At 50.6% G+C, this 137,718-nt stretch overlaps 10 protein-coding genes across 29 annotated transcripts in view; 3 read left to right on the top strand and 7 right to left on the bottom strand.

Annotated features, from left to right (window-relative positions):
- Positions 1–6,938, top strand: part of HDAC6 (histone deacetylase 6) — a gene marked incomplete at its 3' end in the record, with an annotated part of 17,783 nt that extends 10,845 nt beyond the window's left edge. For all 5 annotated transcript variants that reach the window (XM_079764927.1, XM_079764928.1, XM_079764925.1 and 2 more), the window contains exons 15-29: positions 64–170; positions 260–327; positions 581–746; positions 840–968; positions 1,126–1,294; positions 1,569–1,702; positions 2,168–2,236; positions 2,348–2,540; positions 3,936–4,085; positions 5,034–5,208; positions 5,318–5,793; positions 5,882–5,989; positions 6,148–6,294; positions 6,391–6,519; positions 6,732–6,938. In XM_079764927.1, the coding sequence (XP_079621053.1) occupies positions 64–170; positions 260–327; positions 581–746; positions 840–968; positions 1,126–1,294; positions 1,569–1,702; positions 2,168–2,236; positions 2,348–2,540; positions 3,936–4,085; positions 5,034–5,208; positions 5,318–5,793; positions 5,882–5,989; positions 6,148–6,294; positions 6,391–6,519; positions 6,732–6,800 (2,289 nt within the window). The remainder of the gene's footprint in view (positions 1–63; positions 171–259; positions 328–580; positions 747–839; positions 969–1,125; positions 1,295–1,568; positions 1,703–2,167; positions 2,237–2,347; positions 2,541–3,935; positions 4,086–5,033; positions 5,209–5,317; positions 5,794–5,881; positions 5,990–6,147; positions 6,295–6,390; positions 6,520–6,731) is intronic.
- A 4,126-nt stretch (positions 6,939–11,064) lies between these two features.
- ERAS (ES cell expressed Ras) lies at positions 11,065–11,855 on the top strand (the record flags this gene model as incomplete). Its single annotated transcript, XM_079765390.1, has 1 exon — positions 11,065–11,855. The coding sequence occupies exon 1, from the start codon at positions 11,175–11,177 to the stop codon at positions 11,853–11,855; it is 681 nt and encodes a 226-aa protein (XP_079621516.1). The 5' UTR covers positions 11,065–11,174.
- A 982-nt stretch (positions 11,856–12,837) lies between these two features.
- On the bottom strand, positions 12,838–18,158 carry PCSK1N (proprotein convertase subtilisin/kexin type 1 inhibitor). Its single transcript, XM_079764412.1, has 3 exons — positions 17,966–18,158; positions 13,607–14,079; positions 12,838–13,364 (listed from the first exon to the last, which is right to left on the bottom strand). Exons 1-3 carry the CDS (start codon positions 18,077–18,079, stop codon positions 13,169–13,171), a joined length of 783 nt encoding a protein of 260 aa, XP_079620538.1. The 5' UTR covers positions 18,080–18,158; the 3' UTR covers positions 12,838–13,168.
- A 21,388-nt stretch (positions 18,159–39,546) lies between these two features.
- Positions 39,547–44,494, bottom strand: TIMM17B (translocase of inner mitochondrial membrane 17B). The gene is made up of 6 exons (XM_079765450.1): positions 44,367–44,494; positions 43,213–43,312; positions 41,319–41,382; positions 40,186–40,314; positions 39,985–40,095; positions 39,547–39,894 (listed from the first exon to the last, which is right to left on the bottom strand). The coding sequence occupies exons 1-6, from the start codon at positions 44,390–44,392 to the stop codon at positions 39,815–39,817; spliced, it is 510 nt and encodes a 169-aa protein (XP_079621576.1). The 5' UTR covers positions 44,393–44,494; the 3' UTR covers positions 39,547–39,814.
- Positions 44,495–44,587: 93 nt separating this feature from the next.
- Positions 44,588–48,459, top strand: PQBP1 (polyglutamine binding protein 1). 8 transcript variants are annotated; one of them, XM_079765535.1, is made up of 8 exons: positions 44,588–44,831; positions 45,130–45,214; positions 46,429–46,482; positions 46,872–46,983; positions 47,198–47,310; positions 47,507–47,827; positions 48,042–48,105; positions 48,236–48,459. In XM_079765535.1, exons 2-8 carry the CDS (start codon positions 45,148–45,150, stop codon positions 48,390–48,392), a joined length of 888 nt encoding a protein of 295 aa, XP_079621661.1. In that variant the 5' UTR covers positions 44,588–44,831; positions 45,130–45,147; the 3' UTR covers positions 48,393–48,459. The 8 variants fall into 8 exon arrangements, with proteins under 8 accessions (XP_079621661.1, XP_079621665.1, XP_079621660.1 ...); XM_079765534.1 differs by lacking the exon at positions 44,588–44,831 and adding an exon at positions 44,849–44,946; XM_079765533.1 differs by lacking the exon at positions 44,588–44,831 and adding an exon at positions 44,857–44,942.
- A 96-nt stretch (positions 48,460–48,555) lies between these two features.
- SLC35A2 (solute carrier family 35 member A2) lies at positions 48,556–58,070 on the bottom strand (the record flags this gene model as incomplete). 3 transcript variants are annotated; one of them, XM_079765531.1, is made up of 5 exons in its annotated part: positions 57,938–58,070; positions 56,290–56,472; positions 52,173–52,324; positions 50,189–50,335; positions 48,556–48,848 (listed from the first exon to the last, which is right to left on the bottom strand). In XM_079765531.1, exons 1-5 carry the CDS (start codon positions 58,026–58,028, stop codon positions 48,738–48,740), a joined length of 684 nt encoding a protein of 227 aa, XP_079621657.1. In that variant the 5' UTR covers positions 58,029–58,070. The 3 variants fall into 3 exon arrangements, with proteins under 3 accessions (XP_079621657.1, XP_079621655.1, XP_079621656.1); XM_079765529.1 differs by having other exon boundaries at positions 48,560–48,848; positions 50,189–50,925; XM_079765530.1 differs by lacking the exon at positions 48,556–48,848 and adding an exon at positions 49,026–49,086 and having other exon boundaries at positions 50,189–50,925.
- Positions 58,071–59,174: 1,104 nt separating this feature from the next.
- Positions 59,175–67,050, bottom strand: PIM2 (Pim-2 proto-oncogene, serine/threonine kinase). Its single transcript, XM_079764879.1, has 6 exons — positions 64,039–67,050; positions 63,790–63,899; positions 63,054–63,104; positions 60,988–61,360; positions 60,415–60,591; positions 59,175–60,316 (listed from the first exon to the last, which is right to left on the bottom strand). The coding sequence occupies exons 1-6, from the start codon at positions 64,097–64,099 to the stop codon at positions 60,153–60,155; spliced, it is 936 nt and encodes a 311-aa protein (XP_079621005.1). The 5' UTR covers positions 64,100–67,050; the 3' UTR covers positions 59,175–60,152.
- A 189-nt stretch (positions 67,051–67,239) lies between these two features.
- OTUD5 (OTU deubiquitinase 5) lies at positions 67,240–94,177 on the bottom strand. 3 transcript variants are annotated; one of them, XM_079764876.1, is made up of 10 exons: positions 93,841–94,176; positions 92,797–93,675; positions 82,703–82,796; positions 74,603–74,667; positions 74,359–74,515; positions 74,113–74,261; positions 70,492–70,695; positions 68,797–68,989; positions 68,595–68,708; positions 67,240–68,299 (listed from the first exon to the last, which is right to left on the bottom strand). In XM_079764876.1, the coding sequence occupies exons 2-10, from the start codon at positions 93,388–93,390 to the stop codon at positions 68,178–68,180; spliced, it is 1,692 nt and encodes a 563-aa protein (XP_079621002.1). In that variant the 5' UTR covers positions 93,391–93,675; positions 93,841–94,176; the 3' UTR covers positions 67,240–68,177. The 3 variants fall into 3 exon arrangements, with proteins under 3 accessions (XP_079621002.1, XP_079621003.1, XP_079621001.1); XM_079764877.1 differs by having other exon boundaries at positions 68,797–68,986; positions 92,797–94,177; XM_079764875.1 differs by having other exon boundaries at positions 92,797–94,176.
- A 2,641-nt stretch (positions 94,178–96,818) lies between these two features.
- KCND1 (potassium voltage-gated channel subfamily D member 1) lies at positions 96,819–107,915 on the bottom strand. The gene is made up of 6 exons (XM_079764783.1): positions 103,853–107,915; positions 101,786–101,948; positions 101,608–101,691; positions 101,422–101,520; positions 100,899–101,149; positions 96,819–98,137 (listed from the first exon to the last, which is right to left on the bottom strand). Exons 1-6 carry the CDS (start codon positions 104,971–104,973, stop codon positions 97,912–97,914), a joined length of 1,944 nt encoding a protein of 647 aa, XP_079620909.1. The 5' UTR covers positions 104,974–107,915; the 3' UTR covers positions 96,819–97,911.
- Positions 107,916–108,117: 202 nt separating this feature from the next.
- On the bottom strand, positions 108,118–129,616 carry GRIPAP1 (GRIP1 associated protein 1). Of its 5 annotated transcripts, XM_079764781.1 has the most exons (26): positions 129,532–129,600; positions 127,406–127,472; positions 127,205–127,266; positions 126,297–126,323; positions 125,347–125,454; positions 122,784–122,934; positions 121,783–121,967; positions 121,519–121,566; positions 120,856–120,887; positions 120,708–120,755; positions 120,475–120,574; positions 119,865–119,942; positions 119,547–119,639; positions 118,521–118,655; positions 117,660–117,755; positions 117,192–117,404; positions 116,954–117,067; positions 115,608–115,685; positions 115,420–115,515; positions 115,239–115,295; positions 115,035–115,134; positions 112,968–113,098; positions 110,989–111,111; positions 110,764–110,857; positions 109,782–109,936; positions 108,118–108,728 (listed from the first exon to the last, which is right to left on the bottom strand). In XM_079764781.1, exons 1-26 carry the CDS (start codon positions 129,571–129,573, stop codon positions 108,636–108,638), a joined length of 2,526 nt encoding a protein of 841 aa, XP_079620907.1. In that variant the 5' UTR covers positions 129,574–129,600; the 3' UTR covers positions 108,118–108,635. The 5 variants fall into 5 exon arrangements, with proteins under 5 accessions (XP_079620907.1, XP_079620905.1, XP_079620904.1 ...); XM_079764779.1 differs by lacking the exon at positions 119,547–119,639; XM_079764778.1 differs by lacking the exon at positions 119,547–119,639 and having other exon boundaries at positions 108,118–109,936.
- Between the last annotated feature and the right edge of the window lie 8,102 nt (positions 129,617–137,718).

The following is a 137,718-nucleotide window of genomic DNA, read 5'->3' as shown; positions in this document are numbered from 1 at the left end:
TTACTACTACTCTTCCCTGGTAACATCTGGTTCTTCCCTAACCCCCTCACCCTATTCTCCCAGGGTGGCTACAATCTTCGCTCCCTGGCTGAGGGAGTCAGCGCCTCACTCCACACCCTTCTGGGTGACCCCTGCCCCATGCTGGAGTCCCCCGGGGCCCCCTGCCGGAGGTAAGCTCAGGTGGTAGAGGGAGAAAGTGGGACCCTCACTGCCCACCTTGGGGCCGTTTGGTCACTCTTTCCCTTCCCCTGCCCTCCAGTGCCCAGTCATCCCTGTCCTGCACTCTGGAAGCTCTGGCGCCCTTCTGGGAGATCCTTGTGAGATCAGGTAGGAGGCAGGGAGCAGGTTTAATGGGGGGGGGGGGGGCGGGTCAGGGATGGAATGAGCCGTGAGGCAAGACTGTCTTCTAGAACCTACTCTGACTTTCCTGGGCTGCCTTGGTGGGAGAGGGTCAGTCCCCCTCTCTCACTGGGCCCTGGTTTCAGGCCTCCCACCTCTCTTTACATTTGAGTAAACTGAGTTACTGAGTATTACATGACCCAGGCCGGGGGGGTAGGATGAGTGTGGTATCCCCTTGCAGGTGACTCCCTGGACGAGGACAACGAGGATGGAGACAATGAGGAGGAGGAAGAGGAGGGATCGTGGCCACCCCCTGCGCTCCCAATACCAATGTGGCCAATATTTCAGGCTCGCACAGGGCTGGTCTATGACCAGCGGATGATGGATCACTACAACATGTGGGACAAGTATGCGACTGGAGCACTCGGCTAAGTGTAAGTGGGCAGGGGTTTTTCCCCTCCTCAAGCATTAAGCCCTGCCTCTGTGTCCCCACCTCCCAGCCAACACCCCGAGGTGCCCCAGCGTGTCTCACGGATCATGAGCCGTCTGGAGGAGCTGGGCCTTGCGGGGCGCTGTCTCACACTGCCCGCACGTCCTGCCACAGACGCTGAGCTGCTCACCTGCCATAGGTCAGACTCTCGTGCCTGGGGGTGGGATGGGGCTTCGGTGCACACGTGCCACCTGGGAGCTGGAGCCTGGGTATGAGTTGCTGCTGGGGGTCGCAAGAGGGGCCTTGGAGGGGACAGAACCACGTGATTCTTCCTGATGCCCGCTCTGTGCCTCCAGTGCTGAGTACGTGGCTCGTCTCCGGGCCACAGAGAAAATGAGAACCCGGGATCTGTACCGTGAGAGTGCCAGCTTTGACTCCATCTACATCTGCCCCAGCACCTTTGCCAGTGCCCAGTTGGCCACTGGTGCCACATGCTGCCTTGTGGAGGCTGTGCTGGCAGGAGAGGTATGGCTGCTTTGGGGTGGGGCTCTGGCTGGGGGAGGGAGAGAGGCTACTCTGAGAAAGTTGGGCAGGGCCTGAGAAAGGGGGGGTGAGGAGGAGAGCCCTGCTCACCCGAGGCCTTGCTCACCGGGAAGTGCAGCCATGGGGATATGGCTGCAGGACCGGGCCCCCCTGGCAGCTGGTAGTGGGAGGGAGGGGCGAGAACAAGCCAGGGGACAAGGAGCAGGAAAGCAGTGAGGGCGGTGGTTTGATCTTGGCTCCCTGCTCCTCCCTCCAGGTTTTGAATGGTGTTGCCCTGGTGCGTCCTCCGGGACACCACGCAGAGCAGGATGCTGCTTGCGGTTTCTGCTTTTTCAACTCTGTGGCTGTGGCTGCTCGCCATGCCCAGGCCATCAGTGGGCATCCACTGCGGTGAGGGCTCCCTGACCCTCCCCCCCTCCAGCTCAGTGCTTACTCAGCAGGCCCCCAAATACAGCCCCCAAGACTTACCCAGAAATATCCAAGGGTCTAGCCTCTCAATGCTTACTTGGAGAAGACCCCAATATTGTGGTATCCAGGTGATATGAAACAGGATCCAGGGTCCCTTCCCAGCATTTCTGGCCCCTGACGACTATCCCAACAGAACCCAGGGTCCAAGCCCCCAGTGCTGACCCACATAGGGCCTGGCTCTGGCCCTGAGTACTTGTTCGGGACCCAGCCTCGGCTGTCATCCTTACTTCGATAGGAACCACAAACTTGCCACCCAACACTTTCCCTAGGGACGCAGTATCTGGCCACCCACAATCTATGCCCCTGCAGACAGGTCCCAGGGGTCTGGCCCCTGCCTTCTCCCAGGGGGCCAGTGTCCTGGGTAACTGACAAGCTCTCGGCCCTCAGGATCCTGATTGTAGACTGGGATGTGCATCATGGCAATGGAACTCAGCACATATTTGAGGAGGACCCCAGGTGAGGGGCGCGGCCAGGGAGTAGGTGCGGCCAGGGAGGTGGGTGCGCCATGCTTCAGGGGTGCCAGGCTGCTAACCAGGCATGGACCCCTCCCCACCCTGTCTCTGGCAGTGTGCTCTACATCTCCCTGCACCGCTATGATTATGGCACCTTCTTTCCCATGGGGGATGAGGGCGCCCCCAACCAGGTGGGCCGGGCCGCAGGCACAGGCTTCACCGTCAACGTGGCCTGGAATGGGCCTCGCATGGGGGACTCTGAGTACCTGGCTGCCTGGCATCGTCTGGTGCTGCCCATTGCCTATGAGGTACGCTTCAGGATGGATGTGACACAGCTGTAGGCAGCAGTGAGTGCACATGTGTCTGACTTCTGGGTGACTGGTCCTGTGGGACAAACAGCAAAGGGGACGGGGAGTGGCTGTGATGGCCTTTGCCTATGTGACTGCCTTCTCTGTGTGCAACTGTGAGGGACTTCCTGGTGTGCGGGGGTGGTCTTCGTGCTCCCAGCTGTGTGTCCTGTGTGTACACCATCACCAGTGGCTCTCTGTATGTGACGGTGGCCCCAGGTGACTGCTGTCTCTGTGGAACTGCATGTGCAAACTGGAGAGGGGTGTGAGTATATGTGAGATACTGCACAAGCGGCGGTTTCTCCCATTTCTGTGGCATGGTGCTCTCTCTGTGACAGCCGGTTTGTGACTTTCTGCACATGGAAGGCTGTGGGTGACAGTCAGCTTTCTGGCTGTTTGTGTGTGTCTATCTCTGACTGGGGGTGGCCTGTATGTATTTGCCTGGTTCTGCATGAGTGGCTGTAGGTAACCACCTTCTCCATGTGTAAACTGTATGTGTCTGTCTGTGGCAGATTGTATGTGTGTGGCTAACTCAGAAGGCTGATACATGCGTCATCTCTGACCTCTGTGCAGATGCACATGTTCAGATGTGTGCATGTGTCTGATGCACAGTGGCTGTGACTACCTTCTGTGTGTGTGTGTGTAACTGAAATCGTGTGTGACTATGTGTGTAAGTGACCAACTCTGTGTGTGTGTGTGTGTGTGTGTGTGTGTGTGTGTGTGTGTGTGTGTGACTGTTGTTACCATGTAGTGATGGCACATGTACAATTGTGTCTGTGCAGGGGTGACTGGATTACTGTCCCCTATATGAGAAACTGTGTGTGCATGACTAGTAGGACATGCAGTCCCATCCAAAGGTGACCATCTTCTGTGTGTGGCATTTGATTGTCATTTTCTGTGATGGAAGTATATGTTCACTTCTGTTTGGCACCATATATATAAAACCTTGTAACTTCCGCACATGTATCACATGTTTGACCCAGGGAGAGGAGCATGTATCTCTTTCTCTCACCCTTGGGCATGTGTGTGAGGACATATCTCTGTCTCTCTGTGTTTCATGTCACCATTTCTTGATGACTGAATCTTCACGTCTCAGGACTCTGCCTCTAGTCCCCATCTTCCCATTTCTAGTGTTTCGTGTCTCTAAATCTGTGTCTGATGTGTCCTTAACTGTCCATCTTCTCCATGTCTCTCTGTCTTGTGTCTCTACGTCTTCCCTTCCTGGTTTCAGGGCTCTGATCTCTTGTTTCCCAGCCTCCAACTCCCATGTCTCAGTGTCTCTGGATCTACCTCACCTACTATATACCCAAGCCCGCCTCCTCTCACGTCCATGCATTTCTCCTCTCCTTACCTCAGTTTAACCCAGAACTGGTGCTGGTCTCAGCTGGCTTTGATGCGGCATGGGGAGACCCGCTGGGGGGCTGCCATCTGTCGCCTGAGGGCTATGCCCACCTCACTCACCTGCTGATGGGCCTTGCCAGTGGCCGGATTATCCTAATCCTAGAGGTAACTCCTTTGGTCCCTCTTTCCACTGCGGGGGGTGGTTGGGAAGACTTGGAGTCCTGCCCTTTCTGCCAGCTGGCTGCAGCACTGGGGGCGATTTCCTACAATCTCCTTTGAGTGTCCCCACCTGGGATTGTTGGCACACAGTGGGCATTAATAATAACACCAGCACTGACCACTTCCATTGAGCGCTCACTATGTGCAAGACACTCTTCTGACACTTTACAGGCATCATTAATTCATTGACAAAGCAGCCTTCTGAGGTGAGGTCCACTGACCTCATCATTTTCCTCTCTCAAGAGCAGGGAAACTGAGGCACGGAGAGATATAGTGACTAGCCAGAAGCCACACATTTAATAGTGGCAGCCTGACCCCAGAGCCTATCCTTCTCACCACTACTTGAACTAACTCTGTCAAGTTCCTGAGATAAAATAAATTCACCGACTTTTTGTAAATTATCCCGTGTTCCCACGCCCTGGGCCTCAGTCTCCTCATCTGTAAGATGGGGCTGGCTAATCGTGGAAGACCAGTTGTTCCTGTGCTAGGTTTGGGGCAGGGGCGTCTGTGGGTTCCTGTACTGTGAAGACACATTCCTACACAGATTGAGCATGTGTGGTTTGAGGACTGAGTTAATAGCATAAGATCCTTAGAATAGGGCCTAGCATACAGCAAGTACTTAATGAACAGCAGCTATTACTGATGTTACCATCAGCATTATTGTTACGGTAGTTGTTATTATCTTGCACTTCACATCACAGTTTACCCCCCTCAACAACTGCCTCACACAATGGGTACTGCCATCTGACAAATGTGGGTTCTATTCACTTGTCCCCAGTTGCCACCTTCTAGGCTTGCAGGGCCCGGAGGCAGGATTGGGAAGCCGGACATCTTGCCTCCCAAATTCCCTGAGGACACTCCATCATACCTTTCACTCTCTTTCTCCTTAAAAAGGGTGGCTATAACCTGGCATCCATCTCCGAGTCCATGGCTTCCTGTACCCGCACCCTCCTTGGGGACCCGCCACCCCTGCTGACCCTGTCTCGGCCCCCACTGTTAGGGGCCCTGGAATCAATCACTGATACCATCCAAGTCCATCGCAGATACTGGCGCAGCTTGCGGACCACGAGTGAGTGGGCATGGGGAATTGGGGACAATGGGGGGCTCGGGAGGGCAGGGATTAGAGGCAGGAGAGGGGATCGCACCCATACTCAAGGATCTCCCCCCCATGGTTTCAGAGATCGAAGACAAGGAAGAACCCTTCAGTTCTAAGCCGATCACCAAGGAGGCACCCCAACCAGCCAGTCCTGGGTCAGCTAAGAAGCTGACCGCGCTAGAAGAGAACATTCTGGATGAAAGCCTGGGGAAGGCCACATCAGCATCATCTGTGCAAGAGTCCACTCCAGCTGTTGTGGCGCTCACTCAGGACCAGCCCTCAGAGGCAGCCACGGGGGAAGCTATGCTGGACCATACCACCTCGGAGGCAGCCACACTGAACCAGACTACCTCAGAGGCAGCCGCGGGGGGAGCCACGCTGGACCAGACCACCACAGAGGAGGCTGTGGGAGGAGCCAAGCTGATCCAAACCCCTCAAGCCTCAAGCACTGACAACCAGACTCCTCCTACCTCACCTGTGCAAGGAGCCACATCCCAGATATCCCTCAGTACGCTGATTGGGAATCTCAGGACCTTGGAACTAGACAACAAGGCTCAGGTAAGGCCCACCAGCACACCCAGGTAGGGGAAAAGAAGGGGGCAAGAATCAGGACTCTCAGATACAGCTCTTGCCTCTGTGTATCCAGGAGGCCCCAGAGTCTGAGATCCCAGAAGAGGAGAGGCTACCAGAGGCAGCTGGGGGTCAAGACCTAGATGATTCGATGCCAATGCAGGCCTTTGGGGACATTGACCAGGTGAGCTCAGGGAGTGGATGGAACTGTGGCTTCCTTCTTTTACCCATTTGTGCCTCCAGGTAGGAGCACATGACGCAGGGACATATAATGGGGAGATAAGTCCCTAGCTTACTCCGTTTTACCCACCTGGGCCATGTTCCCTCCACCCCACCCCCCAGGCCACGTTTTATGCTGTGACACCACTGCTCTGGTGCCCCCATTTGGAGGCAGTACGCCCCATCCCTGAAGCAGGCTTGGATGTGAGCCAACCTTGTCAGGACTGTGGAGCACTTCAGGAGAATTGGGTGTGTCTGTCTTGCTACGAGGTATGCAGCAGAGAATGGGGATGGGGCTGAGGTTGGCCCAGTAACAAACCACAGGTGGGTGCTGATCCCTGCCCAACATTCACTCCCTAACCTCAGGTCTACTGCAGCCGTTACATCAATGCCCATATGATCCGGCACCATGAAAGCTCGGGACACCCACTGGTCCTCAGCTACACTGACCTGTCTACCTGGTGTTACCCATGTCAGGCCTATGTTCACCACCAGGTGAGCCCTAGGCAGGAGCCTCTGATGTATACACACTCACTCCCGCCACACACACCCCTTCTCTGATCAGATAAGTTGGAAATGGAGGCCCTTCTGCATGTGGGCTAGTCCAGGAGACAGGGTGGTTGAGGGCTGGAGTGGGGGCAGCCTCCTGGCTGAGGTAGAGGGGGTCCTCACTCTCTCTTCCCAACCCTCTCTTGCCTCCTCCTCAGACTCTCCTAGATGTGAAGAACGTCGCCCATCAGAACAAGTTTGGGCAAGACATGCCCCACTCACGCTAACTCCCAGAACGTGTTCCTCTGCTCCACCTTCTGAGGCCCAAGATAGACCAGCATTAGTTCATTCCAACTGTACCTTGGACGAGGGGCAGCTTCATCCATCCTTCCTGAAAACCCTTTGCAACCCCCCCAAGGGTGCTGATTTAAGTTTAAATACCTGTAAGAGGACTGTGATGATTAATTGTAGCTCTCCCCCTGCCCACTGACTGCTCTAGGGACTCCCATCTGTTCTGCCCCAGAAAGAATGGGATAGCTTAGTTGCCTCAAGAGGGGGCTGATATCACGAAGATGATACTTTGGAGGGAGTGGGGAGCAACTGGCAGGTATAGTGGGGTTGCATATGTAATAAAGTACAAGCTGTTACAAAACCTGGAGGAAGCCTTTTTTATTAAGTATTTTTATTGATTTTTAGAGAACAAGGAAGGGGGAGAAACATCGATAGGATGCCTCCTGCATGCCCCCTGTGGGGTATCAAGCACACAACCCAGTCATATGCCCCAACCAGGAATTGAACCTGCAACCTTTCAGTACACAGGACGATGCTCAACCAATTGAGCCACACCGACCAGGGCTGGAGAAAGCCTTTTAATCATGAGTGAGAGGAGAAGAGAACCCCACACTCCTGGCCAACAGGGCTGATGAGTATAGAGGAAATGAAGGCATGGGTGTTTGTCAGGTCAACCCCCTGCCCAGCCAGCACCCAAAAAGCTAACTGGAAATAGAGCAGTTTGACTGGCTCCACTATAGATTAAATGGTAGAATCCGTGAGAAAACAAGTGCCTTAGGAATAGGAGCCTCGCAGCCAGTCCCAGCTACACCCTGGGCCGAGAAGGCAAGAAAACTACCAGGAAGTGTCCTCACCAGGCCTCAGTCTCCCCACCTGTCTTTTTGTCCTGATTTGGATGAGGGGTGTGTCCAGGTTTAACATACTTGAATTTTGTAATCATGGGTAGTAGCTTCTTGGGGGAAGGAATACCTACTATGGACCAAGGGCTGGGAATTGGAGGATAATTTGGAGGTTTTATTTCTCCCACATGAGAATTTGGCAACTCAAGTCCAAGGCTGAGGTTTTCTGGACTTTTCTTCATGGCCACATTATGGCCCCAAAATGATCACCAGAGCCCCACCCAGTCAAGAAGAAACGGAATAGGGAAGGGGAAGGGAGCTGTGGCTAGCTCAGTCCTTCCTTTAAGGAACATTTTGGATGCCCCCTCCAGTAACCCCTGCTTATATCTCATTGGTCAGAACTGTGACTATGATAGCTGCAAGGGAGTCTGGGGAATGTTTTAGCCTTGGCACATGTCCACCTCATACCAGGTTCTTTAAGCCCTGACAGAATAACCACTCCTCTGCCACTCTTTCCCTCCAGGAACGGACATGACGCTCGCTCTCGGGCACCTCTTTCCCTCCAGGAACAGACAACCCTCTCCCAAGCTACCAAAAAAGCCTGCTTGCGACAGTGCAGGCTCCATGGCCTCAAAGAGGCCCTCCCCAAACATTTCCCAAAGTCTAGCCACTCAAGTCAAAAACCCGACATCCCAAATACACTAAAAACCCAAAACCGCAGCCCTAATCGGGGCAAGGTAAGGGCGAGGCGCAGCCCCACGCAGAGGGTACGCGCGCGGAGGTCTGGCCTCGGGCAGCGCACCCCAACCAGACTTCCTTGGCGGCACCAGCCGGCCGGCCGGGGCAAGACCTGCGCTCACCCTCTCACTCCGGGCGGGGGGCGAGGCGAGGGGAGGGGAGCTGCCGGTGGAGGGGCCTGAGGGCGGGCCAGGCGCATGCGTATCCCCCGCCCCCCGCTCTCTGCTCCGGGGTTAGTGCTGCACCTCTTCCACTGCTGGTCCTGTCAGAGCTGCAGCGAGTTCGGGTCCCAGCGCCAACTCCTCTCCCGGACTGAGGTGAGCCGCTGGCCGGGCCCTCAGCCAAGCCCAGCCCCGACCTGGGAGGGCTCTCCACCTAGGGCTGTAGGTGGTCTTTACGGGGACCCTTCCTCTTCGGCCGCTCCTCCTCAGGGGGCCAGCCCCCACATCCCAGCCCCTCCGGCCTCCGGCTTTGTGGAGGCCGAGCTGGGCCGGGGGCCGTGCCGGCGGGAACGGGGCTGCGAACCCGCAGCCCCAGCCTCAGGGTGAGGGGTTCCTTCCCGTGCCCTACCCTGGCCCGCCTAAGGACACACTGGCCGAGATGGTCCAGACTGAGCACAAGGTCAGGGCTTTAGGGTCAAATTGGGGAGTCACTCCGCCCTGCCCCAAACTTTCCACTGCACCTGGCTTAGTCCCGGGGGAGGACGGGGGAGGCTGTCCCGCGCTAACCCTGAAAGGGGGCTTGTAAAGGCTCCCATTGGGGTGGTCCCCCCGCCCCCCACTCTCCCTGAATCTGCCACCCCCAACCCACCCCCCACAGGTAGGTAGGCGAACACAAAGGACACACAAAGGATGCGGTCCTGGCAGCGGGGATGGGGGTGGGGTGCGATGGGGTGGGGGAGGGGGGTCTCCGGGTCTCCAGAACCCCCTAATGACACTCCAATAGCACTTGGCGCAGCAAGTGGTTGCGAAGGTGAGACCTGTCTTCTGGTGATCTCTGATGGGCTGAGGGACCTCGGGCTCCTCATTGAGAGAGTGGCTGCGCTGATGATCGCCCCCTCCTCACCAGGGTGCCAGGAGGACTGGGTGTTGGCATGGCCGGCAGGTAGATGGGTTCTCCGTAAATAATACCTAGGGCTTTTAGGATCATAGTCACAGCCATGGCGACTTGCCTAGCAGGAAGAGCCCATCTCAAATGGCCCCACCCTCAAATAATGGAACCCTCAGATTTCCATCTGCCCAGGCCCCCAAGCTGAGGAGTCATCCTTGACCCCCTCCCCTGCCTCTGAATTTCACCTGCCAGTTAATTCCACCTTCGGAATATACCAGAATCCGACCTCTCCTCTCCACATCCACCGCCCTCACCCCCTCCTCCCAGTTTGTCCTCGGAGCTAAATCTTCTCCCTTTTTCTGTCTCCCCAACATTGGGGACCCCCAGAACTCTGTCCTGTTTAACTCTTTCCTCACCATGCCCCCCTTTCCGGGCGAGCACATCCAGTAACTTCAGGGATCTCTCTGGCTGGGCTGAGGACCACACAGCTGGACCTTACTGACCTCTGGCTCCGAAACTCAACAGAACCCCCCCACACACACATCTACCCCCAAACTGCCATTGCTCCTGGGTTTCCTGGGAGAGCAGCCATTAAGATGCATTTCCTGAGGCCACACACTGAACTAAGATCAGGATGTGTATTGAACGAGTTAACGGTGATTTGCTATTAATAGATAACACTCATTTCACTGAGCGCCTGCTGAGTGCCCATGCTCTTCTAATTGCTTGGTAATTTACTTGCTTATCTTGTTTACGGTCTCTTTCTCACTTTTAGAATCTAATCCTCCCAAGGGCAGGGACTTTATTTTGTTCACTGCCCCATACCCACCCCCACACCTCCCACTACCCCCATTCCCACCTCCATCACCATACCCGGTGTGCCAGGAGCTTCTCGCAGTAATGAATGAAAATGGAATCATAACAAAAATGCTAACATTAACCAAGCACCTCTGCATGCTTACCACCTGTTGCTGAAATATCTTTGTTGTTTTCTGGCTTCCTGACTACATCGTCACATTTTTGAGGGCCAACGTTTGTTATCTATTTCCCCCCACTTTGCCACACAGTAGGTTCCTGGTAGCGGTATGTTGAATAGGTAATAAAGACTGAATTTTAGACAATGGCTTACAGACCTCGTAATCTGCTTATTTATTTGGTTCATTGTCCCCACCTTTTAGAACATATACTCCGGGGGGGGGGGGGAGGCAGGAATATTGCTCAGCTTACTGATATGACAGGCATTGTGCTGGGCTGGGGTTCAACAGTTAAAAACTCACAACCAAGCCAACGAAATCCCTGCCATCCCTCTGGAGTGTGGCAGGACAGCTAATGGGCGGGGGCGGGGGGTGTGTGTCCCTTTTGGGGTGAAGAAAATGTTCTAAAATTAGATTGCTGATGGTTGCCCAACTCCGTGAATATACTGAGTCATTGATTGTACACTTTAACTAGGTTAACTGTATGGTATATAAACTATCTCAACAAAGCTGTTTTGAAAACCCCTGCCTTCACAGAGCTTATGTAGTAGAAGGGAATGGAAGAAAATAATATAAATAACGTGTATAGCATACTAGAAGGTGATTAGCACACACTGGGCACGCAGTAAATGTTGACTCAGTGACCCCAGCTGCCCCTGGCCCCCATGGTCTCCTCACCTAAACTGCTACTGCCTGGCCCCCGCCCCCCCCCATTGTCTTTCTTCTCTTCCCAGTCGCAGGGCCTTCTGTCTGCATCTCTTCCCTGAGCATGGCGCGCCCCAAAAAGCCTAGCATGCTTGATCTGGGCCTGGGCACCTGGAACCCTGGCACCCAGGAGGAGAGGCGCAAGGCTCCGGCACCTTCCAGGGGCAAGCAGCTGCCCGAGTACAAGGCGGTGGTGGTGGGCGCGAGTGGGGTGGGCAAGAGTGCACTCACCATCCAGCTGAACCACCAGTGCTTTGTGGAAGACCATGACCCCACGATCCAGGATTCCTACTGGAAGGAGGTGACCCTGGACCACGGCGGCTACATTCTGAATGTGCTGGATACAGCCGGGCAGCCCACTCACAAGGCCCTGCGTGACCAGTGCCTGGCTGTTGGGGATGGTGTGTTGGGTGTCTTCGCCCTGGATGACCCGTCATCTCTAACCCAGCTGCAGCAGATGCGGGCCACCTGGGGCCCTCACTATACCCGGCCCCTGGTCCTTGTGGGCAACAAGTGCGACCTTGTGACCACCGCTGGAGATGCTCATGCTGCTGCGGTAGCTCTGGCCAAGAGCTGGGGGGCCCCCTTCGTGGAGACCTCAGCCAAAACGCGGCAAGGTGTAGAGGAGGCCTTCGCCCTGCTCATCCACGAGATCCAGAAGGTGCAGGAGGCCGTGGCAAAGGAGGCTGAGAACAAGTCCCGCCAGCAGAAGACCATGTGCCACTGCGGCTGCTCTGTGGCCTGAAGGTCTTGATCAAGAAACATGGACCATCCCCCAGGCCAGGGGGATGCTTCCTTGCTAGGAGAACCCCAAGACTAGCTGTGTGGGACACCGGGTGTATTTAGGATAGATGGACCCCTCTTCTGGGGCGGTTTTCGTTCGGTGGTGGGCTTTTTTGGTAATGTGGAACATACTGTTGGTTATGTTTTGTCAAGTTCAGAGATTTTGTGGAAAATGAAATAAATGGTGTTCTCTCTCAGGTTTCCAAGCTGCCTCCATGCCAAGCATTATGTGGGTGGGTGTGAAACTGGTTAGAATGGTAGTTGGAATTGTGAGAGCTCTTTCATTCAAGAAATGTGGGGAAGCCCGCTGTGTGCCAGGCCTGGCTTTGGGTGCAAAGGATGTAGAGGCAGGCAGACACACACACACACACACACACACACACACACACACACACACACAATCCCTGCCCTTGTATGACATAAGGCTATGTATTAAAGGCAGATGAAGGGATAAAGCATGACAGGGAGGTCAAGGAAAGCCTTATTGAGTAGGTGGCATTTAAGCAAAAACTCGCAGATAACTCGGGGCAGAGGAAATAGCCAATGCAAAGGCCATGACCACAGACCAGCTACCAACACCGACTCCCAGGATCTCCAGAACTAGGCAATACAGATACAGTGGGTTCTAGACAATGGAAATATGTAAACATTACAAGTCAAGCTAACAAATGTAAGGTATGTCCTATCATTCTACCTTGACAACATCTTTTCAACGACCTGGAGGCCCAGCTTCCCCTTTCTGGCACTGCTCAGTTTCATTTCTCTTATGCTGGTGGCTGGAAAGTGGCACCAAAGCCTGAGTGAGGCCTAGAAATGGGGCACAGACCAAAGAAGGGGTCTCTAAAGAGTCAGACCAAGGCGAGGGGCCATCAAAAAAAATAAATAAAAAAGCGGCCATCACCAACCCCTAGAAACTGCCACTGAGACAATGCATAGCTGCTTTAGATCTTATTTATTGTGGGGCCCGGGGTGGCTATCTTGGGGCGTTCTGAGGGCAGTAACTACGGCTGGGCGGGGGGGGGGCGGGGGGGACCTGCGGGTGTCGGGGGGGAGGGGCGGCCATGGGTCCTCGCTGGCGGAGCAGCAGCCCAGCCTGCGGCTGAGGAGCCATCGGGGTGTTGGGGGAGGAGCGGGCAGCAGTCGGGTGTCGGGGGAGGGGCGGTCAAGGGCCCTCGCCGGCGGGGGGAGCAGTCACGCCTTTGAGGAGTTGGGGTGTCGGGGGCGGGGGGAGGGGGTGGCCCTGGACCCGAGGGCGAGCAGGTTCCCCGGCGGTGCTCAGGGCGGCAAGAGGCGGCGCGCCAGGGGCGCGGGGGTCTCCAGGCGCTTCACGCGCAGCAGGGCCCCCAGCACCCCATCAGGTGGCACATCGGGGCCCAGGTCCTGGTCGGCGGCGGCGCGGCGGAGGCGGCGGCGCTGGGCAGCCACACCATCGGAATCCGGGCTTCCCGAGAGGATCCTCCCCAGCAGGTACCTGCAGGGAGCAGAACGGACGGGTGTGTGGGCTTATCAACGCCCCGGCCCTAGGACCCAGATGGCCCTGCAACCCCATACTGTCCCACCACCCCCCCAAAAAAACAAAACACCAGGCTTCGAAGTCCCCAGCCAGACATCTCTACACCCACACCCTGGTCCAGGGCCTCCCTCCCTCCCAGGGTCCCAGAACCCACGTGTTCGCCCGGGATGCAGGCGCCCGCCCATCCCCGCGCCCGCTACCTCAGCAGTTCGGGGTCCACATCAGACGTGTCGTCCCCGTCGTCCTCAGCCTCGGGGCCCGCGGGGCCATCGTCGTAGATCGGGGGCCGGGGTCGGAGTGCCGCGGCAGGGACGGGGGCGGGGGCCAGCTGCGCGGCCAGGGCGGCGGGGTCCAGGCGCGCGCGGAGCAGGGCGCGGGCCAGCTGCGCGGCGGGCGCGTCCGGATCGTCCTCCAGGCCCGCGGCCGGGTCGGGGGTGCGGGGGGCGCCCCACAGGCGCAACAGCTGCGCCAGGACGCGCGCCTGCTGGTCCTCGGCCTCCTGCGCCTCGGCCCGCGCCCGCTCCTGCCGTTCGGCCTCCAGCAGGTGCGCCAGCACCCGTGCCAGCTCCTGCACCGCCTCCGCCGCCTCGCCCCGAGCCGCCGCCCGTCGGAAGCGCCTGGGGACCCCGGCCTCACCCAAGGGCGCCGAGGCTGCGCCCAGGCCGCGGGGCTCCTGCGGAAAGACAAAGGGCGCCCATCAGGCCAGGGACCCCAGACCCCGGGGTCTCCAAAGGCACCCCTAAGGCCACTGGAGACCCCCAAATATCTCCAGGCACACTTAAGACCACAAAAGACCCCGAGATCCCCCCCACATAGCAATTTCCTAGTGATTCAGAACTTGCCCCGGGGCTTCTGGAAATGGCAGCTAAGACAGCTATAGACTTTTCTATGTTAATATTGTGGACAATGGGAACCTATATTTGCATTTTATAGGCTCCCATTGTCCACTTGCTTTACCCAAAAGGTAGCAGACTTCACACCTTGCTTTTGGGAATCTGGATCTGCATCAGTCCCTTAAAAACATCCTTTCTTTCTTTTTTCTTTTTTGTCTCCCCGCCCTCCCCCCACCTTCTGCATTGAATGCATTTTGTGTGGATGTACAATATTTAACCAGTCTTCAATGGATGAACATTTGGGGGTGTTTCCACTCTTTTGCTGTCTTATAAATAATGCTGGAACGAATAATGGTGTTCATATATCATTTGGCATGTATGCAAGTCTATCTGTAGAATAAATTATCCAGGTGACTAATTTGCAGTTCAGTGTTGATATAATTTCAATCAGTTTAAAGAAATAAAAGAGGGTAACACAAGTACGAGCCAGGACATCAAACTGACTATGAATGAAGATTTGAGAAATAAATATCCAGGTTCTAGAACATCTAAGGATATATTTTAAATCAAATTAAAAACTAAACAACTAAACGGAAACAGAAGATGAGACACAGCACAGGAAACCAGAGGACTGAAGAGAGCGTAGAAACAGATGCATACATATTGACACATGCTGCATGACAGAGGTGGCACTGCAGGGCAGCGGGGACAGCTCAGACTTCTGCAATAAATCATGCAGGAACAAGTGACCCAAATTTGAGAAAATGGAAAAGAAAGAAATTTGACTACATTAAAATTGAGATTTTCTTTTTGTCTGAAGACACCGTAAAAAGAATGAAAAGTAGCCCTGGCCAGTGGCTCTGTTGGTTGGAGCATCGTCCAGTACATCAAAAGGTAGCGGGTTCAATTCCCACTCTGGCGCGTGCAGGAGACAGCCCATCCTTGTTTCTCTCTCACGTCGACGTTTCTGTCTCTCACTCATAATCAATACAATAAAATAAAGTTAACTTTAAAAATAAGAACCATGCCCTAGCTGGTTTGGCTCAATGGACAGAGCGTCAGCCTGCGGACTGAGGGGTCCCAGGTTCCATTCCGGCCACAGGCACATGCCCGGGTTGTGGGCTTGATCCCCAGTAGGGGGCATGCAGGAGGCAGCCAATCAATAATTCTCTCTCATCATTGATGTTTCTATCTCTCTCTCCCTCTCCCTTCCTCTCTGAAATCAATAAAATATATATTTTTAAAAAAAAGAACCAAAAGTAAGCCAGAGTGGGAGAAGATGCCTGCAACACAAACCAAATAAAGGGTTAGTATCCAATATTCAAAGAACATTTAAAAGCAATAAGAAACAGGCAAAACTCATGATCAAGTATTTCACAAAAAGGAAACAAAAACAGTCACTAAACGTATGAAACATAGTAAACTTAAGTAGTAATCAGGAAAGTGCAAATTAAAATACCAGTGAGATACAATGCATAACACGGCCAAAAAGTTGCTAAAAAGGCAAAAAGTCTTGCCCTAACCGGTTTGGCTCAGTGGATAGAGCATCAGCCTGTGGACTGAAGGGTCCCAGGTTTGATTCTGGTCAAGAGCATGTACCTTGGCTGTGGGCACATCCCCGGTGGGGGGTGTGCAGGAGGCAGCTGATCGATGTTTCTCTCTCATTGATGTTTCTAACTCTCTATCCCTCTCCCTTCCTCTCTGTAAAAAGTCAATAAAATATATATTTTTTAAAAAGGCAAAAAGTCTAATAATGCCCAACGTTGGCATGGACGTGCAAAAAAATGGAAACTCTCATACGTTGCTGGTTGGCAATCAATTGCCAAAATTAACTTCGAAGAGCATTTCGGCAATGTCTAAAATGATGTACATCTCCTCTGACCCACTCCTGGGGTATTACACTCCAGCGTAGCTTTTGTTCAGATGCTACTGGACACAAGTTCATTAAAAATCACAGCAGCGCTGTTTGTAATCATATAAAAGTGGAAGGAGAAAAAAAAAAGAAAGAAAAGTCTGGAAACAACCCAAATGTCTACTGACACTGAGAATGCATCCATAAACCATGGTATACTCATATGCTTTTTAAATTTTTCTATTTATTGATTTTTCAGAGAGAGAGAGAGATCTGTTGCTCCATTTCTTTATGCATTCGTTGGTTAATTCTCATGTGTGCTCTGAGCAGGGATCGAACCCGAAACCTTGGTGTATCAGGACAACGCTCTAACCAACTGATTGACCTGGCCAAGGCACTCATATACTAATGATATACTCATAGGATAGAATATTATGCAGCAATAAAAAATGAATTATAGACCCTGGTTAGAGCAGCATCCCAATATGCCAAGGTTGCGGGTTAGGGCAAATCAATCTCTCTCTCTCTCTCTCTCCCTCCCTCCCTCCCTCCCTTCCTCCCTCCCTCTCTCTAAAATCAATAAATAAAAAGGATTAAAAATGAATTATAGCCACACACTTCAATGGAGAGGTTATCTCACAACCAGTGTAGAGAGAGAAAACGAATTCCACTGGAGATACCTGAGACTAAGTCACCTAATGACTTCCTAGTGATGACCAGAGACCAGAACCGCTATGATTCCATTTCCATGAGGAAAAACTAAACAAGATATTGCATATGTCATAAGGTACACACAAAAGTAAGGGCTCAAAGAACAGGAAATGTAGGATCATTATTATGGAAGAGAGGGGCTTCTTTGGTCACGTTCTGTTTCTTAACCTGAGTGGTAGATACCCATGGGGGTTATTTTCTCATTATTCCTTACATTGAACATATATGTTAATTATATTATGTCATAGATACAATATTTAATAGTTTTTGAAATCCTCCAGCAATCACAGCCTCACACACACACACACGGACTGGCAGGCCTTGAGATGTCACATATGCAACCCAGCACTGCCACATGCACGGGAAAAGAACTGCGCGCATTCACGCATGGCTGCTCATGCAGTGACAATGGCCAAGCTATCCAGATGCAAGGACACGCACCCCCCCCCACCCCGCCCCTGAAAGACACAATGCAGCAGAGACATGACCCCTCTTCCCAGAACGACATAGCTGCACAAAGACAAGGGCAGAAAACGAACACACGCCCAACATCTTAGTCACTCCGTGTAACAGAACCGAAATGGACACGGGGATGCGAAGACCACGCCCTCCCAAGCAAAACCGAAATCACACACGCGTGCGCGCGCACACACACATACACAAACACAGACACGCCCAAAGGTCACGTCATTGCTATAGGATTCGCAAACATACACAGGGTGTTACTAAGAAAAGGCACACAGAAGCACCCCCGCATTCACCATTCCCGCGCACTGCACACCCGGACCCATGAACGGCACCTTTGTGTGGACCCTCGGAAGCGCCTCACATCAAAGGACACACACAAGGACACCGCACCTCACCGCCTGTCATCACATCACACGCGCACACACATCCATGCGCGCATCCCTTCCCGTAATAGGTGCTGGTCCCATGGACAGCGCCACGGGCGCCGGGCGGGGAGGGATGGGCAGGGCGCGGCTGCGGGCTGAGCCCAAGAGACTGCCCCCCCCCCCCGCCCCCCGAATCCCCAGGGACCCAGCCTGGCCCTGGCGGCCGGACCCCGGGCCACCCGCACAGATGTCTCCGCACATCCGGGGAGCCGGGGCCAGCGAGGCTGGGGTAGCATCCTCCCCACCCCCACTGCCCGCCCGGGGTCGCACCTTTACCGGCCGGGCGCAGAGAGCGGCGGGCGGCCGAAGTAAGCCCAGCAGCAGCAGGACCAGAAGGCCGACGCCCCCGGCCCGCGGCCCGCCGAGCAGTGGCGACCCCGCCATGCTGCCCCAGCGAGCCGGGCTCCGGACGGGCGGACTGGCTGGCAAATGCGCAGCGCCTGGGCTAGCGGGCCAGGCTGCGGTGCTCTGCGACTGCGCACGCCGGGGTGGGAGGGTGGGGGGGGGGGCCTGCCATCTCCTGCCCACCCCCTCCCGCCACTAGACGCAGGCGCATCCTCCGATCCTCCGATCCTCCGAGCTCCCCCTGCAACCTTTCCATCCGGCCCGTCTCCATGGAGATGCCCAAGGGGCAAGGTGGAGAGCTGGAGACTGTGATGGCGGTTGCCATGGCACTTGGAGGGCAGTTGCCCAGGCAACAGACCTTGCTGTCGCCTTAACAAACAGACTGGAAAAATTGACTCAGATGAGTGGAATGGGGGTCTGGTCCCCACCTCTTCTGCCTTGAGGAGCAGATATATGACTTTGTTTACTGGATGGACAGTTACAGAACGCCTCTGTGGACCAAGCCCTTTACGGGGCATTGGGTTCATTCAATTCCGGTGATGTGACCATGGACAAGTCAGTTCACCATTCTAAGGCTCGCCTCATCACCTGCATAAAGGGGTTACTAGTAACTGCCTCTCATAGTGACTTTAAAGTTTTAATAAGAATGACACTCGGTAGGAGCGCAATACAGGCTCCTTTCCATCCTTGTCCTTATTTCTTTGCTAGTATCTTCATCCCTCTCTGTGGCTCTCCGGGGTTCTCTTTGTCCTGCTGTAACTGTCTTCCTCTCCCATCTGTCTCTCCCTGCCTCCCTTCCTCTCTCTTTCTCTTTACAACCCTCCTACTGCCTCTGTCTTTATTTTACTGTCTGAATTTATTTGTTTTTATATAAATACATAGATAGGTAGGTTTTACCCATTCATTGTTCCAGAGAGTATTTCAAGCCACTTAAAATGGCACATCAAAGGGAAAAAATCTTTGGTAAAACTGTATCCAGGGGAAGGAAATGTTAGTGGTGATGTACGGGTGGGGAGATAAGTAATGATTTGTCACTTTCTTCTTTACACTTTTCTCTGTTGTTTGAAAAAAAATGTTGCAATAAGTACGTATTACTATTATAATCAGATAAAGATATTTGCATTTTGGAGTTAAAATGAAGTATGGTAACATGGCATAAATTAAAAGCGAAGAAAAGAAAGATCCATTTATGTTGCTATGAGTTTATCTAATCCATTGATTCTAACTGCCTCCATCTCCTCAGTATTACAAACAACTTTACAATGAAAATCATTATATGCATCTCCTTATGGAGCTGAAGATTAAATACCCAAGGCTGGTATAATGGACACAGGCTTAAGGTGGCTCCCATGATCCTTGCCTCCTGGCATTCACATTCTTGTGTAATACCCTCCCCTTGAGTGTGTGCATGACTAAGGTGACCAGAAGTATATGCTTACATGTATTTAATTATGTTAAAAACTAGAGGCCTGGTGTATGGATTTGTGCACCTGTGGGGTCCCTTGGCCTGGCCTGTGGCTCTCCGACATCTCCCGAGGGGTCCTGGATTGCGAGAGGGCACATGCCAGGCCGAGGGACCCCGATTGGGCCGGCCGGCTGGGGAGGGACCATGGGAGGGCTCCAGGGCATGTCCAGCCTGTCTCGCCCAGTCTCAATCAGCCGGACTCCAGCAGCAAGTTAACCTACCAATCAGAGCGTCTGCCCCCTGGTGGTCAGTGCCCATCATAGCTACTGGAGGAACGGTCAAACGGTCACTTAGGCTTTTATATATATAGATGAGTTTGAGACAACCATCTTGTTATTTCAAGGGAGTAGACTTTCACTCCCTTGCTGGCTCTGATGAAGCAAGTGGCCACTTTGGGGAACCTCGTGCAGTAAGGAACAGAGGATGGCCTCTAGGAGCTGACAGTGGCCTCCAGGGCATAGCCAGCAAGAAATTAAAGCCCTCAGTCCTTTGGCCCTGGCCAGGTAGCTCAGTTGGTTACAGCATTATCCTGATGCACCAAGGCTGTGGGTTTGATCCCCCATCAGGGCACATACAAGAATCAACCAATAAATGTCTCTCTCTCACATTGATGTGTCTCTCTGTCTCTCTCCTTTCTCCTCCTCCTCCTTCCACTCTTCCTAAAAAAAATCAATGGAACGAATATCCACGGGGTGGGGGTGGGGGTGGTGAGGGCATGAGTGGGGGGATGGGGAGTCAATGGGGGGGGATAAGGACACATTTTTAATACCTTAATCAATAAAGAAATTTTAAAAAAGAAAGAATAGCCACGGGTAAGGATTAACAACAACAAAAATAAAGGTCTATGAATAGCTACATCAATTCTGCAAAAGGGGAAATATCACCTTACACCTGTCAGAATGGCTATCATCAATAAGTCAATAAACAGTCTTGACCAGTGTGGCTCCGTTGGTTGGAGTGTTGTCTCACATACATGCCTGGGTTGCCGGTTTAGTCCCCAGTTGTGGTGGGTGCAACCAATCGATATGTGCCCTGACCAGGAATTGAACCCACTACCTTTTGGTGTATGGGACCACCCTCCAACCAATTTAGCCACCTGGTCGGGTGATAGGGTAACTTTAAGGGTCTCACTGGGAAAGTACCCTTGAATGTCATACCTCCAATATATAATCACTAGAGGCTTGGTGCACGAAATTTCATGCATTGGGGGGTCCCTCAGCCCAGCCTGCACCCTCTCGCAGTCCGAGACCCCTCTCTCCTTACCACCCGCCTGCAGCGGAGGCGGGAGAGGCTCCAGCCACCACCGCTGTGCTCGCCAGCCGTGAGCCCGGCTTCTGGCTGAGCTATGCTCTCCCTGTGGGAGCGCACTGACCACCAGGGGGCAGCTCCTGAGTTGAGCGGCTGCCCCCTGGTGGTCAGTGCGCATCATAGTGACTGGACATTCTGCCGTTCGGTCAATTTGCATATTAGGGTGTTATTATATAGGATGGCAAAGACTGTAAAGGCAGGATGTGGATAGGAACCAAAGACTCAAGGCCCTTTTAAACACTTCCAAAGGCGCCATGAACATGTTCTTGTGGTTTCTTTTCCAGGTGAATTAAGCTTCTCCTGAAATGATAGGGGAGAGGGCTCCCTTTTGTATTCCTGACGGGGTATCTCATCTTTCCAATAACAGGGACACGCATTGCACATATTTAAATAACTCTGTAATTGCTCAGCTGGTGGTTCAGTGGTTGAGCATCGACCTATGAACCAGGAGGTCATGGTTCACTTCCAGGTCAGGCACATGCCTGGTTGTGAGCTTTATCCCCAGTGTATGGCATGCAGGAAGCAGCCGACCAATGATCCTCTCTCATCATTGATGTTTCTGTCTTTCTCTCTCCCTCTCCCTTCCTCTTTAAAATAAAAAAATATATTTAAAAAGTAACTCTGTTATTTTAAAACTCTGTATAGTTTTTATGCTTTATAGTAGCTTTATTTTTTATTTTTTATTTTTTTAAATTTCTTAATTGATTAAGGTGTCACATATTTGTCCTCATCCCCCCATTCCCATCCCCCACCCCTCCCCACGGATGCCCCCATTACCCTATTTTTTATTTTTTTACAATATACAAAATAAATCTATTACCAGATTGTAGATACAAAATAATTAGCCATTTGCATGCAATAAACATTAATATTTCCAAAGAAAGATTTTAAATATAATATTACCAAAACTGTACTAACAAAAGTTGTAGGAAATATTAAAAATCTGCAAATAGCAGGATTACTTCTATTATATTCTAAAATATTTTTTTCTCTGGCTCTATTTTTGTTCATCAGTTTATGATGTTCATTATATTCCACAATGAGTGAGATTATGTGATGTTTATCTTTCTCTGACTGGCTTATTTCACGTAGCATAATGCCCTCCAGCTCCATCCATGCTGTTGCAAATGGTAAGAATTCCTTCTTTGTCACAGCAGCGTAATATTCCATTGTGTAGATGTACCACAGTTTTTTAATCCACTCATCTGCTAATGGGCACTTAGGCTGTTTCTGAATCTTAGCTATTGTAAATTGTGCTGCTATGAACATAGGGGTGCATATATCCTTTCTGATTGGTGTTTCTAGTTTCTTAGGATATAATCCTAGAAGTGGGATCACTGGGTCAAATGGGAGTTCCATTTTTAATTTTTTTAATATATTTTATTGATTTTTTACAGAGAGGAAGAGAGAGGGATAGAGAGTTAGAAACATCGATGATAGAGAAACATGGATCAGCTGCCTCTTGCACACCCCCTACTGGGGATGTGCCCACAACCAAGGTACATGCCCTTGACCTGAATCGAACCTAGGACCTTTCAGTCTGCAGGCCGACGCTCTATCCACTGAGCCAAACCGGTTTCGGCCCATTTTTAATTTTTTGAGGAAGCTCCATACTGTTCTCCACAGTGGCTGCACCAGTCTGCATTCCCACCAGCAGTGCACGAGGGTTCCTTTTTCTCCGCATCCTCGCCAGCACTTGTCATTTGTTGATTTGTTGATGACAGCCATTCTGACAGGTGTGAGATGGTACCGCATTGTCGTTTTGATTTGCATCTCTCGGATGATTAGTGACTTTGAGCATGTTTTCATGTGTCTCTTGGCCTTCTGTATGTCAAAAACTCTGTATAGTTTTAACCCTCAGAAACTCTACAGCCACACAAAAAAAGGAAACTCTACAGCCATTATCATTCCTAATTTTCAGAAAAAGTATAGAGAGACCAAACGAAATTCTAAAAACAAAATTAACCAAGTCCCGAGAAAGCCTCAGCCTTCCAGGACTGAAGTGTTGCCATTAGCCTTGATGGCGATCAGATCTAATTTCCCCCAGGGACCTCCTCTGGTCAGCTACTTCTCGGTTAATAACAGACTACCCACAGTGTTTTGTCATTTCACTTGGAGTCCTAGGGTCTACGCCTTTCCAGACCAATGTGATTTAATACAACTGGAGTCTCCGATGACGCCTCCAGATGTCTGCGTTTCCGAAGCACCCACCTAAACAAAGCCGGCATGATCAAAGGGAAAACCGCCCTGGAGCAGCAATGGAAAACACAGTCATGGGCGGGTTCTGAGGAATTCTCCAGAAGCTGATGGCTACGGAAGTGTTCAGCTTCTGCCCAAGACCACTGAGCCACATTTTAGTGCAAGTGATCAGTGCGCATCATAGATTAATGTTAAGTACCAGAGAGACATTGTGGCTTTGATCCCCCATCAGGGCACGTACAAGAATCAGCCAATCAATGTGTCTCTCTGATATTGACTATATCAGAAAATCTCACTTGTGATATAGTCAATATTATTCTGCCCTGGCTGGGTAGCTCGGTTGGTTGGAGCATCGTCCCCACACACCAAGGTTTCGGGTTCAATCCCGGGTCAGGGCACAGTCCCAGGTCAGGGCACATCAACCAATGAATGCATAAATAAATCAAACAACAAGTTGATGTTTCTCTGTCTCTGTCTCTGTCTCTGTCTGTCTGTCTCCCTTCCTCTCTTTCTCTAAAAAAAAATAAAATAAAATAAAAATGCCCTAGCTGGTTTGGCTCAGTGGATAGAGTGTCAGCCTGTGGACTGAAGGGTCCTGGGTTCGATTCCAGTCAAGAGCACATGCCTCGGTTGTGGGCTAGAACCCCAGTCAGGGGTTTGCAGGGGGCAGCTGATCAATGGTTTTCTCTCATTGATGTTTCTCTCTCTCTCTTCCTCTCCCTTCCTCTCTGAAATCAATAAAAATATATTTAAAAAATAAATAAAAACATACGTTGTTAAAAATATATATGTATTTTAAAAATTAAAAATAATAGCCCTAGCTGGTTTGACTCAGTGGATACAGTGTTGGCCTGCGGACTGAAGGGTCCCAGGTTCGATTCCGGTCAAGGGCACATGCCCGGGTTGCGGGCTCGATTCCCAGTGGGGGGCATGCAGGAGGCAGCCAATCAATGATTCTCTCTTATCATTGATGTTTCTATCTCTCTCTCCCTCTCCCTTCCTCTCTGAAATCAATAAAGACATATATTTTTTTAAAAATTTTTAAATAATAATATTGTAATAACTGTGTATGTTGTTAGATGGGTGCTAGACTTATCTGGGTGATCCTTTTGTAAGGTACATAAATGTCTAATCACTATGTTGTATACCTGAAACTAATATAATATTGTATGCCAAATGTAATTCAAAAATAGATTAATAGCCCTACCTGTTTTGTTTGTTTTTTTAATATATTTTATTGATTTTTTACAGAGAGGAAGGGAGAGGAATAGAGTTAGAAACATCGATCAGCTGCCTCTTGCACACCCCCTACTGGGGATGTGCCCGCAACCAAGGTACATGCCCTTGACCGGAATCGAACCTGGGACCCTTCAGTCCGCAGGCTGACGCTCTATCCACCGAGCCAAACTGGTTTTGGCAGCCCTACCTGTTTTGGCTCAGTGGATAGAACATAGGCCTGCAGACTGAAGGGTCCCGGGTTCGATTCCAATCAAGGGCACATTCTGGTCAAGGGCATGTACCTTGGTTGCATGTTCCCAGCCCTGGTCGGGGTGCATGTGGGACGCAACCAATCAAAGTGTCTCTCTCACATCGATGTTTTTCTCTCTCTGTCTCTCCCTCTCCCTTCCACTCTCTCTTTAAAAAAATCAATGGAAAAATATCCTCAGGTAAGGATTTAAAATGAATAAATACAAAAATAGATTAATAAATTAATTTTGATTCTTCAGTATTTTTTCTTTGTATTCCACTATTCATTTTAACTATTGTTGTACTTTGACACTATCTAGTAAGCAAATAAAATATCCCTAGTTGGTATGGATCAGTGGATAGAGCTGCAGACTGAAGGGTCCTGGGTTCGATTCCGGTTAGGGGCGCATGCCTAGGTTGCAGGCTTGATCCCCAGTGTGGGGTGTGCAGGAGGCAGCCGATCAATGATTCTCTCTCATCTTTGATGTTTCTATCTCTCTTTCTCCCTCTCCCTTCCTCTCTGAAATCAATAAAAAATATATTAAAAATATATATCTCGCCCTAGCTGGTTTGGCTCAGTGGATAGAGCATCAGCCTTCAGACCAAAGGGTCCCAGGTTTGATTCCAGCCAAGGGCATACGCCTGGGTTGCAGGCTCCATTCCCAGTAGGGGATGTGTAGGAGGCAGCCAATCAATGATTCTCTCTCATCATTGATCATTGATGTTTCTCTCTCTCTCTCTCTCTCTCTCTCAAAAAATAAATATATATCTCAGTATGATCTCCCTTATTCTTTGATCTCCTATGGTCTCCTCTGCCATTTAAGAAAAAAAAAAACTCTCTTGTGTGTTTTCTTAGACTGGCTGAAACTCTGAATTTGATTGCTAAATCCCTCTCTCTCTCTCTCTCTCTCTCTCTCTCTCTCTCTCTCTCTCACACACACACACACACACACACACACACACACACACAGACCTACCTGCAACTGATAAAAAAATTAATAATGCTGTTCTTTTCAATACCTCAGAAGGGAGCTTTGCTCCTATAAGCCCCTTCTGGTAGTTAACATTACTCTCAAACCTTGACCTTGTAAAATTTGGACATTGGTCTCCCAGACTGTTTCTGCTGAAGTCATTACAACTAAGTCAGCATGACCTCGCCCTTCAGAAATGGGACCTAACACGGGGGCACTTTGTTCTCTTCGGAGACACTCCAACCTGTTTTGCTGCTACTGTTGAACTTCACTCAAGAAATATGTCCCTCTTGCCCTAGTCGGTTTGGCTCAGTGAATAGAACATCGGCCTGAGGACTGAAGGGTTTGATTCCAGTCAAGGGCATGTACCTCAGTTGCAGGCTCCTCCCTGGCCCAGGGCCCTGGTTGGGGTGCGTGCAGGAGGCAACCAATCGATGTGTCTCTCTCACATCGATGTTTCTCTTGGTCTTTCCCTTTCCCACTCTCTCTAAAAATCAATGAAAAAATATTCTCAGGTGAGGATTAACAAAACACACCCCCACACAAATATGTCCCTCTTGAGGCATACAAATTGCCTTTTTCATCCTCTGTTGTCCACCTTAAACTAATATAATATTTTTAACTAATATAATATTGTATCTTAACTATAATGGAAAAATAGATTTGAAAAATAAATGATATATGTACTCCCAATACAGTCTGTGCTCTACAAGGATACATGAGGCCTACACCTGCCCTGCCCGCGGCACACTAACTTGCTCTGTGTATTCAGGAAAATCATTCCAGACATTCAAATATTTAGATTTACGTTCCTCCTGTGGGCCAGTTGCCCTGCGGATTTTCAGAGTTCCGAAAATGAGACAAGCACAGGCTCCTCAGAACTGCCAGTAGGGGGAGCTGACTTCCTCTTCATGTGAACTGCAGTTCTCAAGGTGGGAACAGTCCAGTGGGAGAGGTGGCTCCCAAATCGTCTCTCACTTCAGGAGATCTCACAGATGACACAACGGCTACTCTAGAAGTTCGACAAACCAATTTACATGGGAGGGGCCCGGAGAGTCTCATGCTAAGTGAAATAAGTGAAAGACAAGTATCACGTGATCTCACTCATGTGGAATCTAAGGAACAAAATAAACTGATGAACAAAATGGACCCAGAGACACAGAAGCATAGAACAGACTGTGGAATCTCAGAGGGGAGGCGGGGGAGGGTGGGTGGGTGGGTGGGAAGAGATTAACCAAAGAACTGTATGCATGTATGCATAGCCCATGGACACAGACAATGCAGTGGTGAAGGCCTAGGGGAGGGGGGAGGGGGAAGAGAGGGGGCTGCTAAAAGGGGTCAATGAAGGAAAAAGGGGACATAGGTAATGCTTTCAACAATAAAGTTTTTTAAAAAAAAAAAAGAAAAGAAAGCAGCCCTAACTGGTTTGGCTCAGTGGATAGAGCATCGGCCTGCGAACTCAAGGGTCCCAGGTTCGATTCCCGTCAAGGGCATGTACCTTGGTTGTGGGCACATCCCCAGTAGGGAGTGTGCAGGAGGCAGCTGATCGATGTTTCTCTCTCATTGATGTTTCTAACTCTCTCCCTCTCCCTTCCTCTCTGTAAAAAATCAATAAAATATATTTTAAAAAAAAGAAAGAAAAAAAAAGAAAAAGAAAAGAAAGCAGAAGGAAAATGAATGAATGAAGGGAGATTGAAGGGCATGGATAAATTCTTGTTCATTTATACAAACCAAATTACTCAGAAAGGAATGAAAATCACACTGACATCAGACATCTGTCAGCAACATCGAATGCTAGAAAATAATAAAGCAATGTCTACAGAACAGCCCGTCTAGATTAGATAATGGGCTATGGGAGCTCAGGATCTATGGGAAGAAGCGGATTCTACACAGTCTGTCCGACAGAAGACTAGATAAACAGAAATTACTCAGTAGCGTCTCCTACTGAGAAGGAAAATGAGTGAATGAATGAATGAATGAATGAACTCATTACCAGAGTTGTCATGAGCAAGCTCATAACCCTTGATTTTCTTTGGCCAGCCAATGGAAATAGTTTGCTATGCTTTAGCAAACTCTTCTTGCTGTACTTACCTACATAGTATCGGTCAGGTAGAATAATTTCTGATGAGGCTAAAAGAAAAAGCCACCTGACTGTCTCCAAGAGACCAATTGGACTTTGGGACATGTTTCCATGGCCTGGGTGCGTTGGGTCAACTAGGCCCTTGTCTCCAGGGTCTATTCTGAGGACCGATCACCACCATTTCTGGAACTGGCTGTGGTGCATTCAAATGCCACAGCGCAGCCCTTGTCACATCAGAGGAGTCCGCGGCTCCGTCTGCAACAGAAGGAGCTGGAGGGACTGGCCCCCGTCCTACTAGAAACTACTCGCTGTGAGCCACCTCCAGATTGGCAAAATCTCGGCAATGGTGGAGACCAGAATACACAGATGTGTGTCCTGACTTCATCTGACTATAATAAAGAATCTGTCCCCCCCCCCTTTTTTTTGTTTTCTTTGACTGGTGACAGCTTTTAAGGTTCATGCCCTCCCTCTCACCCTTTCCCCCGTATCTAGGCAAGCTATAAGAAAGACTCGGTGCTGCCGAAACCGGTTTGGCTCAGTGGATAGAGCGTCGGCCTGCGGACTCAGGGGTCCCAGGTTGGATTCTGGTCAAGGGCATGTACCTTGGTTGCGGGCACATCCCCAGTGGGGGGTGTGCAGGAGGCAGCTGATCGATGTTTCTCTCTCATCGATGTTTCTGACTCTCTCTCCCTCTCTCTTCCTCTCTGTAAAAAAATCAATAAAATATATATTTAAAAGAGAAAAAAAAAAGAAAGAAAGACTCGGTGCTCCTTCCTTTGGCACCGGCAGGAATTTCAAGCCACCCCAAAATTCGGTTGTGTGTGGGATCCCTCACCCTGGCTCCACCCCCTAACCACAATAAAATCCCAGACCAGCCCTGCTGGCGTGGCTCAGTGGTTGAGCATTGACCTCGGAACCAGAAGGTCAGGGTTTGATTCCGGGTCAGGGCATATGCCTGGGTTGCTGGCTCCATTCCCAGTGGGGGGCATGCAGGAGGTGGCTGATCAAATGATTCTCTCTCATTATTAATGGTTCTTTTTTATTTAATATATTTTTATTGATTATAGAGAGGAAGAGAAAAACATCAATAATGAGAGAATCATTTGATTGGCTGCCTCCTGCATGCCCCCCACTGGAGATTGAGCCCGAAACCCAGGGCATGTGCCCCAACTGGGGCCTCCAGGTTCGTAGATGGATGCTAAACCATGATGTTTCTCTCTCTCTCTCTCCCTTCCTCTCTGAAATCAATAAAAAATATTTTTAAAAATTTTATTTAAAAAAATATATATATTTAAAATCTCAAACCAGTCTCCTTTTTCTGCTCTCTCCAGAAAGCCTCATTATATAAGAAACCATTTCATACCTTCGTTGTGCCTGTGTGTGTGGCTTAACCTGTGAACTAAATTTGGGGTGTGTGTGGGGAGGGGCGGGGGGGTCCGTCTGTCTCTGCAGGGCGATCACAACACTGACTTGGGCAAAAGGAACCCTGAGAAAGAGAAATGCAGCCCCTGACATCCTGGAGCGGGCCTGATGCTAACTCCCAGGCCTTGGTGTGTCCAGGGGCTGGCTTGGCCCTCACATGTAGGCCTTGGCGTTCTCCTGTTGAACAAGAACGAGCCCACAAGATATCAACGTCAGACAAGGTCACTCTGTCACCATGATGGATCAAGACAAAAATCAGGCCACTCTATAATCAAGTCTGGGTACAGACAAAAACATGAACATCGTCCAAACCACAAAATGACCAAACACCCTCTGTCCTGTCTGAGTGGCTGCTGCCTCCTTACTGGTTACGGCTTCATTCCTTTTGTCTTCTAGATATGAATGACTCAGATACTCCACCATAGAATTACCTGTACTTTCTGCTAGTAGCCAAATCCACAGTGAGGTCCTGCTTCTTTTTTTAAACATATCCTGAGGTGAGGATTTTTTATTTTTTAAATATATATTTTTATTGATTTCAGAGAGGAAGGGAGAGGGGGAGAGAGATAGAAACATCAATAATGACAATCCTCAATCAGCTGCCTCCTGCACGGCCCCTACTAGGGATCGAGTTTGCAACCCGGGCATGTACCCTTGACCGGAATTGAACCAGGACCCTTCAGTCCGCAGGCTGACGCTCTATCCACTGAGCCAAACCAGCTAGCAGTGGTTGGCAAACTCATTAGTCAACAGAGCCAAATATCAACAGTACAATGATTGAAATTTCTTTTGAGAGCCAAATTTTTTAAACTTAAACTTCTTCTAACGCCACTTCTTCAACATAGACTCGCCCAGGCCGTGGTATTTTGTGGAAGAGCCACACTCAAGGAGCCAAAGAGCCGCATGTGGCTCGCAAGATGCAGTTTGCTGACCACGGAGCTAGGGCAAGTCTTGCTTCTTTTAAAAAAAAATATTTTTTTTATTGATTTTTTACAGAGAGGAAGGGAGAGGGTTAGAGAGTCAGAAACATCGATGAGAGAGAAACATTGATCAGCTGCCTCCTGCACACTCCCTACTGGGGATGTGCCCGCAACCAAGGTACATGCCCTTGACCGGAACCGAACCTGGGACCCTTGAGACCGCAGGCCGACGCTCTAGCCACTAAGCCACACCGGTTAGGGCAAGTCCTGCTTCTTTAACCCTCCCTGAGATCATCTAACACAAACCCACATCCTGTCATGTCTTTTCTGAACCCCCTCTTACTAAGATGCCCCAGAGTTTTCCATGATGCGCTTTCTCCCTTGTTATGATGAACTAATAAACCCTACTTTGTTCACCTGTTGGCCTTTGGCTGAAGTCCATTGATATTATTTGCTTAGAAAATTCAAGAGAATTATATTAGACCTAATAAGAGAAGCAAGTAAGCAAGGTGACTAGAAATAAGGTTGAACAAGAAATTGAGTAGCTTTCCTTTAGTGATACAAAAGTAGAAAACATAACAGAAAATGACATTGTTCATCATGATAACAAAATTCATCAACTTCCTGTGAACAGATTGAGCAAGAAAAGTATAAGCTCTATACATTTTTACAGATAAGAAAAAGTGACCTAAATAAATAGACATATAATGTTCTAGACATATAATGTTCTATTTATTTTAGAATCATGAAGAATCAACATTGGATAAATGTGTCCCCAAATTAATCTATGAAATCAATTTAACACCAGCAGGATTCTTTTTACTCTTCTAAATTATGAAAAATTTCTTTTTTAATATATACATATGTATTTATTTATTAAAAATATATTTCTATTGATTTCAGAGAGGAAGGGAGAGGGAGAAAAATAGAAACATCAAGGATGAGAGAGAATAATTGATTGGCTGCCTTCTGCACACCCCCACTGGGGATCTAGCCCACAACCCGGGCATGTGCCCTTGACCTGAATCAAACCCAGGACCCTTCTGTCCGCAGGCCGACACTGTGCAAAACCAGCCAGGGCTAAATTATGAAATATTTCAAACGCACAATAATCTGTGGAAGGTAATAATATAATGAATACCTGGGGACTCTTCTCCCAACAGATCTCAATATTTTGTAATTTGCCTCAAGTCTTTTTCTTTTTTTAAAAAAATATATTTTATTGATTTTTTTACAGAGAGGGAGGGAGAGGGATAGAGAGCCAGAAACATCGATGAGAGAGAAACATCGACTAGCCGTCTCCCGCACACCCCCCACCGGGGACGCGCCCGCAACCAATGCACATGCCCTTGACCGGAATCGAACCCGGGACCCCCCAGTCCGCAGACCGACGCTCCATCCACCGAGCCAAACCGGTTTCGGCAAGTCTTTTTCTTTAAGAAACAAAGTGCGCTGCCATCAGGAGGTCAAGGTTTGATTCCTGTCATTGATGTTTCTATCCCTCTCTCCCTCTCCCTTCCTCTCTTTGAAATCAATAAAAACAGAAAAGAAAAGAAACAAAGTATTTCAGCTCTAGCTGAAACCTATCACATAGCTTCCCTACCCAACTCTATATCTCTCCCTCCTTCCTCTGAGGTAACTGCATTTTAATTTATTATCTATCATTCCCTTCATGTTTTTATGATTTTTATTATGTGATTTGGGATCCCAAAACAGCATATGTTATTTGCATGTTTTAAAAAATTTGTTTAGCCCTAGCTGGTTTGGCTCAGTAGATAGAACATCAGCCCTCGGGTTCGATTCTGGTCAAGAGCATGTACCTTGGTTGCAGGCTTGATCCCCAGCCCTGGTTGGGGATCCTGTGGGACGAAACCAATTGATGTGTCTCTCTCACATCGATGTTTTTTTTCTCTCTCTCTTTTCTCCCACCCCCCCTAATTTCCTCTCTCTCTAATAATCAATGGAAAAATATCCTCAGGTGAGAATTAACAAAAAAAAAAAAAATTCGTTTCCAACAAATATACTGTGTATAGCAGTGTTCAACTTTCTTTCTTCTGTGTTCACATTGTGGGTTTGAGAATGATCCATGTGGGTCCACATGGCTCTGGTACATAGCTAACTCTTCAGTGAGATATGATGTACATACAGAAAAGTGCACATCAGAAGGGTACAGCCTGATACATGTCCACAAACTGAATACACAGACACGTGTAACCGGCAACCGATCAAGAAACAGGACGTGCCTGGCCAGGTGGCTCAGTTGGTTGAACACAGTTCTGTGCTCCAAAAAGGTGGCATGTTCCATTCTGGTCAGGGTGCATACCTATATTTAAAAAAATATATTTTTATTGATTTCTGAGAGGGAGAGGCAGAGAGGGAGAGGGAGAGAGAGAAAAACATCAATGATGAGAGAGAATCACGGACCGGCTGCCTCCTGCATGCCCCCTACTGCGGATCGAGCCCACAATCCGGGCACGTGCCCTTGATCTGAATCGAACCTGGGACCCTTCAGTCCGCAGGCTGATCCACTGAGCAAACCGGCCAGAGCAATAAAAAGATATTTTTAAAAAATATCCTCCGATGAGGATTAAAAACAAACAAACACTTAAAAAAAAAAAAGAAACAGATCGTGACCAGTATCTCACCCCATGAGCTCCCTTTTGCCTGCTTCCAGTCACTGTCTTCCACATGGTAACAACCACAATCGTTTTTTAAAAATATATTTTTATTGATTTCAGAGAGGAAGGGAGAGGAAGAGAGAGATAGAAACACCAGCGATGAGAGGGAATCATTGATTGGCTGCCTCCTGCACACCCCACACTGGGGATCGAGCCTGCAACCCAGGCATATGCCCTTGGCCAGAATTGAACCTGGGACCCTTCGGTCAGCAGGCCAATGCTCTGTCCACTGAGCCACACCGGCTAGGGCAGTGGTAGGCAAACTCATTGGTCAACAGAGCCAAATATCAACCGTACAACGATTGAAATTTCTTTTGAGAGCCAAATTTTTTAAACTTAAACTTCTTCTAATGCCACTTCTTCAAAATAGACTCGCCCAGGCCGTGGTATTTTGTGGAAGAGCCACACTCAAGGGGCCAAAGAGCCACATGTGGCTCGCGAGCCGCAGTTTGCCGACCACGGGGCTAAGGCAATAACCACAATCTTGACTTATAACGGCATGCTTTAAGTTAGCCTGATTTTTAAACGTTGTATCAAGACAATCATATGGTATGCACTCTTTAATGTCTAACAGCTTCTTTTGTCCAACATTGGGAGATTCATCCATGTTACACATATAGAATTATAATTGTTCATTTTCATGGTTCTATTCTGTGCACAAGCTAACAAGTTTGCCTGTCGCAGTTTTACACACACACACACACACACACACACACACACACACACAGGCGCCACAAGACCTGTGTGTCAGAAAAATAGGCTATTTATTATTCACAGCAAAAAGCAGCGGTCAGAGCAGTTCCTGACGCACCAATTTGCAGGTGGCCAGATGTTTGCCTCCCATGCCATGGGTCACACTGCAGGCGAGCACCTGAAATTGCGTCCCCCCTACCCCCCAGTTTTTTATTTTATTTTATTGTTGACAGTGTTACAGACATCCCCTATTTTTTCCCTTTTTGCCCCCTTCCACCCAACCCCCACCCCACCCCAGGCCTTCCCCCATACTATTTGTCTCTATCCCTGGGCTATGCATATATGCATATATGTTCTTTGCTTAATCTCTTCCTGTCCCCTCCTTCCCCCTCCCGCCTCCCCCCGCTGAGATGTGTTATTCAGTTCCTTGTATCCATGCCTCTGGACCTATTTTGTTTGTCAGTTTATTTTGCTCACTAGATTCCACATATAAGTGAGGTCATGTGATGTTTGTCTTTCTCTGCTTTCTCTGACTGGCCTATCTGGCTTAGCATAATGCTCTCCAGGTCCCTCCATGCTGAGGAGCCTGAGCTGTTATGAAGCTGCAGAAACACCTGACCATCCTCCCCTCCTTGGATGGAGATTATTAGTTACCCTAGAGTATAAACAACTGGTTGGGGATGTGGGAGGGACATGTCTAGGTTTATTTTCCAAACTAGTCTCTAAATCTCTCCAGAGAGATACACTATCTCTAACTTTCAAAACTGCTTTTCAAACATGCCCTTTGCTCAGAAGGCCTGGACCACGTAGGAAATGAGAATTCCACGGAGACTTGTCTCCAGCACATTGCTCTATAAACATTCTTGTACATGTCTTTGGTTAAGCTTTGAACATTTCTGTTAGGTATATACCTAGAGATGGTATCACTGGATAATAAGTGTGTATATATGCAGCTCTAGTAGATACTGCCAAACAGTTTTCGAAAATAATTGTCCCCATTTATACTCTCATAAGCTGTGAATGAGACACCTTGTTTTTAGAATTCCTTAGCAACACTTGGTGTTACCAGATTTAATTTTTTTTGCCATCTGATTGATATGAAATAATATTTTTTGTCTTTTTAAAAAATATATATTGTATTGATTTTTTACAGAGAGGAAGGGAGAGAGATAGAGTTAGAAACATTGATGAGAGAGAAACATTGATCAGCTGCCTCCTGCACACCTCCTACTGGGGATGTGCCCACAACCAAGATACGTGCCCTTGACCAGAATCGAACCTGGGACCTTTCAGTCCATAGGCTGAGGCTCTATCCACTGAGCCACACCGGCTTCAGCAATATTTTTTGTCTTAATACACAGCTCCCTGATTTACTATATTTTCTTTTTTTAAAAATATTTCTTTATTGATTTCAGAGAGGAAGGGAGAAGAGATAGAAACATCAATGATGAGAGAGAATCATTGATGGGCTGCCTCCTGCACACCACCTACTGGGGATCAAGTCCGCAACCCAGGCATGTGCCCTTGGCCGGAATCGAACCCAGGACCCTTCAGTCCACAGGCCGATGCTCTATCCACTGAGCCAAGCCAGCTAGGGCTACTATAAGTATATTTTCATATATTATTGGCCATTTGGGCTTCCTCTTTTGTAAACAATTTTCCTCATCCTGCCCTAGCCAATTTGGCTCAGTGGATAGAGTGTCAGCCTGCAGACTGAAGGGTCCCAGGTTCAATTCCGGCCAAGGGCACATGCCGGGTTGCAGGTTCCATCCCCAGTAGCAGGTGTGCAGGAGGCAGCCGATCAATGATTCTCTCTCATCATCAATGTTTCTATCTCTCTCTCTCCTTCTCCCTTCCTCTCTGAAATCAATAAAATATATTTTTCAAAATTTAGCTTCACAGGCCTGTGTTTGCTTTCTAATGCTCCCTAAATAAACTTTCAGAGCCCAGTCTTACAAGAGTCTTCATAATTAACTAAAGAAATCTGAGGAAAGGCGATGCCTCCCTCTCTGGGCTGTCAAGGGAGAGCTTACATTCTGTATCATCTAGTTCATACCATCTGATTTGGTGAGGTGGTCAAGTGAGAAACTTTGGAGAGCTTACATTCTGTACCATCTGATTTGGTGAGGTGGTCAAGTGAGAAACTTTGTCCTGAGTTTGAACACAGAGCCCTGTGTGAATGCCCAGAATTGTTGCTGACTTGACCTTGATTAAGACACATCTGTCCTTGGCCCTGTCCAACCAGCTCAGTTGGTTAGAGTATCGTCCCATACGCCAAGGTTGTGGGTTTGATCCCACGTCAGGGCACATGCAGGAATCAACCAACAAATGCATAAATAAGCGGAAGAACAAATTGACGTCCTCTCTCTCTCTCTCTAAAATAAAGTTTAAAAAAAGAGAAGTCTGTCCTTGACGTTATTACTTTAAGGAGGCTAAGAAATTGTGGCGATGGCCTGAGAAAACCTTCCCATGACACCCGTAATCATGACTGATAACGTGTGGTCCTGGAGATTACGTTGCAAATGACATCTCTGAAACTCTAAGCACAATAAATAAGGATATGAAGCCCAGCCTTGTCTCTCTCAGGCAGTATAGCTGCGGGTAAGTTGCTTTCCTCGTATGTATAATGAGGGGAACACAGTCAAGTTTCTCTGTCACCTCAGAAGTGGGTGGGGAACACAATACAATATATAGATGATGTGTCATAGCATTGTACACCTGAAACCTGTATAATTTCATTAACCAGTATCATCCCAATAACTTCAATTAAAAACACAAGTGACCAGTGCACATCCTTCTTCCACACGATCGCAGGCGGTCTGGTGAAGCTGGTCCGCTCCAGAGGTTGACCCTAAATGGACTTCTTGAGATGGCTCCCCGTTCCCAACATCCAGGGCACGATCTCTAAAGACATATCGCCAGGAGAGGCCAACCCTCCTGGTCATCTCTATGAGCTGGGTGGCTGGGGAGGGGACTTCAGAGCTGTTCTGCTCAGTCAGGCCCTGCTCTCCAACTGCCACGAAGAGAACAAAGTTCGTAAGAACACTCGGACCAGCAACTCCCAGACTCAGGGTAAGGTATGTGCGCCCAACTCTTTTGTCTCTCTTACTTTGTCTCTCTCTCTCTCTCTCTGCTCAACTCTTTTGCTTGTCTTGCTCTGACACTCTCTGCCCCTGCATTTATTTATTTATTTATTTTTGGTCTCTCTGACTCTCCCAATCTTGATCTCTATCTCCTCACTTACATTCTCGTTTTCCTTGTTTACTTGTACTGCTTTTTCTCTTTCTTGGTGTTTCTTTCTTTGCATCTGTCTCTCCTTTGATGCCTCTGTCAACGCAGACTTTTCTTTCTCTTGGTATCTTTGTGTGTGTGTGTGTCTGTCTTTGATTTCCCCATGGCTCTCTCCTCATCCTCTCAGGGCTTCTGCCTGAGGAAGTGGATAGAGTGATCCCCCCTCTTCACTGTCCAGGTTGGATCCCCTGCTCTTCCCTGGTTCTGTCTATCTCTGTAACTCACCAAATATCCCCCCACAACCATGCAGACAGTGGATGGCAAAACCAGAGGCCACAGGGAAAAAGAGCTACCAGCCCAGCCGGTGTGGCTCAGTTGGTTGAGCGTGGACCCATGCACCAAGAGGGTGCTGGCTAGATTCCCCATCAGGGCGCATGCCCGGGTTGCAGGCTCGATCCGTGTGGGGTGTGCAGGAGGCAGCTGATCAATGATTCTCTCTCATCATGGATGTTTCTCTCTCTCTCCCTTTCTCTTTGAAATCAATAAAAAATATTTTTTAAAAAGAGTGGAGAGCCAAAACCGGTTTGGCTCAGTGGATAGAGCGTCGGCCTGCGGACTGATAGGTCCCAGGTTCGATTCCGGCCAAGGGCATGTACCTTGGTTGCGGGCACATTCCCGGCAGGGGGTGTGCAGGAGGCAGCTGGTCGATATTTCTCTCTCATCGATGTTTCTAGCTTTCTATCCCTCTCCCTTCCTCTCTGTAAAAAATCAATAAAATATATTTTTTTTAAAAAAGAATTCGACCAAAAAAAAAGTGGAGAGAGAAATGCAAGAGTGCAGGTGGGCATCTCTCTGAAGCCCCTCAGCTAGAAGTTAGGTGGGCAGAGGCCTGAGAGCCTTCTGGCGGTCCAGCCCCTCACTCCAGCCCTAAGTGCCACCTCGAGGTCACTCCTGTTTCCCTCCATCTGATGCTGAAGTTCTTCCTGCGTCTGTACCTGCATTTCTGACCCTCACCTTCTTCCTCTCTCTCTGTTCTTTGTCTTGTCCCTCTTTTCATTCATTTCTTGTATGTCTCTTTGCCTGCATCTCTTTGTACATCTCCATTAGAGTGTCTATCTCCCTATGTGTATGTCTGTTTTTATTTCTCTCACTTCATCAGTTTCTGCTTCACTCCCGCCTTCTCCCGTTCTCCGCAGTCCCTGCCCCTGGAACCCACCAGGGATCTGAGACCGCATCTCCTTCTTTGGGGAAGTGAAGTGGGCCACCTATCTGGTCAGGGGTCGGGGTCTGAGGACCGGGTCGCCCCCAGACCGACTAGGAGCTGGGTGACACCCGGGACTAGTCCCCCCACAGAGCACCCCCCCAGCCCGATGCCACTCTCCATCTCTCACCCGATGTCCGCCTGTAGGGTGGGGCTCTAAACCCCGTGCTGGTCTCCCCCATCCCCCCCAGCCAGTGGCCCAAGGAGCTGGAGCTGAAGGCCCTGCACTTCCCCATGAACCGCTCCACTGCTCCGGGGGCCCAGCCACCTTAAAGATCCCACCTTCCGGGCCCAAGGGTGGGAGAGGAGGGTGGGGCGTCTGGGCTTTAGGGGTACCTGAAGGGGCGGGGCCTGAAGATGCAGAGGTCTAGAGGCTGAGGGCAGGGAGGCTGCAGATCTAAGGGGCCGTGGGGGCGGGGCCCACTGGGAGGGGACCAGGGAGGTACAGTGGGGACTGGGCCTCAGAGGAGGCTGGGCTGATATATAGTAGGGCCTGCAAGAACCTTCCAGGGCAGTTTGAAAGGTAGGAAGGGGGTGGTGCCTGAAGACACCAGGGGCTGTGAGAACCACAGCAGCTTTGGGGGAGGAGGTGGAACCTGAGGATTCCTGGAAGGCAAAGGCCCCCCAAAAGCTAATGGGACGGTGTTTGATATGATCAGGGTGGGATCTGGAAATACAGGGGGGGGGGAGTGGTTGACCTGGAGCCAAGGAAGGGTGGGACCTAGGTACACAGAAGGGGCAGGAACAAAGTGGCCCAGAAATACAAGGGTTGCAGTCTGGGATAGCCTGGGTCGGACTGTGCAACTGGGTTTGAGGCTGGGGCCCTACTGAGGCCCTGAGAGCTGCGTGCACAGTGCCCGCCACCACCACCCTGCTCTCCCCGGCGTCTTCACTGGGCCGGCTGGGCTCTGCCGGGCAATGAGTAGGTCAAGCAGGCAGTGTTGCAGTTCTACCATTGAGGGTCACCAAGTCCCTGCTGAAGCCTTGGGGGGGGCCGGGGACTCAGCAGTTGCACCTCAGGGAGTGCACAACGTTGTATAAGAGGGCATGCCTACCTCTGCCATGGCTTGCACGAAAGGGCCAGCTTTTATGTCTCCCATGAGGCCATTTGCACAGGAGTACATGCACTCCCGTGGAGATGTCTGCATCGCCCATGGAGGGCTTTACACGGAAGAGACAGCTTTGGGGGCCGATGTCCATTCAGAAAAATCTTTCCCATAACGCCCTGGCCCAAAATGAAAGCTCACTTCGGATGATTTTGTGGTTCCCCTTAAAAAAAGATACTGACAGCACTGAGCATCGCAGAGCAGAAGTATCTGTGGTGCATTAGAGGAGACTGAGGCAGGGCGCCTTCTTCAAGGAAGCCGGGTCTCCCTGACCCTTACTTCTTCCCAGGTCCATGGTGATGCCAGATTGGAGGGGGATTATTTTCACACCAATGGGGTGACTGGTATCCAGAATGCCAGAGTTCACCGTGAGGTCAGATTTCCCTGACTTGGCAATGGGGGCTTGGGAGGGAGGGGTCAGAACCCCCCCTCCCCACGCCAGAAATCCCTGTTTCCTCACTTCTTTCCCAAGCCTTTTCCTCTATGTACATATGATTCATCACTTGGCTCCCACACATGCTTACTCATGTACCTATTAACATCTTGATTCATTCCCCCTCCTGCTCATTCATTCTACAGACATCCACTAAGGCCCGCTCTCTGTGGGACTCCAAATCCTAGGGCTTCTGTGTCCCTGAAGGGGCTGTGCCTATTGTCTCAAGAGGGGCTCCCATAGGTAGCTCAATGAGCACACACACAGGCATTTCAAAACTGGTTTTAAATACTCATCAGGGCGAACAGGAAGGGTCTGGGGTAAGAGCTTGTTACATGTGAGTATGGGGTGGGGCTGGGGTGCCCTGAGAGAAGGGCAGCTGGGGTGCCCCACCCCACCCTGGGACAAGGGAACAGAGAGTAGAGGCCCTCTCTGGAGGGTCCCAGGGCCAACTGGGAGCCAGCCCTCCCTTCGAGGTAGATCATCGGGGAGGAAAACAAAGAGGAGCTCCCACGATGGTGGGGACAGGCGGTCACTTCCTCAGTGGTAGCCGTGGTAGCCCGAGCCTGGGGTCCCCTCCTTAGAGGGCAGCTGGCTGGGATCCTCCAGGAACGGGGGTGCTGGAGAGGGAAGAATCCAGTCAAGGTGAACAAGGGTGGCTAGGCAGAGCATTACCCACCTCTCCCTGACCAGCTCCACCAGGCACTCACCGTTGCGGAACTGCTGGGCAGTGTAGCGAGTGAGGAGGATGCCAACACCCTCGATGAGGGCCAACAGGATGCCCCCCATCATTGCCGAGCCCACCATGGCCAGTGGGCCACCTGGAGGAGGAAGGAGGCAGGGAGAGAGGTGAGTGCTGGCAGAACAGGGTGGAAGGGGCTGGGGCCGGGGCCAGGGCTGGGGGCACTCACTGCGGGCAGCCAGCACAGCCCCAGTCAGCGCTCCGCTGGTGATGGAATTCCAGGGATCCTCCTTGCCCCGCACACGCACCAGGCCACAGTCGATGGTGGAGAACAGGCCCCCCCACACTGCGAAGCTACCTGCAAGGGGACAGAGGTCCAATTAGTGTTCCGGGGGAATCCCAAGAATCCACGGCTCAGGGACTGGGGACTTCCGAGGCTGAATGCTCTGGCAAAGAAAGGGGAGACAAACCCAGATGCAAAGAGATAGCAAACGCCTAGGGCCATGGTCGGCAAACTGCGGCTCGCGAGCCACATGCGGCTCTTTGGCCCCTTGAGTGTGGCTCTTCCACAAAATACCACGGCCTGGGCTATGTTGAAGAAGTGGCGTTAAAAGAAGTTGAAGTGTAAAAAACGTGGCTCTCCAAAGAAATTTCAATCGTTGTCCTGTTGATATTTGGCTCTGTTGACTGATGAGTTTGCCGACCACTGGCCTAGGGGATATTCCCCACATCTGTCCTTGTGGTAGCTACATCTTCCAGCTGTCTCTAATTGTAGTCGACACTCCCTTCTCCTTCATAGGGAGGTGACAAGTTTATAAGCACATTTACCTTCTATGTGGCTTTAAACAGCAACTTTGATCTCCGTAAACCACCACATAGAATTGGAATTCTGCTCTTGGTTTTAGTGAGAAGGAAACAGGTTAGGAAAGCCAGTTAACCATCTGGTAGTTAAGATGTTTACTGAGGCCTTATTGTGTCCTGGGACCTGTGGGTTATTTGACTTCTAACTTTAAATTAGTTAATATTATTGAAGTGCTTAGCAGAGCAACTGGCACTTAGTGAATGCTACGTAAATTACATAAATGACAAAATGACTGGGGTGGTTCCTGCCCTTGTCATCCCCATGTTACAGATGAGGTTGAGGCTAAGCCACTACCCCAAGGTCACATATCGGGAAAGAACCAGGGTCTAGACTTAAACTCCAGAACTCACCCATATTAGACTGTTGGGAAATGTCCCTCTTCCAGGAAGTCCCAGGCAGAGTTGGGGCTCACGTGCGGACCTCCAACTTGAGGACTAGACCCAAAGCAACCACCACCGCCAACTCTGCCACAACCTCTCCTGTGTCCCCAGACCTCTCACCTCCAATCTGAGGGGCTCGGATCCTCACAGCATTGGCACTCCCTCTCAATCGGTGCCGAATTCCCTGGGGAAAGTGAGATGAGAATCAGAGCAGGGCCGAGGCCACTGGCAGACAGGGTTTTCAGCTTTTCAGAGCGAAGGGGATTCAGTGGTAGAGATGTGGAGAGGCAGCTAAGGACTAGGGGACTGGGGAGCACCCCAACACAAGTATTCTCTTTTAAAAATATGTTTGTTGATTTCACAGGAAGGGGGCGAGAGAAAAATCAAGGATGAGAGTGAATCATGAATTGGCTGCCTCCTGCACACCCCCACTGGAGATCAAGCCTGCAACCCAGGCATGTGCCCTGACCGGGAATGGAACCGTGACCTCCTGGTTCATAGGTGGATGCTCAACCACTGGGCCACACCAGCCGGGCACAACAGAAGTATTCTCAAAGCTGGGTTGAGAAGTTCTCATTCATCTATCCAGTTCATGATTTCTGAGCGCCTGTGCCAGGCACCATGCTGTATGCAGGAATAGAGCAGTGGATAAGGCAGACTGGTCCCTTCCCTCTCATAGCTCACATTCTAATGAGACAGACAGACCCTGAGCAAGGGTACAGGTAAGCAAGTCAGTTTCAACAGCAATATGCATCCTAGAGGAAACAGGATAAAGAGAGATGATAGCAGCTGAAGGACAAGAAAAGACCTCTTTAAGAAGGGGCATCTGTGCTCAGACTCTGAGAATGAGAGGGAGAAACTTGGGTAAAGATCCAGGAGTTTACAGGAGCTGAGGGGATGGGGAGAGAGACATAAATTGCAGAGACCTTGGCAAATGGATGGCAAAGTATGACATTTGATTAGATCTCCAGGAGGGGGTGTCAGAGAAAGGGACAGAATTTTTTATGATAAATTCAAAACATTTTTTTAAAATATATTTTTATTGATTTCAGAGAGGAATGGAGAGAAAGAGAGAGAAACATCAATGATGAGAGAGAATCATTGATCCGCTGCCTCCTGCATGCCCCCCACTGGAGATCAAGCCCACAACCCGGCATGTGCCCTTGACTGGAATCGAACCCGGGACCCTTCAGTCCGCAGGCTCTATTCACTGAGCCAAATCAGCTAGGGCTAAAAACATTTTCTTAAATTTAAGGCTGTCTTCCATCTGCCAGTTAAACTCTTGTCACTTCCCTCTGGCCAGGTTTTTGACCCAGAATCTGCCTCTAGGTAAAATCTGCCTGGCTCGGCATACACAGAGAATTTGGTGATGTGGATGAAAAAGGGGCTCTTTAATAAAATCACAAGGTGATCTGATCATAAATTCCTAACTAGAGGTCATGGTGGGTAGTCTTGTCTCAGGCCTATAACTTCTCTAGTAAGAAGGTTATCCTTGCCGTAAGCAAGCTCTGTCCATTGTTTCTGTGCATCTAGGTTCACACACCTCTGAAATGCCTCTTTTTCAAACCCCTCAGAATCGGAACCACCCTCAGAGATCACATAATCTTAACTATCTTATAATCCAATCAGAGATGTCCCTGCTTTACTTTCTCCCAAGTTCATGTACTCCTCCCTATGTTCCCTCCTTAATTCCAAATGAACAAAACCGCAAACTGTCATCATGGGAAGCATTTTTCTCCATCTGTTGAGACCTTGCTTCCAGCCATGTCCTCTACATGGCTCAAATAAGCTCTAATGAAGCTTTATAAAATTTTCCTGCAGCTTTGCACCTTCTTACAGCGACAGTGGTGACCATTTTCCCAGCGCAGCACTTTCACAGAGGTGCTACAGTTGGGTTGGGGTGAGGGAATGAGGCCATGTTTACAGTTCCCCCAAACCCCAGATTCTGGAGTCAGGCCTGGCACATGGTAGGCAAGCAGGCACCGGAATGATGAAGTGCATGTAACTGACTCACGACAGGGGCATTGCGGAAGCCCTTGATGGCCTGGAAGACTCCACCGCCGATGACGCCCATAGTGAAGGCTCCACCGCAATCATCCACAATTCGCCATGGGCTGCAAGTGTCAAGGGGAGGATGGGGTTAATGTGAGCCCTCCCCCTATGCCAGGCCACAAGGACTCTTTCCTGCTGGGAGAAACCAAGTCGTTTGAATGGGAAGTAGCATTTCAGATAAGAAGATTATTTCCCCCTCCCATTTAAGAAAAAATAAAAAAATAGTGCTTTGCCCTCTCCACCCTCCCCTCCTTTTGCAGCTAACTAAGGAATCGGCCAACCGCTTTACTATCAAAGATGAAATGAACTGATACATGCTAAGAGTTGGCCTGTTTAAAGAGAACACTATAGAAGTGTTAACGGGCTAGTAGTGTCATGAACTGGCTAGTGTCGCACCCCCTTCTCCGAAAATGAGTGTGTCCAACCAAAGGCCCGCTCTCTTCCCCTCTCTTTTATTTTTATTTTTTAAAAATATATTTTATTGATTTTCCACAGAGAGGAAGGGAGAGGGATAGAGTTAGAAACATCGATCAGCTGCCTCCTGCACAACCCCTACTGGGGATGTGCCCGCAACCGAGGTAGATGCCCTTGACTAGAACCGAACCTGGGACCCTTCAGTCCGCAGGCCGATGCTGTATCCACTGAGCCACACCGGCCATGGCTCTTCCCCCGTTTTAACCTCGCGCAACTGGAAAAACCACGAGCGGGCTGTGGGGAGGGTCCCGCACCACCTCCTCGCTCACAATAGGCTCACCTAGGCCCCGCCCCCATTCCCTACAGCAACCCGGGGGAAAACACGCGTGGTAGCCGGGGATTGCCACTCAACACCGCGCCACCCCTGGCGGGGATGGATTTGACCAGCGCGTCTCTTTTCTAAAAAGAGAGAGACGGAGTCAGAGGAGTGGTTCGTCCTGAACCGCACCTTCTCCAGGACCGTGGTGGCCCCTCTTAACGGAACCCGAGTGCGAGGGGCCAAGTGAGGGGACGAAGAGAGACAGCTAAGCGTCTCCGGAGCCTGGGCCGTGGCGCTGTGGGGCCTGCGCCTCCCCCGCCCGCCTCCCGCAGCTGGGCGCGGGGTCGCCAGAACAGCCCCGAGGCCTGTAGCCGTCGCCGTACCAGGGCTCCCGAGCGTACTCCTCCATGGCGCCGGCGTCCCGCCGCGCAGTCCCGCTAAGCCCCGGCTGTGCCACGCCCCCTCGGGAAACGCACACAGTCGCCCGAGCTTCCACCAATCCCGGGGCCGCAATTAGGTGGCTGCGTCCTACGTCAGGCCAACGGCGCGCTCTCATTGGCTGCCCAGAGGTGTCATCTTTTTCGCAGCCTGAGCTTCGCCGCGTTCATTTCCAGTCCGGGGGAGAGACGGTCTGGCTCTGTGCGTTGGGAGGGAAGAGTCGCGTGGTCCTGGGGATTCTAGCGGCGACTCCAGCGACGCCGCCCGTCTGACAGCTTGCCACTACCCGCGTGACTCTATTAGTAACGTCGAGGGACGTGCATATTTTGAAGCCGGAGGAGGTGCTCCCCTGTGCACCTCCATCCGAGCTCTTTGGTTCCTCCCACCCGGCAGTCTTTGGGGGACGTTAGGTGAGACCATTTCTGTGGCGTGGGGGAGCCGCGTTCGACCCCTACGGCGATGGGCGGGCCCTGGGCCTAGGAGAGGACCTGGTTTCTGGAGCACCGGGCCTGAAAAGAAGGGTTGGTGAGAGTTTTGGTAATATCGTAACCTATCTCTTCCACCTTTGAGCGCAGTTTCGTCTGCCCAGCTACTGGTGAGGTGGTGGGGGGTCCAGATGAGCACACACTGGGGGCGGGGGGCGCTTGCTGATAGGGTCGATTCATATTTTCTCCGGAGCTGGTTTTTAGTCTGTCCATCCGTCCCCAGACCTGCCTGCGACCCGCTATGCCGCTGCCCGTTGCCCTGCAGACCCGCTTGGCGAAGAGAGGCATCCTCAAACATCTAGAGCCCGGTGAGAGCGCTAAGAGCAGAGGGGCCTACCATGTGCCCGGCTTGACAGGCACTTACTTTGTCGTTGATACTTCCACTTGTATGATACATGGGCCTACTGTGCGTCAAGCAGTGGGGTGGCAGGCATTTTTTTTGGTTAACCATACGGATTCCTGACACCCATTCCTACTGGGTGCCAAGTATGGGGTGGGGGTGGGAATCCGGGGAAGATAGACATTTCATCCTTAATATTGACAGCTGATACCTATTTGGGCCTACTGTATGCCGGATTCAGTCCATCCATGGAAGTGATTACAGAGTATTAGGATAGCTGTCATGTACTGCAGTCTCCTGTACCTCAAGGACAGTGGCAGGATGCTGATACTGTGTGCTTTACCATAAGGATAACATTTTTTCAGACCTACTGTGGTGCCAGGCACTATGCTGGTGGTATATAGATTATTGTTCACCATATCAATATGTGTTTTGGTTGTACTAAGTGCCTGGATACACATTATGTTAACTCTATTCGTTGCCAAGCCCTGTGTACCTAATTTTTTTTCTGATGGTATATACCTTATTAATAATACTGATGATTATAGCTGACATCTCTTTTGGGCCTACAGTGACAGGCACTATGCCATTGCTGAAATACACAATTCATTATTATTTATATCCACAACTGAAGTCCATGACAGGCCTACTGAGGGCCTAATACACCTTTTTTATTCTACTGATGTTAACTGACAACAGTATGCGTCAGGCCTCAGGAACTGAATGGACTCAGAGCAGTGTTTGAATAAACCCCTTGCTATCCAAATTCTTGCTGCTAAAAATACAGGAGTCAGGAATCCTCGACTCCCCAAGCTTGGGAGCAGAATAGATTTGGACATTTTTAGAGAAACTTGTTGCTGTTTCAATTCATTTTACCCAAATCGATTTTGGTAGTGTGCTACAATGTACTCCTTGAGCTCAGGAACTGAAAGAATGTGGATAAATCCCTACCTAAACTCTGAAGCCAAATAGGCTTGGGTAACAGTGTATCTTATATCAGGGGTGGGGAACGTCGGGTCTGTGAGCCATATAAGAGCTGTGAAATCATTTGGTCTGGCCCTGCCTTAGGCATTAGGAGTGAGTAAATGAAATGTTTGACCAAATACAGCAGGCTGATTTTTAAGTTGATACTTTTGTGTGGCCCGTGAATGATGTTATAAATATCCAAATGGCCCTTGGTAGGAAAAAGGGTCCCCACCCCTGTCTTATCTGAACCCAGGAACAGGACAGATTTAGGTACGTACATGTTTTGGTAAGTTCGCTATTTATTTATTTGTTTATTTTTTTCAAACTCGAAGAGAACATGTATTTGGAAAAGCCATAGAGGTAGAAGTAATTGATTGAGGAAATGGACTCAGGAATGGCCCTTGGAGCTTGGGAGCGAGGAAGGTGACGGTGACGCGCCTGGGGGAAAGGGGAGGGGAAGGGATAGGCGCAGGCGGGAAGGAGAGCTCGGAGTTCGCTATTTAGATGCCAGGACTGGGGCTGTGAGCGCTATGTGCCATGGCTGGTGAGAGCTGGCACACGCACACGTGTCCGTGTGAGTGTGAGCGTCTCTCCAGGCCCAAACTGTAGGATGAGGAGCCCCGATACTTACTGCTCTCCTCCTCTGCCTGTCCTGGCAGAACCAGAGGAAGAGATCATTGCTGAGGACTACGATGATGATCCCGTGGACTATGAGGCCACCCGGTTGGAGGGCCTGCCACCCAGCTGGTACAAGGTGTTTGACCCTTCCTGGTAAGCCTGGGGACCTTTGGGGGGGTGGGGGAGAGAACGTCTGATTTTACCCTTCCTGTGCTGTCCCTGGCCTTGGGGAGATGGGGGGACACAAGGCAAGGGATCTGGAGGGTCCTGACATGGGGTAGGTGTAGGTAGAGATTGGGAAGCAGCTGAGGCTACAAGGGGAGGGCATCTATACTGACACTTCTTCCTCCCTCCCACTGCCCTGCAGCGGGCTCCCTTACTACTGGAACGTGGACACAGACCTGGTATCCTGGCTCTCCCCCCACGACTCCAACTCCATCGTTACCAAATCGGCTAAGAAGCTCAGGAACAGCAATGCAGGTGAGTTGGCAGGTGCCAGGGTGCCTCAGGCACTTCGAGCATTTTCTCAGAAAGGGCTCAGAAAATGCTAGTGGGTCCAGGAGGGACAGGGGAGACAGGCCAGCCCAGCCCCAGGTAAGAGAGGCTGGCAAAGGCCCCAGCTGCCGGGTTCTGAGGTGCGAGGAAGGAGGTCACTTCAAGGCTTTTGTGTCCCCAGATGCTGAGGAGAAGTTGGACCGGAGCCACGAGAAATCGGACCGGAGCCACGAGAAGTCGGATCGGAGCCACGAGAAGTCGGACCGGGGCCACGAGAAGTCGGACCGGGGCCACGAGAAGTCCGACAGAGACCGAGAACGTGGCTATGACAAGGTGGACAGAGAAAGAGAGCGGGACAGGGACCGCGACAGGGACCGGGACCGGGACCGGGACCGGGACCGTGACCGTGACCGTGGGTACGACAAGGTGGACCGAGAAGAGGCCAAAGAACGGCGCCACCATCGCCGGGAAGAGCTGGCTCCCTACCCCAAGAGCAAGAAGGGTAAGCTGAGCTGGGGAAGGCTGCGGGCACAGGGGCGCAGCACGTACAGAAGCCCTTACCCCCCCTTATGCGCGTGCCTGAATCAGGGGGCTTGGGAGAAGGTCCTGCAGCCATGGCAGCTGGGGACCATCTGTTCTTGCAATGGGGGAAGCTCAGTGATCAGAGGTCCTTGGTGCCTCCATTGAAGACCTTGTTCTGCCACCTCCTTCCACAGTGTCAAGCCGGAAGGATGAAGAGTTAGACCCAATGGACCCCAGCGCATACTCAGATGCACCCCGGTAAGTGACATGGACGCCCTGCACTTCCTCTCTGCCTCACTCTCTCCTTCCCTGACTCACCGGTTATTTGGGAGGGGGTTGCCTGCCACCTCCCACACTCCCATCCGCCTGACCCTCTTGTCGTCCCCAGGGGCACCTGGTCAACAGGACTCCCCAAGCGGAACGAGGCTAAGACGGGTGCAGACACGACGGCCGCCGGGCCCCTCTTCCAGCAGCGTCCCTACCCGTCCCCAGGGGCTGTGCTTCGGGCCAACGCCGAGGCCTCCCGAACCAAGCAGCAGGACTGAACCCAAGCAGCAGGACTGAACCGAACCCTCGTGGTTTTTTTAATAAAAGCTTTACAGTGGCTCGAACCCGCCAGGCCAGAGTGCTTTCCTTCTCTTGCATTTTTGAGGCTTTCCAACCCAAGGTGGCAAGACGCAAAGCAGTTTATTTGCAAAAACTCACCTAAGAAATACTGTGGGCGGGGGGGGGGGGGTGGCAGGGACATATGGGGGCAGCAGGGGCTAGAGGCTGAGGTGGTTGCTATCTGGACCCTCCTTATCAGACAGTTTAGGTGTATCAGCCCTGTGTGGGGGTGGGGGTGGGGGGCGGCGGGGACAGGGGGGATCGGTGTCCGTCTCCCCCCACCCCTAATACTGATCAGAGTTTGGTCCTGGCTGTGCCAGGGCAAGAAGGGAGGACGAGGCCAGGCCAGCGTCTTCAGTCCCAGCAGCTACGAACCCTTCACCTTGGTGAGCAACCTGTGGTGGGAATGGGAAGGAAAGAAAAACATAGAAAGCTGGGGTGGGGTGGGCTGGCAGGCAGGCAGGCATCCTGAGCAAGCGAGGGTGACAGCAATGAGGCTGGTAATCCTGGGGTTAGTAATGGAGCCCATGTGTAGAGAGCCAGGTCCCCTGGGTCAGAAAGCTACACGTGGACTAAATAAATACAACATCTTTATTTGGCATTAGGTATTCTGACATTGATTCATTACAGTTCCTTAGAAAACAAAAAAATCAGAACAAGTTAATCAAAAATAAAGGTCCAACGGCCCTATGTACACATAGCAAAGACAGCCCAGGCATCTCCCAAGCGTGCGCATGGGCACAGACACCCCCCTCCCCACACACACACGCATACACACACACACACACACCCGGGAGACAGTTAAGGGGTTAATAAGCTTTGAGGAGCGCATGGGGCAAGTTCCATATTTCAGCAACTTTAAGACACACACCCCCCCCCACACACACACCCATGAATTAAGGATGCCTCATTCAGCCAGTGGGGTAGCAAAGAGTATGGTTGGCAGCTTTATTTTTTTTCTCTCAGAAAACAACCCTGCATCTGGCAACTGACAGTATCTCTTCGATTCAGTCATTTCAGGGACCTCCCTCCCTGCTTTTCCCAATACCCTGGATCATCAATGATCTGATTACACAAATCCCCCCAAACCACTAAAAACCACCTAGTCCCAATTTCTGGACCAGGCGGATGCAACACCTCAGCTCTCACCCCAACCTGTCCCACAAGAGACCCACTTTCAGGGGTCTCGGTGTCAGGGAAGCCGCCTGAAGGCCGCAAAAAGAGCTGCTAACATGATCCAGCGTGGGGGTGAAGGGGAGCAGGCCTGGAGCTATGGGAAATGAACCGCCACAGGCAGGCATCAGTCATTATTAAAGAGCTGTAGGATTTTTTTGTCCAATTTGTCCTTATAAAGGTAGAGGGACGACTGGGAGGGAGTCTCCCAGGCATGAGACAGGACACCTCTGGCTGAAGGAGGGAGGCAGATAAAAAGACCTTAAATGACAATACCCTCCCCAACCTGGTCCTCACAGGGGTTAAGACTGGGACAGAGGAGGTGGCTCTAAACCCCCCTCCATGGGAGGGGGGTTTCAGCGGACAAGGAAGGCTTCATGTAACGCCCGCCCAGCCCCAAGCCCCTCCCAAAGTCTCAAGGACCTGGGATAAAAGACCTTCGACCCCCGAGGGGCCAGGCCCCAGGGGCAACTTGGGGTCCTGCAGATGCCCAACACCCTCCACCCAGTCCCCCTCCCTGTGTCCCCACACCGTGGCCAGCCCTCACTTCACCAGCACTGACTTGGGCAGAAAGGGCTCCGTGCTGAGGTCTCCACGGTGGGAAGACAGCTGCGGTGGCGGCGGCTGCCCCGGAGGCTGCTGGTGCGTGCAGGGCCCAGAGGCAGCGGTGGGAGCGGAAGCTATGGCTTTGGCGGCACCTCGGGGAAGGCTGTAGAGGTAGACGGCGCCGATGACCAGCCCGGCGCCGAGGGCAAACAGCGGGTCCACGTGGAAGCCGAAGAGGCGGATGGAGGCAACAGTGGACAGCACGATGGACAGGGAGGTGGCAAAGCCCTTGAGGATGTTGTCAGCGTACTTGACAACGACCGCCACCAGCAGCCCGCCAAAGGCCTGGTTGAGCACCACGCCCCAGACAGCAGGTGTGTACCCGAAGAAGAAGCCCCGGTGGGCCACGGCGGCGCCCTCGGCCCACCAGAGCCCCAGCAGGCCCAGCAGCGTGCCGAAGAGGCCCAGCTGCAGGTTGCGCAGCCACACGGAGCCCGAGCTGCCTTTGAGGATCTTCTCAAAGTAGACACCTGCAAAGCCCGAGGAGAGACAGGAGGCCACGACAGCTGCGAGGCCCACCCCAGGGTTCTGGTCCAGTGGCCGGGGGCCCCCGCCGCCGGCTTGCTGTGCCTGGACGATGGCGACACCCGTGAAGAGGAGCAGGAGGGAAGCCCACTGCAGCCGGGAAAGGCTGCGGTTCAACATGAGCACGGAGAACAGGGCTGTGGTCAGGATCTTCAGCTGGTACGTCACCTGTGAGTGGCATGTGGAAGGTACTGAGAGGTGCGGCTGACCCCCAACATGTGCACATGGGGGACAGCACCCACCGTGGGCCCCCAGGCACAATGGGGGGCGGGGGGACAGGGTAGATGACAATAAAAACAGCAAACATTTCCAGCTGCTGCCCATGGACAGTTATGGCTAAATTGCTCTGAGGTTCCTCCCAGAAGGTACACAGGAGGTTGACTGTGCAACAAGTCCCCGGCCACACCCGAGCCCACATCCCAACCCCACTTCCTGGCTGTGTAATGAGGGAGAAAGCACTTGCCCTGTCTGAGCCCTGACATCTGCTGTCAAATATGGCTGGTGTATGTCAAACGCCTCACACAGAAAGTAATGAATGAATGGTAGAGGTCTTGATGACGGAGGTCTTGATCAATACCTGTTGATACAAATGAGTCCGCCACACAATATTAGCAAATTATGTGCTGGGTGTGGGTGTAAGCACTTCATTCATTTGATCCTCATGTATGAAGTGCGTGCTACTGTAATGTCTAATTTAAAGACGAGAAAACTGCCCTAGCCGGTTTGGCTCAGCAGATAGAACATCATCCTGCGGACTGAAGGGTCCCAGGTTCCATTCCCGGCAAGGGCACATGCCCGGGTTGCAGGCTCGATTTCCAGTTAGGGGGCATGCAGGAGGCAGCCGATCAATGATTCTCATCATTGATGTTTCTGTCTTTCCCTCTCTCTTCCTCTCTGAAATCAATAAAAATAGGTATTAAAAAAAAAATAAAGATGGGCAAACTAAGGATCAGGGATTTTAAGTGACTCACCCAATACCACACATCACACAGCTAGAAAATCGAGCTGGGATTTGAACCTGGACAGCCTGGCCCCTGAATCCAGGCTCTTTCACCATTTCATAAGGCTGCCTGAAAACAGCCTGAAGCTTATCTATCACCAACCAAGGGCTCTTCCCGGGTATTATATCTTTTAACCTTTTGCACTCGGATGTCGAGTGTGACTCGACACGGTTAGCATTAGAATAAAGGAATCGAGAAAAAAGCAAGCGAGTGCAAAGGGTTAAACATCCCAGCATCCCAGTGAGTAGCTTAATCCATTTCCATGCCCATTTCTCACGGATGAGGAAACAGAAGTCAAGGGAGTTGCCCGGATATTCCAAAGGTGATAAGAGATCCAGCTCTCTGCAGCCCCACCCCCGTCCCCACCCCCACCCCAGCCAGTTCCTCCAGGGCCGTGCTGGGCTTGGGGCTCACCTGGAAAGTGGCAGCTGGCAGGTTGGAGATGGCAACATACTGGAGGTTGTTCTGCAAGGTGTAGATGAGAGAGGGCACAGCGAGCTTGAATGTGTCCACGTACTGGACCAGGACAGCCTCGTGGAGGAAGAGGACCAGATGCTTCACGTTACCTTGGTGGACGGAGGAGAGTCTTTTATTTTTTTCAATTATTTGTATTTTTAAAAAATATATATTTTATTGATTTTTTACAGAGAGGAAGGGAGAGGGATAGAGAGCTAGAAACATCGATGAGAGAGAAACATCAATCAGCTGCCTCCTGCACACCCACTACTGGGTATGTGCCCGCAACCAAGGTACATGCCCTTGGCCGGAATCGAACCTGGGACCCTTGAGTCCGCAGGCCGACGCTCTATCCACTGAGCCAAACTGGTTAGGGCGAGGAGAGCCTTTGAGCACGGACTACCAAAGACAGGGATCCTCTGCACGCTGGGACTGGGCAAGCACTCCACACACATCTGCACAACGAACTCATCAGCATGAACTAGGATGGTGGTTAGCAGAAGCCCAAGGAGTGTAGGCGGAAGGCTGTTTATCAAATACGGATGATTTTACACTCCACTTGTAGGCTTAACCTAGCTCCTTACTGGCCTGCACGCTGCCCGAGGGGCCATCTCCCACCTGGCTGCATCTTTCTGTCAGCCCTACACACACCAAGCAGTTACCCCCGACACATGGAAATACGCACGCTGGACTGTTCAGCAGAAAAGTCTGGTTGGGACCTGCGCCAATCAGTCAATGGGGATATTTTCTTATATGATAAGGCCTTTGCAAAGCTCGTCCCGCTTTTTTTGCAGTTCAGTGTCACACCTCAGGGAAAACCCAACCACTACACAAGATCATCACGGGACCTGTCGATGCTCACTCACATTCCCTGTCCTTGCCTTTCATAGCGTTAACCCCAGGAGTAATGATCAATGTCTAACCCCTTACCCGAATTTCCTGGGCCCAGGTGTTTGGGTGTTTAAACATTTCCAGGTGTTAGAAAGATAACATGGTCAAAATACTATATACTTCATATAACACACTCCACATGAATGGGCTACACACCATCATCAAGCATTCATAGTCCCACCACATGAGAAAAAGAAAAACACACAAATATATCAATAGCCCCACATCAGGTCAGGCCCAGCTTTACCCCCAAATTCAGAGAAAAGGAAAGTGGGGAAGCCCTAACCAGTTCGGCTCAGTGGATAGAGCGTCGGCCTGCGGACTGAAGAGTCCCAGGTTCGATTCCGGTCAAGGGCATGTACCTTGGTTGCGGGCACATCCCCAGTAGGGAGTGTGCAGGAGGCAGCTGATAGATGTTTCTCTCTCATCGATGTTTCTAACTCTCTATCCCTCTCCCTTACTCTCTGTAAAAAATCAATAAAATATATTTTAAAAAAAGAAAAAAGAAAAGTGGGGTGTGTGTGTGAAACTGTAGGTAAGAGATGAAAGCCTATGACTAAGTCTGCAGCTATTTGTTTCTCCCCATCTAATGGATCAGCCCCATGAGGGCAAGATGCAAGTCTGCGCTGCTAACACCCCACCTCCACAGCCACAGCAAGGCCTGCCAGGCAGTGTTCGCTAGAAAGTGTCTGAGAATCAATCAGGAGCAGAGCAGGTAGGTCCCTAAACTGCTGTCTCCCAGGGCCCTGGAGCTAACGAAGTGGGTAAGAATGTCTTGTTCAATGTAAGTGCTGAGGGCAGAGCCACATGCAAGGCCTTTATAGAGAAATGACTTGGCAACATTTTAAAGAAGAAGGCCTTCAGGGGGGTGTTTAAATTAGGAGATAAAGCTACCTTATAGGAAATACAGCGGATAGAAGAACATGTTAAATACAGAGGATAGAACTACTGGGAGGCAGTCAGCAAAATCTAGGTTACCCAAAGTCTACAAGACAAATGACCTGGTTTCTTCAACAAATTAACGAGAGAGAGAGAGAGAGAGAATGAATTGGAGGGAAATCTAGAGGTTAACAAACTCAGAAGACATTACCAAGTACAAGACACTGATCTTGGTATAAACTTGACTCAAACACTCCTACATGCTGAAACCGGTTTGGCTCAGTGGATAGAGCGTCGGCCTGCGGACTCAAGGGTCCCAGGTTCGATTCCGGTCAAGGGCATGTACCTTGGTTGCGGGCACATCCCCAGTAGGGGGTGTGCAAGAGGCAGCTGATCGATGTTTCTCTCACATCGATGTTTCTAACTCTCTATCCCTCTCTCTTCCTCTCTGTAAAAAATCAATAAAATATATTAAAAAAACCACTCCTACAGAAAACACATTGACAGCTGTCAGAGGGGAGGGTGGTGGGCAGCTGGGTGAAAAAGGTGAAGGATTAATAAACAAACAAACAAAAACACCGTCTAGACTCTAGACCAGTGGTCGGCAAACTCATTAGTCAACAGAGCCAAATATCAACAGTACAACGATTGACATTTCTTTTGAGAGCCAAATTTTTTCAACTTAAACTTCTTCTAATGCCACTTCTTCAAAATAGACTCGCCCAGGCCGTGGTATTTTGTGGAAGAGCCACACTCAAGGGGCCAAAGAGCCGCATGTGGCTCTCGAGCCACAGTTTGCTGACTGTGGGTCTAGACAAACAATAGTATGATGATTACCAGAGGAAAAGGGGGGGTGGGGAGAGGTTGGAGATGGTAAAGGGGGGATAAATGGTGATGGAAAGAGACTTGACTTGGGGTGGTGAAGAGACAATATACAGATGATGTAATACAGAATTGCTGTATTCCTTAAACCTATATAATTTTATTAACCGATGTCACCCCAATAAATTCAATAAAAAAACTTGACTCAAATACATTTTTAAAAATGTTTATGACGCCCTCGCTGGTTAGGCTCAGCGGATAGAGCGTCGGCCTGTGGACTGAAGGGTCCCAGGTTTGATTCCAGTCAAGGGCACATGCCTGGGTTTCGGGTTCGATCCCCAGTAGGGGCCACGCAGGAGGCAGCCGATCCATGATTCTCTCTCATCATTGATGTTTCTATCTCTCTACCTCTCCCTTCCTCTCTGAAATCAACAAAAAGCCTATTTAAAAAAATACTTCATGTGGAACATAGGGCAGGCCCTCAAATAACATTGTTTTCTTTAATGTTATTGTGTTATAACTATCGAAATGCCTATGAACTTAACTCATTTGTATCAATTAGCCTGTGGTAAAACTGGTTTCATTATACATTGTTTCATTTAAAGTTGCTGAACCTATTGATGACATTGAGGAGTTACTGTAGTTCAATATAATAAGGTGGGGGGCATAGGTAGGCAGACATACAGATTGGCAGTGAGGGGATAGTCACTGACGCTGATTGTTTTTTTGTTTTGTTTTTTAGTAATCCTCACCTGAGGATATTTTCTCATTGATTTTAGAGAGAGTGGAAGGGAGGGAGAGAGACAGAGAAACATCAGTGTGAGGGAGACACACTGACTGGTTGCCTCCCTGGGATGGAGCCTGCAAGTGAGGTACATGCCCTTGACCGGAATCGAACCTAGGACCCTTCAATCCGAGGGCCGATGCTCTCTATCCACTGAGCCAAACCGGCTAGGGCTCACTGACACTGTTTAACCCTTTGCACTCGCTTGCTTTTTTCTCGATTCCTTTATTCTAATGCTAACCGTGTCGCGTCACACTCGACATCCGAGTGCAAAAGGTTAATAGCAGAGTGGCTATCAGTTGATAATTGTTGAATCTGGGTGATGGGTACATGGATATTTTCCTATTTGATCATTCTCTCTGGCCTTGTGTTTGAAGCTCCTCGTAATAAAAAGTTAAAGAGAACTAACTAAATCATCATGTGAGGCTCACCTGCCATTGACGGGCACAGACTGGCTCCCTCATACAGGGTTTGGGGTACAAAAGTGTAGACGGAGCTACTCATAGCTGGAGGAACAAGGCAGCTTGGCTGTACTTACACACTTCCCAGGCCGTTCTACAGAGTCAGAGGTATTACCCCAGCAAACCCTCCATGTGGGTGTAGGTCTACACACACACACACACACACACACACACACACACACACACACGCAGAATCCTACCGGACAACTCCGGTACAGCCCCCCTCCCTGGCTCATACCCCTCTTCTGTGCGAAGAGTAGCAGCAGGCAGGTGAGACCTTTGAGCACCTCGGCCATAACCACAGCAGTGGTGGCAAAGAAGCGGTCGCCAGGCAGCGTGCGGGTGTAGCGGATGCTGAGGATGAGGGAGGCATTCTGAACCACCAGCACGGCTAGGGATATGTATTTGAGGCGCCGGTGAGCTGTGGGGAACGGAAGGAGCAAAGGTGAAGAAGGTGTCAGAAGCTGCTTGGGGCATAGCCATCCCACTCCCCTCCCCTCCCCCTTTTCAACCGGGATCCTCCTGGCCACCACTGCTTTCTCCTCCCTCTGCCTGCCCATCCTAACCCGAGGAGGGTCGCAGGAAGAAGATCCAGAAAGGTAGAAGTGGGTCAGGCCCATACCTGGAATCCTTCTGGGTGTTAGGAAATGGTCACCTTGCTTCCCCTGAGAAGCAACTCTCTCCCAGAAAAAAATAGCAACTACAGTCTCAACATTTATTGAGTGCTTACTGTGCGCCTATCACTGGGCTAAGGGATTTATAAGGATTACAACAGACCCCAATGTTGCTCTGATCTCTGAAGGAACTATAAGGATTCCCATTTTATGGATGAGCTAACTGAAGCTTTCTATGGGATGCTGCTTCTATTTAATGAGGGGCTGTTCCATGTAAAGAATGATACTCTGATACAGGGAATGAGACCACTGTATAAAGCAGGTTCGCTGCCTAAGCAACAGCCTTTCTCCCAACTAAGAGATGATTTTATTCTTCCACACTCAGAAGGGTCTCTCCAACCCCTCCCTCCCATGAGGACAGATTCTTTCTGACCCCCAATAATCTGACAAATAAGATCTGATTCCCACACTGTCCCAAGGATTGAGCCCCACATAATCAAGGATTACTTCACCAAAAACGGTCTGCTTCCTTCAATGATATAAGGACATTTCCCTTGACTCCACATGGTCCAGTCCTCCAACCACTGCATTCCTCTACCTCCGGCCGAGAATTAGTCCTTGTTTTACTCCCACAATGAACAATCCTGGCTATAAGGAAGAGCCTGGCACCCTCAGAACGTCCGTTCTCTGCCAGATAAGGCAGGACTGCCCCCCCCCCCTTCACTCCAACATATAATAAACCTCCATTGGGAGGGGACCCCCAGATGGCCTGCTCCCCATATAATGAAGGACATCCCCATCCCCAAAATGGACTCTCTAAATCACATAAGGACCTGCCCCACCCTAACTCACAATAGCCCCTGTCCTTTTATAAGGAAGAATCTCCACCCAGAATAGCCTGTCCCTTCTATGAAGAAGAAACTCTCCCACCCTCGGAATGGTCTCTCCTTTCCCTAAGGAAGGACCCGCACACACACTCAGAATGGTCTTAGCCCCCCCACGAGGAAATACCCCCCTAGACTCAACATAGCCTCTGCTCTCCCTGTGCAGAAGGAACTCCCCTCATCACCCTCGGGATCGATGGCTCCCACCCTCCAACACACTCACCACGGTCTGCTCCTTCTTCCCTCCCCACCCATCCTCACCCCCGCTGCACACATTGGCCGGTCCATATGGGATGCTCCCTCTCGCTCCAGCCATGCACCTTCCTGACATCCCCCAGCGATCCTGCCCCTGCCCCGCCGCCGGCCGCTTGGCCACGGCCTGCCTCACCCGCGCTCATGGTCCCGGGCTCCAAGGCCCCCGCGGAGACCACCCCAGGCCCGGCCGCCGCGGTGGAACAGCCAGACCCAACCGCTGCCATGTTGGCATCTGCCTGGCCCGTCCCCTCGGCAACAGCAGGCCACTTCCGTGTCTGGCACTTCCGCTTCCGGGCGTCTAGGGTAAGCTCGGACGAGGGACGGGCCGGCCAGAGCAGTGGTTTTCCTCGTCTGGTCCCGATCGCCCAGTTTTGAAGCCCCGGGACCTGGATTCCACGTGACAGGGAGATCGCGCGTGCGGCCAGCTCAGCCCCCCCCCCTCTTCCCGGTACCACACCCGCCCTCTTCATTGATCCCGCTTTCCAGATCACCCGCCCATCCCGTCTCCTCGTCTCATTGGTTCGGTTGCCCCGCTCCTAGCTCGATTCTTTATTGGCATGGTCTTCGGGTGGCACGGCGCTTTCCAAACCAAAACCAGGTCTTTCCTGGTTGGACTGGTTTCTCTTTCCCCTCTCCAAGACAGGACCCACCCCCTCTGCGCGCCTCCGGGCTTTTTGGGAGCAAACTGATGTTTGAGGAGGCGGGGCAGGTGCAGGTCAGCCAGGTAATCTAATCAGGGCAGTTGAGAATATACAAATGCAAAGGCACAGGAGAATCTAATGGAGCCAGAGAAGGGAGGGAAAGGAAGCCAACACTGAGATGGAGAAGGAACTAAGTGGACCGGTAAGCCTGCAGGCGAGGGGCTTACAGGTTAGCTTTTGAGAGCAGGGCAAGAGAAGGTACAGCTGCGTGAACAAGTGAAAACAAGATAGAATAGGGAAGGGAAGTCAAGAATTAAGGGAGGGAGATGAGCACTTAAGGGTAAAAGGGAGGGGGGAAAAGGTAAGGGCCAAACAGGTGTTAGAAATCAAGGGCTGGTAAGAATCCCACTCTGCCCTCAAATCTAGCCCCACCCTCACCCTCGCCCTCAAAGGGCTTTTCTTTTCCCATGAGATTGGATTGGAGGGAGGACATTTTGTCCTGCCCATAAGCTAGCCATCTTTAATCAGGGAGGTGTTCCCACCATCTTCAGTATCTGTGTCCAATGGAGCCCTCCTGCACACAGTGGTCATTACGTAAGAGCTGGGGAAGGGGCGCTGTCAATAGTTTTGGGTGAACCCGGAAGAGATCTTTAGGATGGCACCACAAGACAGGCTCCCCGAGGGCAGAGGTGAGATCCACTCCACCTCCCTCTGGGCTCAGCACGCCGCAGATGCTTCACAGCCGCCTCACTGCAACCACAACCGGCCAGTCACTTGTGATTCTATTACGTTTATTAAATAGTGGGTTTCCACACATGGCTTTTTAAATAATCCAGGCATGTGGGGAAGGGAGAGGATGACACAGTTGGAGCTCCCTTCCTCCGAATACATAAGTATTTACATTTCAGCAACTGGACAATCCTGGCTCAGAAGGAGGCAGCAAGAATCCAAAAAAGGTGGAGGGGGAGGCCCTAGGAGAACAAACAACAAGACTTAATTCCCCCACCCTATCCCCCCCAAAAACCATCCAACCCATCCTAGTGGACTCTGGTGGTGTCCATCTCCCATTCCTTCCCAAATCTTGGAAGTAGGGTTTTCTCCTCACCAGAATAAGAGCACTTGGAATAACAGAGTAGGGTCCCTTCACCAAAAAAAAAAAAAAAAGGAAGAAAAAATAAAGAAAAAAAAAAACAAGCCCTAGGATAACAATAGGGCATTACCTCCCCCAGAATAATCAACCCTGGGCTGAGGTAGGCAAGCAGCTTGACTGAACATGGAACCTTAACCTAAGCTAGAAGAAACAGTCCCTTGACTAAAATAAGAGCTGCTGGGGTATTCCAACAAAAGCACCCTTGTGCCCAAGTTAGAGCATTTCAACTAAGTCTGTGTGGTGTAGCAGGCAGGAGGTGCCAGTGTAAGGGCTGTAACACAGATTCCCGGGGCTCAGAATGGAATTAACTTCAAACAAACATTACTTAGTAAAATGAGAAGCAAGGAAGCCCCCCCACCTCCAGAATAAGAAACCACAAATTCTGGGGGGGGAAGGCTCCTTAACAGGATTGGGATGGGGACTGGGCAGACTTGGCTTGTTTTCTGACCCCTGATCCCCAATCTCTGACCCTAGTAACACTGGATTTTTAATGACCTGTAAAACCAGATCAACAGATGTCCTTCTATCCCTGTGGCATGACCAGGGGACAACCCAAACTAGGGCAGCAGGGACCAGGCCAAAGGGGCAGAACCCCCTTTCGGGGTGTCGGGGGGTGCATCCTCAGCTGGTGTCTGCATCCAGGGATCCACCAGGATCTCCTCCAATGAGGGTCGAGCAGAAGGTTTAGGGTCCAGGCACCGGCGGATTAGGGCACAACAGTCTGCAGGACGAAAACACACAGGAAATTGGCAGTTAGTTGGGGTCACCAGTCCCTGGGAGGTATGGAGTCCACTGGGCTAGGGCTAGTGAGGGCCTCACCTGGGGACACATGGTCAGGGAAGTGGAGCTCAGCCTCCAAAATCTCCTGGTCCCTCTCGAAGGGAATGTCCCCGCATACCATGTCATAGAGAAGGATACCCAGTGACCAGACAGTGGCCGGGAGGGCATGGTACTGGTGACGAGAGATCCACTCCGGGGGGCTGTATACCCTCGTCCCTGCATAGAAGCCAGAGGTTAGACCATTCTTGGATAATGCCCTTATTTCCACCCCCCACCCCCACCCAGGAAGTCTAGTCCTGTCACCACAGTAGGGGCTCTTTAAGAGCACTTAAAGACGACAGAGTCCCCTCATAGAACAAAAGCACTTAAAAGTAACGTTAGGCTACCCTTACCAGGAAACAGGATCCCCTCACCAGAATAAAAGCCCAGAACAAGGTCAGGGCACTGTGAGAAGATGGGCTTTAACAGAGGGCAAGGCCTCAATATTAAAAATCAAGAACCTTATAAAGTTACAATGTAGGTCAAGGGTTATACCCCAGCCCTGGAGATCAAAGGTCAAGAGTCCATAAAAAGGTAAAAAAATCCCCCCACTGAGATTTACAAAAGCCTTACCATCAAAGTCAGTGTAGGGTTCATCATGAAGCAGGGCACCAGAACCAAAATCAATGAGTTTGATAGAGACTCGGCGGAGGTCTATCAGGATGTTCTCATCCTTGATGTCACGATGAACAACCCCACGGGTGTGGCAGTGCCGAACTGCTGCCACTACCTGGGCGAAGAGGCAGCGGCTCCGTTCTTCCCCCAGCGGGCCCTGCTCTGTGATGTAGTCGAAGAGATCCTGGGCAGGCAAAGGCCGCTCCAGGACCAGCATGAAGCCCTCTGGGGTCTCAAACCAGTCAAGCAGGCGGATCACACCAGGGTGTCCACCACCTGCACCCACCTTCCATAGCAGTGCTACTTCCAGTGGGCACGTGACCGACTCTGACTGTGGGAGGAAACGGAGAGAGAAGAGGACACAGGCATTAGGCCAGTAGCTCTGAGGCTGACTTCGGGCCTGAACTTAAAAATCATAGCCCCTCAACCGCCTAACTATGTGGCTTTGAGCAAACCACTTCCTTCCCGGGGTCCGTCTCCTCATCTTAGGGGCTCAGACTCACACAGACCATTGGGAAGGTGATTAAAGCCAAAAGCCTGTACATCTCTGGCATGTAACAGGAGTTCCGTGAATATTTCAAGAGCAGATAAAAGTGTTTCTTTTTAATTTTTTTTTAAATCCTCGCCCGAGGAGGGTATTTTTCCCATTGACTTTTTTAGAGTGGAGGGATGGGGAGAAACATTAACATTAGACACACAGATTGGTCACCTGCCACTCACAACAGGGGCCGGGGAGTGAACCTGCAACTGAGGTACAGTGCCCTTGACCGGGAATCAAACCCTGAGACCCTTTGTTCCACCGGCGGAAACTGTAACCACTGAGCTAAATTGGCCAGGGGTAAAAGTGGTTCATAAAGAAAGACTGTATTATGGAATATTTTATCTGTTTTGTTCATGGACATCTCCAAAGAGTTTAGAACAGTACCCTATGCACAGTAGGTGCTCAGTAAGTGTGAAAGAGATGAAAGCACTTTACAGCATAGCATCTGGCCCCGAGTTAGCACTAAATAAATACCATTACTGTGTAATGGTTTCTGTTTTGCTCACTGACATAGCTCAAGCACTAGCACAGTGCCTGGTAACAGGGTAGGGCTCAATACATGGTATGTGTTCAATAGGTGAAAGCAATTAGTAGAAAAGAAGCTACCACAAACCGAGCTTTCAATAAAGGTAACATTTTCCCTAGTGCCTAGACTTGTGCCTGGGACATAGCAGGTCCTCAATATACTTTGGTTAAATAGCTGAAAGTGAGCGATTGTAAAGGAACAGGCACACATTAAGAACTCAATGTTATCACGGCATTTTTTTTTTTTTTACTGTTACCAAGCATCTAGAACCAGGTTGAATGAAAGTGATTAGTGGGACGTGGAATACAGTAAGCTTTTTATGATGAAGCAAAACCTGGGGCATACCTTGGTACTCAATACAGGGCATGAATGTTACTGGCCACAAAAGCCGCCCCTCTAAAAAAACCCACGTGGGTGCAAGGACCTTCAGAAGCAGCCTTTCTGCCCGAGATGGGGCCCTCTGCTGGCCACGCCACCGACTTGCACAGCTGCAGACAGGTTTTTCTCACGGCGATGAAAATGCCGCTACTGCGCAGGCGCACCTCCCCAGACCCCGCCAGGGGGCGCTCCCGCATTTACAACTGGCCCAGACCCGCCCTGCCGTCCGTTAGCGCGCTAACGGCACAGAAGCAGCCACCGTCACTATGGCAACCAGTGACCTCTGCCCCCCCTTTTCCCACCAGCATGCCCTGCGGGCAGCCCCTGAGGCAGCATTTGGAGGGAGGACGAGAGAGGGGGGCTGGAGGGGAGAATCCAGGGCTCTGGGGGAACCAGGGTGAGTCAGAATTGTGTGGAGGTGTAGATGTCACTGCAGGGGAGTAAACACGGGCTGGGAGGAGTGATCTCGTCAGTAGCAGGGCCCAGGGAGGCGAACAAGCCATAGAGAGGCAAGGGGGCGAGTGAGCCCATCGTCAGCTATGGCGCCACCAGGTCAGGCAGGGCTCCGAAGATACTCACCAGGGTGGACCAGCCCAGCACGCGATTCCGGGGGATCACTTTGATGGCCACCTGGAGAAGCGGGCTGGGGTTAAGGGGCTGGAAGATGACCCCCAGGTCCTTCCTTCTCAGTCCTGAGCCTCATCCTAGTCTTTGTGGCCCCAACCACCCCACACCACGACCCCCAAGGAGCCGGGGACTTCTCCCTGGCCCGCCAAGTCCCCAGGACCAAGTTCACCTCTCCCACCGCCCTCCGCCCTCGGCTCCGGGCTCCGTTCTCAAGCCCAGAACCTCGCAGCCCAGGTTCCGAGCTCCAAATTTCTTCCCACCCAAGCGCTCCATCTTCCAAATCCAGCCCCAAGATGCCCGACTGTGTCCCGGGGTCCTGGTCCTCAAGATTCCATGCTGGAGACCTTGCCTCCCCAATCCCCCAAATCTCAGCTCTGGGTCCCCACCTTCACACACATGTACACGTCCCCTGGATCCCGGGGTCTAGGGTCCTTCGGAACCCCCGCTCCCTGTTTCACTCTCCGGCCCTCCCGAATCCCTGCCCCTCCCCCACACGCCCACCTGAGTAGCCACACACGCACTCACACCGGCGCGCGTTCGAACGCCCCCCGCAAGCCGGGTGCCGGCTCTTCGGACCTGACCTTACACATATTGTGGGATCGTTCCCAGTCAATCAGAAGCCCAGCCGCGGGCCTCCCGCCCCCGCCACACGCACACCTGACCCTCCCCAGATCCTCGTGGCGGATACCTGGAGCCGGTCGGTGATGCGATGTCCTGCGAAGACTGTGCCAAAGCCCCCCTTTCCCAGCAGGGGGCCAAGTCGGTACTCGGCCTCGAACGCTTCCCGATCCTTGCCTCCTACGCAGGCAGAGGCGAGGAAGTCAGGGTGGCCGCGTGCTAAGCCCCCGCCGCGACCCTCCCCCCTTCTTCCCACCCCGGGTCGCCCTCCATCGTCTCAGCCCGCCCGGCCTGGTAGCGGTAAAGAAGCCTCGCTCACCTGGCGGCGGTGTGGGGGTCACGGGGGCCACCGCAAGCCCCTGGAGAGGTTTGCTCAACATGGAGGAGGCGCTGCGCAGATTGAGCCCGCTGAGCCCGCAGGGCGTCGACGCCCTGGGCAGCGAGGATGGGGAGCCAGGACTTGGGGGCGCCAGGGTGGAAGGCGGAGAAGCCGGTGGCCCAGAAGCGCCCACAGACGGCGCAATGCTCTGATTCGTCGCGCTCGCCAGCCCCAACGCTACTGAGCCGGGGCACGCGCCTCCCGAGAGAGTCGCTCAGAGCGACGGCCCCGCCCACTTGGCTTTGATCAATCCGGACGCGGCACCTGCTGTACCCCAGCCAATCGGAGCCTGCCCTTATTTGCATACCACCCTCCAGGTCTCAAGCACCCCCTTATGCAAATACGCGCCCGGATCTTCCGTGGGGGCGGGGTCTGCATGCAAATGAGGGGGCGCGCGCGAAGAGGAAACCGGTTCTGGGAATCCCTTTGCAGCAACTGCATTTGTTTTGGTTGTTTTTATATATGTGCGTATATGTATATATAGATAAAAACTTAAAAAAAAGCTGCACCCCCTCCTTTCCTAGGAAGTTGGTTTGCTGCTGCCTCAAGATTAGCACGGAGATAACGCCAGGCCCAGCTTCTAAGAATCTGGGCCAGTGGCTATCCAGAACCCCGTCTCGGAAGGGTGCTCCTCACCATGGACAAGGGTCCTCTAGGTTAGGCGACCCATGGCCTCTGCCCTGAAACTGAAGCCAGGGATCCTGGAAGATCCTGTTCAGCTGCCAGGGAGGGTAACCCCCTGACCACTACAACAAGAGCATGCTGGTCAAAGGCAGCATCATAGAGAGGCGGCCTGTGGGGGTGTTTTTGGAGTTATTAACTTAGACCTGGTTAAACCCAGCCAGCTCTGAGCCCAGTCAGCAGGTCCAGAATCTGGAAGGGCGGGCGGGGGGGGGGGGGCGGTTCTTGAGATGGGGGAGCAAGCCAGAGTGGTGGTGGCTTGGGGGTGTGCTCCAGGTGAGAGACAGGGGCTGAGAGGTGGTAAAATACCCTTAGTCACAAATTTGAGAAAAACAGAGTCGGGCCTCATGCTGCAGGAAGACAGACATGCACTCCAAAGAGACACACATGGAAGTACCATATGAGATATACACAAATACGTATCACCACATTCGTGTAAACTTGTCCTAGACACACATGCAGACATGCACTGTCACAAAGAGCTACATCCACTGTCAGGCAGGCATGCTGCCAGAGAGTCATGTCCCAGAATGACACAGAGATACAGTCACAGGAAGACAGGCACTCCGGAGAGATTCACGTAGACCAACATTACCATGTGACAATGACACAGAAATGTCCATCAGACACACCACCAGAACTTGTCACAAAGGCACTGGCACCGTCAAATGTGCACTGTCACATAAAGACTTGTACTGTCCCAGAGTCTGTCACAGGAAGCCACACAGATGCTCGAGACACACGTGCACTGCTGCAAAGGCAAACATATATATGTGATAGAACCACATAGATAGGCAGTGTCACAAAACAGACACAGATAGATCCAGTCACAGACATGCATATACCCACAGGCATACACGCAATGACATCGTTCAGAAATAGCTGCCCAGAATCCATCACAGGGACACAAATGGACATCCACCCCATCAGAAAGAACCACAGATGCGCTATCACAGACGGAACCACACAAACATGCACTCAGTCTCAGAAACAGACACAAACTGTCATCATCTGGCACACCTGGAAACAAGCCCTCAGCACACACACAACTATAAACACTCCGTGAGATGCGCATAAAGACTTGAACTCACTACAGTAACGTATACACAGACAACACCCAAAAAGCAAATACACACATGTACTCTCCTTTATTCACCTGACATTTATTAGGGGTCTACTGTAAGCCTACCAGGCCCTGGTGGGAGTGCAGATATTAGAGTCAGGCATCATAGCCTTTACCCAGGAAGTTGATAGTCCAGTTATTGGGGAAGGAGTAAAGACATATTTGGCCCAGCCGGTGTGGCTCAGTGGTTGAGTGTCGACCCATGAACCAGGAGGTCATGGTTTGATTCCTGGTCAAGGGCACATGCCGGGGATGCAGGCTTGATCCCCAGTAGGGGGCATGCAGGAGGCAGCCGATCAATGATTCTCTCTCATCATTGATGTTTTTCTCTCTCCCTCTCCCTTTCCCTTCCTCTCTGTGAAATCAATAAAAAACATATTTAAAAAAGACGTATTTGTAAATAGATGGGAGAATGTGGATGAGGTGACACAGAGCTTCTCAGAAGAGACCCTCTACACATCCTGAAAGACAAGGTTTGGGGCTCGGGACAGGAGAAGGGCAAATTCTAGGCATAGGCCCAAGGTAACTGGAGGCAAAAAGAAGTAGGCAGGGGCAAATGGTGCTTACATTTCAACAGTAGAATAAATATCTACTAACATTTGAGCTTTTGGAATGTGCTAGGCACTGTGCCATCATTCATTATGTTGACCATATGCATTCTCTCTCAATGCTCACAACCAGAGTGTGAGAGAGTAGACATTCATCACCCCTGTTGTACAAATGGGCCACTTGAAACTCGGGGCCTGTGATATGACCAAGGCCAAATGGCAAGAAAAAGCTGAGGAAGTTTTCAAACCAACTCTCCAGCACACACACGCTTGACCAATGATTTCAGACATCCCTCCGACGGCCACTCAACCAGCCACGCCCTCACCTGTAGGGTTGGGCACGCATCCTTCCACAGGGGCCCCATTATTGAGGCACAGCAAAAAAGACACTTGATTACAAGAGCAAACATTTATGGCGAAAGAGGCAGGCAGAGAAGTTGGAAGTTCAGTCCCTGCCCTCAGCTCAGTCCTCTGCTCCCAAACCCCCCCAGGAAATAAGGTGGGCAGAGGCTACATCCTGTGCCACTGCTGAGGCAGGGGCCGCCCGCGAGGATGGAGCTTTCTTGGTGGCAACCGGTCCAGAGGTGGATTAGTAAGCAGTGAGTCCAATATGAACACACGGGGCCCCAGAGAGACCCTCCTGGAGAGCATGCAGCCCTCAGAGGTCAAGCCAAAGCCTGTACCCTCGCTGTCTCTGCCCAGAGACCACCCCCCGCCACCACACACACACACACACTCTGCCCCACACAGAATAGAGGCGCTACAGGGAAACTGACATTTGGTTTTATTGTGCCAAGGACATTACAGATGGCGGATCTTGTCAACACCTGCAGGGCACAAGTGCCCAATCTGCCAAGGCTGCTCCCACTCCCCACACTCACATCCTGAGTGGCGGCTCTAATCCTCAAAGGTGCCCCCAGCCCAAGATTACAGAGACTGGTGGTGGTGGAAGCAATAGGAATGCAGTGAGGTCAGAGGTTCGTTGTCCGAAGCCCATGGGACACCTGCTACCCTTGGCCCCCTACTCCGCCCTGGCTCATACTCTAGACCCTGCCCATCTCCACAGAGCTGGAGGCCAGAGACAGCAGCACGTCTTTGTGCACCCTCTGGGCCCCCCTGCCTGCCTGCCTGCCCCCAAACCAGAGAGATGCCACCTTCATAGAGTCAATGCTGTTATCTATGTCATTTTTGATTGGTTAATTTTATAAGATAAAAGTACATTTTAATAAAGAAAAAAATTCAACATTGAAGGCTCAGACATTCTTAGGGTTCTGGGAAGGGGAATCCCCCACTTCTTCCTCCCACTTCCCTGGCATAGTTGTAGAGGTGGGGTGACAAGGTTTTCTGAACTTGGGAGGAATGGGGGTCAGGGAGGCTTTCCTTTGTCTGAATGTCTCTCCTCAGGGGCTGCCTGGCTGCCAGTTGCTTTGTCTCTGTGCCTCTCGCCTACCTTCGGCACCCTTGCCCGAGTCCCCTGTGGATTGCAGGGATGGTGCTGTGCAGGGGGCAACAGGGCACGTCAGCTGGGGAAGAGACAAATGATGGTGGTGGTGGCGGCAGCGATGAGAGGGGGTGCAGGGATGGGCCGGCAAGAGGGAGGTGGGGAGGAGGAAAAGGAGGCAAGAAGGGGGAGGAAGACGGCAAGAAGGAAGAAAGCCAAAGGTGAGGCGGCACCGGAGGGCAGGAGTGGTGGGGTTGGGAGACGGTCTCCAGTCTCTGGGTCTCCATCAACTCTTGTCTGGCGGCGGATCTCTGTGCACTTTGTTTTTCTTCATACTGTCTAGGTATTCTTGTTGGGACACTGCCAGCACCGAAGCCAGGATCTCATCGTCATCCCAGTCGTTCAGACCTGTTGGTCAAGAAGAAGGGGAAAAGAATGATGGAGCCTGCCTTTTCTTCGCCATTCACTGACCCCTGACTCTGCAAATATCCCATCCAGGCCCCTCTAACTCCTATTAGAAGGCTCCCCTGGGCCTATAAAACCCACTTAGAACCCCTCTGGGACAGATCTCTTGGGCCGAAAGGATTCCCTTTTCTTGCGGAGATGGCCAGAGGCTCCAGAGCCACCCCCCAGAGACATACTGCTTCTTCCATCTCTCCCCAGCTCCCGGCTGGGCCCCGGTTCCTAGACAAAGGAGGCTTACCAAAGGCAGAGGGGGACATCTGCTGAATGAGGGCCCGGCACTCCAGAGCAGGGTAGAGGGACACGAGGGGGGAAGTCGCTGGGTCGGCCCCTGTTGAGAACTGGCTGCTTGTACCTGGGGCAGATGGACAGTCAGAGACAGGGCCCAGGACCCAGGCGGCACCTCCAAAGCCCTGCATGCTCCCTGTCAGCAAGTCACTGACCTGGTGCACAGGGTGAAGGAGGTTTGGCAAGAGCTAAGACAGTGCTTGGGGAAGGGGGCTTCATGCCCAGCTCGGCATGCAGTTCAGGGTGCTCAGGTGACCGCTGCCGCGGGGACCGGCTAGTCCACTCCTCCAGGCCACTGGAGGCAGCTGCTGTGGCGGAAGTGCATGTGGCACTGGCTTTCCGGGGCTGCTGTGGGAAAGGAGTAAGAGGTAAGAACCTACAACAGCCTCAACCTTCCTTTGCCCCATCCCCGGGAGTCCTGGCTGTGACACAGCTTCTACACCGGTCACCATCACTCAGTCACACAATGGACCAAAGGATGAAGGTAAGCTCCTTAACCCTCCTCACACCCTCACAGCCGACCGACAGGAAACCTCCACCTTCAAATTAGATCCAGAGCGCCTCCCAACTCTCCCCCTCGCCCTGGCCTGCGCCACCAGTGGCAACCTGAACTACTGCAGCAGCCTCCTCCTCCTCCCTGGTCCCCCGTTCCACCCTTGCCACTCAGACTGCGTTCTGCAACCTGTTAAACCCTAAGTCAGATGCTATTCCGCCTTTGCTCACAACCCGCCAATGAGTCTGCTTCACTCAGAATAAAAGCCGAAGACCTCATCACGGCCCACGGGTCCCTTCCCAATGTGGCCCCACTGCCTCTCTGACTCCTGTTCTGCCACACCGGCCTCTGGCCGCTCGAGTCCCAGCAGGAATGTGCTACCGCAGGGCCTCTGCTCCAGCTGGTGCCCTCTCTGCTTCGGCACATGCCCTTAGCTGCCTCCCTTCACTATGGCGAGTTTTTGCTCAAGTCTCACCTGTTCTGAGGCCCACTATGTCCACACTATTTAATACTGTGAACTCCCAGCCCCACTTATTCCCTTTACTCTTCTCTATGTTTTTTCATCCATACCACCTCTAAATCAATTTATTCATTATGTTTACTGTTTATTTTGTTCCACTCTTGCAAAAATGCTACCTCCCTCACCTATGGCTAGTTTTTGCTCAAATCTCACCTGTTCTGAGGCCTACTATGTCCACACTATTCAATACTGTGAACTCCCAGCCCCACTTATTCCCTTTACTCTTCTCTATGTTTTTTTTTTCCATCCATACCACCTCTAAACCAATTTATTCATTATGTTTACTGTTTATTTTGTTCCACTCTTGCAAAAATGCAAGCATCACAAGGACAGGATCTGGGCCTGCCTGGCTCACCAATGTACCCTGTATACCTAGGACAGTATGGGCATAGACCTACAACAAATATTTGTTGAACAACTTACTCAGCGCTTGCCAACATCTACAATCACGCTAAACTCCTTGTGATTCCTCAAATGTCTATATATCCTTGTCCTGTCCCTGCCCTAAAATTTTCAACCCTCCTGTGTGAATACTAACCAGAGCCCCCATCTCCACTGGTCTCCTACCCACGGTCAAGGGCCCCACTGATGCCTCTGTTTCCCTCAGGGGACCACTGAGGGCGGAGCGGGCTAGACCTGATTTTATATTCTCAGCACAGAGCCTGGCACACAAGGACAATTCAACAAAAGCTAAGGCCAAGATGAGGTACAGAGAGGGTTGGGAGCTTCCTTTTCTCCCAGATGTCAAAACTGCTTAATTTTTCTGCCTGTTTGGGGCAGAGCTGGAGAAAAAAAAATGGCTTCTTGGCCAGGCCAGTGACAGAGCCTAGGACCTACCTGGCTGGAGCTGCGGACCTGGCGGGCCTGTTTTTCCTGATCCCGCAGCCATTGCAGGTAGGATTCTCGAGCCACCTGCTCTTCAATAGCCTCGTTTGTGGCCTCCCAGTCTGTGGCTCGCTTCTTGTCTTCTAGCATCTGCTGTTCGATCCATGATTCCTCTGATGTCTTTATGGCACTCTTCATCAGGGACTGCTCTGCAAACTGCAAAGGTGGGAGGAACAAGGAAATGGGGTGACACTCTGAACTCTGGCCAGCAGCTGGATCTGGCCCAGGGAGGTAGGCCCACAGGCCCAGAAAGAGGAGACAGGAAGGCAAGTGCTCTTACTAAGCACCCCCCTGGGCAGGCTGCCTGTTCATCAGGGACTGGGGAAAAGCAGGCTTGGGTGGTGGGACTAGTAGTTCCAAACTCCTACACTCAGAAGCCCTGCTCCCAACCCCAAGACAACTCAAGTGAAGTACTAAGTCTGGGGCAACCAGGTGCCCTCCAGCCTAGGCTGGAGTTTCAAGAAGCCTTACCCAGTGATGACAGTTTCACAATGTTGAGGCCTTCCTCATCTATGCTCAGATGGCACAAGGAGAAAAGATCACCTGAGAAGTTAGCTGTATGTGCACAGGGTGGAGGGAGTAGTCAGGTATTTAAGGGGACGAGGAGTAGTATTAGCATGACGTGGGGTGCTATGAGTTGTGGGGCACTGTATGAGTGCTCTTTGTTAGACTGTGAGATACAACTGCATTTTAAAAACCAAAATAATAAAAAATATCAGAGCATATCCCAGGGAGTAAACGTGAGTATTGTTCAGCAAAATTCTAACATTATTTTAATAGACATATACTGCACACCAATGTGTGTGTGCACAAAGTAATGATATAAAATATAATTTTTTACCTATGGATAATAGTCCAAAAAGTATCTGAAATTCTTTATTAGAATAAGACAATTTAAAAATGGGCAAAAAATCTTAACACACAATTTCATATGCACAGGCAAAGATGCTCAGCACCATTTGTCATTAGAAAATTGAAAATTAAAACAAAGCAGTACCTATCAGCTGGTAGTTTTATACAGATATGGATAGTTATACATAGAAATATTCCTGGGTATGTGTATACACACAGGTTAGTGTACACATTTATATCGCCTTACTCAGTCAGCTGAAAGGGCCTAGAAGGAAGGACACCCCAGTACCGAGGAGCACACTCAGCACCCACATCGTGCCTTCTAATAACATTCCAATGAATGGAACCAGGGCCCCTGGGAGAAATGGCTGGTTCTAAGACCAGGGAAGGAAATATACAAGCTGAGCCTAGAACACTTTTAGTACCAGAAAGTAAGGAAGTGCTAAAAACAAAACAAAACAACACACACACAAAAAAACCCAAAAAATAAACACACACACACACACACACCATCACAATGATGGGAGTATGTCAAAGAGACACAGGAACCAACTAAGAGAGCTTCCAATAGCCAAAACTGAAACAATTTGAGCATCAAAATAAAAAGAGCATTGGATTATAACCCAAAGTATAAAATAAATATCTGAGTCATATTGATATAAACAAATGGATGAATAAATGGAGGACAAGAGACAAATCTCCCTTGCAAGAATTCCAAATAATTTATGTGAATATACTGCCCTCAAGGAGATGGAGCACAACAGCCACTTCTTTTTTTTTCTTTAAAAAAATATTTTTAATGTATTGATTTTAGAGAGAGAGGGAGAGAGAAACATCTTATTTATGCATTCATTGGCTGACTCCTGTACGTGTCCTGACCAGGGATCGACCGTGCAACCTTGGCCTATCAGGCAGATGCTCTTATCAACTGAGCTGCCTGGCCAGGGCAACACCCCCTTCTTAAGTGTGGTTTGCATACAATGACTTCCTTCCAAACAGTACAAGGTAGAAAAGGGAGTGAAGGAAGGGGAGGAATGATTTTATAGTGGAGAAAACTTAACAAACACTACTTCTGGCAAGAACAAATCACAAATCATGTTCACAGTACATACTGTTAATATGATGTGATGAGAATGGCACTTTACTATTGTGATCTTCCTTTCAACAACCCGTAACCCCAGTCTAATCATGAGAAAAACAACAAATTCCCAAAGACAAACATCCTACATTATACCTGACCAGTACTCCTCAAAACTGTCAAGGCCATCAAAAACATGATGTGAGAAACCTTCACAGACAAAGGAGCCTAAAGAGACATGATGACTTTAGTTAATAATGTGCCAATATTGGTTCACGTATTGTAACAAATGAATCACAGTCATGATAGGTTAGTAACAAAACTGTGTGTGGGAAGGGAGGAGAGATGCAGGGAACTCTGAACTATCTTCCTTAGTTTTTCTGTAAGCTTAAGGCAGTGGTCGGCAAACCGCGGCTTGCGAGCCGCATGTGGCTCGCGAGCCGCAGTTTGCCGCTCTGTTGGCTAATGAGTTTGCCAACCACTGGCTTAAGACATTCACTTTTTTTTTTTAAAGGAAAAAAAAGCGATCAAATTTTAAAAATCTTAAATGTAGTGTTATGGGAAACAAGACATTGAAAAAACTATATACTGTCTGATTCCAATTAGGTGACATTCTAGAAAAGGTGAAATGACAGTCTGTAAACAGATGGAAAACAAAAACCAGGAAATCCAGAGAAACTGTCACAGTCAAGAGGAGCCGAAGGAGACAGGACAACAACTAAACGTACTATGATCCTGGCTGGGCTCCTAGAACAGGTAAGATCATCAGGGAAAAACGGAGGCATTCTGTATAAAGTATGGTCTGTAGTTAATATAGCAACATTGGCTCATGAACTGTGACACATGTACTATGCTAATAAGATGGTAATCAGAGTTGGGTATATGGGAATTCTCTAAGCGTAATAATTCTGCTAAAATCTAAAAGTGTTCTAAAATTAAAAGTTTATTTAAAAACCCAAACCAAAAAAAAAACACCCCCTAATGTTGGAGGGTGTGTTGGTGTTAGGGTGTGTGTTTCCTAAAATGAGGCAGGAGCACTTTCTGTTTGTAGGAAGTGAAACCTGAAGAGAAGATATCAAAACCCCCAGCAGGCGAATATTTATGAAAGAGAATGAGAATCTGCCAGTGTGTGCTGGGAAAGTGTACTGCCACCATCTGAGCACCTACTAGGCACCAGGCCCAGTGCTAGGCGTTGTCTGAATCAGCCAAGCTGCCAGCCCAAATTACTTGTGAATCCTGCCCTAGGACCAACAGCCAGTAAGTGTTGAGACCAGGCCTGAACTCCAAGTCTCTGGGACCACAGATGTCTATGGCTGCTGAGTTTCAGAGGAGGATCCATGTGGGGACCTAGACACCCAGACCAAGCCCTAGCTCGTGGTTCCCAATATGACTCCATATCCCAAAATGCCAACTCTCCATAGGCACAAAGATGGGTGAGCCAGCTCAGACAGACAAACTGAGACCACAGAATGAGCCCTGAGAGAGCTCCTTGGGTGACTCCCTGATTTCACAGAGGTGAGACCTCAGAGGCAACTCCGAGAGGGGGCAGGACATTTCTGTGGGCTAGGAGTAAAACTGAGACCCAAACAAAGGTTTCTGGCCTCTAAATCCAACAGCCATCTTGGGCATGGTGACATGCTTACCCCCGGTTTGAATGATGGCAGGCCCAGCCCCACACCAATGGTGGCCTTGTTGGGATTCACCACTGAATTGTAGTGGATATTCCGATGGTAGCTGACACGGATGGGTTCGTCCTCATTTTGGTGGATCCCATGGAATGTGTTGATGGGTTCTGCAGAAAAGAGAAGGAAGTAGCATCCACAGTGGGCGGGGCGGGGCAGGCTCAGACCAGGTGCGATCAGTCGCTCACCTACCCACCACAGAAGTACCTGTGCTATACTGATACACCTCCACAGGCCGGTTGTACATCTCCGCCATGGCCTGCATCTCAATGTGGTTGCCATGGCAGTTGTTTTTCCGTTTCCGGTTGATGTAGGTGGTGAAGTCCTCTGTGACGTAGTTGGAGAAGTAGTCCGCATTCTTCATCTGCACAACAGATCAGAGGGTCGAGGTCAGTGTGGGGAGGAGATCCTCCCACTCTGCCCCTATCCCAAGGTCTCTACAAAGTCTCACCAGATAGTCCATGCAGTGCTTTCGTACAACCTCATGCATGTCCTGGTCTCCATACACCTGGTCAGCTGTGGAGGCAGAAGGAAGGAGAAGCTGGGATTAGAACTGACAGCAGAGAAGAGTTCTGAGTCACAGAACATCCTTGGGGTGAAGAGCTCGGGGCCAGGGAAACTTCCTTTCCTACCCCAGGGCCTGGAGAACTCTTGGCCTTGTGGGCTGGAACGGAATCATGGAACAAAAGGCAAACAGGGACAGTTCTGAACAAGAGTACAGGTGAGAGGGACACAACCACAGGCCTCTCACGCCGATGACTTTGTCTAGGGCTTGGATGGCTACTCAGACTAGTCAACAAACATTTAAGTCCCATAAGTGGCCCGAAGCACTATCGACTCCATACCCCCGCCTTCACTCTTCACAGGAGGAAACAGGCTCAGGGAGAGTTTGTGGCTTGACCAAGTTCACACAGAAAGTCAGTGTGCGACCAATTCAAGTCTAGAATTCAGTAGTGTACCTAACTTCCTGGAGTCAGCATGGCCTTTGTAGGTTTTTATAAAAAAAAGGAAAAGGAAAACAGCTGGGCTCTAAGCCCAGTTCTGCCAAGTACTAGTGCTAAATGACCAGAGGCAAGTGACCCAAGTGTTCTGAGCCTCACCTGCCTCACGTGTAAAACAGGAACAAGCTGGATAACTCCTTGGCAGGACTTCTTGTGAGATTAATGAGATAATGGGTGTAACATGACCAGCACTGGGCTTGAGACAGAGCAGTCACTCAGTAAATCAGAGTCCCCTTCCCCAGGGCCTAAACGTGGGGTACTATGAAGGTGACAGAGCTTAGTAAAATCCTGCCCCTGCCCACAAGCAGCACATAGTCTAGTAAGAGAGATAAGATACATACGCACCTAACTAAGGGCAGCCTGTGGCCCAAATGGTTCAGGCATCATGGAGTTTTAGTCAAATTAAGACACAGGCTCCCCTCTGCCTGACTTGAGGATCTTCACACATTCCTTCCCTCATTTCAGGACATTCCTTCCATCCTGCTGGATTGCCTACTTATCCAACACCAATATGTTCTTTAGTAGCTCCCCACCCTCCTGGACACCTCTATCACCAGGCTTACCAAACATGTGTACAGAAGTCATCTGCCTGATCACACTGGGCTCCTACTGAGGGCAATTCACATCCAAGTCTACCCCCAGCTCAGGGCCCAATACAGTGCAGGAAACTGGGAAGTTTGCTAAGTGCATGAACAAACTCAGGGAGCCAGTGGGTCTTCTCCCTGGGAAATGAAGGTGGGCTTGAAGATGAGGCCCACATTTCATCCACTGGCTAACATGAAGAGGGAATTTTCCTGTCTCCCCAGAGGACCACTGCTCTGATGGGATCTCCTTGGGGCAGGGACAGAATTCTTCCATGACAGCCAGTCTACCTAAGTGAAGAATCACCAGAAGAACGCCTTCGCTGCCCTCCCCCACCCTCCCTGGAGGGTTCTGGGAGATAGGAGAGAAAGGCTGCTCTGAGATAGAATACAGGGGCCCATGCCTGTTCTCAAGTCTTCCTGGAGGTGTGCAGGGACCTGAGGGTGAGGGTGAGGGGGAGTATGGGGCGTGAAGGCGGGAAGGGATAGCCCCATCACTGATGTAAACAAGGATGTGGGTTCTGTGGCTACACTCTGCCCCGCCCCCCAGTGGCACTTCCAGCAAGTCACATGTCCTGTGCACAGGCTGGGGCCCCCCGGCTGCTGCCTTTCTTAGAAGCCAGTACCACAGAGCCCACTGTGGCTGCCTGCCTGCCAGAGCTGCTTGATAAGCTATTTCTGTAGAATGGGCCTGGGTGCGGAGGCGGCAGTGCTGTGGGCAGCTGCAGTAAACAGGAACTGAGATGGGAGTGAAGGGGTTAAACGGAGACTGGCCTGCCAGGCTCGGGGAGATGGCTGAGCTGTTTCTAGGGAAGGGTCAATCGGCATTTCCGGGCCTCAGAGATACATCGGACCTGAGCTACATGCTGGATGCTAGAAAACAGAGGAACGAGGGCGACTGGGGCACAGGGAAGGGAGTTGGGGGAGAACCCCTTGAGGGCCCCCGCATTTCCCTGCCACTGACCCCTCTGCCTTGGCAGAAGGCTCTGCTGCCTCCTGGCTGTGTGGTACTGGACTAGGCCCTTAAACTCTCTGGGCTGCAGTATCCTCGTCCGTAGGCGGAGAGAGGAACTCCTCTTCCTCTCAGGGGCGCTGCAAAGACTACAGGGGATGGTTTGCCAAACATCTGAGGCATAGTAGGCGTTCGAGAGCCGGGGCTCCATTTGTCATGAGGAAGATGATGACGCCTTCAGGTAGCTAGCTACCCGCAAGTCAGCTAGAATGTCACCGGCACCTCTGAAGCCCTTCCTCATTTCTGCTGGACTTCCTCAGCCAGAGGGCAGCCCCAAACCCAGAGTCTAGGCTGTCCTACGTGTACGCAGGCCCGGCACTCGGCCTTTGTGACGCCAAAGGGCCACAGACCCACCTTCTGTAATTGTACTGTAAATCTTTAGTAACCAAATTAATGTCAAATCAATAGTATAGGCTTCACAGAACAGGGTCCTTAAATGTGGGCAAAGTCTGACCTTCTCTACTTAGCAATCACATGCAAAATATAACCTTTTCTCCTGGACCCTAAGCTGCATTGATAGGTGATATAATACATGTATTTAATCACAGCGGCAGGAGGGAAATTACCAAACTCACTGATTCGAAGATGCACCCTAGTTCAGGGATCAGTACTGTGGAAGAAAATACGCTCCTCAGGACCAAGGACACAAAGCAATAGTACCTCCCCGACAAGGGAGAGTAGAAGGATCTTTGTGGTGATATGAGGTGGGAAAATGCCCCGAGCTGCCTAAGAACACAGGAAGTCCTCACTGAGGAGGCTCTTGCCTGACTTTGCTAGTCCCGCCTCCGCCCTCCTGAGAGCCCTCCTCCTCCCAGAAGGTTGGCACAGAGGCTAGGGACTGGGCTGGACTTCCCTCTGGGGGCCAAGGTGGGAGAAAGAGCCCAATGGACTTGCAGAGGTAGGGGAATTCAGAGAACTTGTTTTGATAGAAACCGAAACTCCCCCTCTTGCTGACGCTGCATTTGCGGGCAGTCCGCACCTGCTCTCCCCTCCCAGAGTCCAGCTGGAAGAGGGTTCCCCACTACCTCACCTCTGTCCCCAACCCAAACAGAACTCGGAAACCCTCAATACAGCACTAGAATTGGTTCCCCCAAAGCCTTTTTACATTCCAACTCATTCTATCCTCACCCCCCAAAACCTGACTGTACACAGGGGGGATACTGAGGTACAGAAATGTGGCCCAGCTGGCCCAAGGTCACACGTTTGGGAGGGTGAAGGGGAGGCCAGGCTCTCAAGGACGGACTTCAAGCACTCATACCCAAGAAGACATTACCACCACTCCAATCCCGCTATCACCTTAACCACCTGACTCGGGGGCCAGGCCTGATCCTGTCTACCTCAGTTTCCCCACCAGCACAAGCAGGAATCAGCTGGAAAGGCCTGGGAGTGGGCAGAGATTACAAATATCAGGGGCTATACCCCTCACTAAGGCCACAGAGGCCAGCATGAACCTCACCTCCTCAGGACCCCCCCCTTTCTGTCCTCTCTCTGAGCCTAGAGTCACCAGCCTAGAAATGTCCATGCGCACATACACACAGCCGGCAGATCCTGCCCACGATGTTCCCCGAGGCCAAATTCCCACACAACAACCCTCGCAACTCCAGAGAACCATCATATTCCACAAGCAGATGCCCTTGCCACCAAGATGCTGGACAAGATGCAAGGCTGTGCAAACTGAGGACCCTGCCCCCTCCTTCCTAGCCTTTGCCAGGGGTTGGGGGGAGGGGAGAAGAGCCAATAGCACGAACAGACTTGCCACAACCTCCCTCCACGGCTGCAGAAGGTCTCTAAACCTCCTCAGGTTCCCTAAAGTGTAGTCACTATTTGCCGAGCAGTTATGTGGAGAAGCCAGGCAGGAGAGCCCGGACTATCTAAAGGAGCTGCCGCTCAGGGCCCTACCATTGGTTAGAGGCACCTGAGGAGTGTCTCCCTGCCAGGCTACTGCCTGCCTGCCTGCCGCCTGCTAAGAGAGCCCCAGCAAGTTCCGCTGAGAATAGAAAAGGAAGCTTGGTGTCTGCAGGAAATCTAAAAACAAACCACACAAATGTGTACACACAGCAGCACAGGGAGACAGGGACCTGGTTTGTTCCCACTTCCCTCCTGGCCCAGTGGCAACCCCAGCCCCACTGAGGAGACGGGTCGGGGGAAAAAGCCTCGCCTGCCTGTCAAGCAGCTGTGGTGTACGCCTGGACAGTGGCTCCAACTCCTCCAAAGGTCGCAGCCTCAGCGGGGAGGACAGCGGAACCCTCGCCTCTCAATAGCCTGCTCTCTGGAATGCCTGCTCTTCTACTCACGGACTCCCATGGCATGGTGGAAAGACTGATGGAGGCAGGGCAAAGACCAATGGAATCTGGCATGGATTCCTTCTCCTTCTGGCCTGGTTCTTCAGCCTCAAACACCACTGTGCTGAGCCCTGCCTGTGTGACCTAGATAATAGGGCCCTGGCTTTTTCTTGAGGCCCCAGTTTCCCCATTTATAAAACAGTCTACACTGACCCAGGACTCATCCCTCCAATGCTGATGGCCCACGCAGACACACACACTGCGGCCTCCACTGGGCCCACAGAGGCCAGGCCGGAGGTGTTGCTGAGTCCAAGCATATGCGGAGCGGGAAGGAGGAGAGATGCAGACTCACATTTCCAGGAGGAGGCTATCTGAGCACAGCAGGGGCAGGGCGGGCCACAGGGTACCTCTGGAACTCGGGCTCCCACTTCCGTTCCACCCAAGCCTTCGCTGATGCTCACAAGTCCCCAGTAGGGGTGGTGGGAGAGAAGTGGGCACAGGCAGTGGAGAGTGGTTCACACTGGGCACACCCAGACCTCCGAGGCAAAACACAGGGTAGAGAGCCGCCTGCTTCAGAATTCCCAACAGTGGAGGGCCCCAGGCTCCTCGTTGGAGTAAGTAAGGCCCAGAGAGATCAAGGACTACAGCTGAGGTCACCCAGCCAGTTGAGAGCTAAACCAAAAAGCTAGGGCTTTCCTAGGGCCGTGGAAAGAATGTGTCCTTTGGCACCTCTGGGCTCCCATGCCAGCTCTGCCACTAAGGACCTGAGCATGTCATTTCCCTTTCTTGAGCCTCAGCCTTCCCAACTGTCTCGTGGGATAAGAATCCCAACTTTACAGATGAAGCTGGAGCATCCAGCCGAATGCCTAGCAAAACGTCAGGGTCAAGGAGTGACCCCTAGGTCTGCAATGCCCCCTCCAACTCCCACCCTCAGTTATGTGCTCCTTCGACTGTTCAGTGTGTGGCAGGACGGTAGAATCTGCAGCCTTCTCACCAGAGCCCAGAGCAATTGCCACCTGTCCCTGTCCAAGCTCGGCTGGCAGCAGACAGCCAGAGGGCAAAGTCCCCTTCCCACGCACAGGTCTGGTCTGCCCGGGTCGTGTGCACTCTGCCCCAGGGAAAATTCCATACGAGGCCTAGAGACCCAGGGGCCATGTACTTCAGAGGCCAGACCGCGGGGCTTCGGAGGTTTTATGGAAAAAAGCCAAGGGCAGCTCAGTCAGGGGAAATGTATAGCCATAGTGCTGATAAGAAAAGGCCTTCAACCTGCCATGGTCAGCGCTTCCTGTAAGCGCCAGCCTCTTACTGGAAGGCCCCAATAGGGGGAAGGGTCAGAGGATGTGTGGGGAAAACAGCTAAATGGACACATGTGCAAATATTGCTCTTCATATGGGTTACTGCACAAGCCAGGTTATCGCTAGCGCCAAGGTCTGCCTCAAAGACCGTTCAAGACCCAGCTGCCCAGCTGCATTCTCTGCTCCTCGCTCCACCCGAAGCCCTGCTTACCCAGCAACCAGCCTGAGGTCTCAGAACAGACCCCCACCTATTCTTTCGTTGGTCCAATGACTCTAAACCTAAACTCTTTCTCTAGGAAACATCCGAGGGAGGACACAAGCATAAACCCCAGGGCTGGGAGGTTGGGATTTTCCAGCCCAGCAGAGGCCTTTGCCCAAACCTCCTATTCAGTAGAAAGGGGGAGGCGACCCCTGACCCCACCTAAACTTCTTTCTTTCACCCACTCAACAAACATCTGTGACTCTGAGGCACCACTGAGAAGAGCATTCAGGTTTTATCAGTGCTACTGTTCCATGAGGGGCTACTATGTTCTCAGGCACTAAAGGGATTTACTGAAATCTCATTTAACTGTTACTAGGTTGTAACAGGCTCAAGATTAAAAAAAAAGCTGCTTGCCCAAGGTCACACGAACAATCAGTGGCCTGAGTGAAGCCTGGGCCAGCCCAGCCCACCAGCAGGCACAGGGGAAGGGGGTGCATCCAGAAGGGATTGAAGGAGCCCTTCAGAATCAATACTACTTCACAGATGGGACAATGACAGTTCTGAGTGAGGGCAGAACAGGAAGACAGGGCTTCTAACTCCCAGCTCAAATCTCCTATCAAGAGCACTTTTTATGGAAGATAGAGGAACCCCAAAGGGAGGATGGGATCATACTCCCAGCTTCCCCTGGAAGCTAGCACAGGACCTCAGGACTGCTTGTTGGGTTTAGAGTGGAGAGTAAATGGTATTAAGGAATTATTAATTTTGTTAGGTACGACAATGGCATTTTGGTTATGTTGAGAGAGAGAGAGAGAGAGACAGGGAGAGAGGGAGAGAGAAAGAGGAAGAAACTGGGACTTTATCTGTCAGAGAAACATACAGAAATATTTATGAATGAAATAACCTAATGGGGTTCTGCTTTAAACATACCCATTTCAGCCCTGGCTGGTGTGGCTGACATTGTCCCATGCATCGAAAGGTCACCAGTTCAATTCCCAATCAGGGCACATGCCCAGGTTGCCGGCTAGATTTCCAGTAGGGGGTGTGCAGGAGGCAGCCAATCAATATTTCTCTCTCACATTGATGCTTTTCTCTCTCCCTTTCTTCCTCTCTAAAATAAATAAAAACTTACTACAAAAAATATTCGTTTCACCCTGGCCAGTGTTATCAGTGGCTAGATCATCAACCCTTACACCGAAGGGTCACAGGCTGGATTCCAGTCAAGGGCATGTAACCTGGGTTGTGGATTTGTCCCTGATCCGGGGAGTGTGCGGGAGGCAACCTGTTGATTTGTCTCTCTCACATCCATGTTTTTCTTTCTCTCTCTCTCCCTCCCTTCCACTCTCTCTGAAAAATCAATGGAAAAAATATCCTCAGGTGAAGATTAACAACAACAAAAAATACTTGTTTCAGCTTTGGCCTGGTAGCTCAGTTGGTTAGAGCATCATCCCGATATGCCAAGTTTCGGGTTTGATCCCCAGTCAGGGCACATACAAGAATCAACCAACGAATGTATAAATAAGTGGAACCACAAATCAATGTTTCTCTCTCTCTCTCTTTCTCTCTCTCTCTCAAAATCAATTAATTAAAAAAATTTTAAAGAGTTAAATACTCATTTCAGGAGAGTAAGAAGGAGTGGGCAGGGTAGTGATGAAACAGGGCTGGCCATGTGTTGATGACTAATTGGAAGATGAATGATGGGTACATGAAGGTTCACTAGTGTCTCTACTTTCGTGTAAGTTTAAAAAAAAAGGTCTATTATCCCCAAGTGAGAGTAGTATGCTGTAGTTAAGAGCCCTCAGACTAACCTACCATGTACTACCTGACCCTGGCAAGCCACTCTCCATCTCTGAGCTGCTTTTCTCGTCTGACAAATGGAAGCAATGGTCCCGACACTCCCCCAGCTTAGGGAAGAATTGCAAGGGTTTCCTGTAGTGCCTGACAGAGCAATCTGTCCCTAACCAATGTTATTTTCCTTATCACTGTTATTGCTATTCTTACTCTCACACCACCACACTGCCTAATGACGAAGGACTAGAGGCCAGATACATTTGAGGCTGTGGCCTGGAGTCCGTAAAAGACCAGTTAACTCTGTCCCCAACCCTGTCTCAGGGGTTACTCCTGACCACTGGGACACTCAGGGGCAGCCCTAGGCCCTTGAAGGCTGAGGCAGAGACTCACCCACAGCCCGGAAGAGACAGGCGCCGTCCTCCTTCATTTGCTTGATGATGAAGCCCTTCTTGTCTCGCAGGGCCTTTTCAAACCAGTGTTCCTGCTGCAGGGAAGAGGTGTGGGGGTCAGCAACAGGAAAGGCCTGCACCCCCTCCCCAGAGCTCTGCCCTCGAGCTCCTGAGGGGCCCAGCTGATCGGCTGAGAGGACACTGAGCAGGGTCAAGTTCTCAGCCCTGTTTGACCATTCCGTGCATGTGGAGCAGGAGGAGACCCTTTCTTTTAAGGAGCCAGGCATTGTGTGAGCAGAAGACTTGCTCCCAGAGGAGCCCCAGCTGCCTTGAGGCCCCAGCTGCCTTCTGCCTCCTGCTGACCATGCTGGGAATCCAATGCTGGACCTTCCCACAGGCAGCCAGAGGCCCAGGGCTGGCAAGAATGGGGAGCTGGGGGGAGGAACCTGGCTCTACCTCAAGTAGTTTCACCTGGGGACCCTCTAGCTACTCTAGGGGAGGAGAGATGTTGAGAAGGGAGTGATTGGTAAGATCTTGAATCCCACATATAGCTAGGGAATGCCAAGATCTTGTATAAGGCAAAATGTATGCAAAATATGATTTTACTTGTGAGTGAACACATTTAGCATATATGTATATGCATATCTATACAAACACATATGCATACAAAGTTGGGAAGGCTATGTAACAAAATATTATCCCTATTATCCCTAAGTGTTGCCGTTGCAGGTGACTTTACTTCACCTCCTTCTTTATAAGAGATATGCAATCGCTCATCCAAAATTCCCTAACTCAAAAAGCTTTGAAAACCAAGACTTTATCTAACTTACTTGGTATCACTACCTGACCTGAGCTGAGGGGAACCCATTTACCCCACTTGGAGATGAATACTGAAACATTTCCGTGCAGAAACATTCGGGCGTTTGTTTACGAGGCCTGCCACAGACCCCACCGGAGGTGTTACAGAAACAGCAGACACCAGGTGAGTTCTCTAAATTCTGAAAGATTTCTCCATTTCCAAAGCACATTTGGCCCCAAAGGTTCAGATTAAGTGAACTTGTACAAAGGTGTTTTTTAAAATAATGCAGAGATGAGTAGACAGAACACAGAGCATTGCTAAGGCAATGAAGCTACTCTGTGTACTATGACAGTGGATACATTTGTCCTAACGTCTAGAATGTAACCAAGAGTGAGGCCCAATGAAACATTTGGAAGTTGTTTACAGAAATGGCCCAGGGTTACCAGAATCCAGGACTTTGGGTGAGTATGATGTGTCAATGTAGGTACATCAATTGTAATAAATGTATCATTTTGATAGGGCATGTTGATAGGAGAGGAGGCTATGTATGTGTGGGGACAGGAAGTATAGGGAAACTCTCTGTACCTTCTGCTCAATTTTGCTGTCAATCTAAAACTGCTCTAAAAAAATAAAGTCTATTTAAAAAAAGTAGAATGCCCACGTGTCACTTCAAACATATTTTCCATTTCAAAACCAAACAAACCAAAAGCAACACCTTTCCCAGGCCTCTCACGCCCTCTGCTGGTCATCAGGAGAAGCCAGCCTGATCCAGTATCAGGACTAGGGACCAAAAATCCCACGCCTGCTCCTTGGGGACACCACCCTGCCTAGAGATTTATAGGATCCAGACAATTGCCAACCAGAGGGGAGCACCTCTCTGCAGGCCTTTCCCCGCCCCCTCCCCAGCTCAGGTGAGAGAAATTCCTTGCAAAATAGGAAGCACGAGGTTTGGATGCCAAAAGCTCTGGGTCCAACCCCAGCTCTGTCACTCACTCGCTGCAGGATTTTGGGTAAGCTACCTGAACACTCCAAGCCTCAGTTTCCTATCAAATGGGGGATATGGGATATACTTGAAAGCTGTCAAGACGATCAAAGGAGCTTCAGAGCCAGAAAAGGCTTTGTAAACATTGTACCATATACTGGGGAGGTGGTCACCAGTCAGAAGAAGGGGTGAGACCAACACAGACAGAGATGTACAACTGAGGGACCCTCAGAAAGTCCCAGGTGAGTGGCTGGACAGGAGGGGATGAAGGGGGAGGGGACAAGGGAATACCCAGCAGCCCCACCACCAGGGCCCACAACCCGGGAAGGTATGGCTGGCTGGCTTTCCAGAGATGACAAAGGCACTGGGAAGCCCTTAATGGGCTTCCATGGGAAGCCCACAGACTCCTGTTTGTGCACAACATCCCAGCAGTCCAGGTGCCCCTCCTGCCCCAGAGGCCGTGGACGAGCACTCTCCACCAGTTCCCCCAAACCCATCCCTGCCAAACGGGGTCAGCCATCTCCCAGCTGGGGGTCTCCAGCAGTGCAGCTGCAGCTATGGCTATAGCCTGAGACTGGACTGGACCGAGGTTCTAACAAAGAAAGGCACCCAGCAACCTCCTGCCCTAAGTGTGGGGGGAAAGGAGATCAAAGGGGACGAGAGGGCCTCCTACTTATTCATCCAGTAAAGGGTTACCAGGCAGCTACTAAGTCAGACCTTGGGCTGGCAATGAGGCCAGAGAAATGAATCAGACGTGCTCTCTACCCTCCATCAGCTCACAAACTGCACGAGGGGCGGGGAAACAGGCAGTGACTACGCACAAGTGTGAGCAGGGCCGTGAAAGAGATGAACACAGGGGTGCTGGAGAGCACGCAGGAAGGGACCTGGCCAGTCATTAAGACTGGCGCCCGAGCCCTAACTGGTTTGGCTCAGTGGATAGAGCGTCGGCCTGTGGACTGAAGGGTCCCAGGTTCGATTCCGGTCAAGGGCATGTACCTTGGTTGCGGGCACATCCCCAATAGGGGGTGTGCAGGAGGCATCCGATCAATGAGTCTCTCTCATTGATGTTTCTAACTCTCTATCCCTCTCCCTTTCTCTCTGTAAAAATCAATAAAATATATTTTAAAAAAAAGAAGAAAAAAAAAAAGACTGGCGCCCGAGAGGAGGTTCCACCTGAGCAAAGCATTAAAACACCAAGCCCTCCAGAAAAGCTTGTGAACTGGGTAAGAAATCACTTCTGCCACAAAGCACCAGGGGAGGCCACAGGCCAGCAATGAGTCCAGCAGAGCTCAAGTCCTGGGTAGGGATATGAAGGTGAGCGGGGCAGGGCCAGGAAGAAAGATGAACTCCTATTAGCCAAATGCCTGCCTCATGCCAGGTGCCAGATGCAAAAGGTGACCTCTTAATTGCACCACAGCTCAGATGGCAGGAAGCATTATCCTCGTTTTATGAGGGCAGGAAAGAGCTGGGGTTTGGGCACCAACAAGGCCTAGTATAGAAGCAACAGGGGAGGCCTCATGAGCCACAGCATGGAGACAAACTGAGCAGGCCATGCTGGGGAGAGCCTGGTTTACCCCTAAACATGAAGGAGGCCTGAGCATTCCCGTGGCACAAGCAGGGCTTTAGTCCTAGGCAGCCAGCGTGGCATCTGTGCCTGGATGTGGAGGCCGAGCCACTAACCACCCACTGGCTTGGGCACCAGCCGCCTGAAGATCCTGGGCTCTGGCTGAAACCCTTTTCTCTCTCCCCCTGTGGGGAGATAAAATAGGGAGACCCTGGTCCTGAGTTCTAGAAAGGGTTTATACAGTCCCAGGAGCTCGTAGCACAGTCTGTTCCTTATCCCAGCTGGACAGGAGCCTCCAAAAAAAAAGGTGTCAATTTGGAAGTTGCTTAGGAAAATGGACTGGGAAGGACGGGATGGAGGGAGTGAGGAGCAGGGGGTGGGGGCTGGCCCAGCCACAGAGAAGTTTCCACTACATTAATGTCCTGGCCCAAGGAAGTCAAGTCCAGACCCTCAATCTTGCAAGCCCACTAATGAGCTGTGGGCAAGTCCATCCACATCTCTGAGCCTCCACAAAGGGGCTGGGCAAAGCCCTCTTGACAACAGGGGATCCCAGGTGTAAGGCTCTGCAACCTACTGCCACAAAGACCCAAGAAAAGTTGCAAAAGACTGTGGGACCCAACTGACTCGGGTTCCGATCCAGCTCCAACTATTAGCCATGTGATGACCTGCTCTGAGCCAGTTTTCCAATCTGTGACATGGGATAACAAGTCTCCCAATAACAGGGATACTGGGGAGACTCAAATATTACAGGACTCTGTCCAGTAGGAGAGCACTTAATTCGTTCCTATCCCCTCCCTGGAAGGGAGACAAGAACACCCCTGTAGTAGGCTGAATTAAGAGCCGCCCAAACATATCAGGCCCTAATCCCTGGAACCTGTAAATGTCACTTTATAAGGAAAAAGGGTATTTGCAGGTGTAATTAAGTTAAGGATCGTGAGATGCAGAGATTACCTTAACAGCATCTTGATGGGACCTAGATGCAACCACAAATGGCCTTAGAACAGTAGAGGAAGATCTGATACAGACAGAAGAGGAGACCACATACACAGAGATGATGATGTGAAAACAGGTGGAGATCAGAGTGATGCGTTCACAAACCAAGGAATGTCAGTAGCCCCCAGAGGCTGGAAAAGGACTGGGCTCCCCTCTAAAGCCTCTGAAAGGAGTGCAGCCCTGAAAACACCTTGATTTTGGACCAGTGAAACTGACTTTGGACTGCTGGCCTCCAGAACTGTGAGAGAATGTGTGTCTGTTGTTTTAAGCCATCTAGTTTGTGGTAATTTGTCACAGCAGCCACAGGAAAATAATACAACCCCCCGGGTAGCACTCCTGTAAGCTGTGAGGCAATGTCATATGGCTATCAGCGAGCTAGCAGGATCCACCTCTCCAGCACCCACCTCCCAGCGGGAGGGTTAGAATTAAAGCAGCAGGGGCCTGGACTCCCCCTACAGCCCGGGAAGCTGCTGACCCTACTCATCAATAAAGGAGCTGTCACTGAAGGGGATAGGGAGCAGGAGAAGATGTTAGCAGCAATGACAGCTTATGGACAGATGTCTTCCCAGAGCCCATGGCAAAGAGGGGTTCAGTATTCTGGGCTTCACAGCTCTGCCCCAGCAAGCCTGGTGCCAAGACTACCCCTCTCTCCCCCAAAACGCCCAGGAACACTGGCTCAGCTCCATGTGCAAAACACAAGCAACCCAACCAACGAGAAACACAGGCAGATGCACTGCTCTCTAAGGACCAACACAAGCTCTCCAGGGCAGAGGGATAGGAAAGAGCAAGGCCCTAAAACCTAACGCCAGGCCACTGGGGGCAGGGGAAGGGATTTAAAAAAATGAAGATTCGCCGAAACCGGTTTGGCTCAGCGGATAGAGCGTCGGTCTGCGGACTGAAGGGTCCCAGGTTCGGTTCCGGTCAAGGGCATGCACATTGGTTGCGGGCACATCCCCGGTGGGGGGTGTGCAGGAGGCAGCTGGTCGATGTTTCTCTCTCATCGATGTTTCTAGCGCTCTATCCCTCTCCCTTCCTCTCTGTAAAAAAATCAATAAAATATATTTTAAAAAAAGAAGATTCTATCATTATGCAACAAAAAGAAATGAAGTACTGTTCTGTGCTACAACACGGGTGAGCCTATACTGAGTGAAAGAAGCAGTCACAAAGGACAGCATATGATATGATTCCATCTCTATGAACCATCCAGAAGAGACAAATCAATCAAGGCAAAAAGTAGATTACTGGTTGCCAGGCCAGTGTGGTCAGTGACTGAGCATCAATCTATGCACCTGGAGGGGAGGTCCACAGGTTCAATTCCCAGCCAGGGCCCATGCCCCCGTTGGGGCTCAATCCCCAGCAGGGGGCGTGCGGGAGGCAGCCAATGTAGATGTTTCTTATTGATGTTTCTATCTGTCTCTCCCTTCCTCTCTCTCTAAAAATTAATAAAAACACATTTACAAAAAAGTAGATTAATGGTCCCCAGGGGCTGGGAGCAGGTGAGGGGACTGGGAGATGATGAGGATGACCACGGGCTTCGTTTCGAGGTGATGAAACTGTTCTAAACTTGATTGATCATACTTATGGATGCACAACTCTGTGAGCAGACGAAAAACCACTTTCAGTTCATGAATTGCATGGTATGTGAATTATGTCTCAGTAAAGCTGTAAAAATTAACAACAACAACAACAATGACCCAAGAACCTACAGGCCAGGGAGAAGGAAGTGGAACATTGCCTGAAACTTCATAGCATGCCCCCACCAAAAGCTAAGAGGCTCCACTCAAAACTTTCACCATGGGTTAGGGCAGTGGTCGGCAAACTGCGGCTTGCCAGCCGCAGTTGCCGCTCTGTTGACTAATGAGTTTGCCGACCACTGGGTGAGGGGAGTAGGGAACAGGGAATTCAAGAAGACATTACCACGAGCTTCAGTCCCCAAAAAAAGAGAACTGCCAAAAAAATACAGGACTCAAACCCAGACAGGGACCACTTTCTGCTATCCCACTCTGCCTCCCCACGAGAGGAGTGGGCAGGTTACAAAGGCTCCTAGGAAGAACCTAAGTGATCCTGGGGAAACTGCAAGAGAAGCACCAGCCAAGGTCTGGAGTGAGTCAGCCAGGTATTCACACACTCAATCACTAGGCATGGGTGGACTTTTGCAAAAAAAAAAAAAAAAAAGAGGCAGCTGAGAATTTGCCCAAAGCTATCAAGTAGCTATGCAGGAGACTCTGGGCCTACCCAATTCAAAAGGCCCAATTCTTCCCCCACACAGCCTTATCTCCACATCATCCAACAGGCCCCCTGACAGGCAACCCCGAGTTTGTTCACCACAGCACAGGTGACCAAAAAACCAAGCCCTGAGCCTCACGCCAAATAGGCTGTTTGTCCTGCCCACCAACCTCGGATGACTAGGAGGAAACACAGGGAGAAACCCAGTTCTTTCTCAAAAGACACCCACCATTTGCTGTCACCTCCAGGTCCAGAGGGCTTTGGTGTGAGCTCTCTAAGATCCTAAACCTAAATGACCCCCACCAGCTCCTTACCTGACCAAGACGGAAAGAGGCCCAGAGAACAGAGGCAGAACTAGTCTGGTTCACCCAGCAAAGCCCCAGCAGAGCCTGAATGGGAACCCAGGCACCCTGCCTACCCTGCCAGCCCCAGCCTCTCCCACCACCTGGGTGTGCATGCCCCGTTCTCAGAATGCTCTGTGGGGTCCTCAAGCCGAGGACGCTCTGAAGCCATTCTTTTCACACAGTAGACTCTCAGTAAGGCGGCCACGCCTGGGAAAGGAAACCCCTGACCCTAAGTTGCCTAAGGGGTTCCTACAGGCAACAGAGGTACAGTCATAGCATCGGGACAAACAGGAAGTCTGAGTAGCCAGAACAAGGACCAGATTCCCCACGTGGGCTCCCTCTCCACAACTCCCCTTTCCGAGGGCTCTAATTGGCCTCCAGGCTACAAATGCCCCAGTGACAGTTCAGGACCAAGCCTGGGGCAGCAGGAAGAGGGTCGCCCTCTTGTCGTCCCCGGAGGGTCCCAAGTTGGATCAGGTGTGGCAGGGAGAAGCATCTTCCTCCTTTTACCCCAAGCCGTGTGAGGACAGGAAGCCTCCGCTCTGTAGTTGGGAAGGGAAGATATCCTGCAACCACAGAGCTTTCCTCCCAAGTTCTTATGGGGACAAGAACAACGGAGGAACACCCAGCCTACGAGATGCAAAGGGGGTGTATGGAGGCCTCATTCCAGTCACCATGGCAACATGTGACATTCTTCCTCTCTGTTCTCGGGACCAGGGATGTATCTCTCCCTGTCCTGTGAAGGAAAAAAGGCAGACTTGACCCCAAACCAGGGAGAGAAGAAACAACTCTTGATCCTGACTCAGTGGATCCCGAGATGATTTATCCGGCTTGGAGTAAGGGTGGGAAGGCAACAAAGGGGGCTCGACGAGGCCCAGGCCCCTGGGAAGTACAGAAAGATTTATTTGAGCCAAGGGGGGGGGGGAACAGGGATATGAGTGGAGAATTTCCTTGGAGTGGGGATGCCCCAGACCTCTTTCCCCATCTCTGGGAAGAAAAAAGCTTGTTGGAAGCGATTCAGGAAGCTCAGAATATTTCCCTGATCCTGGAGAGGAGAAGCAAGCAGAGCTGGGTCAGGCTGACTCTCTGAATATCTGCTAGTTCTTGAGGGGAGGCCTCAGTCCCCTGGCCCCAGGCACTGACATCTTCTGAGAGAAAGCAAGGAGACCTTCCTGGCCGGAAGCTAAGAGCGCCTAGGTACTTCCGTGCACGGGGGAAAGCCTCAAGCCCCATGGGGAGGACCTCAGGTCCTTCTCCCTGGTGATAAAAAGACTGCCTGGCTGTGGGAGGCTTCACACCCATGGCAGGACAGGGCCCAGACCACTCCCTGAAGTGAAGGCGCTCTTGTCCCTAAGGGGAAGCTTAGGCCCCCCGCGAGGAGGCTCAGATTCTTTTCCTCAGAATCCCACCACACCCATGTCCCCAAGGGGGGAGGGCAGTTCTCAGGACTTAGTTCACAAGTGGAGGGTGGTCTTAGGCTCAAGTCCCCAAGACAGGAAATCTCATGCCCCTAAAAGGCCGCCATGACTCAGGTGCATGTGTGCTGTCTGAAGTGAGGTCATAGTCAATGCTATCAGGGTGGGCCCAGATCTCAGGTCCTAAGGCGGGGGACGTGTCTCATGTACCTGCGGGCAAGTTCAAATTCTTGCGGGGGGGGGGGGGGGCGGGTAAGACTCAGGACTCTATTCCCCAGGAACTCTGTACCTATGCCCCCAAGGGAAGGGCCTCAGGAATTAATTCTGGTGGTAGGTTCTATTCCTGAGCTCAGATCTCATCTGTAGAGACACAGCAGTCACTGGGGTAAGTTAAGGGCCTCTTGTCCTTGAGGGAAAGCTCAAGTGTCCTTGGGTCCCAGGCCCCTGAGGGCAGGCTTAGGTCTGTGGGAAGGCCTCAGACTCCATCTCTGGGACTCCATGCTGCCTGGATCTCAGGATTGAGTTCTCAAGGCAGAAATCTTAACATCCCTGACACTTGGGGGGGGGGGTAAGTTAGATCTCTGTTACAGGGGGGAGGGGGGGTATTACATCCCCAAGATGTGTTTTAGTCCTTCATAACTGGGTAGAAGGAGCCCATAGACCTCTGTGTGGACGGGGGGGGGGGGGTGGGGGGGGTGTGTCTCAGGCCCCCAAGAAAAACACTCAGACACCAGGCCCTGAGCAGAAAGGTCCCCTAAAGAATTCGCTTTGCCTAGGATCTCTGAGGGGTGCTATCTGGAGGCCTCACCCCCAGTCTCTGAAAGTCTAACTCCTTAAGCAGGGGGAATCTTAGGCTCCAGTAACCAAAACATGGAGTCTCATTTTCTTGAAGAAAGCCTCAGGCCTGGTGGGGGTGGGGGTGGGGGAGAGGGGCCAAAGGTCTATCCCTTAAAAGGAGTTTTAGCTCCTGCAGAGAGATTCGGACTCTTTTTGCCCAAGGAGGTCTCAGACTACCGAGAGGAAGCACAGAGCCTAGTCAATTAAGAGAATGCGTCTCCTGTACCCCAGTCGAGTTTCTGGTCCCTGGCTATTGGTTTTGGCTCTTGTCCCCAAGGGGAAGGGACTCCTCTCTCCCCAAGAAAAGTCATATCCCTGGAGGAAAGCTCAGAAGATCCCTCTCCCCGAAGGGGATGCATATGTGTGTCTCAGGCCCTTGATTTGAGAAGAGTCTCAAGCCATTGACGGCAGGCTTAGGACCCCTGAGGAATTGTCAGACCCCGCTGCTGAGGGTCCTGTGCTGTGTCCCCCCCTGAGAAGGAAGGAGGGGTTGTCCTAAACAGAGTGTCTCACACCCCTGAAAGGGTTTAGAAATTTGAGGATCACTCAAACATCTCTGAGGTCTCAACCTTACTCGTGTCTCAGAGAAAAACAAGTCTCAAGCCACCGAACACAGACCAAGGTCCCTTGGAGAGTCATGAGACTCCCCTCCCAGGAGGCATTTCACTCTGCCTGTGTCTCCCGGGGCGTTCCCACCTACAGGCCCTTCAAGATGAGGTCCCAGCACCCAGAAGAGACCACCAACACCATCTTTACGCCCTTCGTCTTATCTCGGGCCTCTAACCTCAAGTCCTTGGGGCAAGGGGGGGCAGGTAAACATGGTGTCTCATGCCCCTACCACCAGAGAAAACAGTGACAGGCTCCGGGAGGTGACGTGCCAGTCCCCTGGGGATACCATCCGCCATACCCGCTCACCTGTCATTTCCAGCCCATACCTGCTCAACAGTGGCAGGGTCCATGGCCTCGATGCGCGCTGCAGCCGCTTCGTACTCATCCTCACTGTTGTAACCTGCGCCGACGTCCTCGCGCTCCGGACTGGCCGCGCCAACCGTGCCAACCCCGGGGGCTTGGCGCCGCCGCTTGCTGTGGCCGGGCCCCGAGCAGCAGTTGCCCACGCCCACCGAGCCGCCCACGCCCACCACCACGCCAGCCGCGCCTACACCTGCTGCCGCTGCACCGTGCGCGTCGCCCGGAACGCCGCCAGGACCGCCCGGGCCCCCGCAAGGTGGAGGGGAGCCCTGCTGGGGCCGGGGACCCGGCACGGCGCCGGGCGGCACAGCCAGCGCCCAGCGGTGAAGTGCCCCCGGTGGCCCCTGCAGCTGGCCCTGGGGCGGCGGCGAGGCCCGCTGCCGGGGCCCCACGACACCCGACTCACGGTCGCGGTCGCTGCTGCCCACGCCCGAGCCGCCACCGCCCACGCCCACACCCCCGCCGCGGCGCGGCGCCGGGGGCAGCGGCCCGGGCGGCGGCGACTCGTTGGTGGGGTCGGCGTCGGGAGGCGGCGGCTTCTTTTTGGGGAGAATAGTCATGGCGGCCCCGCCGAGTACCCCCCAGCAAACCCGGCGCGCGGCACGCCGGGACAGAACCCGGATGAGGGGCTAAAAGTGGTGCGCGGAGCACCACGGGATCGGCGGGCCTGGATAAAGAGATCGAGGCACCGGTTCGAGAGAGCCGGAGGCGACGCGCAGGTCACGCGACGGAAGAACCCGGATGTGAAGTCGAAGGTGAAGGCAGCGCGACGGGTGTCGTCGCCTGCTCTCGGAGTTCGGCAAGTTGATTGTTACGCTCTTTCCGGCCTTCCCGTTCAAGGGAACCTGAACCAAAACAAGCACCTCTTCGCCCCGCCCCCTCGCAGGTTCTTGAACTACCGGGTGGGGTCCAGGGGCGCCGCGCAAGCGCGCCAGAGCACAGCCCCGCCTCTGGCTCGGAAGTACGTGGGCAAAATCCTCGCCGCCGCCACAACAATCGCGGGCACCAACCTATCGAAGTGGCTGCATGGGTCCTCGCTGACGCCCAAGGGCCAATCAGAGGTGAGCGATCGCCCTCCCGTGCCCTCCGGCTCAGATTTCACTCGCAGTCGGCGCCCGGCTTCTTGGCCTTTCTTCTGGCCGCGCCGTCCTGCTCTTGACTTCTTTCCCTGAGGCTTTGGCTCGCAGGCGGCGGCCCCGCGACGGGCAGGACAGCTTGACCTGCCCCGCGCACGACAGTTTTTCCAAGCGCCTCCCTTCCGGGCTTCCAACTTGGCCGCTGTCAGTGGGACTGACAGGAAAATATCAACACTCGCAGAGCATAGCAATCCCCTGTAGCGTCAGTTCCGGTCCCACCCACCTGTAAATCCACACCCGGGGACTGGCGGGCGGTGCTTCACGCTGTAAAAGGCTGAGGACTGCGGTGATTGGTTAAGAGGCGCGGTCACTCGAGTCCGACGAGCCAACCAAGGGGCAGACAGGCACCGTGGGGACTGTGGGTGTTTGGGAAGCAGACACGCCCTCTTTGGCGCTACCTCACGTTCGCCCCCGCGTTGACCTCCCCGCCCCTGGGGCTAGTGCGCAGGCGCCGCAGAGACGCCTTTTATTTACTTCTTTCTGCGACTGTATTTACCTGGCTGGAGCTAAACTTTATGTATCCATCTCTGCCACTAGCCAGCGTCTCACGATGGGGTTAGTAAGATCTCTGCTACTGAGTAGCTGGAGAGTTACAAGCTAATCTAGCTCTTCTCCTGTCTGTGTGATCTCTGGCCAAGTCATTTAACATCCACCCAAGCTCAATTTCTACTTCTCTATAAAATGGCAATGATGTTTCCAGTTTAAGGGTCAGACTCATAAAGGGTCTGATAGTGTTCCTGGCACTTAGTAAGTGCTCAATAAATTAGCATGATGGCGCACAGGCAAGGATCCCAGGCTTTGGAGTCAGGAAGACCTCAGTTCCAGACATGGATGGCCCATTACCAACTGTAGGACCCTGAGCAAGTCACTGTGTCTCAAATTTGAGCTTACCCATGTGTAAAATGGGAATGGTAATGCCTGCCCAGACTCCCTCAGGGAGTTGTGGGGTTCCATTGAGCTCATAAACCAAGAAGCTGTTGTGAGAGGTGGGGGCTTGCTGTATCTTAGGAGCCAAGTCATACAATAGATGGACTGAAAGAGAGACCATCAAAAAGCTCTTCTGAGTGCCATCTAAACTTCCTTCAGATGCCAACCCTAGTTGAAGTCTTCCCTGAAGGGTGTCAGTAATAAATGTGCTATTGTGTTTTCTTTTCATGAGACTTAATGGGAGAGGATTCAAGTTTACTGGGCCTATTGTGTTCAGGGCACTGCGCTTAATGCCTATGCACATGATCACATTGAGTCTTTTCATGGCCATGTCCCTCGACCCATATATCCCACTCCCTACTGGATATTTGTCTAGCACCACACATCTAAAACGGAACTTACAAAAGTGTAGCTAGTCATCACCAAGCACTGTGTGCCTGGAACTATGTGCTAACAGCTTTGATGTTACCTTGGACAGTGTATGGCACCCCCAGCCTTTGCCCAAACCAGAAAACCTAGGAGTCAGCCTTGCCTCTTCCTCAACTCCCAGATGCCTGTCCATCCCAAGCCCTGCCAATTCTACCTCTCGAAAATTTTGCCTGTCCAACTCTTACTGCCACTACCTGGACAGGGCACCACTTAATGGGAGAGGACTCAAGTTTACTGGGCCTGTTGTGTTGACCACTACAAAAGCCTCCTCCTCACTGCTCTTCCTCCCTCCAGGAGTGTTTCTCTCGAATCCACTCTCCACAACCAGAATGATCATTCTGAAGCACAAACCTCATGAGGACTTTGTTTGTAAGCCTTTAGAGGTCCCCATTATCCTTAGGATGAAGTCCAAAATCTGTATCCTAGCTTCAAAGGCCTTGTGTGATCTGGCTTACCTCTGCATTCTCACCCTCACCGTAGCCTCACACTCTCTTTCCCAGCTCTACTCAACTAGTCTGAGTTCCCCAAAGGCCCCAAGCTCGCTGTCTAACCTCCAGGCCTTTGCACACGCTGTTTTCTCTGCCTGAAACATTTTTACCCTTTTGTCTTTACCTGGCTAACTGCCCCTCATTCTTCCTGTGCTGGTCAGGTTAGATTCTCTACATGCTTCTGTAATCCATCCATCTTAGTTCTCCTGCACTATATTGTCGTTGCTTAGCTGCCTTCCATGTTCACCTCTGTAGACAGAAATGAGGTCTACTTTTCCCATCTCTGTACCCCTAGGGCTAGCACATGATATCCAGTTAATACATATTTGGTGAACAAAAGAAAGGATTATCTCGGTTTCCCAGAATAGCAGCCTGGGGCAAGAAAAGTTAAGTCATTCTCTTTCCCAGGGATTGGAATTCAGGTTGACCTGAATCCAAGGTCTCTCTTCTCAGTGCTCCACAGAGCTCAGTCACACAGTAGCCTAATCTACCCAGTAGTCCAGAGGAGAAAATATAGGGGCATCCACAAGGAAGGGGGGTTTGCCACACTGAGCGATGCTTTTCATCAGGGTTCAATTCAGAGCCATTTTCTGTCAGGAAACCGGGGTTTAAGTCTCCCCCAAACCAAGCATGTGCTGCTCTGGGTCTCAGTTTCCTCATCTGTGAGTGAGGAAGCTGGAGCAGATGATGTCCACATGTCTCAGGACCCCTCCTAGCCTGCCTCACTGGCTGGAGAGTCAACTCTTCAAGCCCCGCGTTTTCATTTCTCCTAGACCCTCATCTTCCAGAACACATCACCAACCATCTACCTCCCATACCTTTACCCACGCTAGCCCTTCTACTAGTTGAAAGGAATTTAAATCAGAGTACTTTTAACTCCCCAGCCCTCCCCAGCCCCCAAAGCCACTGAGCCAGGAGGTGTTCATCCTCATCTCTCCTCTCAGGTTTTATTGACTGATGAAAACTACATCTTTGTCAGCCACCAGCTCCACAGGGACAGTGCTGGGGACAGGGAACCTGAGATGATGCCAGATAATCAGCCTGAGAGCAAACAGAGTTCCGGAAGGTGACCCAAGAGGGAGAAGAGAGAGGAATATGTGGAAAGGTATTGTGGGGAGGAGTAGAGAAGTTCCTCCTGCCTCCTACAACTCCCAGAGTTCAAGAACAACCCAGGCCTCAGCTCCTGGCGCTTCTGGACTCCTGCCCAAGTACAAGGAATCAGCTCATGATCTCCAAACCCAGCCCAACCCTTGTTGGTTGCCAGGTGCTTATCTCAGCCGGTCCAGACTCCGGCCCAACCCAGGAAAGAAGCAAACCAGAGGGGAGAGAAGGAGGAGTATTAGAGGTGGCCCCTCTGATTAGGGCAGATGTAAATGCAGCAAACTGGGCAGAGGCTTTGCATAATGTCACAGCAGCAGCTGCTATTGCTAGAGTTTGCTGGGGGCCCAGCAGAGGATGGAGTTGCAAGGACCCATTTCCAGCAGCCAGAGAAGGGGGATAGTGTTTGTGCTATCTGTGTGTGTTGGGAGAGGCAGCCTGACCCCTGAGGCAAGGCCTGGGGGTGGAAGGTCACTGCTGAGGCCACAGCCCATGAAGCCTGAGGTTGCATTCCAAGCTTTGGAATTTAGGTGTTGTTGGGCCTGGTGGAGGGTGGGGACCTCTCTTGGAGGCCAGATCAGAGGGGATGGTTCTCTTCCCAGAATCCCCAAACCTCCACAGCCCCCTGACAGAGAGAAGAGGAAGTCTCACCTCTTCTCAGGCTAGAGCTCAGATGTCAGGTGGGAGCCTGAGGGCCCAAGGGGAGGAGCATGCAGGAGGCCAGCTGGGGGGAGGGTCTGGTCCCAGTGTGCTGGGGCCTGAGGAAGCCTAGCAATTCAGCTCCCACCAGGAAATCTGTCTGGGGTGGGGGAGGTGTCCCATTCCCTGGCTACATCCCCACAAGGTAGGCCATTCCATGAAACTCCATTGCATAGTTCTCAATTGGGGGGGGGGCGGCAGAAGGGGTTCCCCAGGCCTGCCCCTGTCTGTCCCCCAAAAAATATGGCTTTGGAAAGGAGTCCCCAAGAATAAAGAGGGCCCTATGGATGGTGGGGCCCAACCCTCACAGGGAAGAGATCTTCACAGTCTCAGGGAGGAGGCAAGGGGTACCCAGGCTAGAGTTCCTGAGGGTGCTGCTGGCCCCGCCACCGCCGCCAGGGGAGGAAGGTTGGCTCTCATCTGGGGTGTTGGCAGGAGGGGTAGGGATACTGATGATGGCAGCCACAAAGTCCCGGCTGTCGCAGTTCAGGTCAAGGTTGTCGTGGAGCTTGGCATTGAGGCTTGAGCGGCTGTGGATAAGGGTGGGAAGACAGAAGGTTCTTAAAAAGTCATCTTAATACTTGCTACGGCACTCATGACATTTATTGAGCATCTACTGGATCCCTGGCACTGTGCTAAATGGTTCCCCTGCACCCCCAATCACTGTGAGGGCTCTGAAGTTAGGCAGTCCTGGGTTCGAATCCTGATCCCAATTTTACTACTCTAAACCTCTCTTTTCTCTCATGTGAAACATGGGAATAATAATACAGTAAGTCCAAACTTAACATCGTTAATGAGTTCTGTGACTTCAAGTGAAATGATTTACACCCAAATTTTACCACAGGCTAATTAATAAAAACAAGGGTTAACTTTCTAGTCATTTCACCAATGTCATAACAAAATGGCATTGGGAATATTAGTCATAAAAAAGGATGAAATCTTACCAGCTGTGACAGCATGGATGGACCTAGAGCAGTGGTTCTCAACCTTTCTAATGCCGCGACCCTTTAATACACTTCCTCATGTTGTGGTGACCCCCAACCATAAAATTATTTTCGTTGCTACTTCATAGCTGTAATGTTGCTACTGTTAATGAATCGTAATGTAAATATCTGTGTTTTCCGATGGTCTTCGGCTCTACAGCAGCGGTTCTCAACCTGTGGGTCGCGACCATCGGAAAACACAGATATTTACATTACGATTCATTAACAGTAACAACATTACAGCTATGAAGTAGCAACGAAAATAATTTTATGGTTGGGGGTCACCACAACATGAGGAACTGTATTAAAGGGTCGCGGCATTAAAATGGTTGAGAACCACTGGCCTAGAGGGTATTATGCTAAGTAAAATAAATCAGACAGACAAAGACAAATACCAGCCCTAGCTGGTTTTGCCCAGTGGATAGTCAGCCCGTGGACTGAAGGGTCCAGGATTTGATTCTGGTCAAGGGCACATACCTAGGTTGCAGGCTCTATCCCCGGCCCTGGTCTGGCACATGGGGGAGGCCACCAATTGATGTCTCTCTCACATCAATGTTTCTCTCTCTGTCTCTCCCCCTCCCTTCCACTCTGTAAAAATCAATGGAAAAATATACTCAGGTGAGTATTAACAACAACAACAAAAAAGACAAGTACCATATGATTTCACTTATATGTGGAATCTAAAGAATAACAAACTTGAAAAAACAAAACTGAAATAGACTCAGAGATACAGAGAACAGACTGGTGGTTGCCCGAGGGCAGGGGAGCTGGGGGGCTGGGTGAAGAAGGGTGAAGAGATTGAGAAGTACAGATTAGTAGTTACAAAATAGTCATGGGGATGAATGTACAGCAGGCGTCCTCAAACTATGGCCTGCGGGCCACATGCGGGTGTTTTTGCCGTTTTGTTTTTTTACTTCAAAATAAGATATGTGCCGAAACCGGTTTGGCTCAGTGGATAGAGCATCAGCCTGCGGACTGAAGGGTCCCGGGTTCGATTCCGGTCAAGGGCATGTACATTGGTTGCGGGCACATCCCCGGTAGGGGGTGTGCAGGAGGCAGCTGGTCGATGTTTCTGTCTCATCGATGTTTCTAGCTCTCTATCCCTCTCCCTTCCTCTCTGTAAAAAATCAATGAAAATATATTTAAAAAAATAAGATATGTGCAGTGTGCATAGGAATTTGTTCATAGTTTTTTTTAAACTATAGTCCGGCCCTCCAACGGTCTGAGGGACAGTGAACTGGCCCCCTGTTTAAAAAGTTTGAGGACCCCTGATGTACAGCATAGGGAATATAGTCAATAATATTCTAATAACTATGTATGGGGCCAGGTGGGTACTGGAAATATTGGTGGGAACACTTTATAAAGTATGATGGTCTAACCACTAGGCCGTATACCTAAAACTAATACAAAGAATACTGAATGTAAATGGTAATTTATAAAGAACAAAAACAACAACAAAAAAATAAAACGACATTGAACAAAATGATGTTATTCGAGAACCTGCTGTATTGCTACCTCACAGGGTTCTTGTGAAGATTAATTGAGATAATAAATGATACAGAGTGCTCAGAATAGTGCCTGGAACACATGGGCGTACAGACACAAAACATCTATTATGATAGATTCCTTACAATCCTAAGTCCTCATAATAGTGTACAGTAAGAGAGCTACATAATCTTGTCCCTGATCTTTCTGATGTTACCTCCCACCACTCTCTCCCTCCCTCCCTCCACTCTACTCACAGTAGCTTTCTGGTTCCTTATTAGGGACACACAGACCTAGTCCTGCCTCGGGGTCTTTGCACAGGCTGTTTTCTCTGCCTGCAAAGCTCTTCCTCTAGATATCACATGACTCGCCCCTTCACCTCCTTCAGGTCTTGGCTCAGATATCACCTCAGCAAAGCTCTCCCTAACCACACGGATAAAACTACGTCATACCCTGTTCTACTCTCTCTGTCCCCCATCCCTGATTTATTTTTCTCCTTGGCACTTAACACACTGCATCATCTGTGTATTTGTTTATTAACGGTCACATCCCACTAGAATATAAGTTCCAGAAGGTCAGGGATTTCTGCCCAAAGTGAACTCCAAAGTGCCTAAAGCTCTGCCTGGCATATAGTAGGTGCTCAATAAATGGCAAGGGAATGAATGAAGAGCAAGGAATTCCGGACAAGATAAGCCCAAGCTCCCAGCATGGAGGAGTTTGGGTTTGAGCTTGACTTGCTAGGCCTGAAGTCATGAAATCTCAGACCCCTCTGGTCTAAGCTCTGAGCTTCCTCAGGGATGGCCAGGGGGTGGGGGTTTCTTACCTCTGAGGGACAGGGCTCCTCCGCAGCCCCGCCAGAGTGTCCAACTCCTGCATGCTGCCACGGCTGACCGAGGCGGTGGAGTTGGCAAGGCGGATGGCACGGCGCTTGGCCCTGCGGGGGCAGCAAGAGGATAGCAGGCTGCCGGGCCCCACTGGCTGGGAGGACACAGAGGTGCTGCGGCTGGTGCGGCCACCCAGCGAGACGGCACCCAGGGCCTCGTTGAAGGTTAGCTCATCGGTGAACTCATGGCACTGTGGGAAGAAGGGAGGCACGGTCACAAGGCGCCACATCAGGGCTGCCGCCGCCACCAGGCCTTTGCTCATGCCCTGCCTTCCTTTCCGGAAGTTGCTCCCTCTTTCCTTCCCTTGCCCACCCTTCAAGGCTCGGCTCTATCGGGCCTCTTCTAGGAAGCCCTGCGTGATTTCCACGATTAGGAGTGAGCCTCCAAGTCCACAGGGGAGAGCTGGCTCGGTCGCAGAGAGACCCCCTTCCCTCTGCCATGCCCCTTCTCCTTAGGCCTCACCGTTGTCTTCTCGAGACAATGCAGCAAGTGGTGATGTTGTTTCTCAAAAGCAGACCGGTTCCTGACACACAGGGCCTGTTCCTCCCCACTGCCGCTGTCCTGGAGCGGATGGAGCAGACAAATGAGGTCAGCACCTTCCTCCTCCCACCACTGCTCACGACCAACCCCGATCTGGCACCTGCCCACCTCAAGGCCCCTGTTCTGCTTGTACTGCAGGAAGGCGTTGGTGGTCCCACTCTTTGCCAACCGGATCCTTGCTAAGCGCACCTTCTACAGAGAGGAGAGAAAGAGTCAGGTGGGTAATCACAGGAGGTGATTGACTGGCTTGGGGTGGGGGGGAACAGGAGATGGAAGGGGCGTCTACCTGCTGTGCTCGGCGCTTGTCAGCGCGCTGGTTCTGGTGGTAGATGCGGCTGAAGTTAGAAACAATGACTGGCACAGGCAGAGCGATGACCAGGACCCCACTGAGTGAGCAGATGGATCCGAAAATCTTGCCAGCAATGGTGCTGGGCACCATGTCTCCGTATCTGGGGCCAGAGGAGGTAAGGCAAGGTCAAGAAAAGTGCCCGCCCACCCCTCAGTCCCCCACTGCATCCCATTCAATCCAACTCATTCTGTGACCCTGGCCAGGCACTCAAAACTCTCTGAGCCTCAGTTTCTTGCTCTGCAAAATGTGAGGGATGACATTTCTGGTCACCAGCGGGGGTCAAATGAGAATGGGCCCTCAGCCCCTGCCATCTGCTGCCCCCATGCGAGCAGTGCAGGCATCTGACTCAGCTGGAAATCTATTAATACCCAGCATGGGGGAGAAAGAGGAAGTTACAGGCAGTAAACATGGCCTCATGGAGAGAGTTCGTTCCACCACTACCAGCCAGCTGAAGGACTCTGAATCCCTGCTTAAATCTGTCTTACCTTCTCTAGGTAGGACCCCTTCCTGTTCCCCCAGGGAAACCCCAAAACTGTCCTCACGTGTTTCTCCATGCCATCCCCTACCCATGGAGATGGAGCAGAGCCAATCTCACCACCCTGTCTCCCAGAGGGAGTGCAAACCAAAGTCAGGGAGGTTCCATAACCGACTTGCTCAAGATCACACAGCATCCTTTTGTCCTAACCACAGGACCAATCGGACGCCCTCCACAAAAGTGCAGCCTCTGCAGTCTTAAGCCTCTAAGCCTTTGCTCAAGCTGTGCCCCACCCCTCATGGCTCTTCCTTATTTCTTTATTTTTTGACTCATTTGTTTATTTTGACTTATTTACAAGTCTCTCCAACTTGGGCACTTCTGGCTCTGTGATGTGTCAACTCAGACGGTATCCTCAACTAGGAGACATGGGCAGCTGCCCACCCACCCAGGGTTGTTGTGAAGACTAAATAGGGTAAAAAAAAACAAACCCAAAAGACTAAATAGGGTAAAAGGCATCAAAATACTCAGTTCCAATCCATTTTCAAGGCTCAGTATTTGTTGACCTAATCCCGAACCTCCAACCAGAATTAAATTCTACACTTTAGAAACCTCAAATCAACTTTTCTATACCTCTATTAAATCCCTGAGCAAGCTCAATCCATCCCTTCAACAGATACTGTCTATACCTAATCCCGGTGACAGAAATTAGGACAGGCTCACAGTGTCTGCCCTAGACAGTGTCTTCAAGAACAACATGAGTTTGGTGCTTCCATTTGATGTTTTTATCCCAACTATTTTCTTTCAAGGACTGTCAGTAAAAAAGATGCTGCTGAAAGTATCTTATTCTGGAGAGCCACAGAGGTAGTGCCTCACACTATGCTTGTAGAGGGTTGGGAGTTGTGGGTCCTCGAGATGGAAAAGGGGGCCCTGGCCGGTTTGGCTCAGTAGATAGAGCATCAGCCTGCGGACTGAGGGGTCCCAGGTTCGATTCCGGTCAAGAGCACATGCCTGGGTTGCAGGCTTGATCCCCAGTGGGGGGGTATGCAGGAGGCAGCCGATGGATGATTCTCTCTCATCATTAATGTTTCTCTCTCTCTCTTCCTCTCTGAAATAAAAAAATACATATATATACATATATATGTATGTATGTATATATATATATATTTAAAAAAAAAAAAAAAAGATGGAATAGGGGGTGATACAAAACCAATACCTATTTATCCTGTACCAGAAACTTTCACAACCACGATGTCACTAAAGCCCCTCAAAAGGGATCATCTTCTCATGTTACAGAGGGGAAACAGGCCCAGAGAACACAAGGTCAACAGGAAGGGTACAGCTAAGACAATCCTTGAACCCAAGTCATTGTCAAAGCTTGGGTGGGATTTGCAGATTCGTCCAACTCCCTCCGTTCTTACAGATGAGCAAACTGAAGCTCAAACAGAGCTCGTGTGCCCAACCTCCTTTTACAGAAAAGGTGAGTGTAGTGGACGGATCGGGCAGCTCCCCGCACAGGGTCTGCAACTCACCCAAGCGTGGTCATGGTGACAATGGTATACCAGAAGGCTGCGGGGATGCTAGTAAAGTTAGTCTTCTTCGTGCCCTTCTCGGCGTAGAACATGACCGTGGCGAAGATGATGATGGCCATGGTGAGGGAGAAGAGGAGGAAGCCCAGCTCGGAAGCACAGCTCTTGAGTGTGTAGCCCAGAATTCGCAAGCCCTGCGAGTGCCGGGAAAACTTGAAGATGCGGAACACCCGGAACACGCGAAGGGTGACGAAGGCGCCGGACACATCCTCGTTCTTGGGCACGAAAAGGCCGATGTAGTAGGGCAGGATGGCCACCACGTCGATGAGGCTCATGACGCTGCGCAGGAAGCGGCAGCGGCTGGGGGCGGCGAAGAGGCGCAGGAGGTACTCCCCGGTGAAGATGAGCACGCAGGCCGTGTCCATGCAGAAGAAGGCCGTCGGGAAGCGGTCCCCGCACGGCTGCTCCCGGGGGGGCCGCCGCGCCAGGCTCCGGCACGGGATGGTCTCCACCACGTTGGCGATGACCGACACGGCGATGAAGAAGCCGGTCACGTAGTAGAACACGAGGGCCGCCGTGCTGGTGTGCGGGTTCTCGAAGGCCCGCCAGAGCCTCTGGCGCAGGGAGCTGCCCGCCCGCAAGGCGGGCCCCTCGGCGGCCTGCTCGGCCTCCTCGTCCTCCGCCAGGCGCTCGGCGTTCTCCTTCTTCCGATCCCGGTACTCCTCCAGGCAGCAGTCGCCCACCAGCTCGGGCACCAGGCCGTAGAAGGCCAGCTCTTCGTCGAAGGCCTGGATGCACTCCTGCCGCGGGCAGTGCAGGCGGCCGGTGCGGTAGAAGTTGAGCACGTGTCGGAACATGTCGGGGTCGCGATCGAAGAAGTACTCGCCCGAGTCGGCATCGTAGAAGAACTCCTTCTCCGAGCTGCCCAGCAGGGTGTCCGGGTACCGGTCCAGCGTGTTCTTCCAGGTCTCGAAGCGCCGCCCGCTCACGTTCACCACCAGAACCTCGTCCCCTCGGGAGGCCTTCACCCCTGGCGCCGGGGGCAGGGGCTGCTGGGCCAGGGGCAGCCAGCCCACCGCAGCCGCCCGCGCAAAGGGCAGCCACGTGGCCACGCCTGCCGCCATCCTGCCGCGCCCCAGGCCCCTCGGAGACTTGGGGGGGGGGGGGCGCCTGGCCTTTAGGAGAATGTGGCTGTCTCCAGGATGGTGGGGGCTGGGAGGGGCCCTGGGCCACTCACACGAGGAAACTGGGGATGTCTAGAGAGGCCAAGAGGAAACTGGAGGAGGAACTAGAGGCAGGGGCAGGGGCTTGGAGGGCATTTAGAGGGCCTAGGAGGGACCAGACAGGTGGCTTGAGGGACTGGGAAGGGGCTAGGGGACATGGAAAGGAGCAGCGAAGGGGCGTCTGGAGGGACAGAGAAGGATCCGAGGGAGCGTTTAGGGACAGATGATTCTAGAGGGGTCAGCGTGTGCCTGAGAGATCTGAGGGTATCTAGTGGGGGCAAGAAACATGGGAGCTGTCTACACTCGGGAGTTCTGATGGAAGAAGGAACTAGACCTATTTAGCTGCGTTGGGGAGGGGATTGGGGCATTCTGGGGGGTAGAAATGGGACCAGAAGGGTTTGAAGAGGCTGAGATCAGTGTCTGGAGGGGAGTTCTAGGCTAGGGGGGTGGTGGTGAGAAAGGTGAGGAGGGTGGTCCACACCGTGAAGACTTCTGGGAAAAGATAAGGGGGTTGGAATCCCTTCTTGGATCTAGGAAAGGGGTTGGTGCACCACCTACGGGATGTCTATAGAGCCAGGAGGTTGTAAAGAGGCTGAGAGGTGTCCTGGGAGTGCCTCGAGCTGCCAAGAATAGCCTGGGGGGGGGGGTGTCTACATTCTACAGGAGTTTGGGGAAGGAAGGAGAGGTGGGGCTGGAGAAGGGAGTGGGGTGTCTAACGGGGTAGAGCAAGGGCGAGGTTATTTTCCAGAGGCTGAGAGGTGTCTGGGGGAGAGGGGTATCTTGGGGGACTGAGAAAGCCTGCTCCACTCTCAGGAGTTCCAGGGACAGGGAAGGGGCCTGGGGAATCCCAGGGGGCTGGGCTCAATTGGAAGGAAGTTGGGGACACACACCCAGAGGATTGAAAAAGACTAAGAGGAAAAGGGGGTTCTCCTCAAAATGGGTTGGAAATTGGAGTGGGATGTTGAAAGGGAGTTGGGTGTGTCTCCAGGAAGGGGGGCTGCTGGGCCTGGCAGGAGGCTGATGAGGGAAAGCCAAGATAAGGCTGTGTCCCACTACTGGGGGCTGGTCTGGGGAAACCACACCCCGAGGGGCTGGTGGTGCGCGCTGGGCAGCAGCAGTAGCAGCAGCAGCGGCTGCAGGAGGAGGAGAAGCAGCCACAGCCAGGCCTGGGAGAGAAGGCAGCTCAGACAGGGGAGGGGGCTGGGTCCCTGGAAGGAGGCTCTGCAAGGACAAGGTCTAGCAGGACCCAGGGGGACTGTCCCAGGATGGGCTAGGGCGTGGGAGCTGGACCAGGGAAGAGCAAGGACAGCGCTGTTAGTGGCCCCCTCCCACTACCCACAGGGCCGACCTCACCTGTGTCCCCACTGCAGCAAACGGCAACAGCGGAGGGGCTGGGGGTACCAAACACCGGAGCTCCTGCCCCCCTCTGCAGAGCTGCCCGAGTTCTCCTCCTTCTCTGGCTCTCTCTCCCCGCCCCTCTGAGCTTGCCGGGAGATGGCGAGGCAGGGAGGGGCCTCGTGGCTCCCAGAGCCCCCTCCCCTAGGACCGCCTGAGAGGGACCCTGGGGAGACTCCGCCTCCTATAAAGCTGGTTGGGCCTCAGTCGCGTCATCTGGAAAATGGGGGTGGTAGGGAGCTTTGCCAGTTCTCCCCACCTCCTTCCTGGACTCCCCCTCTCCTTGCCCAGCTCCTACCCCTCTGCCCCTAGGGGACCCCACCCCCACCCGTCTGAATCAGCAGCACTTAGCAGATGCGATCGATGGGGAGGCGTCTCTTAATGGCCTTAGAGCGGAGTGCCACGGGGAATGATGCAGCGCTGTCCCGTCCCTGCCCCCCAAGGCTGGAGAAGGTGTGGATGGAGGACTGGTGTGGAGCGTTTCTCCAGATCGCCAGACCCCCAAAGCTGCTGGGGGGGGGGGGGGCATGCGTTAAAGCCAACTCTAACCAAGACTGCTGGGACCGGAGCACCATCCTCCTGGTTTTGAATGTCACATGGGGGGGGGGGGGGAAGAGTGCAGATGGGGACAAGTGTGAAGTCCCACCCCATACCAGCTTCTTTCCCAGGCAGGCCCACTCTGAGGGGCAGTGTCCATCTGTCCACATCCAGGAGCCTCAGATCACGCCTCCTCCCTTAGAGGGCTCTGCTGCTGTGGCTAGAGCACTAGGTATATCAAGTGCCTCTGGCAGGAGGGGTTCAAACCCCCAGCTTTGCTGACTTGCTGTGTCCTTGAGCAAGTGACTTGCATTGTTTCCTCAGCCGTCAGATGGAGTTGCCCCAACTCGACATTGTTGGGACCATTAATGGAGTGATGTGAAAGGGGGATGCTCAGGGCATGGCTCACAGAGGCCTCATTTTTAGTAACTAAAGGTGTGTGGTGCTGGGGAGCAGAGATGCAGGGCCAATTTTAGCCTTTCAATTTACCTCCACTTCCTAGCTCATCACACTCCTGATTTGTCCATTTCTCCATCCCTCCACCCACCCATGCATTTGTATATTTACTCCAACTACCTAATGACTCACCAAACTATCCATATGTAGTCCCCTGCTCCCCCATTATTTATTCACCTACTTTCTCTTCCCATTCATTAGCTCATCCATCGATCTGCCCACTCGTCCATCCAGATATTCCCCTAGCCATCCATCTGTCCACTTACATCCCCACATGCCCATCTTCTACCTATTCACCTACCAATCCATTTATCCATTTATTCACCCAATTACCTATTTATCCATCTGTCCATTTACTTCCCAGTCTATCCATCATCAATCCATGCAACCTTCTAATTTACCCATCAGTTCATCTACTTATCCATCCTCCCATCTGTCTACTCATCCAGACCTACATGCCATACACATCTATTCACATATACATCTGCAGATATTTCTGTTCCACTCAGTTTGAGGGGCTAGTCCACAGTAACTGGAGACAGGCTGGGTGAGGGTGGGGGAAGGAGAGTAAAGTTGTGGCCAGAGACTTCCCCCCCATTCTGGTGGTGTGACCCCCCCACCCCCACCCAGTATATCCCTCCTACTGGTTGGAAAGAATGAGAGCAGACAGTCAGTGGATGGGCCCGTCTGGCCAGATGGTATTTTGGCTGCACAACCTTTACACACACACACACACACACACACACACACACACACACACACCACACATACATATATGTTGCTAGAATGTTGACATGGACCACACCCCACCCAACATCCCCAATCCCAAATGCAGAGTAGCCAGGCTTCCAGACATAAATTAAAAATAAAATAAAATAAAAAACAGTTGGTCTCTGGGAGGGAGAACTCATGCAGAGATGAAGGCAAATGCCCCTGGGAACCAGGCCCAAGGAGGATGAGAAATCCCTGCCCCTCCCCTCAGGATCCTCACTCCCCAGGGACCACTGTCCTAAGACAGGGTCACTAACAACCAGCCATAAGGCCTCCAACCCCTTTAATGTCCAGTGTCCCAACCTATTTGATTTTGGTGCCAGCCCCCATGTCCCCACTTCAGCCCAAATGAATAGTGTTCAGGGGATGGGGAGGGGAGGGGAGAGGAGGCAGCCTGCAGGTCTTTAGCTGGATTCTCCCGGTTGTAGGTCTGGCTCAGGGGACCCCACGCACTCCTTGCTGAGCCGCACAATTTCCTGCGACAGAACTTCCATGTCCTAAGAAACAAACAAGCCATCAGGGGCCAGAGAAGGTGGCAGGGGAAGCCTGGGGTGTCATCCTTCTTACCTCATTAAGCAATGCCTGGGACAGAAAGGTGTCTGGAGACATTCACAGGGCCCCCAGCAGTGGGCTGGGCTCAGGAAAGGTGGATGTGTGAGGGTGTGGAAGCCCCTGGAGCTGGGGTCTGGATATAGGAATGGATCACCTGCTGTGCATGGTGTACTGGAGAACATGACCCCCACCCTGGCCACCTTCTTTCTAGTAAATGATGAGCTTGCTTCTCAGATGCAGGTGCCAGGTCTGCATTCCTTTTGACTTCCCCAGAGATGGAGTAAATATTTGGGTGGTAGGATGGGCACGTGGACATGTAGGTAGACACATGGGGGATCCATGGCAATCAAATAGGACAAATGAACTATTCAAAGGACAGATGGAGGACAACAGGTAGGCAGGCAGGTTGCTGGGTGTGTGGGTAAAAGCTAAGATAAGGGGTGATTGATGAGCAGGCAAGAAAGAGAGCAGTAAGTCAGGAAATGGGTGCAAAGACATGGGGCTGATGATTAGATGAATTGGAAGCAGATGAACAAAGAGCAGGGGGATCGCTGGGAGAGTTAGTTGACTGTGTGTACGAATGGATGAGTGAATGGATGCAAGGTCAGAGGGAAGAGTGAACAAATAAACTGACAATAACAAGTTGACTGGACGATGGAAAGATGAGGATGAAGGAATGGTTGGTGGATGGGTGGGCGGGGGGGGGGGGGAGACTGGCAGATGACCTAGGGCTGTGGTCGGCAAACTGCGGCTCGAGAGCCACATGCGGCTCTTTGGCCCCTTGAGTGTGGCTCTTCCACAAAATACCACGGCCTGGGCGAGTCTATGTTGAAGAAGTGGTGTTAGAAGAAGTTTAAGTTGAAAAAATTTGGCTCTCAAAAGAAATTTCAATCGTTGTACCGTTGATATTTGGCTCTGTTGACTAATGCGTTTGCCGACCACTGCCCTAGGGAGTTGGGTGGCTGCATGGACAGATGGGCAGGCTGTAGGCCACTCGCCTTATGCAGATGCATATTCTTGGTGAGCTGCTCCTCCAACATGTTCTGTAGCTTCTTATTCATCTCACGAAGGTTCTCGTCACCTGGCTTCACTAGGTCTCTCAGGACACTGCCCAGGCCGCTGCGGTCTGTGTGGCCTGCTGCCACGGACACATCTGCAAGGGCCCAGGCTGAGAGCCGCCCCCTCAGCAGAGCCAGAGGAGAAATGGCCAGAGCAGAAAAGAGGGAAACAGAGAGCGGGGGGGCGGGGCGGGAGAGGGGAAAAGCCATACCATGTAGGGGGCAGAGGCTTAGCCACGTGAACCCTGGCTGTCACTAAATGCACAGCCCTGGGAAATGGGGATAATAACTAAGTCATGGAGCTGGGGAAATGTATATGACTCCATGTAAAGCACAGAGCACAGTTCGCTCTCGGCACATGTCAGTCGATATTATTCCAATTCATAAGAAAAAAAAAACAGGAGAGAAGAAGGTTTGAAAGAAAGGGGCAAAAGAAACAAGAGGGGGGAGAAAGAGGAGAGGGGAGAGGGGAGGAAGAGGAGAGAAGAAGGAAAAAGGTGAGGAAGAGATAAGAACCCCAAAGTGATACACATATAAAGAAAATTTCTGGAGATGGGACAATACAGACTAGAACGGTGTGACAAGATGAAGGGGGTTGGGGCACAAAGAAGAGAGAAGGGGGAGAGAGAAGAGCAAGAGACACACGGAGAAGAAAGGAGAAAAAGGCAGAGACGCACTAGAGAAAGGAGAGTGGAGAGATGACAGAGACCCAGAGGAGAGGGAGGAGCCAAGATTAAGCAAAACAGAAAGAAAAACACACAGGTACGGGCCTGCCCTGCTCTCCCCTCCGCCGGCTGTGGTCTTGTCAGGACTTTGCTTGGTTCCAAGAGGAGAGGACAGAAGCCTGGGCACCGGATCGTGGGGAAGGAGGGAGCAGGTGAAAGGCTGGATGAGTGGGGAGGGCTGGGGAGGAGGCACTGACCGATCCGGCTGTCCATGACGTAGGTCTCAATGATGGCGCTCTTCCTGCAGAGGTCCTCTGCCATAGAGGCGCTGCTCACCTCCAGGTGCTTCACCTGTGTGTGGGGGGACCCCGCCCACCTCAGACCCTGGACTGCGCATGTTCCCACATGAGGAGGGGCCGGCCAAACATCAACCACCCTGTCCCGGCCTGCTGGCCATGCGGGAACAAGCAGGCAGGCAGTACCTTCTCCTCTAGCATCCATTTCTCCTGCTGTGTTTCTGCCAGGCGCTGAAAGAGCTCAGCCACTTCCTCATCTGACAGCTCCGCTGGTCTGGGGGGCTGGGCCTGAGGGCTGCTGGATAAGGACTGCAAGGAAGAGGAGGGGAGAGGACAGCCTGGGCTCAGGACCGCGCCCCAGACAGGCTCAGGGCTGAGCATGAGAACCAAGCCCAGGGTCAGGGGTGTGTGTGTGGGCGGGGGTGTTTCTGCACCCATGGCTGTAGGCAAGCCTCGGCACCCTCAGAGACTCCGGCTGCCCCTCTGCCTGAAGGGGAGATGGAACCACCACATCATAGCCTTATGGAGAGCGTGAAGGCAGAACCTGTAGCACGTGTCACCTAAATTCCAGCTGACAGGACACCCAGGGGAGAGAGGAACCGGTAGAATGCTGTCACCAGAAAGCCAGCAGGAAAATCCAAAAGGCGCAACGCTTTCTGCAGATCACCTGGGCTGGTCTCTTCTACAGGTTGGCGTCACAAAAAGGGACCAGACTAAATTCAAGAGACTTAAGGCACATAAAGCAACCAGATGCAACATGTGCTCTGAAACAAAATGGTGGTTTACAGAAAACCAGCAATATAGGACGTTTTGGAGCCAACTAGAGAAATCTGATTAAGGGCAAAATATTCGATGAGATGAAACATTTACCGAATTGGGAGGGTTAGAGACCAGCTGAACAAAAACCGGTTACTTATAATCTCATTTAGGCTTAAAAAAAAGAGAAAGAGGCCCTAACTGGTGTGGCTCAGTGGATAGAGCGTCGGCCTGCGGACTGAAGGGTCCCAGGTTCGATTCTGGTCAAGGGCATGTACCTTGGTTGCGGGCACATCCCCAATAGGGGGTGTGCAGGAGGCAGCTGATCGATGTTTCTCTCTTATCGATGTTTCTAACTCTCTATCCCTCTCCCTTCCTCTCTGTAAAAAATCAATAAAATATATTTAAAAAAAAAAAAAAGAGAGAGAGAGAGAAAGAGGCCCGGAAGGGTATGAACTAAGGATTTATAGTGGTGGTCTCTGGGTCGAAGATGTGATTGCTTTGGATTTATTTTTTAAAATATTGCTTGTGCCCAGCTGGTGTGGCTCAGTGGTTGAGCATCGACCTATGAACTAGGAGGTCACGGTTCGAATCCCCATCAGGGCACATGTCTGGGTTGCAGGCTGATTTCCCACTAGGGGGCATGCAAGAGGCAGTCAATCAATGCTTCTCTCTCATCATTGATGTTTCTCTCCTTTTTCTTTCCTCTCTGAAATCAATAAAAAAATATATATATATACATTTTAATATATTTTATTAATTTTTTACAGAGAGGAAGGGAGAGGGACAGAGAGTTAGAAACATCGATGAGAGAGAAACACCGATCAGCTGCCTCTTGCATACCCCCCACTGGGGATGTGCCCGCAACCAAGGTACATGCCCTTGACCGGAATCCAACCTGGGACCCTTCAGTCTGCAGGCCGACGCTCTCTCCACTGAGCCAAACCGGTTAGGGCTAAAAATATATTTAATAAAGATAAAATAAATTGCTTGTGTGTTTTAAATTCTTTTCTATTATGCACACAAATGGAATAATAATAAAAAAATATTTCCAAATAAAAGTAGCTGGCAAGGAAGCTGACATAATAGACAACAGTAACAAGTGATAATTATGAATAGGGAAAAGGGACTTGCTACATGGATGATGTACCTACTATGAACTGCTTATGTTATGGCACCAGGAAAGGCAGAATTAACTCACAGAAGATGGGACAGGGCCTTAAAGAGAATAATCTGCCTGTCCCCTACTTAGCAATCTGAATCCAAGTTGGTGAGCTTGGGGAAAGGTTGACAAGGAAACGTATGTGCTGGGCCCAGAGTAAGAGGTGGTTGCAGTGGGGGAGAGGGGGGGAGGACCCCAGAATTTGAGTAGGAGCAGCTGGAGCTGTAGGCTCTTCCTTGCCCCTTACCCGGGCTGGAATGGTCGCGCTCTCCTTCTCACGCAAGATCTCCCGGTAACTGAAGGAGGAGACGCTACTGCTGTCCCCAGTCTGGGTTCGGCTTGGTGAGTTCATTTCTGAGAGAACCAGCTCCTCGAGGCCTGGGCAGAGAAGGAAGAGAAACCTGAGCTCCAGTTCCCCAGGTCCCCAGGGCAGCGACTGGCAGGAAGAGGCAGAAATCGATTTGACGAGATGGAAAAAGGCAAAAAGACACTCAGGCAGACAGAAGGATAAGGAGAGGCAGAATCAGAAAAGGGAGTTGCCTCTCTTGGCAAAGCCACACACACCAGAAACAAAGGTGAAGAAATGGGGAGAAAGCCCTGAGCGTCAACCTATGAACCAGGAGGTCAGAGTTTGATTTCCGGTCAGGGCACATGCCTGGGTTGTGGGCTCGATCCCCAGTGTGGGGCGTGCAGGAGGCAGCCAATCCATGGTTCTCTCTCATCATTGATGTTTCTGTCTCTCTCTCTCCCCCTCTCTCTGAAATAAAAAAAAAATGTATATTTTTAAAAATGGGGAGAAAGATAGTGATGTGGCACAGGCATAAAAGTGGCATGCGCACTCAGACTCAGGATGCAGACAGCTGGAGAGGGCACAGGGGAACACCCACATGCAGAGAGAAAACCTCAGAGACCGCAAGCTGGAGAAGATGAGAGAGGCAAAGACCCTGGATAAGGACACGAATCAGAGCAGAAACAGAGGAAAAGATGGAGAGAATTCCCGTAGCCAGGCATCTAAGTCTGAATTCCATCTAACAAACCAGGAGAATGTATAGCACACGCTCGGAATGTTTGTTGATTCATACATTAATCTGTAACAAAACAGAAAGCAAACTCCTCTTCTATAAAAAGAGGTTACTTCAGGAGACAGCGTGTCTCGGAGAGACATTGATTTAGTGTGAGACACACTCATTTTTGCTACGTCACTGAAAACAGGGCCACTGTGCTGAGGCCTCCAGCCTGCAGCTGCTGTGAGGTGTCAGGATGGGGGGGCTGATGCCATACCCCCAGGATCCCCAGCAAGAGCAGGATGGCTGTGAGGGGACAGGGAGCCAGTTTTCTCTGAGCCTGTGATATGGGAGCTGCACCAGAGCTATGAATGCATCTTATTTATTTAAACATTTTTATAGGCCTTTAAAAAAAAAAGTCCAAAGCAACTCAAATTATTTTTTGTTGATGCATCTTCTGGCTTAAGTGGCAGAAATAACATGGACTTCAGCTGCATAATGATCACACCACAGTGTTGCTGCCTGATTATGAGTCTGTCCCCCTGTCCCCTTAGCTCAGTTTGGAGTTCCTGGAGGATCAAGACTTGCAGCTTTTCCATTGGGGACTCTGATCACGGGCTTGGAGGCTCAGTCCATATTTATAAATACATACATACATAATTTTTATTGATTTCAGAGAGGAATAGAGAGGGAGAGAGAGAGATAGAAACATCAATGATGACAGAGAATCATATATTGGCTGTCTCCTGCACGTCCCCCACTGGAGATCGAGCCTGCAACCCGGGCGTGTGCTCTGACTGGGAATAGAACCACCTCTTGGTTCATAGGTCATTGCTTAACCACTGAACCACGCCGGCCAGGCAGTCCATATTTATAGATGAGAAGATGCATATAAGTGATTTAGAGATACTGGGTGAGGTGCAGGAGTGCACATGTGGGGGGAGTGGGGTGACAGAGAGAGATATAGACAAAAAGAGAGAAAGAAGACAGACAGAGAGAGATAAAGGAAGACAAAAAAGAAAAAGGCGGGAGGAGAAAAGGAGAGAACTAGAAAAAGAAAGCAGAGAGAGAGGCAGATACAGAGAGATGACGCGAGGAGGCAGAGAGACAGAAACAGAGACGAGATACAGCAAAGAGAGAGATGGAGACTACCGAAAGAGATCATGCAGAGAAAGACAAACACAGAGAGGCAGGCACAGAGAAGAGGGAAAACAGACCAAGTTCAAGAGTGAGGAATGAGAAGCAGCTCGGCCTTCAGGCCCAAGCCCTGCCTCCCTGGCCTCAGCCTCCCGGGGTGCGCCTCCCCTTACCGGAACGGTTCTTGCTGTTGGTAAGGATGTCCTGCAGCCTCTCCTGCAGCTTGTCCGCCCGTTTCCTCTCCAGGTGCAGCTGCCGCTTGAGGTCCTTGAGCTTTGGGGGGACAGGGGGGAAGATGGGGGTTGAGGCCCAGCAGGGCCACAGGTGGGGGGGATGCACAGCAGGAGGGGCGGTGCTGGGACACCTCCCCATCATACCGCGGCACTGCCCTTCTTCTCCAGGATGCGCTGCCCATCCACTGTGTCCTTCACCTCCTGCGTGAGAGAGAAGGTATGGCTAGCGATGCCGGGGTGGCTGCATGCGCTGTGCTCCCTCCCTGCCCCGTTACTGCAAGCTGAGGCCTGGGGTGCATCTGGGGACCATGGAGGAAACAGCCACCTGCTTCAGGTTGCTGATGGTCTTCAGGTGGGAGTCACGCTCCTCCTGGGCCTGCTGGAGCTGATCCAGAACACCCTGTAGTTCCTCTTCCTTGCTCTGTAAAGCAGAGAGCAGCTCAGGCCTCAACCTGGGAGACAGTCCCAGAGCCCCTCCCTCCCCGGAGAGGAATGCCACCATGCAATAGGCACCTTCAGCTCCTTCGCGTGCTGCTCCTGACACTGTTTCAGGGCGTCCTCTTGTTCCTGCTGTTGCTGCTGCAGGGATTCCTACAAGACAAGTCCCAGGGCTGGCTGTGAACTCCAGAGACCATCACACCCGGTGACACTGGTGAGGGACTACAGCAGGGAGCCCCAGGTACACAGAAAAGACACGCCTGCAGGGACATGCCTGTGTGCCTTTAGGCAGTACACGGAAGTGTCACGTCTAGAGCTGTACTGTTCACATCCAAGACTGACATTTGCATTTACATTTTATTTAATAAGCCCGGCCGGTGTGGTTCAGTGGTTGAGCATGGACCCATGAACCAGGAAGTCACATTTCGATTCCCAGTCAGTGCACAAGCCCGAATTTATGGGCTAGATCCCCACTAGGGGGCGTGCAGGAGCCAGCCAAGCTATGATTCTCATCACTGATGTTTCTATCTCTTTCTCCTTCTCCCTTCCTCTCTCTGAAATAAAAACAAACACACACACACACACACACACACACCCACACACACACACACACCCCACAACACAGCATTACTGCAAGCCAGGAATGTTAGAAGGATTTTACATATGTTAACTCATTATATATACCCCCCCCAGAATACTTAGTAGGTGTTATTGTTATCCTTTTTTTTTTATTATTGACAAAGAAGTCAGAAAACTTGGCCAAGGTCACACATCTAGATAGTGGCCCGGCCCGGACTCAATCCCAGGCCAATGACTGGCTCCAGCATTTTTGCTCCTCCCGGCTCTGTGACACTGTTGCTCATTTATTGTGATGAGTTTGCCAGAAAATGGCAGTAAAAGATTTTGTTTGAACAAAATGAGTATATTACAATAATTTCCTGACAGAAGTATGATTTCAGAAGAAAGAGGCGCCTTTTCAAATGTGCAGATTTGACATTCTGCCCTATATTTTTAAAAATATATTTCTATTCTTTTTTTTTTTTTTTAGTATATATTTGTATTGATTTCACAAAGGAAAGGAGAGGGAGAGATAGAAAGAAACATCAATGATGAGAGATAATCACTGATCAGCTGCCTTCTGCACGCCCCCTACTGGGGATCGAGCCCGCAACCCAGGCATGTGCCCTGACCAGAATCGAACCTGGGACCCTTCAGTCTTCAGGCCGACACTCTATCCACTGAGCCAAACCAGCTAGGGTGACATTCTGCCTTATTGATGGCCATTGCCTGATGCTCTCCACTAGGCTGTGCTAGTGAGCCAGGGCATCTCAGAAAGTTCCAAGGCCTGACCACTCCTTGTCCCCTGGTTTCTCATGTCCCCTGACCAGGCCCTGTGCCTCACTCACCAGACCCCAACTCACCTCAGCCTCCTTCAGGCGCCGTTCAAACCAGCCCTTGGCTCCATCCATCGAGTGTACCTGAGCTTGAAGCTCTTCCACTGTCTGCTGGAGACTCTCCAGTTCCCGTGTGCGGGCCTGGGAGAGGACAGACTGTCATGCGCCAGGCAGGTGGAGGAGTGGGCACCATCCCCTGGCCCATCAGCAGTGCTGTGCTCCTCCTGTTTGAAAGGTGGACGCGCATCATCATCTACCCACTCACCTTCTCCTCACGGATCTGGGCACGGAGCTCCTCCTCCTGCCGCTTCTTGTCCTCATGCAGCTCACGGAGCTCACGCTCATAGCGGGCACGCACCCCCAGCACCTCCTTCTCATGCCGAAGTCGGACAGCTCCTAGCTCTTCCTTGTGCTGGGACTTCTCCTGCAGCGTCTCCATTGCTAGCTCATCCAGCATGGCCTTCCGCTTCTCGGCACTCTGGGGACCAGGAAGGTGGAGCAGGAGGATGTCAGTCAACATCCTCCGCAACAAGGCCCACTAACCGCTCCTCAGGCCCAAGGAACAAGCCAAACTCCACCTCTCCCCCAGCCCCACAGAACTGGCTGTTACCCATCCTCGTGGAACTGGTCACTTTCCATCCCTTCCTTTCCCCATGAGTTGGGCCACATCACCTGCCCCTTCCCCATGAACCAGGCTAATCCCGCCTCTTGCAGTCTTCCCCGAGGTGCCCACCTTCCGAGCGTCCTGTAGCTCCTGGGTCAATTGTTCCTTCTCCTGACTCATTTCTTGAAGTTGTTCCAGCAGCCGACTATTGGCCCGTAATGACTCCTAATGTGGGGCAAAGGGGGTGAGTTTGATAAAGAGCCCCCCAAGAGGTAGACACTTCCAGTAGAACATCTCCCTAAACCCTGTAAAGTGAGCATTGTCCTCTGCATTTCTGCATGAGAAACAGGACAGACTGCTAGCTGCTTTCCAGTGTTCATTCGCCCTTACGTCCCTAACAGTAGACTTTCTGGTTGGGCACATGGTGGTCTAGCTGATGGTTCCCTGCCTCCCTCACAATGAGGTGCAGTCACAGAGTCAACAATGGTGAGTATAATATAGTTTGTAAAGGGAAGGGGCATGCTGGGTCCTTCTCCCTTTCCTCCTTCCTTTCAGATGAAATACAAACATGATGGCAGGGGAGCTTGAGCAAGCATCTTGGATGCCGAGATAGTCAAAGGTGGCAGAACAGCAATGTAGACAGAACCTGGGTCATTAGTGATGGATCAGAAGCCATTGTCCCATCCCTGGGCAACCTACCTAGACTCTTACATGAGAGAGAACTAAACTTCTATCTTATTCGGTAGAAACCACTATTGTTCTACTGTCTATTATGGAATCAGAATGGCTTTCCTAACTGAAGATGTTTAGTCTCAGAGAAGGGAAACAACTTGGTCTAGAACACACATGTGCTAATACGTTAAGAGAGCCACACTGGAAACCAGGTCCTCCTGACTGCACAGTCTTCCCACTGCACCTCACTGCAAACTCCGCTGAGCCAGCAAAGCAAAAGGGAACTAGGAGAAGGCAGGTCACGGCCAGAGGTGTCACCTGAAGCTGGGAGTTGAGGTCATCTTTCTGTCCCATGAGGTGCTCATACTCAGTCTGCCGAAGCTGCAACTCAGCTGTCAGCTGAGAAGTCTGTTCCCGGAGCATATTCAGCTCTTGGGTCTTTGCTGTTTGGATCTAGAGAAAGTAGTGGTGATGGGAAGTAGAGTAAAACGTGCTTTTGGGGGCCAGTCACAGAGTGTGAGCCTCCCAGTTCCAGGGAGACAGGGAGGGAAGAGGAAAGAGAGCCAGGAGAGGAAGAATTTCAAAGAGAAAAACAGTGGGAGGAAGATCAACAGGGGAATGGATAAACGTGGTATATTCAGACAATGGGATAGTACACAGAGATAAAGGAACAAACCAGCGCTACATAGGAATAAATCTCACAGATAAAATGCTGCAAGATGGAGGCCAGACACAAAAAGTGGGTGTATAATTCCATTTACATAAAGTTAGAGGACAAACAAAACTAATCTATGTTGCTAGGGGTCAGAGGAGTGGTTACTTTGGAGGAAGTATAGATTGGGAAGGGCAGAAGGGATCTCTGATGTGCATAAATGCTCTGTGTCCAAAAAAAGAAAAAGAAAAAACAGAAATGTTCTGTGTCTTGATCTGGGTGGTGGCTATATGGAGATAGATAAACGATAGATAGATAAATGATAGATAGATAGATAGATAGATAGATAGATAGATAGATAGATAGATAGGTTATAGATAGATGATAGATAGATAGATAGATAGATAGATAGATAGATAGATAGATAGGCAGATAGACATGATTCAGAGTGTACAATTGAGACTAGTCCATGTCTTGTACTACGCTGGAGAGAAACTAGAATGCAAGAGAAGTAAGGGTAGATGGTGAGAGAGAAGAGGGTGGGAAGCCAACAGAAAGAAGCTGAGAATGAAACAGAAACAGAGGTGGGAGAACTGCATGAGGTCAGGACTACACTGCCGCAACATGAATCAGAAGCAGAGGGAGATGAGGAACTGGGAAAGGATCAGCAAGGGCTCTCAACTGTCCTGTACCTGCTCCAGGGCAGCCAGGTTAATCCTCAAGGCCCTTTTCTCAGCCAAAAGTCTTTTTACTTGTTCCTTTGCATCCGCACTCTTGATGGACACCTGGTCCCACGCCCACAACAGGTGAGAGCGGGTCCAGAATAGGAGGACAGGCAAGAAAAGACACGGACACACACACACACACACACACACACACACACACACACACACACAGAAGAACCACAACCAGAAAAAGCAGAAGCCCTGGGGCCTTGCCTGCCTGTACAATACCCACTGGTACCGTGCCGCCCTTGCCCCCATCTCGCTGAGCCCACCAGTATGATGTACCTGATCTTGTAGAGCTCGCAGAGCTGCTGCATGTTCCAGGCGTTCCCCCTGTCGCTGATCTCTTAGCTCTGCCAAGCTCTGTAGGGACCAGATCAGGGGAGGCCATTCTACATCTCAGCCTCCTCTGGGGTACACAGAACTACACAGACTCCCTTTTTGACCACCTGAAAGCATGTTCCCAGCACTTAGGGGTCTTAAAATACCCAGCCACCAGAGATGTCAGGTTCACCCAGACTCTAGGTCATTATCCCCAGAGGCCTCAGACACCCCTATATCCCAGTTCCAAGCACCTCAGAAAACACCTAGGGTCTTGGTGATTTCAAACTCACTCTGTGAAAGGCCCCATCTGTGAAAGGTCTCACACTTACCCAGATTTCAGTTTGGAGGCCCCCAGATTCTCAGACACACTCATCCCTCAGGGACTAGAGTTTCACCTATATTTCCTAGCTCTTGGGAGGCCCAGGACCCATCCAGTCCCTATATTTCCAACACAAGAAATCTTAAGACTTCCCAACTAGTCTCCCTAGACCCAAAGATCCCTAGACCCAGAGCTCCCTAGACCTCCCAGCCCTGGTCCCTATCCTAGTGACCTCAGAACCCAGCCCCTCACCTGATTGGCAGCCTCGAGCTCCTGCTGCAGCTTCTGAGTTCTAGCCAACTGAGCTTTGAGATCAGCTTCCTTCCGCTGTTGTAATTCCTCAATCTTGTTCCTAAGGGTGATGGGAAGGGGTACATTGACCATGATCTAAGGCCCAATCTCCCAGCTCTGTCCCTGTGGTCCTCAGTTAATTCTGATGGGCACTGTCCCTGTTGTCCACCAATACCTCCAACCCTGGTAGTTACCGGCTATCATTGAATAGTGTCTCTTTTTCTGTCTGCAGACGGCAAAAACTAGACACAGACAGACAGACATAAATGAGTCAGTGCCATAAGTCAGTCCTCCCTAGTCCCACCAAATCCCTTCCCCCACTTCTGGAAAAAACAAATGTACCTTTCTTGCTTCTTTTTCAGTTTCTCTGAGAGCTAGGGTGGAGAAGGGGGTACAAACAAATGATAACAACCATAATATTAGTAAAGACAAAAATACACTTAACATTTACAGATACTTCTAAGTTCTTTTTGGAAGCTGAATTTACTTATGTTATCTCATGGAAACTGAGTCCCAGAAGGGTTCAGTCATTTGGTTGCCCAGCTGGTCAGCAGCAACAATATGATCTCCCAGCATTTACATCCCCAACATATTGACCAATGGCTACATAATAGAATGGCTAGGCTGGAAGGCCTGAAAAACAGGGTCATGATTGCCTTACACAACACTGGGTCTCCATTTCCTAAGATAAGAGCCTGCAGTCTATAAGTTCTTGGATGGATGGATAGATGGATGGATGGATAGATTGATGGATAGATGGATGACCAAGCAGAGCTGGGAGGACACAGAATAAAGGAATGGGGCCCACCATGTACAGGACATAGTGGGACCACATTAGCCCACTCCATATTGAAAGCAACTCTGAGAGTTAAGCTTGAGTCTATTTCACAGACAACAAAACTGAGGCTCTGAGAGAGTCCTCAGCCAGCTTTTGTCGTGCTGAGGGAAGCATGGCAGGTGGGAAAGAAGATAAGGCAAAGGCCAGGGAAAGCTTGGCAGTCCTACCTTAGCAAGTTCTTCCTGTAGCCTGGACGTTTCGGCTTGCTTCGAGCTCTATAGGGAAGGAAAAGGGGAGGGGTTGCTATAAGCAAGGGGGAGGTTAGGCCTGTGCCTTCCCCTGCCCTCCTGCGTGCCTTCCCCTGCCCTCCTGCCTCCCTAGTCTATCAGCCCATGAGACTGTGATGTCACAACCATCTTTATGGGGTCATGGGCAGAGCTAGGGCATCGGCCCACCACCTGGCATCCCAACCCCAACAAACCCAAACTCACCTCCAAGCCTTGTAGTTGCTCCCAGAGCAATTTCTTCTCCTCCTTCTCCATTTCCCACTTTAGCTCCACCTCTGCCAGTGGCATGGGGGACAAGATGGCAGGGGCTTCGCCCTCTGGGTGGTCCCCTTGGCCTTCACTGGCAGCTGTGGACTTCCCAGCCTCTTTCCCATAGCGCTCCTGCAGAGCTAGTGGGTAGAACAGAGATATATGATGCATGAGGTGATCTTTGAAGACCCTTGCTATGTGTCAAATAGAGGGTGAATGGAGCTTTAACCCCTCACGTAGCAGAGACCATGCCCCAAAGACCACAAGCCTACAAAACAAAGGTTCAGCCCCATCCACACAAATCACAAATCTTTTAAGCCCCCCGCCCCAACTACTGAAATCCTGTCTACCATCAAATTAGATCAAGCTTGTTTCCCAAGCCCTGCCCATAGCCCTCTAAGGTCATGCCCACAATCCTCCACTGCCCACTTAGAGCTGAATTTTTCCTATGAACTCCTGATCCCCAGTCACATTCTACAGTCTCCCTCCTGGTCACCAAACTACCACCCACTACCCCACAATCCCCAGCTGCTCTCCAAAAATCCACACATCAGAACCCTCCCACATTCTATCAAGTTTCTTTCAGCTTTGATCTCAGACCCCACTGACAATCTAGGCTTAGGTATTCCCAACGTTCCTTCATTCCCCTTCTCCGTTTAGCAAACATCTCCTTTCTGAGGCTCAATTTGCTAATCTGTAAAACCTGCTAGGCATCAGGCACTGAACTAAACTCAGAAAAATCAGGAATGTACCACCTCTTATCTCTACTACAGTCGCCCAGGGGATAGACATCATTATACACACTTTGTAAATGAGGAAGCTTTGGCTCAGAGAGGTGAAATGGCTTGTCCAAAGTCATACACTGGGATTCTGAAGCCTTTCCACCTTTTCCCAGGAGGAAAACACCCTACTCAAGCCCCAAGGGCCCACACATCCGCAGGAGGGCTTCCACACACCTGCCACATTCTTCTGCAAGGCTGTATTTTCCGCTTGCAGTCTCAGCAGCTCCCCATCCACAGCGCTTCCGGCCTGGGCAGCTCCTGCCCTGGAAGCCTCATCCTTCAATTGCTGGTTCTCCAGCTCCAGCTGTTCCATCTGGCTGCAGAGCTGAGCAGGGGAAGAGCGAGGTAGCGGAAAGGCAGAGAATCAGAATATTGGCTGAAACATACAAAGCACTCGGCCCATGCACTTTCCAATTCATTTCATTCCCGTAACACTCCTGTGATGTACTGCTCTCATTATTCATTATCCCCACTTCACAGATAAGAACACTGAGGCACAGATGTTAAACGACTTCCAAATTCACACATCTGTTAAGTGGCAGCCACAGAAGTTTGAGACGACTGAGGACAATTTTCTGCTTGCCCACTCCAACCTCACAGTCGTAATCCAAGACCTCAGGCTCCTCTGGAAGTTGCTGGTCCAAGATGTCTGCATCACGGAGAGCCCCACCGCCATCCCTCTTCTGTGGAAGGGTCTGTGTCTGGGAGCCTAGGCACCACAGACAGCTTTTAGGGCATTTCCGGGGCCAGCACTGCCCATAGCCCCGTATCGTCAGCCCTTGGTCTTGGAGAGGTGTACAATGCAAATAGAACTAAGCCCGCCCCTTAACTCCTGACTAAAATACATTTCTCACAGCTGATCTGACAAGATCCTTTGTCCCATTTTCAGATGAGAATACTGAGACCCACAGAGAATTTTTATTTTATTGCCTGGGATACCTTCTTTCTTTTTGTATATTTTTATTGATTTCGGAGAGGAAGGAAAAGGGAGAGAGAGCTAGAAACATCAATAATGAGAGAGAATCATTGATTGGCTGCCTCCTGCACGCCCCATTGCCTGGGATACTTTCTCCCCAGAACATTATTCCTTTAATCCAGTTCTTCAGGACTGGCTTGTATCCTTCAGTGCTCTGATCAAATGTCACCTTTCAAGTGGTATCCCCTAACACAGAAATTCCAATACTCTCTAGCACAGTACTCTTCATTTCTTTCTTATCTGCACTGATCACACCTAAATTTAACTAATGTTTTCAATTTCTTAAAGCTCTGGAAAATTCTGGATCATAAATTTTAATTGACAATTACATTGTCTTTGGTAATATAGGGCTGAAGCACAGATTCTGAAACCACACTGCTTGAATGTGAATTGCTACTCTGCCATTTATTAGCTGTGTGACCTTAGGACACATTGCTTCCTCTCTCTGGGGCTCAGTTTTCCTCATCTGTTAAATAGGGATACTAGTAAAGCACATCCAACAGGACCTGCTATACAGTAAACACTATATAACTGTCAGCTATCAGTACTGCTATTATTTGTTTACTATGTTATAATCTTTCTCCCCATCTTACCCCCAGAATGTAAGCTCCCCAAGAGTGGGGACCATTTTGTGCCTCTCACAACTATTTCCATAACACAGAGCACACAGCAGATGCTAAATAACGATTTGTCGAAGGAACAACTGAGCTGAAATATCTTGGCAAATAAGTGAAGAGAGGCAGGCCTGGAACACAGGTGTCTCTGTGAGCACGTCCAGTTCCCAGGAGGAAAAGTGTGTAGGAGGTTCTCTACCTGGTCCAGGGCCTAGCCCAGGGCAGGTGCTGGGGAACATGAGCTGGATTTATGGAGGAACACCTGCCTCTGCCTCAATGTGCAAGGCTGTGTTCTAAGTGGTTTACAGACATTCACCCATTCTATCCTCACCGAAGCCCTGCACGGTAGGTACTGTCATTATCATCATTTCCATGTTAAACATTTGGGAGCCAAGATCAAGTGTCACGCTCAAGGCTGCAGTTAGTAAAAGGGAGAGCCAAGAGTTTAATCTAGGTCTCCTGGCTCTTAACTACTCCTTGCTGAATCACCTCTCCTGGAATTGTACCTCCTTACAGGTTGGTGTGTTTTATTTGTATGTTAAGGCCTTAAGCACTACAGTCGCACGTGGAGCCTTGGAAATGCCATTTTGTTGTCATGATACATTTTTCCTTAAAACACACTAAAAACTTGGGAAATCATTGAGCATGAATACAGAATAGACAAGGAATAAAATATATTGTCTTCAATTGCCTAGTAAGTTTTTATATAGCCAGGACAGTAAAATCACTGAGAAGATAGAATTATCCAATCCAGGATGAATTATGTAAAACTAGAACACCAGGCTCATGTCAGCAAGAGAAAAGGGAAGTAGCTCGAACATCTATGTTAAACGTAAGAACTTTACCCACCAACATTCTGGAGTTCCATAGCATCAGCCCCAAAACATACACAAGGAGATTGAAACTCAGAGAAAAGGAATGACTTGGTCAGGAACCAGCTGACCTCAGGGCTTGGAATCTTCTCATCACAGCCCAGTAGGTAGCCCCATCTGTCAAACCACTGCCCCCCAAGCAGCAAGTTAGGACTTGTTTCAGCACCATGGACAGGGGTCCAGGACCAGCCCCTGTTCAACAGCCCTCAGCTGCCTTCCAGCTTCGGTCCAGGTGGCTCCAACCCCTCAGACCCCCCCTCGGCTATCCCAGGCACCTTGCTGAACTCAGCCATAAGCGTGCTGTTCTGCAAGCGGAAGTCCTCCTCTTGGCTGTGCAGCTTCGCTTGCAGCATTTCATTTTCGCTCAGCAGCCCCTCGACTTCCTGTAGTGGCAGAAATGGACCAGGTCTCCAACAGGGGCAGAAAGGATGGAGAGGTAGGGCAAAGGAATAGAGAGAGAGAAAATGACATGGGTGGGGAGAAGATAGAGTACAGGGAATGAGACGGGCGAAATCAGGAGATACAGGGAGAAAGAGATGCCAGGGGGGATAAAAGAGGAGACAGGGAGGGAGACAAACAGGTATAAGGGGTAGAGTGAAGGGAAGATGGGGAGGGAGAGAGGGACATGAGTCAAAAAGAGTGGGAGGAAAGGGAGAGGTAGATAGAAATAGGGGAGAGAGGAGGTAGAGAGAGAGATGGGGAAAGGGGATAGATAGGGAAGAAGAGAGGGATGGAGAGAAAGGGGGAAAAAAGGAAACAGAGAGATAAGACCAGACAGACCAAGAGAAGGAGAACAGAACAGAGAGAGAGAGGACAGAGGGAGTCAGGGAAAGAAATGAGTGAGGAAGAGAGAGGAATGGGAGAGAGAGAAACAAGGAGTCAGAAAGAGAGAGAAAGAAAAGAGAAATGATGGCAGAGATAGGTACAGGTGGGGAGAAACAAAGAGAAGGTTGGGGAGAGAAACAAGAGTTGGAGAGAGAGGAAAGGAAGACAGAGAGAAGGATAAAAAGAAGGGGAGAAGGAAAGACTCACAGAGAGAAGCACAGGGTGAAAGGTGAATGAAGACAGGTAAACAAAGACAGACACAGTAACATATGGCAGTGAAATGGATAGTCACGGATGCAAGTGTACACACAGAGAAAGGCCAGTAGTAGGAAATCCCAGCATACAATATCCCTGCTAAGACAGTCTCCCAGACACATTCACCCATCATGGGTCCCCTTACCTGAGCTTTCTTGCTCTTGCTCAGTGCCTAAAGGTGAGGGGGGCGGGAGAGAGAAAAGGTAAACAGGGAGGTATAAGTGTCAAGGGGGGATAATGTCAACAGGGGTTGGGGGATGGTAGCTTGCATGCCAATTTGTAGCCTACAAGAATGATGCAAGTGAGTAGCATCCTGGTTACATTCTTTCCTCTAAGCTCATGGGTCTTAGTATTTAACCCTTCATGGGCTGGGTCTCCGTGTTTAGACATTGTGGCTGTATTGCTACATTGTCCAAACAGGTCTATGTGGATCCCTGCCATGCACCAGGGAAACTGCTGTTCCACTGCTGAACAGCTGAGGGCACTGTTAGGTGGGGACAAAGAAAAGCCCAGCTTCCTGGCTGCCAGACTTTCTACATTCTGTATTCCTTCATCTAACGTGTGTTTCTGGAGCACACATTATGTATAACAATGTGGGATGCATCGAGACAGAGCAGTGAAGAGACAAAGGAGGGCCTTGAATGCCTTGAGGGGCCACAATAGCTCATATGCTATCTCATCTTCAGAGGACTGGAGAGGTAGGTTCAGTGTCACTTTACCAAGAGGACCAGAACAAGGATGGAAAGTAGGAGCAAAAGGCAGGAGAGTGGAGGAGAGGAGGAAGATTCAAAGCAGATTTACCACTAGATTTGACTCTTTAGTTAAGTGTTTGTGAATGAGAACAAGTAATTGAAATTAAAAATGAATTAAGAGTAAATTAAAATTAATCAATAAATTAAGCAGGATTAGATGAAATTAGCAAACTAAAGAGATTCCATGAGAATTTTGTGCATGACTAATGACAGCATGTAACATTAGATTTGGTTCACGGAGGGGCTCACTGGAGCGATGAATGAGTCAGATGGCTACAGGGTGAGTGGTGGAGGGAACTACCTTCTGAGCTTTGTTGAACTCCTTATCCAGGTAGGCGACCTTCTGTCGAAGACTGGTGAGTTCTGGTGTGGGTAAAGCAGGGTGTCTCAGCCACAGTCAGTGGCCAGGAGCTGAAAGGTCTTCCCACCAGGCCTCTGAGGTGTTCTCCCTTAGCCTCTGTCCCCCAAATCCACCCCCCTCTAATAAGACCCTCTGGCTCACCAACACCATTCTTGCGTAGTTCATCTGAAAGCTGGTAGTTGTTTGTTCGGAGTTCCAGAAGCTGAGCCTTGAGTAGGGAAGCAGAGAAGGGGAATGGTTTGGTCAGGAATGTGCCCCTAACCTCACCATGAGGGTACCAATCCCATGAGCCCCACAGACCCTGCTGCCCTTCTTCTGCCTCTTTAGTTGCTCCTTAACACCTGTGCATCCTGCATCCTAAAAGAGCTTCTAGACTCTCAGCCCCTACCCCACCTTCTCCAGTTCTATTTATAATCACAGCCAGCTGAACTCTCCATCTCCCTGCTGCTTCCATCTCTCCTCTTCCAATTCACTATGCACTGACCTAGTCAGGCTCTTGCTTATGTGTGTTCCATGGCTCTCCATGCCCATAGGATAAAGTTCCTCCTCCTCCTCCTGGCTGACCTTGTCACACACTAAACATTGTTCTGACTGTCTTTCTGTCAGGAGTGAGTGTATCTATCCTCTTGGCCAGAGCAGGGGGCAGGGGCTTGCCTTCCTTCCTCTTCCCCAAGGGGAGAGGGCCTGGTAGTCTCTTGACCAATTTCACTGAGTAAAAAAGGGCTTGTCAGGGTCCCCACCCCCAAAGGCTCTCAAAATATGCCCAGTCCCCTTTCAAGAATTGAGGGAAAGTAAAGTATGAACCATGTCAAACAGCATTCAGCTACCTATGAGCCTTGTAGGGCCTTGATGCCAGTCTTTCCCAGAACCAGTCTCCCTTACTCCACCAGGATCTTTCCCTCCCATGCACCAGCCTCCACCCACCTGTTTCTGTGCTAAAGGTCAGAGGGCTTGGCCTCTGCAGAATCTTTCCTGCCTCTGTCCTCTCCCTGACCCAGTGATCTGTCTCCCACAGTCTAATCCAATTGGCACAGCCTTGGCACCCACCTAGAATTCCTATCCATCAGAGCCCAAGGATTTTTCCCTCACTCATGTCCTACTGAAATCAGTCTTCCTCACCCAAGGGTCCCCACCCCCCTCAAGATCTCCCCAGTCATGATCCAATGGGATGGCCCTACAGCCTTCAGAGATTTTCCTCCACAAGGTTTTGGGTGGGCCAGTTGCATTGCTCTTATCCAGAATCCCCTGTACAAGCTACAGGGGTCCTCCCCTTTCATAGTCCAATGACCTCAACCTTCCACCCGCAGGGTCCCTCACACAGGGATAACTGGTTTCCCTCATTCAAAGACCTGTCCTCCCTTAGAGTTCCTCCTCTCTTCCCACAGGACCCTACTCAGGGTTTTCCACTTTCAGAACCCCCCCCCCCCAGAACCAAATGGTCTTTCCCAGTAAAGAACTCTCTCAGCCATGGCCCACTCTGGTCTTTCAGCCCATCTCAGAGCCTCTACCCTCCAAAAAATATATAATCAAGTGGTTAAGAGTACCCAGTCCGGTTAAGAGTATCACTCCCCAAAGCCCAGTGATCTCCACTTCTTGTGGTCCAAAGTATCATTCCTCTGGTCCTCTAACAAGAATTAATGGTATTACTCATTCAGGGACTTCTTTACCCCAGGTCTAATTACCCCTAATCATCCAATGGTACCTGCCCCCTCTTGGGATCCACTACCAGCACCACACACAGGATCTCCCCCTCCCAGGAACAATAACAAGTGGGGTCTTTCCCCAACCCCCTGGCACAATGGTATCTCCCAGAAAAATGTCCACCTCCCAGCGGGTTATGTTATTGCCCTCTCAAGGGCTCCCCCCATTATGACGTAAATGACCCAACGCCCACTTCCTCTCCAGACAAAATGGTTTCTCCCTCTCAGGATCTCCTTCCCTCGAACCCTAACGTTATCATCATCCACCCGTGGTGTCCCCCCTGCACAGGCCAAAGGTCTCATCCCCTCCAAGTCTGAATAAGGTATCCCACACTCTAGGACTCTTTCCGCTGCCCATAGGGCTCACAGAATTCAACCCCTTAGAGGCCAATAGTACCTCGGAATCCCATAGCCTCACCACTCAGAGCCTCAGTTTCCCTTCTCCAGACCAACCCCTTAGACTCAAGGTCCATCCCAACCAACCCCATCTCAGAGCCTGTGGCCTGATCTCTCTCTACTCCGCCCCCAGTAGCCCAGCCCGGTGGTCTTTTCCCCGGCGAGCAGCACCTGCATCCGTTGAAACTCCTCCTCGGACAGAGCTTGCGCCATGTTCCTCCCCCCTCCCCCCCCCCAACAGCTTTCTGCGCAGACGCAGCTCCTTCGACTGTCATAATGAGGGTGGGACCAAACCACTGGCCAGGAATTGAGGGGGAGGAATCGATTCCGGAAGTTCAGGGTTTTGGAGACGGAGAGAAAAGAATGAAACTGATAGGTCTGATTAATTGTAATTTAATGTTTTCCCGGACGCTAGGTCATCTGGTCTGGCTTTCAAGCTCTCATAGAGTATTCATTTTGATGTGACACTATGGCCTCCCTGTGTCATGGGTGGACTCGTCGGGAAGGAAGTTTTTGCCGACAGAAAAATCACCCTTCCACGGTTCTCCTTTAATGAGAATGGTTGACTTAATAACCTGAGAAATGAAAGCGGAAGCTCTGCCCCGTCTTGTTCCCGCCCACCCCCGGGTGACTTGAAAGGGGAATCCCGCCTCCTATGAAGCCCTTGTCCTTTTTCTTTCTTTCTTTTTTTTAAGTTTTGATGCTGATTTTCTTAACATGATGATGTACATCCTGTTAAGTAAAAGACCCCACTACCAATAAATTTAAAATACCCGAGAAGAAAGAATAGCAGTGAATCAAACGAAAAAGCTTCATTTAAAAACCAAAACAAAACAAGAACAAAAACAGGATGGCGAAACACCAGGAATATTCAAATTTAAGTATTAAAGTGCATTATAAGGCCCTCTTGTGGGCCCTGTCCGGGGAGCTCTGGTTAGAGCGTCATTCCCATACACCAAGGTTGCCGGTTGGGTCCCTGCTCAGGGCACACAAGAGAATCAACCAATGAATGCATGAATGGGTGGAACAACTCTTTCCGGTTGGATCCCTGGTCAGGGTACACAAGAGAATCAACCAATGAATGCATGAATGGGTGGAACAACGAATGGATGGTTCTCTCCCTTCCTCTCTTTAAAATCAGTTTTTGAAAAAAAGCATCTCTTGCGCTTTCTGGCCCCTCTCTGCAACCCCCCCCACTAGCCAACAGTAGTTTTTATTTGGGACATAAAAGAATTAGTATGGTTAGCAACAACATGTCAGTACTAGGACACTATTTTCTTTATTTCTCGGGGGAGAGGAAACTTAATTTTGATATAATTTTAAACGTACAGTAAAGCAAGAATGGTACAAAGAAATTCCATGTACACTTTATCCAGATCAGTCCATTGTTTACATTTTGCCAAATTTGCTTTATCATTACCTCTCTATAAAAGTTTTGAACCATGCACTTTAGCATTGGTTGATGATTGCCTAACACCAACATTCCTTTGATATTTATTTGTTGCTGTTCTACTATAAGGAAGAGCTTTCTCTTCTCCCCTATTTATGTATGTACTTATCTCTATACACTCATATTCTTATTTTATTCAATGAATTATAATCAGTTACTATAATTATTTCCTTTGACCCTCAAATTGTCCCAGATTTGGCCAGTGGGAGTTCCTTCAAATTGAGTTCTGTGTCCCTTTGACTTGCCCATATCATTTTTTTCTGTCACTACAAGATGCTCCAGACACATTTTTTCCAGCCCTCATTGCTACTAGAATGTAATTGTTTCTAGGCCTTCTCAGTGTACAGAACTATGAAATGTATGTGTGTATTCTAATTCATGTGTACACACATCTATATCTATTTTTATATTTTGGTATGGGTGTACATATTTTTAAAACATAAATTCATGCCCTAGCTGGTTTGGCTCAGTGGATAGAACATTGGCCTGGGACTGAAGGGTCCCAGGTTCAATTCTGGTCAAGGGCACATGCTTGGGTTGTGGGATCAATCCCCAGTAGGGGGCCTGCAGGAGGCAGCCAATCAATGATTCTCTCTCATCACTGATGTTTCTATCTCTCACTCCCTCTCCCTTCCTGTCTGAAATCAATAAAATTATATTAAAAATAAAATAAAACACAATTTCATTACTAATATCTTCCATTTCAACCAATAGCACAAGGGTCATTCTAGTTTTCTCACTGTCCGTAGTATTATAAATCCCCATTTCAACAGAAACCTGTCTCCTATTAGCCACAATAAATTTACTTATTTGGGTAATCATATAATACACACTAAATAACCGGAAATGCTAGCTCATAAGACTGTGACAAACAAATCTACCATTTAGCCCTCGCCGGTTTGGCTCAGTGGATAGAGCGTCAGCCTGCGGACTGAAGGGTCCCAGGTTTGATTCCGGTCAAGGGCACATGCCCGGGTTGCGGGCTCCATCCCCAGTAGGGGGCGTGCAGGAGGCATCGGATCCATGATTCCCTCTCATCATGGATGTTTCTATCGCTCTCTCCCTCTCCCTTCCTCTCTGACATCAATAAAAAAACAAAAACAAAAAAACAAATCTACCATTTGGAGGGCAATACAGTTGCGTTTGTCTTTAGGCTCATGGTGGTCTATATTATGTTAAACACACTCAAATACTGTGTTTAACAAGCCTACTATAGCTTCAATACTTGATGCAGTTCCTTTTGTCTTTGACCTGATGTTAGTTAAAATAATGTATTAAAAAATTACTTGAGTTAGTTCTCCCCCTCCCCGCCCCCTTCAATGAAGCTGTGTGATTCATTTGAAATATAGTTGAGTTTCTTTGTTTTTGTTGGAATTCCATTTTGCACTTCTCACCTTTGTTGAGGTAACCAATCTATTTACTTTCTGGTTTTTCCTTTCTGTGTTTTTGGCACAAATGAGCAGATACATGTATATTATCTTATTTATCCTACATGAAGAATAGAATACTTGCATTGTCTATTTGATAATCTCTCTCTTCTATGTAGTACCCTATTTTGTAGATGTATCATAATTTAACCACTCTCCTATGTTTGCCCTTGTAGGTAGTTGCCAATATTTTACAATTATAAACAATGCCAAAAAGAATACCTTCGTCCATATACGTATTTTCATATTATCTGAGGTGTATCTTCAGGGTAAATTCATAGAAATAGGATTGGTGCATCAAAAGAGTATAAAAGTTTTGCCCTAGCTGGTTTTGCTGAGTGGATAGAGCATCAGCTAGGGTCTGAGGGTCCCGGGTTTGATTCCGGTCAAGGGCACATGCCTTCGGTTGAGGGCTTGATCCCCAGTAGGGGGCGTGCAAGAGGCAGCTGATCAATCTCTTATCATTGATATCCCTATCTTTCTGTCCCTCTCCCTTCCTCTCTGAAATCAATAAAAATATATATATTTTTAGAAAGTATAAAAGTTAGGTATTTCCAAGTTCCTTCACAAAAAGGCTCTTCCAATTTCATTCCCACTAGCAAAGTATTTGAGTGCCTGTTTCCCCTCAGCTTCTCCACAGACTGTGTTGTCATATTTAAATTCTTTCTCTGATCTGAGAGGTAAGAAATGGCATCTCATTGTAGTTTTCTCATTTTCATAGGTGTAAGTGATTTGCCTGCCGTGGGAAAATGTTTTCAGATGTCAAATATACTGGGTTCGTTGGCTGGTCTAAAAATTAAATTGACATAAGACAGAATAATAAGAGAAAAACAAATTTAATTTGGTAGAAATGAGAACCCCATAAAAATATGAGACCCAAAGGAAGTCAAGCAATTGAAGCTTATATGCCATCCTGAGCTAAGGAGGACAATTCACAGGAAAAGGAGAAGAACAGGTGTTTGGTAATCAGATGTTGGCCCTGCCGTGAAGGTAAGTCTTTCAGATAAAAAGTTATCTCTGGTAATAGTTCTCTTCCTGGGTCAGGCTCCCTATCTAAATTCTTTTAGGCAGTTAAGGGAGAGGTAGGTGTGTCAGTTATTTATTTTTTTTTACCATGTTTATGATCCTAGGAGCTAGGAAATAGATGTATGTATGCTAAGTCATATATATATATATATATATATATATATATATATATATATAAATATATATATATATATAATTATTTTCACATCTATTCATCTATATATTTTAAGATAAACATGAATTCATACCAGTATCACATGGTTCATTCTAGCCTTCCCTTTTTGCTCTCTGTAGCCTCCCACTCCAACCATGAGAAAGTTGGCTCCAGCCATCCACCACCCATTTACTTAATCGCTCAGTCCCAGTAGGCATGTATGGCAATATCAGAATTGTTAGCCTGTGCCCCATGGGAAACAACGTTATCAAAATTGAGCTTAACTGCCTTTCTATGGTTCCTTTTGTCTTTAGCCTTGGAGTTTCCAGTAAAATATCATTTTCCAAGGTTACTTAGGCCCGCATGTCTTCTTCCCACGTCCTTCAGTGAGGTAATTTATAACAGTTAGATTATGTTGTCACAGTCTTCATTCTATTATGGGATTCTCTGACCTCCTGGTTGATTTTGTTAAACTTATCATACAATGCATTTGTGTGCGTGTGCTGTAAAGGTGGGTTTTGACAAATACATTTTAAAGTTTTCCGCACATAGATTTTTCCCCACATTCCCTTTTAGGTTTCTTCTTAAGGTATGTTATCTTCTTTGTTGCTATTATGAATAAGGGGTTCTCTATTATTATATCCTCTAACTGGTTATTATTTGTATATATATATATATATATATATATATATATATATATATATATATATATCTTACCTTATAATAGAGAAACATGCAAATTGACCGCACCTCTGCTATGCCCATGATTGGGCCGGCAGGAGGCTGGGGGCGGGACTCCGGGTGGCATATCCGCCGTTGAGAAGATCAAGATGGCGGTGCCCAGTGGCCGGGCCCATGCCGCCACTCCCGGCCATCGGCACCCCGGGGGGGCTGGGGCGATGGGCACCCTGGGGGGCATGGCCGGGCCCATCGGCACCCCAGGGGGCGTGGCCGGGCCCATTCAGCCGCTCCCGGGGTGCCTGGGGCGATCGGCCACCCGGGGGGCGTTGCCGGGCCCCTCCCGCCCCTCTCGGGGGTCCCGGAGGCGATTGGCCACCTGGGAGGGCGTGGCCCAGCCCCTCCTGCCCCTCCCGGGGGTCCGGGGGTCGATCGGCCACCTGGGGGGGCGTGGCCCGGCCCCTCCCGCCCCTCCCGGGGGTCCCGGGGGCGGAGGCTTTCCCGGCCTTGGGCACCAGTGGGCAGCCTGCACGGATCGCAGGAAACCACTGGGGGTCGGCTCCTGCGATTCTTAGCAAGGATGTTGGGTGCCGCCGAGCCCAAGGCCACCGCCCGGGGCCAAGCCCCGACCCTGAAAAAGGCAGAAGGCGGTGGCCACAGCCAAGGCCTGGGTCCCTGGTGCCGGCAGAAAACTGGTGCAGGCAGCCAGGTGAATGAAGGTCTATTGCACGAATCTTCGTGCAAACGGGCTACTAGTATATATATAAAGGCCATTGATTTCTCTTTGTTAATTTTATATCCTGTCACTTTGGTGAATACTTTTCTTGTTAGAGTTCATTTACCATTGATTCTCCAGCGTTTCCCAGGTATAAAATCATATCTCTGGAAACAGAGATAACTTTATTCTTTTCTAATTCATGTGCCTCTCATTGATTTCTCTCCTCTAATTACCACTTTTCACTAACAGGAACCAGGGCTTCTTGTTGACATCTGATGCCAGGGCTGAGGCAGGGAAAGTACAAGATGAGCCTGGAGCATCTTGCTTTACCATCCATTAAATAAATTTGCATCTAAAAAGGATCCTTAAGTCCAAACTAATGTAAATAAATAAGTGGAGGACAAAGGAAAACTATTCCTTATAGAGGAACACCAAAAAATAAGTATAGAAAAAATTATGGAATTAAAAAATTACTGTTTAACAACCACTTCCGCAATAATTATTTCAGGCAACAATCATCAGTGGGTGCTAACAATAGTGGGTAAAAATGTGATGAAGAACACTATATTTACATAGTATCAAAGGGATTGCCCCACAAATTACTTCTTAATTATAGTGGGAAAAAGGATAACTTTACAGTGGAGACAGTGGACACCACCTTAAGCAAGTGGACAACATTAACACAAACAATATGGGAACAAACTGATATTTCCTGCTTCCGGATATGACTTACTGACAAAGACACATTACTTCTGTGGTGTTTCTGCCAAAAATTCATATCCCGAGTCTGAATCATGAGAAAATATCAGGCAAACCCCAACTGAGGGACATTTTACAAAATAATAGGGTTGTGCTCTTCAAAAATATCAAAGACATGCCCTGACTTGTGAGACACAATGGATACAGTGTAGGCCCATGCACCAAAGGGTCACGGGTTTGATTCCCTGTCAAGGGCATTACCTGGTTTGCAGGTTCACTCCCTGGCCCTAGTTGGGCACATGGGGGAGGCAACCAATCAATGTGTCTCTCTCACATTGATGTTTCTCTCTCTCTCTCTCTCTCTCCATATATATATATATATATATATATATATATATATATATATATATCCCTCCTCCCTCCCTCCCTCCCTTCCACTCACTCTAAATATCAATCGGAAAAAATCCTCAAATGAGGATTAACAAAAATAAAAATAAAATTAAAATAAAAAAAAACAGCCCTAACCGGTTTGGCTCAGTGGATAGAGCGTCGGCCTGCGGACTCAAGGGTCCCAGGTTCGATTCCAGTCAAGGGCATGTACCTTGGTTGCAGGCACATCCCCAGTAGGGTGTGTGCAAGAGGCAGCTGATCGATGTTTCTCTTTCATCGATGTTTCTAACTCTCTATCCCTCTCCCTTCTTCTCTGTAAAAAATCAATAAAATATATTTAAAAAAACCAAAACATCAAAGTCATAAAAACAAAAACAAAAAAAGTGAGGAAGTGATCCAGTTTCAAGGAGACTAAAGAAACATGACAGCTAAATGTACCAGGCAAAAAAAATATTTTATTATAAAGGACTAAAGGCCTGGTGCACGAATTCAGGCCTGGTGCACGAATTCATGCACCAGTGGGGTCCCTTGCCCTGACCTGCAGGATGGGGTCAAAACCAGATCTCCAATATCCCCTGAGGGGACCCAGATTGCCAGAGAGTGCAGGCCAGGCTGAGGGACCCCACCGGTGCGCGATCAGGGCCAGGGAGGGACATGGGAGGTTGGCCAGCCAGGGAGGGACCAAGGGAGGGCTTCAGGGCATGTCTGGCCTGTCTCGCTCAGTCCTGATCAGCTGAACCCCAGCAGCAAGCTAACCTCCCGGTCAGAGTGTCTGCCCCCTGATGATCAGTGCAAGTCATAGCAAGCAGTTGAGCAGCCTTAGCATATCATTAGCATATTATGCTTTCATTGGTTGAATGGCTGACTGGACAACTAGACACTTAGCATATTAGGCTTTTATTATATAGGATGCCAGTGGGGCAACTGGCAAACTTCGAATAATGTCAGTAAAATAGATGATAATAGTGTATCAGTATAATTTCCTGATTTTGATAAGATAAGGATACTGTGATTATATAAGGAAATGCCTTTCTCATATGTCTTTGCACAGGAAAGACTTAACATAATAGGCCTGAGACTGCCTAGCCTCATAGAGACTTCATTGCAAGGTTGGCCCTTGACTAGCATCTGGAAACTTGGCTGGTAAACAATTCCCTACACTGTTATAAAACCTTTTCTAAATTATGAGAGTGGTTCACTGGGCTTAACCAGTTTGTATAAACAGTGTGATTTATGCGGAGCACCTGCATTCCTTCAGGTAGTCTGGAATTTTGGTACAAACTAGGTAGAGGGTGCCTCGTGACCAGCTTCCAGTGAAAACCTCGGGCAGTGAGTCTCTAATGAACTTCCCTGATATACAACACATTAGACACGTTGTCACAACTCTTTGCTGGAGGAACTAAATGTATCTTGTGTGACTCCACTGGGAGGTGACTCTTGAAAGCTTGTGCCTGGTTTCCTCCAGACTTTGTCCTATGTGCCTGTTTCCTTTGCACAAAGGAGATGGATAACATAAGAAAGCCTTGTGGAATGTGCATGGATTTCTCCACATTCCACCTGTGTCCTTTTTATCTTGTTGCTCCTATCTTGTATTTATCCTTTCAGTGATAAAGATTAGTTGAGTACAACTATATGCTGAATCCTGTGAGTCCTCCTACTGAATCACCAAACATGTGCATGGTCTTGGGGACTCCTAACATGAATTCAGAGAGAAGGAGAGAGAGAGACCTAGAGAGAGACAGAAAAAGAGACAGACAGAATGATAGAGGAAAAGTGGCAAAATCCCATATAATAAAAGGCTAATATGCAAATAGAC

The sequence above is a fragment of the Cnephaeus nilssonii genome (assembly GCF_951640355.1).
Source record: "Cnephaeus nilssonii genome assembly, chromosome: X".
NCBI lineage: Eukaryota > Metazoa > Chordata > Mammalia > Chiroptera > Vespertilionidae > Cnephaeus > Cnephaeus nilssonii.
Note: the sequence above shows the minus strand (reverse complement) of the source record. Positions and strands in the feature narration are given on the sequence as shown.

Coding starts and splice junctions, on each gene's coding strand:
- PCSK1N (XM_079764412.1), bottom strand. CDS start 18,079: ATGGCGGGGTCGCCACTGCTCGGCGGGCCGCGGGCCGGGGGCGTCGGC. Junction 14,080..17,965: donor TCTGCGCCCGGCCGGTAAAG/GTGCGACCCCGG, acceptor GTCTTTCCGCAG/GAGCCCCGCGGCCTGGGCGC. Junction 13,365..13,606: donor GTGGACCCCGAACTGCTGAG/GTAGCGGGCGCG, acceptor TGCTCCCTGCAG/GTACCTGCTGGGGAGGATCC.
- GRIPAP1 (XM_079764780.1), bottom strand. CDS start 129,573: ATGGCGCAAGCTCTGTCCGAGGAGGAGTTTCAACGGATGCAG. Junction 127,473..129,531: donor AGGAGTTTCAACGGATGCAG/GTGCTGCTCGCC, acceptor TCCCTACTCAAG/GCTCAGCTTCTGGAACTCCG. Junction 110,858..110,988: donor AATGGATGCTAGAGGAGAAG/GTACTGCCTGCC, acceptor CCCCACACACAG/GTGAAGCACCTGGAGGTGAG.
- PIM2 (XM_079764879.1), bottom strand. CDS start 64,099: ATGTTGAGCAAACCTCTCCAGGGGCTTGCGGTGGCCCCCGTGACCCCC. Junction 60,592..60,987: donor ACCCTACACTGACTTTGATG/GTAAGGCTTTTG, acceptor GCTTCTATGCAG/GGACGAGGGTATACAGCCCC. Junction 60,317..60,414: donor CCCTGACCATGTGTCCCCAG/GTGAGGCCCTCA, acceptor TTCGTCCTGCAG/ACTGTTGTGCCCTAATCCGC.
- TIMM17B (XM_079765450.1), bottom strand. CDS start 44,392: ATGGAGGAGTACGCTCGGGAGCCCTG. Junction 40,315..41,318: donor CCGAGCCCCTCAGATTGGAG/GTGAGAGGTCTG, acceptor GTCCCCTTGCAG/GTAGCTTCGCAGTGTGGGGG. Junction 40,096..40,185: donor GGCTGTGCTGGCTGCCCGCA/GTGAGTGCCCCC, acceptor TTCCTCCTCCAG/GTGGCCCACTGGCCATGGTG.
- OTUD5 (XM_079764875.1), bottom strand. CDS start 93,390: ATGACTATTCTCCCCAAAAAGAAGCCGCCGCCTCCCGACGCCGACCCC. Junction 74,668..82,702: donor CTGTCTCTTCCGGGCTGTGG/GTGAGTCTCTGC, acceptor CTGCCTCCACAG/CTGACCAGGTGTATGGAGAC. Junction 68,300..68,594: donor GATGTCCCCCTCTGCCTTTG/GTAAGCCTCCTT, acceptor CTTGACCAACAG/GTCTGAACGACTGGGATGAC.
- PQBP1 (XM_079765535.1), top strand. CDS start 45,148: ATGCCGCTGCCCGTTGCCCTGCAGACCCGCTTGGCGAAGAGAGGCATC. Junction 47,311..47,506: donor GCTCAGGAACAGCAATGCAG/GTGAGTTGGCAG, acceptor TTGTGTCCCCAG/ATGCTGAGGAGAAGTTGGAC. Junction 48,106..48,235: donor GCATACTCAGATGCACCCCG/GTAAGTGACATG, acceptor TGTCGTCCCCAG/GGGCACCTGGTCAACAGGAC.
- KCND1 (XM_079764783.1), bottom strand. CDS start 104,973: ATGGCGGCAGGCGTGGCCACGTGGCTGCCCTTTGCGCGGGCGGCTGCG. Junction 101,150..101,421: donor ATTGTCTCGAGAAGACAACG/GTGAGGCCTAAG, acceptor TTCTTCCCACAG/TGCCATGAGTTCACCGATGA. Junction 98,138..100,898: donor AGGAGCCCTGTCCCTCAGAG/GTAAGAAACCCC, acceptor CCTTATCCACAG/CCGCTCAAGCCTCAATGCCA.